The sequence below is a fragment of the Equus asinus genome, chromosome 4 (genome assembly GCF_041296235.1).
Source record: "Equus asinus isolate D_3611 breed Donkey chromosome 4, EquAss-T2T_v2, whole genome shotgun sequence".
Taxonomy (NCBI): Eukaryota; Metazoa; Chordata; class Mammalia; order Perissodactyla; family Equidae; genus Equus; species Equus asinus.
This window is the reverse complement of record NC_091793.1, coordinates 16,147,481-16,279,743: the sequence shown is the minus strand read 5'-3', so window position 1 is coordinate 16,279,743 and position 132,263 is coordinate 16,147,481. Positions and strand designations below refer to the sequence as shown.

Sequence of the window (132,263 nt, the reverse complement as noted above, 5' to 3'; positions counted from 1 at the left end):
TTGCAGTGGGGGAAAAATCATTGAAATTACAAAAGTAACCACGCGGCCACAGGGAAACGGACCCGCCCGAATTGTCAACGGCAGGTTCTCCCCAAAAAGGGCCATTCACAAAGGATGCAAGGGGGTCTTGGGGGGCGGGGGGTGACGGCCCCATCACCAGGGTGCGTTTTGGTCATTCAAAAGGAACGGGCAACTTGGGGGTGTGGAGGGCGCTCTGAGATTGGGTAGCGAATCGAGGCAGCAACACGGCTGCCTCGGGGCAGAGCTCATCCTTGAGTCTGGGTGCACGTGTGCAAGGTTCCGAGTCTGATGTCTGGAAGTGACATCTTTCGAGCAAACAGGACTCCGTTTTGTCGCCAGACTAGAACCAGGGGCCCACTACTTTGCCGTCACAGATACTGACATCGTTTGTGACAGACCCCGACTGAGCAGAGCCCAAGGTGGATGTGCACACGGATGTGTGTGGCAATGGCTTACTCTTCTGGAACTGACTGGGTAATTTGCAGGGTGTTGGCGGCTGCGTGATGTGAGGACCTACTGTGTGTGCTGCCCAAGCTGTTGGGAATTTCACTTTCATTCATTTCCTCTGATGTCTGTTTTGTACGGTGGGTGTAAATGGTTCCTTTTTAAGATACAAATCTGGGGCTCAGAAAGGCCAGGTTCCTGAAGGCTGCACAGCCCGGCAAGTTCTGTTCAGTCTGTTTGGCTCTGGGGCCTGGGCTCCTCCCTGGGCCTGGCAGCTCTGCCATAGATGCCGTGTCCTTGGGAATCCGAGCTCGCCTGCGTCCTGATCACGCGGGCTGCCGTGGTAGCCACTGGCTCCCTAAATCTCTGTTAGAGCCATTTTGGCCCAAGTCAGGCAGTGGAGATGGGGGCACACCCCTAGTTTGTGCATCTTGCAGACTCAGGGAGATGGAGTATATGGCCGCCCACAGGCTCGCTGGCCTACTTTTGACCCCTCCCAACCTGTCTTTGGTCCCTCCGAGGCCTTGGGTGCCCGACACGGTATCACCCAGGGGCGGGTCTCGGTTCTTCCCACTGCATTTCCGCACATAAATCAAGGGCGTGTTCTGTGCACAATTCATTAGCAATTGGCACGGAGAGTGTTTTTCCTACATGTGACCTTTGAGAGGGACCAACTTTAGTGACGAAGACAAGTGTAGATGAGGCAGGGCTGAGTTCGCTGAGGGTCTACGTGCCGTGGGTCTGGGCCCTGCGTTCTGGCCAACATTGGCGTTCCTGCTGGGGGCTCAGAGCCTCCTGCCCCACGACCTGCCCTCAGCTGTGTCCACGCAGGCCCCAGGCCCTGGCGAGTTGGCCAGTTGTAAGATAAGAGGCTGGGAAGGGATTTCTCCAGGCACCAGGGCCTAGAGTGATTTTCACAAGTCCTTGAAGCCCCCTTGGGGTGGGGGGATCAGTGGTAGGCCAATCCACTGAGCCCCACAGTGCCGGGCCAGAGAGCGGCATCATCGCGAATCCTGCCTGTAAACACGAGGTGGCGGGCGTTGCTGTCCCTGTGTTATGGATGAGGAGACTGAGGCCAGCAGAGGTGAAAGGGCTTGTCCAGGGTCGCAAAGAGCTAAGATTGGGGCCCAACAGCCCCTGGGCCGCCCTGAAGATGGACGCAGGAATGTTACCAAGTCCAGGGTTACTCGTGGGCAGGGGCAAGGAGAGGCCCGGCTGGGCATGGTTCAGCCTCTGGGGCATCCTGCCAGGTCCAGTGCTGGTTCTGACAGACTCAGCACCAGCCTCAGTGGGCCAGAGCCTTCCAGAGGACAGAACTGCAACTGGAGAAAGAGCCACCAGGATGGGCCAGCCCTGCCATCCACGTGGCCACACTGTGCGAGCTGGCCCATCGAGAGAGAGGACAGCCCTGGGAGGCTCAGGCAGCCCTGCGGGGGAGTGATATACTCAGGAGATTATTTTAAAGGCTCTGGGGGCAGATAACAATGTTTGTCTAGGGAGCGCAGTGACAGGGGGCAGGCAGAGAGTGAAGGGGGTCAGGCCGAGGGAGCTGGGATTGCCTGGGCGCCTCTGGGTGCCAAACATCAGAGGGGGCCTCCCCTGCACGGGACCCCAGCTCTCACTCGGCCGTGCTGTTCCGTGGCCGTCATTGGGAGAGTGGATGGAAGGATTGGGGAGCCACTGAGTGTCCCAGAGGGAGTGCATTCGGTAACTGCTGTTCTGAGGTTGGAGACCCTCGGGTGGCTGTCTGAGTGACTTTCCAGCCATGGCCATGGGTGGCTCCTATGTCTCTCAGTGATCGAGCCAGGGCCCCAGAGCCACACTTGCCCCTGCTGCTGGAGCCCCATGTACCCATCTGGATAGAAATTCCATGCTCCTCGTGTACCAGGGCAGGCGTGGGGTGGCCTGTGGGGCCACTAGCAACTCTCCTCGTTTTTCACAGCTGAAATGTGTCCTTGTCCCCTTTCAACCCCCCCGCCCCAGCTCCTGTGCCCTGGAAGCCCGATTTCTGACACTACCAGCAGCTAGAGTTATATTGAATCAGGCTATTTGCAAAAAGGGGGTCCTCAGCTGCCAGGCCCCTGTGGGCACCGTGTGAGCCCGAGCTGGGCTGTACTCGAGGTCCAGAGGGAAGAGGCGGTGCGTGCTCTGTCAGCTGTCCTGGGCTGTTTTGGGGTGCCCCAGTCTGTGGTCTTTTCCTGGGGAGAGCCCAGAGCTGCTGTCCTGTCGGCTCCAGGTGGGGTTGGAGCTGCCCCAGCCCGGGTACAGCAGGCAAGGGTGCCGCAGATGGGATTTCCTGACCAGGCCGTGGTGGCACAGGCACTGGGCCCAGGGTTAGTGAGTGGCATCAGTGCATGCTGGGCCCCGCAGCAGGCCCTTTTCGGCCCATCCTGATGGTAGCAGAGGCAGGGGGCACGTCCCGGCCATCCAGGTGAGGGCTGTGCGGCCTCAGGGCAGTCCTTTCTCGGGAGTGCTCCCTGTCCTGTAAAATAGGACAGTGACGTGCTCCAGGCCAGAGGCCCATCCTACAGCCAAGATAACTGAGGTCAAGAGAGGCTCTCAACAGTGAGTGAGGCGGGAGGCAGGATTTGAACCCGGAGCCGCGTGACTCGTGGTCCTGGGCCCTCACTGCATACACTCGGGGTGTGTCGGGCTCCTGGGTTTCTGTCTCCGTCTTCAGAGAGGGCTTGATCTGGGCACAGAGGGTTTAGGGTGAGAGCCTTGCCGCAGGCTCAACCCAGCTTGTCGGGGCCGGGGGCGTGAGCACGTTCTTGGGTTTGAAACCACCAGGAAGTCCCCTCCGGCCTCTCAGGGCCGCACAAGTCCCATGAAGCCTGGTGTCGGAGGCTGGAGAGCTGGTCGAGGAAGAGAGCTGTGAGCTGCTTGGGGTGGCTCTCAGCCCCAACGGCTCCCTGCCCCAGCGGCTCCCACAGCCCTCTCCCCCGGCAGGGGCCGCCCTCAGAGCTCTTGTGACCGCCCCCAGCTCTCTGTCCCCCGTCCTCCGTGACAGGGTTCTGGGGAAGGTCTTGCTCCCGAGAGGACTGAGATGGCCACATTCTTGCAGCTGAGGGTTCATGGGAACCGTATGCCTGCCCCTGGGTGTGTTCAGAGGGAGGACGGGGTGGGAGGGAACCAGGATGCTCCCGGAGACTTGGTACCTCAACTCCCCTCTTCCTCCCGGCCACCCCACTCATACTCAGCTTGGGGCAGAGGTTTGAGAAAGGAGTGGGCCTGGATTTCTCACTCGACCCATGAGTCTGGCCACGCCCCAGCAAAATTCCTAGCCATGGCGAGTCAGACCTCGGACTGGATTTGCCGTTGTGTTGTCACAAACAATGAGCCATTCCTGCTTTGGGAGAGCCTGCACATCAGCTGGAGGCCTGAGCCCGAGGCTGGGCGAGAGCAGAAGCTCAGGCCTTGGAGTTGCCCTGGGCCATATGCCAGCTCCTGGGCCTTAGCTCAGCCCTCGGGGCTTTGCTATCCTCACTCGGTTGGTCCCAGGATGTCCCCTCACTGGCTCACTGGGAAGACCCAAAGCTGTGTCTGCACCTTCTAAGTCCTGGAATGTGAGCATTGTTCCAAGAGTGAGTGGGGGGCATTTCCTGTCATCCTGGGTGCCTCCTGGGGCTGGGCACCGTGCTAGGCCAAGGGACAGAGCTGCATAAGAGACGCTCCCTGCTGTAGAGCTGCCAGCCTAGCGGGGGAGACAGGCAGTGCGAGCATCCATGAGCTGATTTTGAGGACCCCCCGGCCTACTGCTGGAGCTGGGGAGATAGATCCCTGACCCAGGAGGCCTCCCTGGAGGGGGTGACCTAAAGGATGGGTAGGAATTAGGCCTTTGATGGCAGGAGGACATTCCAGCCCCAGGGAACAGTGGGTGCCAAGGCAGGGCTGGAGCGAGGGCGTGGGGGCACCTCGAAGGGGTGACCGTGCTCCACCGGGAGCAGGCATCCTGAGTCCCGTCAGCCCCCTTCTCTGCAGACACTGGAGGTGTGTGTGGCTGGGCTTCGAGGGAGCCAGTGGTTGGGGTTTGGTTTTGGGTGCGAGTGCAGCACCCCAGGCGGGGTTGGGGCAGTCGGCCCGTCAGATGAGGCTTTCCTTGCTGGGCTCTGCCTCCGAGGAAAGCTCTTATCCTCTGGGCGCCTGGGAACCTCGGCTGCAGCATCTGCAGGTCAATGAGAGGCGGGGTAGGGGCCGTCCGGAGCCCCCTTCCTGTTCCCGGGGCCGACTGCCACCAGGCCTGTGAGCTGACTCCTTGGTCACTTTGTGTCTTGCAGAATGTGGCTCCTCCCAGGGCACCCCCAAGAAAGTGGGCACCCATCATGGCCTTTGGAAGATGCTCCGGGACTGCACCAGGTAGATGGTCTTGGCCCTGGGCCTGGGCAGGGAGGCAGCCCGGGGAGGTGGGCCCGCCTGGCTGGGAGGGAAATGTGGACACATCTTTCAGAGACCCCAGTACCAGCCCCACCCTCGCAGGTCCCAACCTCTAGTCTGGCCCACCCTGCCCAGAGTGCCTGAGGAGCTCAGCCTGCCCCTGGCAGGTGGAAGAGACCCCGCCCCACAACCAGGAGCAAGGGAGTAGAGCAGAGGACGCCCTGGCCTGCTGTGGTCCCCCGAGCCCTGCCACCTGCCCTGTGCCCTGATTACAGCGCTGACTCGCCTCCTCAAAGCACATGGAAAAGGGGAGGGCGGGAGGGCCGAGGTGCTGGTGCAGAGACTCCTGAGCAAGTTCTGTGCTATCGCCACCTGCAGCCGTACTAAGCAGCGAGCACGTGCAGCCCCTAGCCCACCTCCTACCAGCCGTGCAACTGGACAGACTTCTGTGGTGCCCAGAGCCTCAGTTTACCCTTCTGTAACTGAGGCAGGAACACCTCCTGGTGGAGTTTTGGGGATGGACAGCGAACCCCTGAGTGCCCATGGCTTGAGTGAGAGGGCGGGACACAGTCTTTGTACACCGTAGGCACCAAGAAGCAGCAGGGTTTATAATTCACTGAAAGAACTCCCCAGGCGTCTGCCCCTGGTGCTCTCCTGGCCTCCTCTCCCTCCACTGGACCTCACAGGGTCCAGTTCTATCCATTTCTTACTCCGGGATTGTGTTCTGGGTGCTGAGTGAGACGAGACGGTGGGTGGAGGCAGCGTGGGGACACGTGAGCAGCCTCAGCTCCAGGTGGCCGGGGACTGTGTCGGCAGGGTCTCTGAGGCAGCCAGGAGGGTCTCAGCAACCCAGGAACCCAGGCCTGCTCTGGCTACGTGGCTTTGGGTCAGTCTCAGCCTTGGGGAAGGCATGGAGGTGGCCCGAGCAGCGAGGACACTGTTGGAGGTAGCTGAGTGGGCAGAGGTGACCACTCTCAGGCTTCAGGGTCTGAGCAGCTCCATGTGGTGGTCATGGTCTCTTGGCCCATCACCGGAACAGGGTGCCCACCGCCCACGGTAGGTGCTGTGTGGGGCCTGCCAGAGGCCTTGCCTAGCCATACTGCAGACCCTCAAGGGTCTCTGTCAGTGCCTTCTGCAGTGTCTCCTGGAATAGCACCCGAGGGCTCGTGGCAATGGCCACGCCGTGGCTGGGCACTAAGCCACAGCATCGGGCCAGGCTCCTGGGTCCCAGCCCCACCCGGCCTTCACTGCTCTATGGTCTTCAGAAAGCCACGGCCCCTCCCTGGGATTCTGTTTTCTCATTTGTAAAAAAGGGCATCCAGACTTCTTCCTGCCTCACTCCCAGGCCCCAGAGGAGCTGAAGGGGGGCCAGGCCTGGCTGAGAAGTGGGGGTCTAGCTTGGGACCAGTGCAGCCGCCACGTGCAAAGATGAAGCCTGCACGTATGACCCTCGCTGATTGGATGGGCAGGAAGAGCACTAAGGGGTCAGTTAATTTCTTGTTTTTGTGTACATATATATATATGTGAAGCTGCTTAGAGCAATGTGGACAGTGTAGCAGAATAAAAAGAAACAGCTGAGGAAACTGGAGCCCAGGGAAAATCACAGGCAGGCCTAGCAGAAGCTGTGTCGTATAGGAGCCTTGCAGTTGCTGGTGTGACCTGTGAATTCAGCTCCAAGATTCCCAGCAGCCAAAGCAAAGAGGGGAAGACTATCCTTTGCAGGAAGTGATGTTGGGGAGCACTGTCTTCAACACTGGTGCTGAGAGTGAGCTGGTGCTGACACTCAGGGTGTCCCAAAGGCCCCGATGAGGCCAGGGGAGAAAGAGAAGGAGGGAGCTCCCCGCTGCTCCATGCAGCCGCATTCCTCTCATCACGCTGAATGCCGTCGTCGTTTCATCTGATTCTCCCCAGCCCTAAAGCCTAGGTCGAGAGGGGCATTGAGGGCCCAGGCCAAACCCTCAAGCCTCACCAAGCCTGACTTTGAACTTGCATCTCTCTGGCCCCCAAATCCACATCCTTGCATCCCCATCTGCTGCCCTTTGGAGAGGGGTGATCCCAGAAAACCTGGGTGTTTCAGGGGTGACTTTGGGCACAAAGTCACATAGATGGGGCAGCTTCCTGGCCCGCGGGGTCCCCTGGGAGCCTCTGGGTGGTCTCTGAGCTGTGCTGGGCTTCTCGGGGTCTTAGGGCAGGCTGGGCTGGAGCTCACAGGGCACAAATGCAGAACGTGACCCCCACACAACTTGGGGCTCCTTCCCAGGATGTAACCAGTGTCTCTCCTTCCTTCCAGGTCTCACCCCTTCTTTCCAGCTGCTTCATTCCCTGCGTGACACCGGAAGCTCGGACAACAGTGCCAGCTCAGGTCAGTGCAGCGCTTGAATGTTGAAAATCAGGGCTACCCATCCCCTCCCCCCAAGTGCCACCCGGGGCTGGGCGTGCCTGAAACAGGACACACGCACGTGTAACTTACACGTGTGCACACGCCCACGCGGCCTCTGGAGGACTGAGGAGCCAGGCAGGCCCTTCTCACACACTCATCTGCCCGGGCTCGGCTGGGTCTGCTCTGACCTCCCGCCAGCCTTTCTGCGTCCAAGGGATCCCGGTCTCCCAGAAGTCGGGCTCGCCCGGGTCTCACCCCGGGAAGCTGGACTCTGGACCGGCTTTCTGGCTCCTTCCTGCGCATGCATTGAGTGAAGCTCCCTTTGTGAGGAGCCAGCTGTCTGAGAGGGTCCATGGTGGGAGGACTTGGGCCAAGTGCGGGGACCTTACGTAACCAGGGGCAGTTGCAGTCTGTGGAGCTGGACAGAGCTCAAGGGCCCAGCAGGTGAGGAGGCCCCCAGCCTGCCACTTCCTATCACAGCAGCCCCGGGGCCCCTGCCCATGCCCCACCCGCCCCCAGAGCCAGCCCACAGTGCCGACTGTCAGGCCCACTTGGCTGATTCTGGCCTCCTGGGGAGTGGGGGGACCAGACAGGCGTCATCTCCCCTCCCCGCTGTTGCCATGGCCGGGGGCAGGCACGCCTCCCAGGCCTGTGTAGAAAGGACCTCGGGCTGCTGTGTCTGGGCCTGGGACCCCTCTGCCATCTGGGCCTCGCGTGTCTGCAGGTCTAGCTTGCCTGCCAGACTCCACAGACTCTGCCCCTGGGGCTTTCGTGTCTGCACGCAGGGCTGGTGCTGGCTTGTGCCCGAGGGTAGGGCAGGACATGGGTGAGGAGGGAGGAACCCCCGAGGGACAGGAGGGACAGAGAGGACGGGAGACATCGGTGGAGGGGTGGGGATGACATAGGAAGGGGAAGAACAGAGTGGAGGCAGAGAGAAAGCAGAGTAGGGCTCGAGGGGGAAAGGAGGCACAGAGCAGGGCTACAGGAGGCTGCGCAGGGCTGTCGCTGGGGCAACGGCCTGAGGGTGCACCTGGCCCCAGAGGTCCCACGGGCCTGCTGGGCTCTGCCCGAACCATCTAGCCCAGGTGCTTTCCTGGGCACCACTGTGAAATCCTCCAACATCCCATGGGCAGCAATGGTGGCCTTCAGAGTCTAAATGAAACCCAGGCCCCGTCACCTCACACAGGCTTGGGCATCAGACTATGCACCTGGCTCCTGACCCTCTGGCCCTGACAGGCACGAGCTGGAGGTGGTGAAGGCGCATCCCCAGGAGCAGAGGAGGGGACTCCGGGGGAGGCAGGGCTGGCCCATCTGGGAGGCCAGAGGGGCTCCCAAGCCTGGGCGATGGGGCCTGTGCACAGCCACTGGGTCCCAGGACATGCGAGGAAGGACCCGGAGCAGAGTAGGATGGGCCTAAGGGGAGTGGACAGTCCAGGGTGGGACTCGTGTCCCCCCATACTGCACAATGGATGGAAGATGCAGCCCACACAGAAGAAGTAAGCCACACAGTGGGTCTTTACTTAGCGCTCATCCAGGGCCTAAGTGATCACCAGGATAACCACACAGCTCGGTCACTGTAAGGATGAGAGCATGGCCAGGGCCAGGGGGAGGACCCCATCTCCCACATATGTACGTACCCTCGTTCAGTGGCAGGACCACCAGCAAGGTGGGGCTTGTCATCTCCGTTCTGTTCATCCAGAAAGGGAAGTTTAGGGGCTGAGAATAGCCCAGCTCCGGCCTCACCTGCGGCCCTTGAAGGCTGTGGGGACAATGAAAACCCTTTGGGAGGCCAGCTGGGGCTGCGGGAGCATTGAAGGTTTAAAGGGGACAGTGACTCACTGGGCCAGGTTTCTTTTTGAACCGACTTGAAATTGCTGTCCTTGCAAGTCTACCCAGCCTGGACCGAGGGTGGGGACAGGTTTCGTTCGGTACAGGGCGGTACCCTCGGCCTCCGCTCCCTGGTGCCTCGCCCATGCTCAGTGGCAGACAGGAGCCACATGGGCCCTCTCGGCACCCAGCGCTGGCCGGGTCTCTGAAGGGAACCATCCCTGTCCGCCCTGGCGCCCTGGGTTCCTGTGATGGGGAGGCTGCCCCGTTCTTCAGGACTTGGTGCACAGGTGGGTTCACTGAGGCTGGGGTGACAGGCCCGACACCCCATGGCAGAGCTGTGTTGAGAAGCAGCATCTGCTGGCTCCAAGACTGACCCATGCTTGGTGCCCACAGCCTGGAGCAGGGCCCCACGGTGATACAGAGACGTGACCGCCAGTGGGCTCTGCAGGTGGCACACGCCGTACTTTATCTCTTTACCTTTGGACAATAGAGGGCCTCCCAAGGTAGGCCCAAAGGGGCAGGAATTGCTCTCACAGCACATCTCAAGGTGCCCTTTATTGACCCAGACAGAAAAAATGAAGGCCTTGAAAATACCTTGCATTTGATCTGGTCCCAGTGACAATCTTGATAAAACGCGGAACGATGGCCCTTGTTCAGTGCTGCCCTATCAGCTCTGCGCAGCATCCTCTGGCTGGGAGCAGGTAACCCCTGACCGCAAGGAGGGACGTGACAAGCAAACCCTGTCGGGACGAGGACGGGGTGCGAGGATATCCCCACCCTATAAGGCGCACCTGGGCACAAAGCAACTTTTCGATGCGGTTCGTGCTTGCTAGGCACTTTCTGTTCCTGTGGGCCGTGCCCTGAGCCTGACGCCCACCCTTCTATGCAAGTCATGGCTCTTCCTGGCAGCCCTGCTGGTGGGCATATTTCAGTGCCACGCCCCTGTAGGGACTGAGCTCAGAGAGGTCAAGGACGACCTGCAGGGCAGGGGGCTGGCTTCAACCTGCCCAGAAGCAGAAACACATCTGGGTTCCAGGAACGTGCGGTGTCCCCAGGGTGTCGGGGTTTCCTTGCGGGGTCGGGGCTGCCGCATCCTGGGGGTCGGCTGGGGATGGGGTCCAGAGTTCAGGCTCTTGTTGGGATGGTGCCCTGGGTGGCTAGAGGGTTTGTAAGGAGTCTTCCTGCTGGAGTGAAGCCAAGAGGCCCCCAGACCGAGGGTCCTGGGGTCCTGCCCTGGACTGAGCTCGGCCAGACACCTGCTCTCAGACATTTCTCTGTTTGGAGGCCTTGTTCCCCACACCTTACTGAGCTGAAGCTCAGCCGTGTCCAGCTCTGGGCAGAGAAATATTTGAACCCAGGCCTCTGGCAGTGAGGTTCCATCTTCCCCAGCGAGCTCCGTGGGGCGGCTCCCGAGGAGGAGCCGCTCCTGGGAGATGTCCTACGAGAGGACGGCTGTTTTCTTCACACCAAGGGAGTTGTCCAGACGACTGCCATTACACGCGACGGTGGTACCCGCCCTCCATGCTGTGCGGTGTTGCCACGGCAGACCCCACCCTGTAGACAGGGCGAGGCTTCCCTCCTGATTCCACGCTTGTTTCGTGACACAGGCCCTGCCCTGGCTCCGGATCGGCTGGTCCCTGTCAGAATGCCAGGTGCGTGAGTAGCACCTCCCCCTGACCCAGGTGTCCTTCAGGGGCCTCACTGCCAGCCACAGCCAGGGCCACTACACAGCGACCCCTGGGCCTCAGTCTGTCTGTCTGTAAAGTGGGATTGGTCTCGGCCCCAGGTTTCCACTCTGCGCGGGCCGGGAGGGGTGGCCCAAGGCTGGACCCTCGGCCGCAGGGCAGTCTTGCTTGTCTGCCTTGTATTTGGGCTCTGGGTAAAACACCGTCATTGCCAGCCTCTGCTGCGGGGCCGTCTGGTCCAGCACGTGTCTGCTGGGGCCACAGGGCCGGGCCTCTTGTCCAGAGGAGGTAAGGAGGGGGCTCCGCAGAGGGGACACGAGCTAGGGGTGCTGGTCACCAGATGGAGGGTGGAGAAGCGGCTAGTGCTGGCGGGCAGGGAGTCAGGTACTGAGGAGGTGGGGAGGGGGTGCGGCTGTGCGTCCCTGGAGCGGGTCCTCCTGGTGACCCCTTGGGGGCCACTCTGGCACGGCCGGTCCTGCCAGCTGCCCCTGTGCCAACCAACACTGGGCGGGAAAGAGCCACTGGCCTGGACCACAGGGTGGGAGATGCCGGGATGTCCCTGGAATGCAGACCAGCTCCTGGGCCACCTAGTTGGAGGCCATCTCGACCTTGGGTAGAGGAGGATGGCCCTCCCCGGGTCTGGGGCTAAGTAGGATTTTCATGGTGGGAGGTGGCGAGCTTGCTTCACCACTGCCTCCCTGTAGCGGTCACTGCCTTCTGCTGGGCCGCCTCCCCGGGAGCACGGGTGCCACTGCCCTGGGCAGGAGCCCATCGTCCCAGCACCTCCTGGAGCCCCTTCAGGGGGTGACGGGGCCTCTGGGAGCCCAGGCGGCTGGGAGCTTGGGCAGACAGAAGGTTCCGGAGAGGGTGCCGCCTGCCCCGCTCTCTGGCCAGGCCCGCCCAGGCCTGAGCGCAGGACCGGCGGCCGCTTCCAGAGAGGAAGTTCCTCCTCCCGCCGCTGCGGGGCGCGGCCCTGCCCTCTGGCTGCCCGCCTTTGTCTTCCGCGGGCTCCACAAAATGGCCGCCGCAGCCCTCCGCCATTTTATGTCTGAGGCAGGTGGACGGCCGCCTTGGCGGGAGAGGGAGGGCACCCCTGGCCCGAGTGGCCTGGACAGAGCCCAGCGCCGCCCGCCACCGCCCGGCCTTGGCCGTGGCCACCCTGGGCTTGGCAGCAGCCAACCTCTTGGCAAGGTGGTCCTGGAACCCCAGCTCATCCCCCGGCCCCCTCGCCACCCCTCACGCTAACCCGCCAGCAGACTGAGATGCTGCAGAGCGGGCTGGAGAGCTGTAATTAAAGCCATGCTCCTGGAGGGGGGCCTTGGCCGCCCGGGGCCGGCACAGAAGGTTCTAGAAACAATGCTTGTCCTAGGGTGTGGGAGGGGGTGCCCTGGACACGCCGTGAATGGGGCGGCTGTGTCTTAGGCTGCACTGGGGAGCTGGCCTCCTCACCCCCTCACTTGCCCAACGAGCCTTGGGGCTCCCTGGTGGGCCTGTGCCGGGCACCGGGACTCACGGTGGCCAGCCAGCCTTCTATCTGGGTGCCGCCACAGCTCGTCCTCTGGAAGCAGGGCCAGGGGGCTTCCTGGAGGAGGTGAGCTCTGTGGCGAGGGAGTGGCCACCGCCCTGTGTAGCCGGGCTCCCTCGGTCCTGGCCGGCTGGGGTTCTGCGACACCCGGAGCCGGGGGTGAGCCTGACCCTGCCGGCCCCGTGCCCTCCATGGCCCTCACCTCTGTGGGACCCACATCCGCCGAGACCCTAGTTACCCCAAGAGCACCTTCCGGGGCTGGGAGCAGCCAGGCATCTCCCTGCTCAGGGTGGCCTTCGGCCCCCTCTCGCCTCCTGCTCCTGTTCTGCGCCCCATGTTAGCTGCCCACCCCTCTGACGGCGCCCAGCGGATCCGCGGCAACGCAGGGCCGAGGGGAAGTGGTCAGGCAAGAAGCAGGCTGCCCGCTGGCCAGCGAGTCTTGGCAGCAGGGACTGGAGGGTGGTACAGAGGAGACACCATTGTCTGGAGCCAGCTCCAGGCCACTCGCTGTGGGACAGTGCGCTCTACCGGCCTCGGCAGGTGGACAGGGGCACGGTGCCTCCAGGAGCCGCCAGCCTGCCGGGCATCAGTGGGTGCCCGCGGTCCCCCGCGACAAAGTCCCCAAACGGCAGTGCACCTCCTGGAGGAAGTTCACAGAAATGTCCACGTAGAGAAGCCAGGAATGGCGTTTGAGGAAAGTGTGTCATTTTATGGAACTGTTCTCCTTTCTCTTGCCGTGTGGGGTCCGCCAGGCAGACCCGGGGACAGACCCTGCCCCGTATTCTTGCGTGTCATGGGAGAGGGACAGAAAGCACACGTGTGGCAGGCGGCCCAGGGAGCTGCGGAGTGCCTTCCCCAGACACCTGTGGCCCGCCAAGCCCTCCAGGCTGGGAAGGTTGCTGGACGCGGCCCCGGGCCCTTCCCAGACACCCTCTCCTTCTGGTTCCCAGAGAGAACATTCCGTGGCCAGGAAGCGAGGTCTGCTCAGGCCCCCCTCCCTCTGGGGAAACCCAGCCAAGGGCTGCATGGTGGGACGCCCAGATCAGCACTATGGGTCCGCAAGCCAGGCCAGGCCCGAGCCCCCCCGGGGGGCCAGGAGCCCGCAGCAGGAGGGCCGTCGGAGGGCGCTGCTGCCACATGGGGCTGCCGCAGGGCGGGGTTCACACTGGGCATTTTTAATGATGTGGTTGTGTCTGGTCACCCTTCCCCTCCCCAGCTCTCCTCGCCTTGTGACCCAGACTGCGGCTTGAACTGAGAATATTTTCAGATAAATACACGCCTTAGCGGTTAAAACTATTGCCTAATGGTTAAACGCCAGACGGTGACGCCTACAGGATCAGAGAGGGCTCTGTGTTCTTGCTTTTCCCCTTGGACTCCAAAGGGACTCCAGGCAAACCCCGGACTGGTGACGAGCAGCTTCCCCCGCTCCCAGGCACAGAGGCAGCTGAGGCCAGAGGCACTGACTTGCCTGAGGCCCATTGCTGAGCAGTGGAGGTCAGAACAGTGGCCTGGCAGCCCCAGAGCCAACTGTCTCCTTGCCCCCATGCCCATGGCCCCTGTGATGCAGGTGTGTCTGCAGAGCAGCGCTCTGCTTCCCAGGTGCTGCTGTCATGCTGGGGGCTTCCAAACTCTGTGGGCAGTGACACTCGGCCCCCACTGTGTGCCTGGCCCTGCTCCAGGCTTGGAGCATCACGACAGGTCTGTGCCCTGGGGAGTGGACATTCCCCACACCTGGCCACCTTCCTCTTGAGAGCTTGGAGGTCTCTGGGGACAGGAAGGCAGGGAGCTGGGGCAGGGCACAGACTCCGAGGGTGGGGGGTCCTGCCCCAGATCATGTGGGCATCCATTTCGGGGAAGCTAGACAGAGAAGGGTGCTAACAAGAGAGCCTTGAGGAGAATGAAGGGTCTGAGGTCTGTCCCTGACTGGGGCTCCTGGCTGGAGGTGCCATGTCCCCACCTGTGTGGCCTGTGCCGCCCGGAGGTGTGCAGGCTTGTGGGAAGAGCCTGGGGTCAGAAACATCCGATTCCAGTTCTGGCTTTGCCCCTGCATGCTCGAGGGGTGCCCTTGGGGACGAAGAGGCCACGGGGCTTGCATTGGCTGGGCCATTGGAGCCTGAAGCCAAAGGAAAAGTCAGCAATCATGACCTATTCTACCTTCATTCAGGTTTGATATCTTTAGATCGTGGATCTTTTGCATTCTTTTTGCAGTTTTTAAAATTTAACGTTGAAGTATTTGTCTTGATGGCTGAGTCTTGGCGCCCCATCAGTTGTGGCCCGAGGCAGGTGGCCGGCTGGCCTCACTGCGTCCTGGCCCTGCCAGGCACACGGTGGGCGCCCAGCCCCAGCCCGGCCTGGTCAGTCCCAGACTGCCTGGTGCACACGTCTCGTTAACTTTATGGGCCGTGTTTGCAGGAAGACCTGCCCCCCGCCCGGGCCCCCGGATGCCACCCCCGCGGCTTTTTCCCAGACTCCATTGTTGGCACGGGTTGCCGAGCAGAAACACTGGCTGCTTTATGGGGAGAAACCTAATCGGGGCAGCAGTGGGGGGCAGCCGTTGAGGGGGGGTCCCGGCTTCCAGTGGCCCCGAGCCAAGCCCGAGGTGACTGCTGGGTGACACCGTCTGTCTGCCTCACTCGCTCCAGACATCCGCCAGCCCTGAAAGGGCCACCTGCCCACTGAGGCCTCCCACACACCTGTCCCCGCCGGCCTGGCACCTCCCACCCTGGGCCTGCCAGCACCCTGCCCACGGGCAGACACTGCAGGACATGGGCAGGGCCAGCAGTGGCAGCTGGCAGGTGACTGCTCACTCCCCAGGAGCCCGGTTCAGGGAACCCCCTTCACACCGCGTTGCCTGCCCCTGCCGCTGGCCCTCGTGCAGGGCCTGGGAAGAGTCCCTTTGGTCTGTCTCAGGACCCCCACATCCCCCTGGGAAAAGGGGAGTCTCTGCTGTCCCCATGGTCAGTCCTAGGACTGTTGGGCAGGTGGACCCAGCAAATCATGGCTCCCAACACATGGAACTGGGGCATTTCTTCCACTAGCTCAGAAACAGCTTCACGAGCGGGTCTTAGACCCAGAAATGTCACTCCTATTTGCTCCCCCTCCCCCTGCAAAAACCTGGGTTGTTCGCTGAAGAAAGCCAGGTTCTGTGCGAGGCATGCCTCAGTGGGGCAAAGCCAGAGTGGGGACCGTGCTGGGGTCACGAGATCTGCTTCCTGGTCACCTGGAGAGACCTGGAGCAGGCTGGGAGTGGGCAGGGAGCCCGCCCTGGGCCCGCAGTGGAGGGAGGCATGCGCTGTCCGAGGGCACCTTCACAGGCCCGGCTCACATGAGCTGCACTGCCCACCGCAGGCCCGGTCTTCCAGGTATGAGTCCTGGGTACCGAGCCAGGGCGGAGCAAGGGTTCACCTTGGGGCCCCCTGAGGCCTCCCAATGGGCAGTAAGGGAGGTGCCCGTGTGGGAGGAGCACAGGGCCAACGTGGGCAAGGAGCAGGAACGAGTGGGCAGTTGCTCCTGGCTGAGGATGAGCAGGGGGCAAAGGCCGGGAGGTGGAGAGGGCTGGCAGACGATCAAGGAGGGTTGGGAGGTCTGCCCAGGGTGTTTCTCTGCTGGGGGTGAGAGGCAGGGCCAGCGGGGGTGGGAGGGGCGGTGTGCAGTGGGAGGGAGCAGAGATGTGGCTGCACAGAAGGTGTAAGCGCTGACGATGGGCGGCCTGGCCTCTGGGAGCACTGAGGGCGAGGCGGCAGGACAAGACCCTCACAGCCAGGTGGCCAGATCATCCCGTCCCTGTCAGGGGAAGGGACACCAGCGAGGCTCAGTGGTGGGCATGTAGCAGGGCTGGACAGATCTAAATGGGTCTGGGGCCTGGTCCAGCGTCTTGGGCTCAGCCTCAGTGGCCCCTTAGCTGGTCAGCAGTCCAGCTGTGTGCTTGTCTTAACACCTGTGTCCCTTGCTGCAAGGACCTGCCGGTTTCCCCCAGCTTGCTGGTCCCGGGAGGGCACCTTGCCAGAGTGGGCTGGAGCCAGGTGGCACTGCAACTCACTGAGCATGTCCTGGCTGAGGCCTCGGGTGGGTCCTGGAAGCCCCTCTTCCTACGCTGGGGATTCTACTCTTGGGAGGCTCCCGGGCCTTACCTGCTGTAGACCGGAGCCTCTGGGAAGTGGAGATTTCAGCTCCTCCCTCCAGGGTCCCACTAACTGCCACGTGTACCCCATCCAGGCCCAGAGCAGCCGTGTAAGCCTGGCATGGTGCTGGCCACCCAGCCTGGGAACGCCGGTGCCCCTGACCAGGCAAGGACAAGGCCTGGGTCTTCGTCTCTGACCTGGTGTCGTCCAGCACAGGGTAGCCACAAAGACCATTCTTTCCAGGCCCTTGCACAGGGTGTGTCCCCAGGAGAGAGACCGTGGTAAGACAGGCTGGGCTGAAATGCAGGATCTGCAGCAGGCGCAGGGCGAGGCCGGGTCAAGGCGCAGAGCAGCTGCCGGAGCTCGGGTGTGGCTGCGTCTCTTCTGAACCTGACGCTCGTTTCTTTCTTTCTAAAACCCAAACAGGTCAAAAAGTGGTGGCGAGACAGGAGCTGCTGACCTCGGCCGAGCTTCCTCACCGTGAGCTGGGGTTAGGGCAGGCCCCTGGGCCAGGCCATCCCCACCCTACAGGGCTACCTCACTGCCTGCCCCACTCGTCCCAGCCCGGCCTGGGCCCACGGCCTGATCCCCAACCCCGGGGGGCATGCACACCCCCTCTGGCTGGATGCCCAGGTAACATCTGGCACCACAGCATGCCCCTCCTACCATCCTTGCTCTGGGAAGTAGGGAGCCATGGAGGACTTTATGATGGGGAGGGACATGGTAGAACAGTGTCCCGCCTCGTTCATCTCCGAGCCCTGCTTGTCAGGTACAGAGGTCCTTAGAAGGGGACCTAATGGTGTCACTGCCCAACCTGTGCCCTAGCTGTGCCCTCTGCCTTCAGCCATGTCTCTCCTCCTCCTCATGCCCCTTCAGCAAACGCCCCTAGTTGACGCACCTCATCAGCCCACGATGCATTTGTGACATAGTAACCTTTGATCTGTTGTTCTGTGAAGGTTCCCTCTGGCCTTCGCCGTCGACCGGGCATGGCCTGAAGGAGCCACGGTCCATTGCCGGGTGTCTGCATGGAAGAGGAGCGCTCAGCCTCATCTCTCTGCAATGGTGAGGACTCGCTGTCCCCGGGTCACCCCCCAGGCTCGCCCTGCCTCGAGGGCCCTCTGGGGCCAGGAGTCCCTGAGGTAGCCCCTTCTCTCCTCCCAGCTGTGAAGCAGCCCTCGAGGGTGTGATTAATACACACAGGCCGCCTGCCGTCCACCTGAGATGCCACACAGGTGAATCTAGCCTGGAACAAGAAGAAAGGCCACATGAGGGAAACTGAGTCACATCTTCTCCCAGACTAGGGCACGGGGCGGGGCTTGTGGTGGCAGCCAGGATGTGTGTCTCTTCCTGTGTGCCCCTCTCTCCCTGCCTCTCCCAACCCTGTGGAGCCCCGCCTGTGGGCTGGCCCATCGCGTAGTCCCTGCCTCCCAGCTGGGGCTGGGGCCCTCCGGGGTCAGCACTGCAGGCTCTGGAGCAGAAGCCCAGGCCCAGGGGTGGGCAAGTGGGTGCAGGCCGCAGGGCAGGGGCTGTTGGAGTCCGCCTGGCACACACCCGTGGGTTCCAGCTCTGATGTTAGTTAGGGTGGCCTGGCTGCTGCCCGGATCCCCCCAGCTGGCTCTGCCTGGAGCATCCTTGGGGATGCCCTGGTCCCACCGCAGCCAAGGAGTCCGGGTAGAGGCAGGGGACTGGAAGTCGAGATACTCTCATGCAGATTTCTTTCTGGGGCCTTGAGGGAGCACAGGGGTCTGTGCTCACAGGCCGACCAGGTCCTGGGTTGGGGCTTCAGGCTGTGCTGGGACGTTCCTGGTCCCCCCTCCCAGGTGACTGCGCCTCAGTCTCCCATTCTGGGTAGGCTGTGCCACGCATGGGCGCTGATGCTATGGTCCCTGGTAGGGGTTTGTGGGACTTAGTCCCGCCCCTTGTGGGCAGGGCACACGCCTGCACAGGGTGTTGTCAGCACAGCGCCTGACACCCAGGGGTTCAGGGGGCAGCAGCTGCTTGCTGCTTGGGCCTGAGCACGAGACCTCCCTCTGCAGCCATGGGCAAGGCCAAGCCTGGGAGAGCCTGAGAGGGAGCCCTCTGCTGACCTGGGGTCAGGGACCCTGCCCATCTGAGCCTCAGTTTCCTCACCGAGAAATGGGATTGGTGATCCTGGCCTTACCAGGCCTGTGAGGACCAAATGGCACAGCCCAGCCTGGTGCCTGCCTGGAGGAGGCAGCCTGCTAGGAAGGGATGTGGAAGGAGGTTTGAAGTTTCAGAGCTCAGAGCTCTCTTGGCACTTGACTAGGCAGAAATCAGAATGTTCGGAGCTCTGCTCTGCTGCCAACGGCTGCGTGAACTTCATGTCGCCTCTCTGGGTGGGCCTCAGTCTCATCACCTGTGAGATGGGTGGACAGTAGTCCTTGCCTCATCAGCTTCACAGGGTTCCCCAGGAAGGTGGTGGCCATGCCGGTGGCTGTTGTGGATGTTTATCGAGGCTGCCTCTGGGCCTGTGTGTCCCTCGAGGGTCCAGTTCTGGCCCAGCCGCTCCCCTGGGAGCCAGGTTCCCTTTAGAAGAAAAGAACAGCATCCAGAGGCCTCTTGCAAAGTGGGGGCGGCTCAGGTCACCCTAGATGCAGGACCAGATCAGCAGAGCCTGTGGGGAGGGAGTCGCACCTGTCCTGGGGGTGGAGGGAGCAGGCCCGCAGATCACAGGGGCATCTGGTGTGGCCAGGAGCCGGAGGCTGGGCTGTTGGTCGGAGGGTGGGCAGCCATGTAGACACTCATGGCACCTTTCTGACCCACGGCCTCTAACAATTGACAACCTTCCTCCCAGTGTCACTAATGCAGAAGTCCCTTGGGGACATGGTGACCACTCCTGTCCAGATGGGAGTGGTCCAGTCGCCTGTAAGAGTTTCCCAAAAGCCACCCCGAACTTCTCCCCATGCCCTCTCTCCCTCCCCTCTCTCTCCCTTTTTGGTTGGTGGCTTTCTCCTGGGGCACCCTCTCTGCGGTGGTGCTCCCGGCAGTTCGCTGGTGCCCAGGCCTTTTGCTGACCTGCCTGCCAGACTCCCTGTCCCCTTAGCACCCAGATGGCCTGGCCCCCAGCCCTGGTTCCCCAGTGCCTCTCCTCCTTCCAGGAGGTGCCTCTGGAAGCCGTGAAGTCCGTCCAGGAGCCAAGACTGACGGCCCTTTGGGGTGAGGTAGTAGGTTGTATAGTTTGGGGCTTTGCCCTGCTATGGGGTAACTATACAATCTACTGTCTTTCCTGAAGTGGCCGTAATATCGACGGTGGACAGCATCCAGAACCCTGGCTGGGAGGGTCATGGGTGGCAAGTTGGGGGTGGGGAGCAACCCTGCGGGGTGGGTGGCAGTGGCTGCCATGCAGTTAAGAAGACTGACAGGCCTAGGGTCCACTTGCTGTGTGACCTTGGGCAGGTCCCTTAATCTCTCTGGGCTTCAGTTTTCTCATCTGTGAAATGGGGGCAAGTGAGGATTAAAGGAGATAGTGTGTCAAGTGTCTAGGGTGGGGGGCTCGGAATTGGCCCTTACTTCTCCACCCACTGTGCTGAGACCCAGTAGATGCATGGGACAGTTTGTGCAGCCTGCTCCCCTATCCTGTGGGTGGCCCCAAGCACGTGTCTGGACTGTGCCCTCAGCTGTGTCCCTGTGGCCAGCGCTGGGCACCAGGAGGAATTGCTGTGGGGTTGGCTGAGGTTGCAGGGCAGGGAGACCCACGGGTCTGCCTTCATCAGTGCGTCCCCCAGACGATGCTCCAGCCTGTCCAGCTCAGCGTCAGGCCTGGGGAGGGTGGGAGCCGGGGCCATCCCTCCTTGCGGCTCAGCTCTCCCGAGCAGGAAGCAGGAGGGGCGTTGTCCCAGCCCAGCGAGCGCCCTCGGCCCCTCTGGCTCAGGCCCGCCCTGCCCTCCGGCAGCCTGCAGGTGGACGGTGTGGGCTGCACTGCGTGGGGAAACCGAGGCACCATCTGCATTTTCGCTCCTGCCCTGCGCCTGCCCAGCCCTCCAGCTCAGCTCTGGTGGCTGCGGACCACTGGGCAGGGCTGGGCTGGGCGTGGGGCAGCGGCGGGCCACGGACCCTCCCGCCCCTGGGCGCCGGCGGGGTGAGGTAGTAGGTTGTGTGGTTTCAGGGCAGTGATGTTGCCCCCTCGGAAGATAACTATACAACCTACTGCCTTCCCCGAGGAGCCCCGCGACACGTGCCCACGGGAGGGCCCGCCCCACGTGCCACGCGCCACGCTCCAGGGGGATGCCGGGGCCCTGGCCGGGCAGTGGGAGGCCACAGTGTGCACACCTGACTGTAATAAAAGCTGATGTGAAACTGGAATCTGGCCCCTTCTTCCTTCTGGAAGCCCATGGGCTGGACGGCGGAGAGTGTGTGCGTGTTGGCGGTGCCATGGGGGGCATGTGTGTGGCCTGACTGAGGAGCTGCCGCCTGGACCCTTGGGGTCACCAGGCCTCCCGTCTGCACCCCCGGCCCGCCCATTCCAGCAGCCCTCAGACCCCTCCGATGGGTTCAGTCCTAGACCCAGCCCCAGCCCATCCTCTACCCCACTCACACCTGCTCCGAGGGCAGGGCTGTGGGACCCCGGCCCCAGAGGTGTCACTTGGCCCCCAGCCTGGTGGAGAAGCCCACCGGACAGCTGCCTTGTGGGTGGTACAGACCCCACAGTAGCTCCGAGCGCAGTCCAGGGCCTGGCCCCCTCGGCCCCCTCAGTACCTGGGGCTTGACTGGAGCCCAGAAGTTCCCGTCGTCCCATACCCAGCTCCCCCAGGACATTTCCAGGGTGGCCCTTGTTTCAGGTGTCCATCCTTGGGCCGTCTGCCATTGCAAGCATTCATTGTGTTTCTGCCTGAGGCCTGTCCCTGTGATCCCAGCCTCAGTGTTAGAAGGGGCCTGTCCGTGCCTGACCCAGTGCTGAGAGCACCCCTCCGGGGGCAACACCCTCCCCTGTACCCACGATGCCCGGCACAGACCCCAGTAAGGCACCATCTTCCTAGCTGGAGCCAGCCCCTCAAGTCACCCCACAACCCCCTAGGAAAGACAGCTCCAGGCTGGCCCTTGCAACAGTGTGCACAGAACCGGACTCCACCGCACCCCCAAATGCTGCTGCCTGACAACAGAGCTGACAGGACAGAAACAGTCCTCAGTTAGTGATCTAGGACAGGGACCCTGTGACAGGGACCAGAAGAGGCTCTTGACCCAGCCAGGGGTCCGCAGAGGCCCCATGGGGAGGGGCCAGCTGAGCTGAGCACCTCTCGGCCATGCACACAGCAGCCTGGGGTCCTGGCGGGACCCAGTGCCCTCGGCCCTCCCACCTTGGTGACTGTCCCTAAGCTGCACCTTGGCCCCAAGCTCCATCCTGAGTCTCCTGGTCTCCTACTTGGTCTTTGAAGGTCCCCCCAGACCCACATGACCATGCCTGGACAGATCAGCAAGTGCCTGTCTTCACCCTGGGCCTGCTGCCCTCAAGGGGCTGCGGGAGCCCAGAGCAGGGACCCCTAGAGGCAGGGCTTCCTAAACAGGAGCTATCTGAGCTGGGTCTTGATGGCTGTGCAGGAGTTTGCAGCTGGAGACAGAGTGAGGAGCTCCTTTGCCCTCTGGGGCCGGGGCCATGGCACACTCTGGCACCATCCACCTCCCCGGCTACCCCATACCCAGTCAGTGGCAGAGTCTGGCCTCCTGTGTCTCCTGAACATCTTTTCCGTCCCTCTCTCCATCCGCACTCTCACCACCAGGCCTCAGAGCCTCTCTGAGCAGCCCCTCTGCATTCTTGCAGGCACTCGGTCTCCCTGTGCATAGCCCTGACCTCGCACCTGTGCGCAGCCTCACCTAGACCCCTCCCTGTCCATCAGGCTCTGAACACGCAGCCCCCTCCTCTGAACATCCACAGCTCAGACACTGCCTTTGACCATGGTAACTGTGTGTGAGCCAACTGTGACGGTGAACACCCGGAGAAGTCTGTGCATCCTTTCCTTCCCGCACCTCTGCTGTGCCCAGCCCTGCGATTGGAGCCGGGCTCTGCCTGCAGAGCTCACGGCCTGATGGGAAGCAGCCAGGGACACACAGAAGCCACCCATTGTGGTCAGCACCATGAAAGGAATGGCCCAGGAGCTGGGAGTGCCCTGAGGAGCCCTGGACCCAGCCCTGCAGTGAGGGGTGGCTTCCTGGAGGAGGTGACACCTGGCTCATCTGTGTCCCTCCCTACCTTCCAGCCAACCAACTTCCAGCCTCTCCTCTGCCAGCTGGCAGTTTCTAAAGACACTGAGATTGGAACCCACCCAAATGTGGGCAGGGGGGCGGGGTGGGGGGGGCAGGTGCTACCTGTCATCTGGTCATCAGCGACATGGAGAAGCACTTCAGTCCCAAAACAAACTGGGCGAAGTCATCAGTGTGACCAAAGCAGCTGGTTTGTTTTCGTCCTGCCCACCTAGCCCTGGGAGCCCCAACTTCAAGGACAAAGGCTTGGGGCGGTGGCTCTGCACAGTGAGCCTCCACTCGCCAGTCCCACTTCACCGGGCGCACGGGATGTGCGGAGGCAGCAGCCCGAAGACCTTTGCTCTGGTGGGGGCACAGGGTGGGAACAGCACAAGGGCTGGGGGGCAGGGGGAACGGACCTGAACCCTGGGCGCCTGGCGCCACCTGCCGCCTCATCCAGGAAGTGGCTCCTGGGGGGACTGGGGCTGGTCAGCAGGTGAGCAGGCGGAGAGCAGGCTGGGGGCCCCAGGACTCGGCCCCACCAGACTATGGGCTCCCCAGGCAGGTGGGGACCGTGGTCAGAGATGTGGATGAGTCAACTTGAGAACAGCCCAGCTCAAGTCCATGGGGAAGAGTGAGGGACCCGGACCTTGAGGTGGCCCCTGCGTCCCCAAGCGTGTGGGAGCCAGGCCCACGCGGACCCCTCCCAGCTGAGGCAGGTCACCGAAGCACAGCTGTATTCCACAGAAAAGAGGTCTGTGTGTCCTTGCTTCTCCTGGGAGAGGACCGTTCAGACTCCAAGGGCTTCTGGGTGTCAAGCATAGGTCATTTGAGAGCCTGTGGGCCCTAGGGTCCACAAGGCCACCTCTGACCCTGGACCCCCAGGAGGGACAGATGAGCCAGCCCAGCGTTTAGACTGTACAGCCTGGAGCCGAGCCACGGCCTGCCTGGCCGCAGGGCATCGAAGGACAGGGCGTCACCCAGGGCCAGGACTGGGGTGAGTGGCAGAGGCCTAGCGTCTCAGGGGCCCTCACTCTCAGGTCAGTGGCAGGGCACAGAGCTGAGGCCCGCGTACTGTTAGGGGCCCAGAAGGCAGTTTCATTTCAATTCCTTTCCAAATCTGAAGGAAAATGAATACCACGATTTTCAATGTATCTAGTAGCAAATATGTATTATACATAATATATGATGACAGAGTGAATGTATATAATAATACGTGGTATATAATTTATGACATCTATAATAATGAATCCAGCCTGGATTATGTTCGTCTTTAACCACCCAGTCATAAAACCTGTTCTGTCATCTGTTTTATGGAGCAAGGACCCAGGAAGGCAGTGCCCCGGCTGTAAGCTGGCCTGGGCCCACCCGGGAGAGTGGCCGCTGCACGGCCTCCCCAGAACATGAGCACCTCCTCCAGCTCCGTGCCCTGGGCTCCTCACTTGCCGGGCTGTCAACCCCGCAGTCCCCCCTCCTGGCCACCCTTGAGAGAGGCCTGGGCCACGGCCAGCCAGACAGCCCTTCCATCAGACTGTGCGTCTCCCGACAGTGACACCGTGTGGTGGCAGGAGGTAGTGGCAGCCATGAGCTGTGAGCTGCCAAGCCTTGGCCACACCCTCCGTGGCCTCAGCCCAAGGCTGTGGAAGGGGGTGACCCGTCCTGGGCCGGAAGCCTCAGGTTCAAGGTCAACTCGGGGAGGGGGGGCCCGGGGGCACTTCCTGCTCCTCCAGTGGGTGGGGCCTGAGCGCAGACCAAGTAATAACTGAGCAGCTTCTGCTCACACCCCCTGCCCTTCGCTCTGTGTTCTGCACGCCCTGCCATGGTCCCCAGCACAGAGGAGGGCCCCGGTGACAGGGCCGGCAGCATCCTGCTCGCCGTCAACGAGCCCTCAGTGTCACTGCCCCATCTCGGCCCGCCTCCTCACAGCCACACCCAAAGCAAACCTGCCCCCTCTACTCACGGGGGACCAGAGGGAGCAGCCCAGGATCCAGACCCACATCTGTCCCCAGGTACCTCCCACTGGCCCGAGGTCAGGCTTCCTGCAGGAAGGGAGACCATCCCCAACCTGGGAGGATGGGAGACTGGGTTGTCAGGAGACCTGGAGAGGAGGGTGGCCCCGGTAGTGCCCCCGACCCCTCCCAGGGCTCCCACGGCCTCCTGGGCCCAGGGCCAGAGCCAGGCCTAGAACCCCCCTCTGCTGAGAGTCTACCTGGGAGCCAGATCTCTCTGGAAGGAGTAACTTCCCCAGGAATGGGGGTGGGGGGCTCAGGCCGTTGGTTTAAATACTGGTGAGCCAACCCCCACTGGTGACACCATGTGCCAGCGTGGAGTCTCCAGTCCTCAGGACAATCCTGGAGGGGCTGCCGTCCTGAGCCCATGTCATGGAAGCAGACACTGTGGCTCAGAGAGATGGAGTGACTTTTCCAAGGCCACACAGCAGCCCAGGGCAGAGCTGGAATGGCAACCAGGTCTGTCCACCCCAGGGCCTGTAGCTGGGCGGGGAGGGACAGGTGCAGCTCTGGGGTCCCTTCCTTGTGACCAAGGGAACGGGCCAGGCCCAGGGCCCTCAGGTGCCTTAGCCACCTGCCTCGCACCTGAGGGTTCACCTTAACAAGAGAATAGTGGCCGCCTGTGCACCACGCGTCTGGTCCCCCAGAGGGAAGTGACCTGTCTACCCTCAGACTTGACCTGGCCTCAAAGGTGGTGGGGCCTGTCCCTGGTGGACCTGGACCCCAGCCCTCCACCTTCTCCAATCCTGGGTGTCCAGGCCCCTGGCCAAGCCCCAGGCAGGCAGTGCCGTCCAGACGTGGTGAGCATGTAGAGCTGACCTCCTGGGGTCTCGGGGGATCCCACAGAAAAGGGCACCTGTCCTGCGGAAGGCCTTCCCCCACATCAGGGGGCCCCACTGGGCCTCCCCTCAGCCTGCCCCTCTGCTGCCCATTTCCTCGGTCAGCCCCGAGAAGCCCCGGGCACCCGGCACCCGTGGGAAGATGTTCTATCGCACCACATCCGGCCAAGAGACTGGAGGGTCTGGGAGCGTCAGGGCCGGGGGGAACTGGTGGAGGATGATGTGAAGGCCTGGGTGGGAGGGGGAGGCCAGGCGAGGGGGCACGGGGGGAAGAGGAGGGGAGGAGTGAGGAAAGCCACCTGGGGCAGTGGGGGGGTGGTCTTTCCAGAAGGAGGGAGAATGGAGAGGCTGAGGAGGAAAGAGGGCAGTAGGCGCCAGCTTCCTCTAAGAGATCCTGTGAGAAGGGGGAGGCTGTGGGGCCACAGCGGAGCGCCTCTGGGAGGAGGAGGCCCCCGCAGGAGGGTGCCCAGCAGGGCAGCTGACGGGGGGATGGTAGGGAGCCAATGGAGCCCCTGTCCCGGCAGCTCCGATGGGCTCAGAGCAGTTCAGGGAGCTGAGCAGGTGGGCTGGCTGGTTCCAGGAGCGAGCAAGGCTGTGTCTGGAGAGGTCACTGGAGGGCCAAGAGCCCCAACAGCCTGAGGGGCTCAGCCAGATGGCCCACTTCCCTCTGCCCAGCCAGAAGGGGGCAGAGTCTTCGGGAACACCCAACAGGCCCCCTGGGTGCTGGGCAGTGGGGAGAGGCATCCTGCAGGTGGCCGTGGTTGCCCATAGATGGAGGCACCCCCCAGAGGCCCGTGTGTCCCAGTCAGAGGGAGGCCAGCAAACAGCTAGGCCCTCTGGCTTGTACACATTCACCCCAGCAGCCCCTGAAATGCCACAGAGGGGCCAGGGAGTGGCAGAAGGAACACAAGATCAGGAGACCATCCAGCAGAAGGGTCCTGGCTCAGCCACATACCAGCTATGCAACATACGGCAAGCCCCTGACCCTCTCTGAGCCTGTCTCCTCACCCAGGGTGAAGACGAGAAGACCAGCTCTCCCAGGGCCCACGGGGCCCACGGACGGCAGGCACAGGCTCGGCAAATGCCAGCCAGGGTGGGCAGAGCAGGCAAGCTCCTCTGAGGGCAGAGGACATGAAGGTCCCAGTACCTGCTCCTGGACAGAGAGCCACCCTGGCCCCTGGGCCCGCAGCACACGCTCCCTCCCGAGTCTCTCCTCTCTCCCCCAGCCCACTTTTCTTTTCCTCCATCGAGCTGTCATGACCCTCCAGCCAAAGAACGCTGGGCCCCAGGTGGTGGGACAGGGGGCTCACTGGTCTTTGCTACCAGGGAGACCCTGGGGCGTCTCAGGAAGAGGGCATCGGGAGCATGCTGCGTGCTTCTGGGGGGCCGAGGAGGCGGGGCTTTGCCCGGGAGTGGACGCTCTTGGGAAGCGGGTGATATGTGATTGGGCGCCTTAATAAACCTGTCTACAGGGAGGGCCGCAGCAGGCACAGCCGTGGTGGTCCCCTGTAGCCGGGACGGGCAAGGTTTGGACATTCTACGGCGTGAACGACGTTCATGTGCTGTCTGCGTTCAGACGCGACTACAGGGGTCTCACTGTTGTCCTGACCCATCGCAGTCCCAGGGCGGCCTTGTCAGGGTCGGTGTTCTGTGAAACTGTTCGTGTCTGCGAGAGGACCCCAGGCCCCACTGAGGTCCCGTCCGGCCTGCTTTCCCTTCCTCAGCACTAAACACCGCCCCCCCCCCACCGCCCCCCCCCCCCCCGCCCCGTGTTCTATATCCGCCTGGGCGGGGTCCGTTCCTACCCGACTAGGCTGTGAGATCCAGGGACTGTGTCATCTCGTTCCTGCAACCACCCAGCGCCTAGCCTTGGCACACAGCAGGTGCTCTATAAACGCCCATTGAAGGAGCAAACGGCTTAAAGTGAGCACGTGGTCTGGTGGGGTGGAGCCCAGCGCCTCGAGGGCCGCTGGAGAGGTGGTGGGGCAGGTGGGTGGCAGGGAGCAGCGCCTGGGACCGAGGCTGAGGAGGGGGCTGGCTGCCCTGAAAGGGCCGGGAGGTGCTCTTGGACTCTGAGGGCCCCCTGGACAAGTGGGTCCAGGGCTGCTGCCCACAGCGTCCTCTCTGGAGTCCCACTTTGGTGAGCCCATTGAAGGCTCTGACAAGGCTGCTCTGACTTGGTTTGGCCCACGGCTTCCCAGACAGGCCCCAGCTGGTCCAGTCACACCAGTGGCCGTCCCACAGAACAGGAGCCATCACAGCAGGCTGTGGCCCAGCCTGGCCTGGCAGCTCTGAATTTGCCAGAGGTCCCTCTGGCAGCCATGAGGGGAGAGGGCCCCACGGAGGCAGAGAGGCCTGAGAGGTGGTGGCCGGGGGGGCTCAGGCCGAAGCAGGTGTGCCTGGACCATGGTGGTGACCAAGGAGAGCACTGAAGTGGGCCGTTTGAGAAACATTGGGAGGTGACACAAACAGGACCTGGGGGTTGACTGGGGCAGAGGTTGGGGTGGCAGGGGAGACCCAGGCCTCTCTGTGTCGACAGGTGGACCATCAGTGGGACAAAGAAGCGAGGCTGGGAACAGGTCCAGAGCAGGTGAAGTTTGAAACATGCCCCACGAGGTGCCCCAGAGGCTGACATCGGGGACCGCACATGGGTTGGAGGCCAGAGGAGCTTCCTGCGCCCACCCTGCAGGAAGCCAGACATGTGGAGCCAGGCCCTGCCGCTGCGCACCCTCCCCACACACCCAGCCACAGGGGATCCAGGAGACACTCCTGGGCCTCCTTGCCCGCTCGTCCTTGGCCTCAGGGTCAGGGAGCGCCCCTCACACCCTAGCCCCGTGAGAATCAGGCCTCGGGCAGTCTCGGAGCAGCAGCTGGAACAGCAGCAGGGTTACCCAAGGACGCAGCCCGGCCAGGCCCCAGGACAGGGTTTAGACTGGGCAGTGGGCCATGGCGTTCTGAGAAGACCCCAAGGCAGGGACTGAGGTGCAGTTCCCAGCGCTCCCGGTCTCAGGCAAGGCCCTCGTACCAGTGGAGGCTCCCCCTAAGTGAGCTGGGCTCAGGGCTGGCAGAGCCTGGCCCTCGTCCATCACTCGTGGTCAGGAGTTGGAGCATGTCTCCCTCTGGGATCTTGGCCAACAGCGGCTCTGAGTAGGGGGGCTGGGGACGGCAGGGGGGCCTCAGCTTCGTCAGGGCAGACAGACCAGACCGACTGGCTTGGGGCTGCTCAAGCCCAGCTGTGACTTGGGTCCCTGCAGGGCTGGGCCAGGGTCCCCGTGTGCCCTCAGTGTCTTCAGCCCAGCCACCCTGCCAGGGGCCCTGAGCACAACCACAGAGAAACCGGCAGTGGCCCCACGTCAGGAGCCTTGGCCCAGGCCTTGCCTCCCTGAGAGACCCAGGGGGTTCCTGACCTCTCTGTGAGCCTCAGTTTCCCCATGTGCATAGCAAGGAGGGCGTGAACTTGAGGGTCCGGACCTTCTTTAGCTGTGCACCTAGGATGTGCAGGTTCATCGCCAGCCTCCGAGGGCGACCAGCAGGTGGCGTCATGAGCCTGATAAAAAGTGCTTCTCCACCTCGCTGGGTCTGGGGATGAGCAGTCCCGGAGTCAAGAGTAGGAGGTAGCTGGGCACAGGGTGGATTCAGCATCAGCCTGGCCACCACCGCAGGAGTAGGGCCCCTTTTCCCTCACGGCATCCCCTGGGTGGGCACAGTGCTCTAGAGGCTGAGGTGGGAGGGACGCAGGGGGACATGGGACATCCCACCTTCCGGCCACCTGGGAGGACTGCCACCCCTTGCCCCTCCCATCCACTGGGCAGGGGTCTGACTACTGGGCTGGGGTCTGGCCCCGTGTCTGTCTGCACTCACCCCACTGTGGCATGGGCCACATTACCTCCGCCTCTCTGAGCCTCAATTTCCACGTCAGTTAAACAGAAAATAACTCCACCTCCTCCCTGGGTGGGCGAGGCCGGCCACCCCCTCTGCACAGTGCCATCCCCATCTGTCCCCAGCCACCCCTACTGTCTGCCGGGCCCCTGCAGGTGGTGGCCAGTCCCCAGCAAGGCCGCCCTGAAGTGGAGGGTGTCACCCGTGCCAGCTGCTGGAGGCTGTGTGGCCCGAGGTCATGCCCAGCAGGGGCCGAGATGGCGGGAGAGGGCCAGGATGAAAGCCCCAGTTGTCTACCACTTGCTGGGCAGCAGGAGGCCTGGGTGGGGGCCCCGCTGGTCTCATCTGACCCCACAAGATTTCCCATCCCAGTGCTCCAGATGGGAACTTGAGATCCAGAGAGGTCAGCACCGTGTCCAGGGTCACAAAGTTGTGTCCCCTGAGGACAGGGGCCTCCCTCGCTCCCCTCTGTGTCCCTTGAGCCCAGCTATGGGAGTGATGGGCAGTAGACACTGACTGTCGTTACTAGCATAGTCACTGCTCGCTGGTCCCGGGCAGTCGCTACCCTCATAGAGCTTTGGGGACCCCCCACCCCCAAGGGAGTCCTGGGAGTGTCACACAGTGGCAAAGAGGCCCCGTAAAGCTCTGAGCTCACAAGGACAGACTAGTGACAGGGTGGGCAGGGACTGTGGGGACCGCCACAGGCAAGTGGGCAGGTGCCATCCCTGGAAGGTGGACAGGTGCCATCTCTGGCAAGTGGACAGGTGCCATCCCTGGAAAGTGGGCAGGTACCACCCTAGCAGATGGACAGGAACCATCTCTGGGCAGGTGGGCAGGTACCATCCCTAGCAGGTGGACGAAGGTGCCATCCCTGGCAACGATGGGAGCCCGGTGCACACGGGCATGAGAGCTCTTTCAGCCTGGCTACCCCATGGCCCAGTGAGGGGCAGGTGGCCCGGCGGGTGAGATTGCCCCACTGGCAGTGGGCGGGGGCGGCTGCTGGCATGGCCGAGGCAGCCTTGTGGGCATAGTGGGCCAGGCTGGGAGTCAGGCCAGGCCTGGGGGGCTCGGCTGCTCTGGCAGACCCTGGTGGCCAGGGCAGTGCTCAGTGGGGCAGCCTCGTCTGGGGGACCATGGGCTGTGTGGCCTTGCTGGGCCTGGGTGACGCGATCTTAAAGAGGCCGAGGCCAAGGCCAGGCCACTGTCCTCTCAGCACAGGGCCCAGGCCCGGGTAGGGTCAGATGCCCAGAAAGAGCAAACTGCTAGGGCCAGAGGGGCCAAAGGTCACCCAGTCCTCCCCTACCTGGTTCACAGCCTCAGCTTGATCTCCCCAGCTCTGGGGGGCTCACTTGCAACACGGGCGACCCTCGGCCTCCAGCTTCCCTCTGGCCACAGGAGGCTACTGCCACCCCGGGGCACGTGGCACCCAGTCTCTGCTCACACTGGGCTCTCTGCCTAGGATGCCCCTTCTCCTGGCCCTTCCCCTCGCTACCTCCGCTGGGCCTTCCATTACAGCCACCACTGCTCGCTTCTGTTAACTGCTAACCATGTGCCCCGCACTGTCACATTATCCGACTCTCCCGTGGGTGTGATATTTTTCTCCCGTCTGAATGATGAGAAACCTGCCCGAGGTCCCCTAGCCTTGGAAGACGCCCACTCCGGAGCGCCTGGGGCCCCAGGCAGACTTGCACAAACACGGACACACCCGGCCTCACCTCCATCAGCCCACCCTGGAGGCAGGAGCCCAGCCTCTCTCACCTCTGGGGAACATCTCCGAGTCCTGGCACCTCAGGTACTTGTGGATAGTTCAGGTTGGAGGGGGAGCCGCTCATGGTCCGGAGCAACCTCGACTGCACATGGGCCAGAACAGAAGCTTGTCACCTTGAGGGGTCAGCTTGGCGGTGCAGCCCTTAAGACGACCTTCGTTCGCTATATTCCAGCTGGGATGTAGACCTGAAAACAGGCAAGGACTGCACAGTAGGGTCAGGGGAGAGACTCTGGGCCTTGGGGGCCAGGGCAGGAGGGAGGACCCACACAGCTGGGGTGGGGGGGGGGGAGTTCATAGAGAACTTCCTGGGACGGGTAAGTCTTGAGTTGGGTTTTATGGGATGAGTAGGAGTTTGCCAGCCACAGGGTAGGGAAAGGCATGAGAATCCCCCCACACTCACACTCTGTGATTGTACATGCGTGTCATGGGGACCTGCTATATGGTATACTGATGAGGTGAAAGGGCACCAGGGACCACACATGCCCGAAAGGGCAGGTCATTTCTAGAGTCTCATAATTAATCAGGAAGCTTTAGTTGCAGGTGATAGAAACCCCAGCCAAACCAGCTTAGGCCCACAGGGGATTTATTGGCTTAGATAACAAAAAATCCAGGAATTGGACAAGCATCAGGCATGGCTGGATCAAAGGGTATCCTCAGGACTCTGCCTCCCCCAATTCTGCTGACTGCTTTCTTCCACACAGCTCCCCCCACCAGGCAGGATCCCCCTACTAGGCAGAGATGGCCCCGCCTCCATCCTGCTGCCCCACCCCCATGTAAAGCGCTTTCTCCTCCTGTATTTGAGTTACCTCCGATTGGCTGGGCTTGGGGCAGGTGCTCAGCCCCAGCCAGCGGCTGTGTGGAGCCAGCCCTGGGCACCCTGCAGGGAGGGGAGCAGGTGGCAGAGGGAGTGGACGCTGGGTGGACAGAGCAGGCTGCGGCTCTGGGACTGGCACTGAGGTCAATGCTGGGTGGAAATGGCCCCAAGTGGGCAGGCTCCTTGCAGCAACCTTGAACTGTGGAAGATGAGGGGACCTCCGTGGCTGAGTCAGCTGGGGCTTCCCTTCTGTCGCCTGAGCCTGTCTGAGCGCTCAGCTCTGTGTGGCAACTGGGGGCCATGGTTGGAGCCACCCTGGCCAGATTGCTGGAAGGGGAGCAGCCCTCTGGGGGGCCAGGCCAGTGTGGAATTGGCGGCAACCTCTGGGAGGACGGGGAGAGGGCATGAGCGCTGGCCATCCTGCTTTACTCTGGTTGCTTGTGGCTCCACAGGACCCTCCAGATGAGCCTCCAGCAGCCCCAGAGAGGCACTGTTAGCATCTGCCCCCTTCTATCGATCAGAAGCTGAGACAGAGTTCTGTGACCCGGCCAAAGAGAGCCTGGAGGCAGGGAGCTGGGACTGGCCAGCAGTCCTATCCCACCCATGCCTGAGCCACGTGGGCCGGGCCCTGTTCCCGTTCCTGCCCCTGCCCCACCGCCCCAGCCCCCTCCTGGGTGGGGCAAGTGGCCGACTGGCCATGGACAACTTCACCTTCTCCAGTGAGAGGCCGGAGAGGGTGGCAACCAAGCCAAGCCCAGGAGGAGCCAGGAGAATGTTCAGCCTGGACGCTCAAACCAGGCGGGGCTGAGGCCAGTGGCGTCACCCTGCACAGCTCCCAGCCGAGGTTCTCACTGCTGCCCTGGCGTCCAGCCTCCTGTGGGGCCACAGCCCCCGTGGGAGCTCAGGGTGTGGTGTCACCCACACTCTCTGCTCTGACCCCCCATTGTGGCAGGGGTCAAGTGGCAGGAGCCCGAGTCCAACGTGGAACCCCACAGACAAGAGGGGGTCTGTGTCTCATAGGTTCAGAAGACTCTGAGCCGCTGCCCCAGGAGAAAGGTCGGGGCCCCGGCTAGAGCACTTTCCTCTGTGCCCTGTGCCCAGCACGGAGCTGGTGCTTGGGGAACATCTGTCAGACAGACGGACAAATGAGGTGACGTTTGAGTTGGGCTTTGAAGGATGAATAGAAGTTCATCAAGGGGGAGAAGAGGGCCACATCCCAAGTGGAAGGCACATCCCAGAGGTGGGCAGGAGCTCTGTGTGTTCTGCTGCTGTGCAAGAACTTGAAGCCCCTCGCCCCTCAGTCAGAAGGAAGAAGTGGGGTCCTGGTCCACCAAGGGCCAGTGTCCACTCCTTCCTGCCCCTGGCCTTGCTGGTACCTCTAGTCCTTTGTCCTGGCTCCCCAGCACAGCCCTGATCCCCCCTATATCTCCCTTTTCTCCCCTAGCCCCAGCCTCCTCCTCCAGGAAGACTCCCCTGACCAGCCCAAGCACTGGCTCTGGACTTCCTGCTCATCTGCCCTCCTGCCCCTCATATAGTACCCCGGCCAGCCTGTGGGACCCCCGTTAGAGGCTGGTCAGCACCCGCTGGGCACATGAGGACACCGAGGCCGAGGAGGGTGCCGGGGTGATCCAAAGTGACACCTCCAGCTGGGCTGGGTCAAGTTGAGGATCCCATGTCCCAAACCTGAGGCCGACTCTGAGAACGAGACACAGAGCCTTTTGGGGCTGGGTGCATGCACAGGGCCAGGGCTGGGCTGGCCAGGGGGCCATGGGGGGCAAGCCCACCTGCCCCGTCCCACATGCCCTCTGGACCCCGGCAGAGCCTCCTTCTCTTAGAAAGTGACACTGCCTGGCAGCCCCTGCCCCCTCCCCATACCCTTCCCACCCAGCAGCCCTGCCCCATCGCCACCTGGACTCCAGCCTCTCCCCTGGCTGGGGCTGTGGCGTTCTTCCCAGGGGGAAAGCTGGGTCACCCACATCTGTGTCCCCTATGGCCCTCAGCCTTTCTGGCCCAGTCACTGCTTCTCTATGACAGATTCCCTGCATGTGTCACCAGTACCTGTGCCCTCTTGCTCCAGGCCCCGGCCACAACTGACCACTGGCACCCTCAGCACACCAGACCCCTTCAGGCTCCTGTGGGAGAGCCCCACCTGCCTGGCCCACCCTCCCTGCTCTCCCCACTCAGCGGGAACATGAGCTCCTTGGGGTGCTCGTCCACCGTCCCCGAGGCTGGGCTAGCAGCCCCCCGTCCTTTTCTCCGGCACTTCCACCTGAGGCACAGCTGTCTCTGGGCAGCTCTCTGAGAGCAGGCCAGGGTCAGGCCCAAAGCAGGCGCTGGGAGGCTAGGCCCCCAGCTGCAGAGGGTCTGCCCTCAGCCTCCCGTGGCATCGCTGCCCCTCTGACCACGGGCCTGGGAGGCTGTGAGCTGTGGGCACCTCCCCTCCCAGCCCCCCACCGTTTCCCCGGTGGCCGCACCAGGGTGGGTGGAAGCTGCCCTCCAACCTCATGGGTGAGGGAGACTCGGGGGCTCCCGGCCAGGCCCACTCCCCGGTGCCCTCAGGGAGGCTTGTCCGGGAGTGACATGAGCAGGCAGGATGCCTTGGCCCAGGCTGGGGCCACAGGACACAGCCTTCATGCTCCCACCTGTTCACTGATTGCACCCCAATGGCCCTCCTGCTGCCCCAGGACCACTGGGCCCAGCCTGAGCAGCCCCGTCCTGTGGAGTCCAGATCGTCACACCAGCAGGTACTCCACCTCGGCGAGAGTGTGCTCCATCACCTCGCATGATGCTCCCCTGAGGCTGTGAGGTCACAGGCCCATCCCAGCCAGGCTGTGTGTCTTCAGGCAAGTGGCCCACCCTCTCTGAGCCTCAGCTGTAGTGAGTGGCCACATGATGGCTCCATAAAGCTTTAATGTACCAGCTAATGGGGACAAGCCCCAAGCGTCCCCTCCTCCAGGAAATCACCTGGGTTCCCTGGCCCCAGACCACATATATCACTCCTTTCTCTTCTCCTTGTGCCCCCAGCACCGCCACCACCACCGCCCCACCCCCAACACACACAGGGATCGGCCTGTCTTAGAATTGGTTGGACCAGATGGAGGCCCCTTAGACAGGGCCAAGTTCAGGGCTTGGCATGGCGCTGGGGCCCAGGTGGTGTTTGGTGGGCCAATTACTCAGTGGAGAGGGGAAAGGATAGGGAAACTGAGGCACAGAGCATGAAGAACCCAGTGCAGGCCAGTGCTGTCCCCAGGTTCCAGCAGGAGCCCTTGTCCCTGATGGTCACCTCATTTACACCAAATCGGTGCCAGCCCCAAAAGTCCTGAGCAGCACCTGTCTCAGCTGGAGCGGCTCTCGGCCAGGGTGGGGCCAGGGCCGGTGGCCGGAGCTGACCCGCAGCTGGGGAGACGCGCTCGGCTCCTGCATGGAGCCGGAGGAGGAGGAGGTGTTCGCCCTGCTTTCTACGGCTGCGATTCTGGTGCTGACAGCAGAAACATGGCTTGGCCGGGCACCACGTTCAGCCCAGGTCAGCTCCCAGGAACAGCCGGGCCGCCCGGCCATCACCCAGGGCCCGGGACACAGGTGGACAAGGCTCTGCTGTGGGGCCTCAGAGGGGCGGTCAGCTGAGGAGGCCAGTGACCTTCCCAAGGGCGGACAGCCTGGCGAGGGCCGGGAGCAGGCCGCTGTCTCTGAACCGGCCTCCCGTCCCTCCCCTGGAAGCCCTCCCCGTGCCCACCTCCTGACCCTGCAGGCTGGGGGCTCCTGGCGCTCAGGTCCATGGGCCCCTGGCTCTAATGGCATCTGCTCCATATCACCCCTTAATCTGAGATTCTGGGTACTTCTGTTACACCCACTTCACAGCCAGGAGACGGAGCCTGGGCATGGTCAACGCGAGGTCGCACCACGGTGAGTGACAGAGCTGAGGTTGAAAGCACATGCCAGACCCAGCATGCATTCTCACCCACCACACCCGACTCCCCCTGTGCTGGGGGACAGCCCGCCATTTCACAGATGAGGAAACCGAGGCTTGAGAGGAGAAGCAGTCCCTGAGGTTGCACACTGATAAGGAAGGGCCCTCAGTCTGTGGACTCAGAACCAGAGCTCCCTGCCTGCACCCTCTGCCAGATGCAGTCCCTGATTCAGGAGGCATGGCCTGTGCCAGGAGCTGAAAGTGTGAAGTACCTCTGGTGGCCGGGGTTACCAGGATGCAGGTCCATGCTGGGAGCAGTCTCGTCTGGCCCCTGAGTTCACAACGTGCATTCACACCCACGCCCAGTCCCAGGTAGGCCAGGAAGGGGCCTGAGTCGGAGTGCCCATGTTGGCATCTGGTGCTGTGTGTCTGGCACTTGAGACCTGGATCCAGCAGCAAGATCCAGACCCCTGTGCATCTGGGTGGTCCGCAGCTGCCCCCCACTGGACAGCAAGAGCGTGGTCTCAGCACTAGCCTCCCAGCCCCGGGCCATGTGTGAAGCTGCGCTCAGGGACCCGGCGCTCCCCGCTCCTGCAGAGGAGGCTCTGCCCCCAGTCTGTCAACCTCTAACCAGACCCAACCTGGAGCTTCATCTTGCAGTTGTGTTTTCTGCGTGTCTGCTCTATGCTGAGTGGCACTGTGGGCAGTAGCCATCTTTCTGACTGCAGGTCGTCGGGGTCCTGGGGACACCCAGGGTCAGGGGAGCTAGGGGTGGGAGGTACTGTGGGCAGATCGTCATGCACATGGCCATCCCCTGGAGCCACTGGGCCAGAGGACCTCACTCGGCATCTGTGTGGCCCTGAGAGTCCAAAGGCCAGGCCAAGGTCATGCCGCGCTCAGGGCCAGTCAGGGCCAGAAGCTGGCTCTGTGCTCCCACACTGAGCCCTCTCCCCCGCAGCAGGCCACAGAGTCCAGGACTGGCTGGCACAGGCTGTGGTTTTCACCATTCTGGTGGTCCGGGGTGTGGCGTGCCTGGGAGGTGACATGAGCCTGAGGACACCCTCAGCTCTCCAGAGTGGGCTGGGGGAACAGAGGGGCAGGCAGCCAGTGTGCTGTGGAGCTCCAGCTCTGCCCCTCCCATGGGGCAGCTGCCTGGTGGGGCAGCTCAGGGGCGGGCTGGGGGGTCTGAGCACCCAGCTTCCAGAGTGCCGCCACCACGGTCCACTTGGCAGCCTCTCCCAGCCTGGCATCTGCGTCACAAGTGTTCCTGGGCTCTGAGGGCCAGTGGGTACAAGCCCACACCTGGGGCCCCACTGCTCCATGGAGGGCTACAGGTGAGCTCACAGAGGCGAGGACCCCAGCGCCACCTCGGCTCCTGCCTTCTGCCTTCCCCTCAGGGGCCCGAGCTCTGCTGGCCTCTCCGCCCCATACCTGCTCCTGCAGCCCTCCTTCCAGGGAGAAGAGCCTGCACCCGTCTGAGTCTCCCACCAGAATCTCGGCCCGTCCTGGGCTCCTCCCCCTCCCTCATGCACTCTTCTAATCCCCCTCGTCCTAACCCCCTCTCAGGGCCACCCAGGCCCCCACCTCCCCCGAGCCCGGCCTGCATCCCGGCGTGGAATGAGCTGGTCCCTGGAGTCCCCACGCCAGGCTCCGTCCTCATCTCTGACGGGGGAAACTCACAGCACTTGGGAGACCCTACTCAGACCTGAGACCCTGGCTCCAATCCCGGCTCCACCAGTCCTAGCACTATGGCCTCTCTCTGCCTCAGTTTCCTCACCTGCAGAATGGGGGTCACTAGGACCGTCCCATAGGGTCAGGTAAGGAGTAAATGAGCTGGTTCTCCTAAGCCTGCTCTCGGCCGTCCTCAGAGCCTGGGCCTCAGCAGGCTGGCCTCTGCCCAGCGTACCCCTCATGGCTGCCCATCCTCCCTCAGGGCCCAGCACCCCGGGGCTCAAGTTTCCCCTGCAAGTGTGCTGTGGAGCTCCAGCTCTGTGAAGCCCAAACTGGCCCCTGACATGCCATGTGCAATTCCTTCCTTGGCTGGCTGCCTCCTACAGGCAGCCTGCCCGGTCCGCGGCCCCTCCTCCCCCGCTGGCTCTGTGGCCGTGTCTGCCTCCACCAACTTGGAGTCCTGAAGACCCCCAGGCTTCTGCTCTGGTTGTCCCCACAATGCCTTCCCCTCCTCCACCCCTTCGACCCAGAAAGGTCACCCCTGGTCCCTGACTGCCCAGGCATTGTTACTGGGCTCCCCTCTGGCCTGGCACTCCTTGGGGTCAGGGCCGGGGCCTGGGTCACCTCCCTCGGCCCCATCCCTGTGCGCTCCTCCGTCATCCCTGCACGTTCCTCCCTCCTCATCCCTGCGCGGTCCATGCCCCCCGCGATCCCCCTGTGGGGCCTAGGGGTTGAGTTGGGAGACAAGCCTTTCTCCTGTGGCAGTGAGAAGGCTCGGGAACATTTGAAGCTATAGAGTGATAGGATCAGAGGTGCTTTCAGAGGAGGGGTTCAGGGGCAGGGGAGCCCAGGTGGGGGCTGTTTGGGGAGCCGGTGGTGGCTTGGCCTGGGCGGGGTGGTGGTGGCTGTGAGGAGGTGGCAGTAAGGAGAGAGCTGCTCTGGAGAGGAGCCTTGGCCAGAGAGGGGAGGGTCAGTGGGGCGTGGGAGTGTCTAGGCCAGCTCCTCGTGTCCGGCTTGGACAGAACTGGCCGGCAGTTGGCGCTGTTGGCCGAGATCGAGAGGATTGAGAGGCGTCAGGCTTCTGGGCAATGGCGGGGGGCACCCAGGAGGGCTGGCTGACTGGAAAGAGGAAGACTGCTGGGGGTACAGCTGGGAGTGACGGGGGACAGCACTTAAGTCCTGAGCAGAGGCCAAGGAACCCAGAGAGGAGCCTGGAGGAGGAGGGTGGGAGAGGCCAGTGTTGGGAGAAAGAGATGCCAAGTGCGTCCCAAACCCGCATGTGGGCTGTGGGCAGGTGTCAAGGGACAAGATGGACGCCCCGGGAGGCACAGCTGGCACAGCAGGAGCCATGGCCAGCACTGCACCCACACTGCCTGCCTCGGCCTTCTCCAAGAAGCTGCTTCTGAATTCCCAAGCAGCCCATGGGCCTGGTGTTAGGACTCAGATCAGGGAAGGAAAAAATAAATTCTTTGTGTCACACGAACTGCTTCCCCTTTCCCAGAGGCTGTGACAATTCTGTCTTTGTTCCCAGTGAAGTAAATGGTAGAGAAACCGAGGCTGTTCACGTTACGCTCGAAGTCCTCTGGAGCCCGGGGAAGGCTTGAGGCTCAGCAGCGATGGAGGCAGATCAGTGGGGAAGGGGACTCCCAGAGGCTGGCCTGGAGCAGGCTGCGCCCGGCACCCTCACGGGGTGGGGACGGTCCCATTGCTACTGGGAGACAGAGCTCCCCCAGCGACGGCAGCGCAGCAGCTGGCCCTTAGATTGGGCTGGGAACCAAAAAACACAGGCAAGATGCCCTCAAGTGGGAGACGTTGGGAAATAGCAGTGGAGACGGTCAAAGGTGCTGGCAGCGTGTCCTGGGAAGCGTCCTGCCCCTGTGACCTTGGCTGTCCCGAGTGCAAGGTCCCAAGGCCTTTGGGGTCTGAGCAGACTGTGGGCGGATGTAGGGCGGGACAGAGCCCAGCCGGCAGCTCCTCACCAGGCCTGCCTTTGCATCCGTCTCCACCGCCCTCTGGATTGCTGCAGGGAGTAAACGAAAAACTCACATGTGTGCACACACAGACGCACATGTGCAAAAGCACATGCATATACTCACATGCATACATGTTTGCACACAGGCGTGCATGGGTGCATGCACATTCTCGCTCAGGTGGCACACAAGTGCACACAGTCACATGTATGTGCACACATGTGCACACACAAATGCACACCTGCCCATGCACGCATGCATATGCAAGAATATACACATATATGCATTCCTGTGCACACGTCCATGCTCAACGTGGCCCTGAGCTGAGAGTCAGGGAAGGTCACCTCCGCTCCCCACTCCACCAGTAACTTGGCCATGTGGAGTCCAGTGGCTCTCCCACCCTCATCTTTCTCCTCTGTTGGATGAGGAAGCAGAACCATGGTCCTGGGGGGCTCCTGCTCAGCCGAAGGTCAGACACCCAGTAGCGGGCTTAGCTCCCTCTGCTCCAGTTCTGGACTTCCCAGGGCAGCTTCCTGAGTGGGGCACAGAGACGAGCCCTTGGGGCTGCCACCTCCCGCAGCTGGGGGCTGGTTGTGCCCACCCTGGGGGTGGGGAGAGTGATTTGCTCAAGGTCATACAGCCTGCTGAGGCCAATGTTCTTTTTATTGTTTTGAAATAAATCCCCCTTACATTATACGTTAACTGAGAAAAATGGAGGCTTTGAGACCGGGGGGAGAGAGCCTTATTCCATCTCTTCCCCAGCACTCGGCCGACGGATGAGTCATTGTCCAACGAGTGCACATTCAGCGCCTGCGACTTCCAGCAACGTGGGAGGACGTCACATGGAAGGAAAAGCAAGTCCTCTTTCTTGTAAACCAGTTAAATCCAAGAAGAAGCCCTGTGTGGCTGTGGCGGCTTGGGCCACCTCCTGCCCTCCCGTCCCCCACTCCGGGGTGAGCCTAGGTGCTCTGAGTATGGGAGCAACGAGCACCCAGCCGGGAGGGGTGACGGGCAGATGCACAGGTGTCCTGCCCACTGATCCAAGTGGTCTGTCTCTCCTCAGCTACACAGGCTGCGGCCACGGGACTCCCATAAACGCTGCCCCTGCCCACGTCACACACCATTTGCCAGGAAGTGTTATAGAAACAGCAGTGAACCAGGAGGCAGGAGCCCAGTAGCAGGGGGCTGCCCCTGACTAGCCCCTCCACTTCCGGGCTCCATCTCCCCACCTGCACAGTGGACACCCCCCTGGGGCTGGCTGCTGCGGTGCCGTCCCCAGGAGCCTCCCCTGGTCCTTGGGGAACTCTTTCAGGTCAGGCGTGGGAGAGGGTGGCTGGGCCCCCGGCTCTGGGACACAGATGGGCCTCCCGTATAGGGCTGCACATTAACCCTTCCGAAGCCACAGCAGAGCAGCCGCAGGTGCGGCGCTGCGGGCTTGTCAAGGCCGGTTTCCTGGACTGCGAAGGGCAAAGGGCCCCTGCCCACAGGCCCGTGGCCAGTAAAGCTCAACCCCATTGGAAACCACTGGACCGCTCAAGGGCACACCTCCGCCTATGTGCCAGCACTCCTTAAGCACCAGGCCCGGCCCTGACGACCTTATGGATCCTTTCAACAGCCTGATGAGGTCCGACTATCATTAACCCTTCTTTACAGACAGGGAAACTGAGGTATGGAGAGGTGAGATGACTCACCCAAGGCCCCACAGGTGGCAAATGGCAGAGCCAGCCTGCTCCAGTGGCCACACTCCTGACTACTGTGGTTGACACAATTATGGCCCCCCCAAGACGTCCACGTCCTGATCCTCAGAATCTGTGAATATGTCACCTTACATGGCAAGAGGGACTTTGCACGCGTGACTGAGTTAAGGATCTTGAGATGGGGAGATGATCCTGGATCAACCGGGTGGGTCCAAGGTCATGCTAAGGGGCATGAGAGGAAGAAGGAGGGCCGAGGGGAGAGAGAGTGGAAGACGCTTCCTTGCTGGCTTTGAAGATGAAGGAAGGGCCACAAGCCGAGGAATGCGGGGCCCCTTCAAGCTGGAAAGGCCACGGAACCGGATTCTGCCCTGGAGCCTCCAGAGGGAACACAGCCCTGCCCGTGCCTTGACCTTAGCCCCGAGAGACCCATGTCAGACTCTGCCCTCCGAAACTGGGGTTGTTTTTCCACTAAGTTTGTGGTCATTTGTTACAGTGGCTGCAAGAGCCTGGGACCATCACCGTGTTCTTGACCTCTTGGCCTCTGTCTTGTCTCATTAACCACGGTTCCCAAATTCTTCTCCACGTTTCTCCAGATGTTTTGTATCCCCATCTTGGTGGACACAGAATCAGGGCCGCTGTGCTGGGCAATGGGGATGCCCTCTCTTTTCCACGGTGACCATCGGCGCCAAAAGCCCGCTTCCCACGTGGTCTTAGGTGGGAGGGCAGGAGGCCACTCAGAGTGGACCTGTCTGCGGGGCCTGAGGACTCTCCTGATGGGACCGAGCCTGCCTGCCACCTCCCCTCCCGTGACGTCTCCCCATCAGGTGTGGGGGGTCCTGGTTTTATCCTGGCCTGAGCACACTCCCTTCAAATGCACTCCCAGGCCCCAGGGGGGAATGGACGGTGGTGAGGGCTGTGTGCCTCTGTGAGTCTGAGTTCTACGGCACATGATACCGAGATAAAGCTGCGATGTTAGAACAGAAAAGAAACATCCACTGGATGAATTTTGGTGCAGTATCCAAGAATACCCACAGTTGCCTGAAACCGCTATTAACACGCCCTGCCTCGTCCACCTGCTATTCATGTGAGGCTGGCTTTTCTTCATAGACATCGACAAACACGACCTGCTGCAGTAGACGCGAGAATCCAGCTCCCCTGTGCCAAACCAGACGTTAGAGAGATTTGCAAACATGTTTAAAAACAATTTTTTGGCTTTGAAAAATATAATCATTTTCATAAAAGTGTTGTATGTGTTAACATGTGAATGGCTTATTATTATTTTTATATGGATTAATAAATATTTAAAGGTTTTTTCAGTTTTAATTTCTAGTATTGGAAATATCGACAAGTATAGGCCAAATAAACATTTTGGGGTTCTTAACAGCTTTTAAGAGTATAAAGGAATATAACATTATAAACCAATGTTAACTTCAATTAAAAAAATAAATTAAAAAAAGAGTATAAAGGAGTCATGAAACCAAAATGTTTGAGAATGGCTGTTTTATATGACCAGCGTACGATGACTAACATCGAGGGTTAACATCACTGCCATACTATTTGTTACAGCCCTCATTCTGATTTCACCAAATGTTCCAAAAACCTCTCACAGCTACTTAAAATCCTGAATGGGAAATGGGGAGTTACTGTTTAACAGGACAGAGTTTCAGCCTGGAAAGGTGAAAAAGTCCCGGAGACGGACACTGGCAATAGTTACACAACGGTGTGAATGTGCTTAAAGCCACTGAAGCGTCTACTTAAAAATAGTAAATTTCAGGGGCCGGCCCCGTGGCCAAGTGGTTAAGTTCTCGTGCTCCGCTTCGGCGGCCCAGTTCGGATCCTGGGCGCAGACATGGCACTGCTCATCAAGCCACGCTGAGGTGCCATCCCACGTGCCACAACGAGAAGGACCCACGACTAAAAAATATACAACTATGTACCAGGGGGCTTTGGGGAGAAGAAGAAGAAGGAAAAAAAGAAGATTGGCAACAGATGTTAGCTCAGGAGCCAATCTTAAAAAAAAAAGAAGTAAATTTTATGTTATATATATTTTACCACAATAAAAAATTACTATGTTAAAAAATAAATAAGTAAAAAGTTTATTTAAATATAGTGAATATCATATGTATCATAATAAAAACAAAATTTCAGAGTGCATAGGTGATATATTTCACTATAAAATAAGATTGTAGTATGAGTAAAAGCAAGCACTAGAGAGAGTTTTCTGCACAGAATAGCTGGGCATTGTTAAATCTGAACATGTGGGATGTAGAATATGAATAAAATGGTGATTTTTTTTATTCCATCATTTCTGTTATTATTGTTATTAATAATCTCAGATAAGATCCTAATCCCCAAGAAGCTTCCAGTCCAGTGAGGAGATGAACTAGTGAACAGACAAGAGTGAAACAGGGAGACCAGCAGAGGCACTGGTCCTGAGGAGCTCAGAAGAGGAACACAGCCTGGAGAGGGGGGGATCAGGGAGGCCTTCCTGGAGGAGGCGGCACCTGAAGCAATCCTTAAAGGAAAAAGAGAAGTGAGAGGAGGAGACATCCTGTAGAAGCAAAAGCAAGTGTGATGTGGTGGATTGCAAGTGGAGAGGCTGGAGAGAGGTGGGAACATAACCATGGGTGACGCCAAGTGTTGGGCCCAGGGGCTCTGCCACGCCTGTCAGGCTGCCAGCAGTGCAGGGATGTGGCGAGAGGGTGGGCTGTGCAGGGGGGGACAGGGCCTGGCGGCCGGTGGGAAGTAAGAAACAAGCGCCCAGTGGAAAGCACATGGCGGGCCGGGTGGAGGAGAATCAGGGCCTGTAGCCAGTTGACTGGGCCACCTCGACCTTCATGACCTCTGACCCTGACAGAGACCCCCCCCCCAAGGGCGGCCTTAATTCTGCCCACAAGGAAATGAGGAGCTGAGTGGTGAGGCCATCAGCCAAGTTCACCAGCAGAGCCGGCATTAGGGCTTGGACTCAGCTCAGCTTTGCTGCCCTGAACATAACTGGCGATGGGGAAAGGGGCTCTGTCAGTGGTGAGCCCTGTGTCACCCACATGGCTGCCTGAGTCTTCCTTTCAGGGCCTGTGCCCAGCCCAGGGGCCCAGAGAGAATTCCATGGGGTCGAGCTCTTAAAGAATCCCCCAGTCCAGAAAGATCCAGCTGGACCTCGGGTCCTGCCAAGAGACCCCTCCCAGCCGACTTCTTGGGCTCTCTTCCAAGAGGGCAGAAGCAACTGGGCGAGGAAGCCCCGGCCCAGCTGGGAACCGGCCTTCTGTTTCCCTATCGTCCCGGTGCGTGAGCGGAGGCCTCGTGGAGCGGCCTAGCCCCGGGTCGCTGCTGTTCCGTGAATTCACCGAGGCATGCACCACCTGGCAACTTCTTCCTCTTATCAGCAGGATCCGTCACCTCTGCTGGTTTCCAACAAGAAGCTACAGCGTATTTTTGGGCCAAAGCAGTGGTTGGGACTGGAAGAGCAAGTCGGATGGTGGGAGGGCACCGAGAGTGTCCCCTCCCCAGGATGGGGTTGGAGGGGATATGAAGCCTTTATCTGCTCTGTGTTTGCAGAAGACAGAGGCGGGTGACTTTCATTTGACCTGCCTTGACCTGGGAGCTTCCAGCCAAAAAGGGAGCTGATTTCCCCCGGGGAACAAGCGTAGAGGCCCATCCCAGGCCTGGAGGCCGCTCCTGAACGCATTTCCAAAGCACAGAGCACAATACACGGATCTAATTCACTGCAAGGGCTCAGCAGGACAGTCATGTGCCTGCTTCCGCCCAAGTAAGGCAGGAAAAAATGACTCCCTCGTGGGCACTGGCAGCTGGCTCCTGGAGCATGTCACAGTCACATCTCCGAGCACAACTCGGAATCCCGAGCTGGCAGGGGACGTTTGAGATTATCCAGCCCAGCCTCTCAGTTTACAGTTGGGAACAGATGCAGGGGGGTCGTAGCTGTCCAAGGTCACAGTGCCCGGGAGGGGAGCAGTAGGCACAGTGGAAAAATTGAGCACACGTGAGCCAGGTTGTCGAGCACCCGGCCCAGGCTTGCCGCTCTCAGGTACTCGGCTCAGCTCTCAGCCTCAGTTTCCATGGCTGGGAGCAGGGACAGGAGCGGCTGCCTGCAGGGCCACTTGAGGCCAAGCGTTGCTGAGTACAAAGGGCCCTGTACACAGGCGGCACATCACCAACGACCTCTACACAAAGCCAAGCCAGGAGGGAGCTCGGGGCACCTGACCCTCTGCCTAGGAAGGGGACCATGACCGCTTTCCTCTGGGTCAACACTGCCCTTAGGGGACGTGCTCAAAAATCCCTGATTAGTGACCACCTGCCCTGTGCCAGGTGAGGTGAGGACACCTGGAGCAGAGCAGGCTGAGTCCTGAACAACTTTGTGTCTGAACCAGAAGATAAACAGACACCATCGACCCCTGAAAGCAAGGTTCAACCTCTGCGTCCGGTAATGGCAGGCCAGGTTATTCCAACTGCCTCTCTCCCTGCAAACAAGTAAACATTTTGGATAAAAAAATCATTAAAAAAAAATTATGTCAAAAGCCTGTAAGAAGGGCCAAGATAGTGGAGAACCCCAGGGCCGAGTTGGGGGCAGCAGGAAGTGGGAGATGGAGCTCAGCCCTTCTGTCCCAAGACCTTTGTCAAGCTGGCAAGGTTGGGACCTTGACCTGGGGGGATGGAGTGCGAGGACAGAAGTCGAGGTCTGAGCAGTCTCCCTCCTGGTAGGCTGGAGGCCCCAGTGGCCAGACGCCTGGGAGTTGGGAGTGGGGGGGCACCCGGAACTTTCCGGCAGCCCTGCAGGAGCCCAGTGCCCATGGCGCCCTCCTAGAGAGAGTCAGCACTGGGGGCGCTGGGCGGTGACATGGGAGTCACACTCAAGGGCCAGCACAGTACCTGGCACCTACTTAGCGACTACTAGAGCTTTGTTTTTGACGGGGGCGGGATTTTGGTTTTTTTTTTTAAAGATTTTATTTTTTCCTTTTTCTCCCCAAAGCCCCCCAGTACATAGTTGTATATTCTCCGTTGTGGGTTCTTCTAGTTGCGGCATGTGGGACGCTGCTTCAGCGTGGTTTGATGAGCAGTGCCGTGTCCGCGCCCAGGATTCGAACCAACGAAACACTGGGCCGCCTGCAGCGGAGCGTGAGAACTTAACCACTCGGCCACGGGGCCAGCCCCTCGGGGTTTTGTTTTAAAATTACACTCAGTGCTAACATTCGCAGACTTAATCTAACGCGTCCTCCTGGAGAGATGAAATGACAGGCTACAGTCTCCCAGTCGTTGGCCTGTCCCACCAAGCATCCAGGAACCCCTCCCGCCAGGGTGCTGGCCCCGAGTCCTCCACCTGGGGCCACCGTCACCTTCTAGGGAGCGTTGCCCTGGGGACTGCCCTCGCACAGCACACAGAATTCACCTTTCTTCCTGCCTCCAGCCAACTCCCTCCCCCGCAGACCTCAGGCTCCCAGGCAGAGGGTAGGCTCGTCCCCAGGCCGGACCCCCGCCCCAAGGGTGCCCAATGGCATGTGAGCCAAGGCCCTGCGTGGGTGTGTGACTGACGCAGGCTCCCCAGGTAGCGGCCCACACTCTGCCGCCTCGCTCTGCCTAAGATGGAAATCAGGCCCTCACGAGGGATTTTACGTTCCACGTGCAAGTCTCGACACGAGCCCGAGCCCGGGTGTTGACTTGAACACAAATATCGTAAGTAAACCTGGAGGAGAGAGCTGGGCAGCAGAAGCCTGGAAAAATGTCAACAGGCCTTCACAACCGGCTGCGTGTTTATCAGTAAACAGAGCCCACCTGGGCCTGCGGGCCCTCAACTTGGGGATTTATGAACCAACAGCACTTTACACAGCTTCGGGGTCTGTCGAGTCAAAACATACCAGTCCCTGTTATCAGCACTTCATCTAAGACATTTTTATTCAGAAAAAGCATTTTGAATAACAATGCAAGAACGTAAAGGACGCTCTCAGGGAGAAAAGGGGTATTTCTTGACATCAACTAGATGAAGCTTTACAGAAATCTCTCTGCAATGTCCTGGCTTTTCTTCTCCATTTTGCTGCAGACTGGGAACATTCTGTCAGACATGGTCTGTCCCTTCAGGGGGCTGGGCACCATGGTCCACCTCCTCTAGTCAGTGATGACCAAGGCAGCAGGTGCCAACAGAACAGCCTCGCACACTCACGGAGGCTCCTGTGTGCCAGGCCCGGTGCTAGGCTCCCGGACTGAAGAACTGGGTGAGGCTGGCCCAGCTGGCACAGAGCTCTCTCCTGGAGCCGCAGCCGGGGGCTGGGGGCTGGCAGGCTGCTCGGGCTCAAGTTCACGCTGCCTCCACGGCTGACAGGACTCTTCTATGAAAGGCAGATACCAGGCTAGATCTGAGGATCACGTGAGGGAGCAACACGCAGGCACCTGGCCGGGTGTCAGGGAGGTTCGAGGGCTCAATCAACGTCCGCCATTTCGAGTGGCAAGACAGGACTAGGCACCAGAAAGGGAGCGCTGAACTAGACAAAAGCCACATGGGAGGCAGCTGCGACCCAGGGAAGAGGGCAGCTTTGCTGGTGGGATGGATGCCAAGCAGGCTTCCTGGAGGAGGTGATCCTTGGTAGAGGCCTCTGGTAGGTGATCACCAAGTCTCAAATCTGACCCATCTTTCAGGTCCTGACCCTGCGCTTCCCGCAGGCAGCCTCCTAATTCTCACCCCAGAGTCTATGGAGGCAAGCATTGCTGCCCCTTTTAGAGATGGGCAAGTCGTGTGGCCAAGGCTGTGTTATGAGTAGAAGGTAGAGCATGGTTTGGAATCCAGGTCTGTGCGACTCCAAACCCAAGGTTCTATCTGTTGACCTCAGGAGGGAAACGGGGATGCCCCAGGCAGAGGCAGTGACGTGCATATCCACCTGCCTTTATTGTGCATTTGGGCATCAACACACAGGGTCCCGTCTCAGTCCCCCAGACCTCGCCCACCCACAACAGTGCAGGTCCCGGATGGGACCCCTCCTGGGTCAGATCTCCATCTCCAGCAGAGCGGAATGTCCCCGATCAACCAAATTCGTCTATCCATCATGCTTTACGGCGAGACTCTCTTCACCAGGTCACGGGGGTCCTGAAGCTCCACACTCACCCTAGACAAAGGACGTCGATGACTCAGGCCCTGTCCCAAGGAGATTAAGCCACCGGGGGATGGAATAGCGAGTGCTGACGAGGAGAGTATCTGACTCTCTGGAGGGAAGGGGACGGGGGCAGGGCTGCTGCGGGTGCGTTGTTGCGGGCTTCTCTGGAACGGAGAAGCCACATTGAGGTGGACACTGTAGCAAAGCCAGTCTGTAAACTTCGGCTGGGGACAGGTTATTTATCAAAGGGGTGGAGTGTCTATGACAGCAGCAGCTGCTGGGCCTGCAGAAGGTTCCAGATCCTGCAGACCTCAAGTGAGCACATGGCTTTACCTACCGCCACCACCACCTCTCCTTCAGTAATAACAATTAGTTAACATGTATCATTTATTATTTGTACTAATCTGTTGGAGTCGAGCCAAACTCCCCACCTGGCCACAAGGTGCTACCTACCTCTGTCCGTCTTGTACCATTTCCACTCTCTCTCCCCTTGAATATGGCCCCTCTCTCCTGCCACTGCCACTGTGTCACAGCTGCCTCTCTGGAGCTCTGGGACCGAGACTGATCCTTAAAACCGTGCTCCTGGATCTGCCAGAGACAGCCCGGGTATCAGGCCAGGAGAGCACAGGTTTCTGAACCAGACAGCCAACCCCTGGGGGTACCCCGGGGCAGGTGTGAATGGTAGAGTGGGTTTGGACTCTGAGAGCCGGTTCTTGCTCTCTCTTGGAGACCTCAGCGAAGTGATGTCATCCCTGGTCCTCAGTTTCCTCATCTGTAAAACGAGGACGAACCTGGTTGCCTTGCAGGACTGTTGCGAGTTCTGTGCCTTAAAGTGACAAGACTACATTACCTGGACCCACGAGGTTTTGCTGTCATTACTAAGACGGCAGCCATGCACATGCCCACAGCTGGTCCCCACCGATGTCCTGCTGCGGGCCACGGAGCAGCTCTGTCCTTCCGACAGTGAACTCTCCCTTTCTCAGTTTGCCTCCCCCTGCCCCACCACCTGACCTGAAGGCACACTTCCAGGAGATCAGAGGCCACTGCCCTGGCTGACAACACTCAGGAAGCACAGATTCCATCTCATCAGGAAGCTTTGTGGATCAGCAAAGGGCAAGCAAGTGACCCGCAGAGGCCCTGGACAGGCCCTGGAAGAGGGCTTGCCTGAGTTGCAGGGCAAACAGACAGACTCCGCCGCCTGGACCCCCGGACCCCTGGGGGAAGCTTCCCCCGGCACAGGCTGGGGCCAGCAGTTGGGTCTCACATTCTCTCTGAACGCAGACAGCTGACCCTACCTGCTTACACATTTGGGGTGTAACCTGCTGCCTAGTATTGGTGGCAGACCCCTATCACTTCAGGTCACCACCCCCTCCTCTGAATGTCCCCGCTTCCTGATTCTCCCTGGGAGGCCGAGGGAGAGTCTCGGCTGCACTGGTGGGACTGGACAGGTTGGGGTATCCCCGAGTGGCTCAGCAGGGCAGGCATGGGCTCCAGAGACCCACCTCCTATCCTGGGCCCCACAATCTATGTGACCTGGTGCAGTGGGCGCCTCTCTGTGCCTCTGCCTCCCCATTGTAATGTGGGTGCCATAATAATTATTTCTCCAAACATCCTCAAGATTAGAAAACATGAAACGGGCCCTGGAACAGCATCAGCACCAGATAAATGGAAGCTATGAACTGAGATACATGTGCCCCCAAATGCTCCAGGATTGACGAAGGCTCCAAGGGGAACCAGGTGGGGCTCAGACGTGTTTTCGAGAGCGCTGATTTGCCCCTGAAGTTACAGACTTCTGCTCAGGCCCTGCACAGACGGCCGTCTCTGTTCTGCTGTGTTGCCTACGCTCCATCAACACTGAAGGAGGTAAGAAGGGAGGGAGAGATTTCCTGCAGCTGGGGGCGGCGCAGGGGGTGTCCTTTGTGGAAGTTTCTCCTATGCTGGGTGAGTGACAAGGTCTTCACGGCAAACAGGAACCCACAGTCCCCCAGGGGGCAGCATGTATGGAGCCATTTCCAGCCAGGACCCTCCCATGAGAAATTCCTGCACTTCCTTCCCCTTTCTACCTGTGGGGGCCTGGCTGGAGCATTTGCTCAGCGACAACTTTCAACACATGCATGAAAAACAAGTTTTGTCTCCCTAAAACCTTGGGAACCCCAAGAACCCCAGAATATCACTTCTCTGTGTCTGCTGGATGTGCACACCACTCTGTTGAACCCTGCACAGCTTCCTTTGTCCTCGTTCAAAACGACTGTTCCCGGGTCTTTCCAGCTGCCTGGTTGAGCTGGATTTATGGCAGACCACTGTGGCGCAAGTGGGAAAAGAAGCCAACACACCTACGTTTGGGCTGTTAGTCCTTGACAGCCTGGGATCCCGAGTACATCAGTGACATCTTTGAGCCTGAAGGTCCTCATGAGGACACGAGCTCCACAAGGGGAGCTGCTCGTCAGCTTCCTTCACTGCTATATCCATGACACCCAGCACACTATGGCCCCTAGCCGCACAAATAAATAATACTGTCGCCTCCCCACTCAACAGATATCCAGGATATAACGTACGGGGAACACTTCCTAGTGAAACATAGTACAAATATTGGCTATTGCTAGCATGTGCAATAAAATCTGGACTTGTCTGGGTACAAGTGGGAAGGTTGTGTGGGTGTGTGCATGGTGGGGCAAAGTTCACCCAGGCATGGAGCTAACCAACCATCGTGAGTTTAAAAGGCATCTGCGAAAGGGACCGCTCCGGCCTGTTCTCCAGCGACTGCCTGATGCAGGGATTTGCTGGAGCCGCGTTGCCTGCCCCGAGTAGGTCCTCCTGGGCGCTTGCCGCTACAAATAGATCAGTGGCAGGAGCAGCGGGAGGGCAGGGAGGAGGGCTGGCATAGCACACATTTCGTTCCCAAAGGAGGGGCATCCTGATGCCCTGGCACCAGAGGTTTTGTGCATTCCCCGCAGGGAGCTGGGCGTCGCCGCGCAAACACAGCCGTTTTGCAGCTCCTCCACCCCGCCTTGCTCCTAGCTATTGGCTGTCGGGGCCGCGACCTCCCCTTGCGCTGGCAGAGGCCCAGCGCCTCGGCTGGGCACAGTCAGCCCCTCAACCGGGACGCACAGGGGGAGGTGGCACGGCTCTTTGGCAGCCGGCTGTGGGGTGGGGGGCGGGTGGTCGGAGAGGGCAGCGCCTCCCCGCGCCCGTCCCCTTTGCCCTTCATCCTACCCGTTCCCCCGCCAGCCGCACCTTCGCCACCTGTTGATGCGTCCTCCCAGCTCGTGTTCCCTTTCTCCTTCTTTGGCACCCTGGGGTCCCGGGGACAGGTCCTTCCCCGCCCGCCCCCGACTCCCCACCCCGCGCACCCCCGAGCCTCTAGACCAGATCCTCGTACAGACCGGCAGAGCCGGGCTCCCCGAGGGAGGAAGGGCCTCGCCAGCGTGGCCAAGGCGCTGGGCGGGAACGTCCACCCGTCCCGCAGCCTCGCGCCCGCCTCCGCCTGGACTTCAGCCCCTCCCGACGCGCGCGCCTAAGCCCAGCCGCCCGCAGTGTCCCATCGCGGCACCGTTCCCGCCCGCCCGGTGACCTTGGCAGTCCCTCCGCCTCCCCAGCCTCAGTTTCCCCACTGGTGCAGCTGCTGCAGGGCACGAGGTGAGAACCACCCAGCGCGGCCCCGTGGTCTCTGTGGTCCCCCCGCCCCCGCGGGAAGCCAATCGGGAGCCGCCGTCCGGGAGGTGTGTCCCGCCCGGGGACCCGAGGGCGGGACGGGAGGCCCGGGGGCGGGGCTTCCGGGTCGGCCACCCGCGCTCGCCGCCCGCGCTGCCGGGTCGGGCTGGGGCCCAGGGGGCGGCGCGTGCCGCGGGGGCGCGGCTGGCACGGGCGCGGGGAGGCGGTGCCGGGCATGGGCAGGGGACGCGGCGGCCCCGCGGCGGGGGCAGTGGGCGGCGGGGGCGGAGGCGGCCTCTAGCGCCCTGCCCGGCGCCGCCTCCCTCGGCGCGCTCGCCCGGCGGACCGGCAGGCGGCGGACCACGGCCCCAGGTGCCCAGGGACGGGCGGGCGGGCGGGCGCGCGGGGGTCCGCGGGCCGGGCCTCCGCTACCCGGGGACCCAGGGTGGCGGCGGGCGGGGGAGGGGCCGGGGCCAGGCGGCGCATGCGCGGGGCTCGGGGCTCCGGCGCCCGCCGCGGACTTGTGTCCGGGATCCCCGGGCCCAGGGGGCCAACCCGTGCTCGGCCTCGCCCCGAGTGCCGGGGGCCTGCCCGGAGCCCCGGCGTCCGTGGCTGTCGGCGGGGCTGCGCTGCGCGGCGGGCGAGGCCGGGGCCCTCAGAGCCTCTGGATCCTTAGGTTGTCCCCTGGGAGGGATGGCCCACCGGGCGGGGGCCTCGGGCGCTCCCTTCCCTCGGCGCGGTCGAGTTTGGGCGTCACCGACTGGGGGTACGTTTCCCAAGACCCTTGGGGATCCCCGAGGCTAGGTAGCCCCAGGCCCAGACAGACCGAGCCCGGGGCCGTGCGCCCGGCGGCCGCGGTCCGACGGGAGAAACTCACGCGGGGCAGTGCGCCGGCCGCGGGGCGCCTTGGCGGGACGGCCCCGCTTCGCGCCGAGCGCAGTCAGGCGGCCCCGGGGCGCAGGGGGTGCCGGCGGACGTCCCGAGGGTCTGTTCTGCCCCCACGCCCGCCCCAGACTAACAGCGGACAGCAGCGCGCCTGTGCTGTCCTCGCCTTTTTCATTTAAAGAAGGACGGCGTGCCCCACATGTCAAGGTTCTTTCTAAGAAAGTCCGTGGTGGTATACTGTCTTGGGTTTCGCGGGGCGCTCAGGGACCTTCGGGGCTGCACGCCCACCTCCACCCAGCCACCCTCCTCTCCCGGGCCTGCTTGGGAAGGGGTGCGCGGGCAGTGGGGAAGGGAGGCGGGGCCCAGGGCTTTCCTGGGAACAACCCTCCTGCCATGCCGTTGCCGTGGAAGAAGCGGGGTCACGGTGACTTTCCTCTTCCAAGGTGGTGGAGAGCTGGGGAGAATCCAGAGGACGTATCGCAGTCGTTTCCTCCTTTACCTTCTCCGTGCCAAGGCTGCCGTGAAAGGCCCTCCCTCCCCTGGGAAGTAACAGTTTGTGGCACGACAAGCACAGAACCCAGACGTTGGCATCCCAGGTGAAATAGAAGGTTTGATTTACTTGTTTCCAGAATGAAATGCTTTCCGCTGCCCTACATAGCATTTTGGGGGTTAATTATCCTTTTGTGATGTACCTGAGATATATTTTCAGTGCTTTGAAAATAAGATAAACGTGGATAGATTCCCCTTTAAGTTCTGAAAACTTTATTGTGTCAGTTTCACTAGGAACTTCATTTCTTCATAGCAGTCTGGTTCCATGTAATTTAAAACTAGGTCGTGTAACAGAGACCTGTTATTACTTGGTGGACCCTGAAGTTGCTCAGGCTGACAAGGGAAGAGCAGCGTCCTGGCCTCTTAGCTGTCTTAATTCTAATCTCAGTGTCAAGCAGACGGCTTGCTGAGATAGCAGGTCAGGTCTAGAACTGCCATCAGCTAGGACTGCGACAGCATGGAGAAGTGGCCCATGGCAGATTCGAGAGGTCACTGGCCGTGAGGGGCCGGACCGTGAGCCTGACGAAATTCTGTACGACTTTGAAGGAAAGGCAAATTGACAGTAGAAAAAAAGTTTTCTCTCTCTTTTCTCACATCTTAGACGTATAGGTCATTCTGTAACCATAAAATCAGTTTTTTTACTAGCTTGTGTTTGTCAAAATTGTGAACAGTTTTTTAAACATTGTATGTGTGTGTGACAGAGAGAGGAGAGAAAAAAAGGTTTCTTCTATATAAACTATTTTGTAACCTGCTTTATTGACTATTAGGTTATGAAAAGTCTTTCCATGTGAATAAATGTGTTTGTGCTTTATCATCTTAAATGTCTATAATATTCCATTGCGTTCAGATACATTAATTAGTCAGTTCCTTTATATGTGTGTGTGTATGTGTATATTTATTCATTCATTCTATAAATAGTTATTAAGTAGCTGCTGTGGGCTCTTGGCTCACTACTGAGCAAGGCAACTTTGGATCTGCTCGTGAAGCTGATTTTTATGCCAGAATATGAAAGAGAAATGTAAAGATTATCCTCACCTTCTTAAAGGATGAAACTGGAGTGCAGAGAGGGAACTCTTCTTGCCTAGCACCGTGCTGTTTGGCGATTGGTGAGCAGTGCTTTTTTCCTTGCATGCCGTCTATGAGCATCCATGTTTTCATAATAAATATTCTTTAAGTAATCTTTAAAAAGATTTTATTGAAATGTTTCTCTGCTTAATGTAAACAGATTTTAGACATGCCAGATTCTCTGCTCTTTTTTCCCCTCTCACGGTGTCTGTGTGTGAGTGGATGTATTCTCAATGGCAAGTGGGTTGAGTATCTTAAGTTCCAAGCGGCTGGTGTTGTTGAACAATTGTAGTAATTTTGTTGCCTTGCAGTTAGAGGATGTGGCCTGTATAATTTCTGCTTTTTTGGAATTTGAGGGCCTGTTTTCGGTGGCTTGGCGTAAAGTCAGTCTTTTAAATGTTTCATAGACATTTCAAAAAGAGGCATAGTTTCTGTTTGTAGGAAAACATTTGCTGTATCTGCTATTTCTACCTTATTAATTACATAAACAAGCCAACCCACTTCTAAGGCTATGTGGTTAGGGAAAATTAGGCAGAGAATTTTAATTTCCGACTTGGTGTTAAGATAGTTTTAAGGTAAGAGCCAAAAAGGAGAAGTCCTGGATGTCCCAATGGACCTTATTTAAAAGAACTTGTTTCTTCTTCCAGGTGTTTCTGTTGCTGGAGTGCAGTGAGCTTCTTAGGGAAATGAACACATGGGCGAATTTTCCAGCCTCTTCTGTGGGTCGCAGGTGTAATGTAGTCTGATTTGCTCGTTATCTGGAGGTGCGTTTGTCCTTTGCTTCTAGAGGATTTAATTCCTTAGCATCGTGTAGTTATGATACGGTGGGGTCTCGAAAGTGAAGAATTTACTCCTCACCGAGTCAGCCCTGTTCGAGCTGTTCCTGTGTGTGAGCTGCATTTGCTTTGAGATCAGCGTATAGACAAGAAGTATTGGAAGATTTTTGGTTTGCATCAGGAAAGCAGCTTGTTCTGGTGGAAAAGGCGTTAGGTGGTTAACCGTGAGGTTTGGATTTTCGTCCCTCAGCTGCTGCCTGCCAGGCCTGGGGGTTTTGTCCACATCCCTCCACTGCTATTTTCTCATCAGAAAATGGATTTCCTCTGCCTTCCGCCTCTGAAGGGTCAAAAACGGTGGCTTACGTGAAGATTCTTTATAAAATCTGTAAAACCGTCTGCGGCCCAGGAGGCGTCTCGAGAGGACGAAGCTACACTCTGAGCTGCCCGCCCATTTCCCTCAGCCACATCTGATTCCTGTATGATTTTTGCTCTGACCATTTTATGATTTTTCAAAGGCTTTCAGAAAGAAACACACCTCCTCTCCATATGCAAATTTTTAAAAAAATTTTTAATAGGTACTTGAGAGTTCTACACCAGTTAGAATAAAACGTCACGAGTGGCTCGTGTTTTCTCTGAACGTGGACATGCCTCAGGTTTGGATGGTGATGCATTTTGCATTTGTCCTGACTCCGGTATAGCTAGACCATACTGGCCCTCCTCCTTGGCGGGTCTGCGAAATCGCAGGCTCTGTGCAGTCTTCCTGGACCTGGGCGCGCCTGTGTCGGGCGGCTCCTGGGTGCTGCCCTGCATCGGGCTCCTCGTTAGTGTCACTCTCCCCACTGGTTCTAACTTGCTGACAGCGGAGTGTGCCTTGCTCATTTCTGCGCAGCTGGTCCTGTATACTGAGTCGGCACTTGTAAATGTTCATTAACAAATAAGTGATGAACAGAATTTAATTCAACAAGTATTTATTGGTGGGCCTCTGTTTTCTCCGGTACTCAGATGTGGCGGGGAGCTGGCTGGGGCACTTAGAAGCACAGACAGCAGGCCTACCCTCCACAGGAGGACTCCACCTGCCGTTTTGCCCCTTCCCTGGTACCTGGGTTGGTGAGAGCGCGTTCTTCCATCGGTGCTAGATGGGTGTCCTGTACGCCACACTGGACTTCCACGTGAAGCTTCTGTTGCGTCAGGGCTGTAAACGTGGTGGTGGCAGTTAAAACGATTCTATGCGTAATTATCATTAGGTTTGGGGTATATCATGCATTAAGTAGACTTTTTATGAGATGGTTTGAGAAGCTAATTAAGTAAAATGCTCTTTCTTTCTGCGAGATCATGGATTCAAATCCCAAACAACAGACTCGGTTGGACAGGGCTATGTTTAAACCTTTGTGCGTTGGGATGTGCTGATATTTAACATGGCAAGGGTCCTGCAGACACTCCAGTTGTGGACGTGAGATCTGCACAGGAGAAATTAGAGAAAACACGGATTAAACATCTTCTGTGTTCCAGGATGCAGCTCTCTTCTGACTGCTTTTACTTTGCTGTATTTTAGGAGATTTGCAAATAAAGAGGAGTGGCAGTTTCTATTCTGATCGATTTACGCTTTAACTTAGAGATCCCAAGTAGGCTTATGAAGAAGTATTGCATTGAATGGTAGGAGTTAGGAAAGCAAATACAGAAGGACTAATTGTCTCAAAGATTATGAGCTTCATGGGAATGATTTGAAATTATAATAAAGTTAAGTAAACAGTGTATTGCAGTTCCCTTTTTTTCCCCATTTTAAAGAGTGGGTGAGGCCCCAGGTTTTCCTGCCGCCATTTGTAACTGAGTCAGTCTGTGGTTATGTGATAACCACACTGAGGTGACAAATCGCCAAGCTCCAGTGAAAGAGACCTGGTTATGGTGAGGTTGACATGTGGCTATGTCCCTTTCTGAAATAGTCTAAGTAATTAGTTGTCAGCCTTATGTGAAGATGTAAATGCATGTTTACAGTTGAGCAATAGGCTTATAAAATACAAGATTGCAGAATCAAGGGACAACCACATCTTGATGATCTGAAAGCAAGTTTTTTTCTATTACCTGTATGCCAGATGGGGTTTTTTTCACTGGAAGAATTCTTGGAAGCATTTTCAGGCAGCTTTCCTTATTGGACAAGTTGACATCTATCAGGCTGCCAATGAGAGGAGCATATTCCGCTCTGTCTGCGATTATCAGTACGTTTGATAAATTCGAGACGGCCGTCTCATTGTGGCTCATTTTGCGGGACAGCGTGATGACCGGGCTAGTGTCTTCTTTATTCACTGTTGTCCACTCACAGTCTATTTCTGTTTTTCTGTCTGTGCATTGAGGATGGGATTAACGTGAATGATGTTTAAACGGAAGATGTTCAGAGAAATTTGAAATTTGGGTTAAACAGAATCATCTCTGTGTGTGTGGAAGTTATTTATAATAGAAACAAACAGGGCTGCATTTGACACGTGCATGGCTCCCGTAGATGTTAGGATCTATGAGGGGAGTATTTTGCTTGAGTATTATGATTGCCCTGATTTTCCACTTTGAAAATGTTACAGAGTCTCTTAGGCGATCTAGGCAAGGCAGCTTCCGCTCCCGTCTCCGCCGAGCCCTCCTGATGGTGCACAGCAGGCAGACCGATGTGCGCGCCAGTTCAGAAAACGACCTTTGTTCTCTTCTTTCTTTAGAAAAACTCCCTTGTTGAGAGTATTTTCCAGAAAGGAAGGCATTCTCTTGCTGTGGTTCTCAAATCATAGAAATAACCCTAATCATTATGTTCAGTATGGAGTGCTAGAAGAGACAAGTAGTTTTTAAAAAAGTTCAATTGTGCAAAGAAATTGACAATGAGAGGTTGATGGGAGGTGAGACCCCAAAGAAGAAGGCGGCTTTGAAAAATAAGAAGCGTGAAGAAGAGAAAGGTATTGGAGAATTTAAATGCACTTGAAACTGATGTTCCTTGAGAGACAAGACCAGCACAAACAGGATTAAAAGAGCATGTGTGGGGGCCGGCCCCGTGGCTGAGTGGTTAGGTTCGCACGCTCCACTTTGGCAGCCCAGGGTTTCACCAGTTTGGATCCCGGGCATGGAGCTAGCCCACTCATCAAGCCATGCTCTGGTGGCATCCCACATAAAATAGAGGAAGATTGGCACAGATGTGAGCTCAGGGCCAATCTTCTTCACCAAAAACAAAAAAGCATGTATGACAAGTGATGATGAAAGAACTTGGGGTGGAAGTATTGGTGCCTGGAGGGTTTGTCCAAGTCAGAGAAAGAAGGTTCTAGACCCAGGGAAAAAGGTGGGTGAAGGCGCATGCACTCAGTTGTGTGTGGAGCATTTCTGAAAATGAATGGGAGGGTGGTCACCAATGGCAGGTGAAGGATGCTGACCGAGCCCTGGAGCAGCCTGGAAACCAAAGCTCAGAACCGGCAGTGAAGAGACAGGAAGTGCAGATCAGCACTGATGCGTTGACCAGAAAGAGGAAGGTTACTATTCCTGGCTGGGGGCGACTGCGGATGGTGGCAGAGGAAGGTTTGCGTGGAAAGCTTTCGGGGGAGAGCAGTAGCAATTCTTCCTGAGTCCTGGCCTTCGTGTGTGAATGTAGAGTCTAAAGAATGCTTAGCAGGATTTCAATCTAAGAGGAGAGAACTATGAAATTTTTCTCTCACTCTGGAAACTGAAGATTATCAACTTTTTTTCCTCCTCCTTTCTCTTTACTTAGATGAATCTAACAAAGTTAGCTTTCAGTGTCTAGGTCAGAAGTTGAGGCAGGGTGAATATTTAACCAGATTCAAGGACGGCTGGTAATCTTTGATACGAAGAGAGGTACAACACTTAAGAGAAAGGAGAATCTAGGAGGAAAAAAACCCAGATATATCCAAGGCTGAATCATGGACAGATTAGAGAGCATGGTACCTAGGGAGCATGGGGTTGCTGTGTTTGGCGTGAATGAATTCAGATGTGGGCTGTCTGAGTAGAATAAACCATTTTCTAGGAGACAGTTCAGAAAGATACATGCCCACTTAGGGTCTCCGATCTGGTTCAGTCCCTTTAAGGAAACGTGAAAGACAAGCCAAGCCATTAAAACTCAGAACTCAGGGACGGAATTACTTTCAAGAGATGAAAAGGTGCAGTTCCAACCTAAGGCATTAACACATCCACCGGCCTGTCATTCTAGACAGCTGCTGTCATCGTGTTTACACACGTGACGTTGAATTGCCAAGGGGCCGGGGGACGGCTGTTCCCTTTCTGGTCCTCTGTGTGTACCTTCCTCCGAGCCCTCCTGGCTTTCCCTCCCCCTGTGCCAGCACTTCGTCTCCAAGGTGGCCTGGATCCAGCCCACCTCACCACCTCCCTAGAGGTCCCCTGCTCTTCGTCATCCTTGTCGTGACGTCAGGCCCAGCACCCACTGGCCTTCCCGACACCACCACCCACCCTCCCTGAGGCTCAAACTTAGAGCGTCCGGTTCTGAGCCACCTGTGTTTGCCCTCCCTGACCGTGGTCTTCCTCCTTGTCCAGTGAGTGGCCTCTGCTGGGGCAACAGAGGCAGGACAAGTGCAGGGTCCCAACCCTCAGCTCTCCGACGCACGTGGACTGCTCCTCTCACCTGTGCCTCAGTTTCCCTGTCTCCAGATGGGGCAAATACTAGTGCTTTCCATGGGGGGTGGTACCTGGCATAGTAAGAACTCTGTAGATGTTTCTTTGCTTATGGTTCGCTCTCCAGCCTTAACGCTGACTCACCCATCCTCATTTGTCAGCTCCCGTCCTGACTAGGAAGGCCTGGCCCTACGACTCAGGGGCCGACTTTATTTCTACACTACTGGTTCCTCCCACCCACCGTGCTTCCTCCTTCATCCCTGGGGCGCTCCCTCACCCTCATCCCCCACCTCACCCCCATAACCTCTACTCTGGAGATCTCAGCTTCAAATTGCTTTCTTAGGAAAACCTCTCTGAAGTGCGTGCCCAGGGCGATCTCTCTGATAGAAGCACTAACCAGCTCAGGGCTTTTTCTCCAAAGCGCATGCAATTTGCCTGGCAGCTTGATGGAAGTCCCTCTCCCAGATGAGTGATGAGTCAGTGGGTCACGGACCCGAGGGTGGGGGGATCCCTAGCTGCCTCGCTCACCATCCTCCTGGAGCGCACTGCCGGCAGGCGCTACAGGACCGGCTGTGCGAGCTGCAGCTCCTGTGGGATCTCCTCCATTTGAGATTCCGTCAAGGCCTAATCGGACACCACCTCTTTCGTGAAGCCTTCCTTGATCCTCCCCCAAACCAGATGCAGGAATGTCGCCCCTCAGATACCCTACCGCAGTTTGAATCTCTCTGATTTGACAGATTCTGCCTTCATTTCAGCAGCTGTTCAGGGGGCACTTCAGTCATTTCTTCCTGAACTCATTCATTCATTCAGCACATGTTTACTGAGCGCCTACTCTGTGCCAGGCAGTGTTCTACGTGTTGGGAAAGCAGTGGGAACACAACAGGCCCAGTTGCCTGAGCACGACCGCAGGCTCAGAGGGGAGGCAGGCACGAAGCCCAGGACATGAGCTGTGTGGTAAGAGCCAGCTCGAGGCAGGGCTGCTCCCTGGCACCGTGGCGGCTGCCAGAGCAAGCAGCATTTTAACCCCGAGCGGAACGTGCAGCCTAGGAAATGCTTGTCTTTCAAATTCCCTAAAGGAACTAAGTTGGGAGAGAGGAAAGAGTAAATAAAAGTCACCCAAGAAATTTCAGAACCCATTTTAGTTCTGAGGGTTATCTTAAAGGCATTAAGTGATACGTGAAATCCTTCTGACCCTCTTAGGTCAGCAGAATCCAAATCTCAGGTGGATGTTAACTGTCGTCGTGCTACTAATGACTGACGTTCAGGAAACACTGTGCGTTTAATCACCGTGTCTGTCTCTCCTTGTCGCCAGTAGTTCCAGCATTAAGAGCAGATAAGCCTTCTGAGCAGTGAGTCTGTGTTAATCACATGAGCGTGATAATTGCTTCCTGACAGGCAGACTTGAAGCGACATAAGCTGGACGGTGAGTGCTGGTAGCTTGACACCATTTGCTTTGATAGACGCGAACGAGGCAAATTATTTCCTAGACAAATGTGAGCCCTTTCCTAGGATGGTAGTGAGTGATGTCAGCGCCTGGGGGGCGGGGGTGGGGCAGGCTGGCTTCTGGCTTTGTGGGGTGGGGGGCGCAGAGGGAGGGAGGGAGGCAGCCGTCTCCCGCCCCGGGGTCGTGAGCCCTGTGGTCGGGGCTGGCTGCCAGGTGTTCCTGGGAAACCCCCATGGGCGTGATGATGTGTTGGGCCAGCTTCCAACACCAGCCCCGCCTCTTTCTAGTAGGCTCCCTAAAAACCAGGCAATGGAGATGGGTTTGAAGGGCTTTTTTTGGTCAGGTTTATTGAGGTATAATTTACATACAGTAAAATTCATCCTTTTTAGATGTACAATTCTGTGAGTTTTGAAAGCCCCCTCTGGCCCCTGTTTCTGCACTGGGTATCAGCCGAGGGGCCCTCATCCCTTTGCTCGTGGCCCCTTTGTTGCCCAAACCAGCAGCAAGGGTGGAGTCCTTCTCACGCTCTGCATCTCTCTGACCTCCCTTTTCTTCTGCCTCATTTCAACCAGAGAAACTTCTCTGCTTTTAAGGGCTGCAGCGATCTGATCGGGCCCACCAGGTAATCTCGGTGATCTCCCCTCTCGGGGTCTGTACCTCGGTCTCCTGGGGCTGCCGTAACAAAGCGCCACGATCTGGGGGCTTTGAAAACAGAAATTTATTCTCTCGCTGTTCTGGAGACCGAAAGTCTGAAATCAGGTGTCAGCAGGGCTGTGCTCCCTCTGAGCCTCTGAGGAGGAGCCTTCCTTGCCTCCTCCCAGCTCCTGGTGGTGGCCGTCCGCCCTGGACGTTCTTTGGCTTGTAGAAGCATCTCTCCGGTCTCTGCCTGGGTCTTCCCCTGGGTTCTCTGTGTGTGTGGATCTGTGTCCAAATTTCCTTTTTTCATAAGGACACCAGTCATATTGGATCAGGGGCCCCCGACTTTAGTATGGCCTCATCGTAACTATGCCTGCAAAGACCCCGTTTCCAGTAAGGTCACATTCCGAAGGACTAGGGGTTAGGATGTGGATGTATGTTTTTGTGGGACACATATCAGCCCATAATGGTACCTTAATCACCTCTGCGGAGCCCCCTTTGCCATGGTGACATGTCCATAGGCTCTGGGATTGGAGCGTGGACATCTTTGGGGGCCATTGTTTGCCACCACACCATGGTCCTGCCCTCCTGGAACTCACAGTCTATTGGCACCTAACACCTGCTCAAGGAGGTGTGGGGTACTGAGACCACTGAACGTGTCTTACCCACACTCGACTGTGGGTGACCTGTTCACTGTCCAGCTCTGTCAATTAAGGGCTAATCTGTGACATCAAAGATAAAAAGTGGTGACCAGCATTGCGCAGTGCCTTAGGCACCTAAGGTGGGGCAGGTAGTGTGGACCTCGCCCAGGCCATGAGAGTTTTAGGAGACAGATGTCAGGAAGGACAGCACAGTGAGCGCAGAGCCTGGCGGCTCCTTCCTTCCCTCCGTTAGGCTGGTGCTGAGGGGGCCAGCTGTAAGGGAGGCTAGAGTGCTGGGTCATGGGGTCTGTAGGACTCTCCCAGCTCCGTGTCCCTGTTCATAGAAGGAGGAATGTCATGAGGGATGTCATGTCATGCTCATTCCCCTGGGGGAGGTCTTCTCTGAGCCCCTTCCCCGCACTGTCTCCATCTAACATGGCAGCTGCTTTCATTGTCGTCTCTCCTCTGACTCTCTTGCTGGAACAGCAGCACCGTGGGCCATGATGTTTGTCTGTCTCCTTCACTCTGTACCCAGAGGGGCTACAACATGGCCCAGCATGGGAGGTACCTAAAACTGTCTGCCCAGTGAACAGAGCCTTCCTCTCTACTTAATGGTCTGTGCCCTCCTGCTTGTGGAAAAGATGACAATTTTTCTGTCCTAAAATTTTATTAGGAAGCTGTTGTTTGCCTGAATCTGAGGAAAACCTTAAGAACATCTAATTGTTTCCCTATATTCCAGTCTATGGATTTTATTGAAGAGACAGAAATACTTCTTGGTAGCTCTGGAAGTAAAAAAAATAAAGAGAAAAAGCACCATTTCAAACTGTGGAGCTGATAAATATTCATGACTATTGAGTGCTTTGTACATGTTAAGATGCTGGCTCCATTTCTGGTAATGGCTTAGTAGTTTGGAAGTCAACTCAAAAAGGTGGACAGAGTCTTTAAACACATGCCGAGGTGTTGGAGAGCTCATGAGGTAGTGAACCCTTGCCAGGCTGAGGTCTGGAGAAGATGGAAACTTGACATTTGGGGTCATTTTGTCTCTGGGTGTTGGCCAGTTTATGGAAGACGCACTTAAGAACCTAGTAGCACTTCTGTGGGGCCAGGAGTCAAAGTTTGGGATATAAAACCTGTGAGAAGGGAAAACCCTGGTAAACATCCCAAACTTTGGGTTGGGACCCCAAAAAGCTGCCCTCTAGAAGTACAGGTGATCTGGAAATGGATCAGCTGCTCAAGGACTGACGCCCGGTTCTACCTAATCTCAATCCTTGAGGTTGGATTAAGGTGATCCCAGATCGCTAGGACTTCCCATCCCTGCAGAAGCAAACGGATATGCTCTCTGCAGGAACAAAGCAGCACCAAGGCCTCTATTTCTAAGAACACATTTTCAAGTACAGGCAATCCTTGCTTTGCATAGTTCCATGATGCACGAATTTCAGTGACCACAGGTAGTTAAATAGTAACACCAGTCACCCAACAACGCGGCTCAAGTTTCATAACCAGACATAAGAACTGTGAGCAGTTGCATAGAGCACAGCCTCTGCTGTCAGCTCTCCACAAATCACAACACAGATAACAGACGTGCGTCAGGATCAGTGACCAATCCCGTCACTCCTTTCAAAGCCAGTCTGTGATTGGTCTCTGCACGTCTGTCATTCTGTTCCCGCGCAGAGAGCAAAGTGCATAGTTGTGTTGCCTCCTTGTCTCCCAGTGATAAGCCCACGTGGCATTTTATGAAAACGGAAAAGTGGAAGAGGAATTGGCCAACAAAGATGAAAGTGCATTTATTTAAATGAAATATGAAATAAAATAAGTGAAAAATGATAATTCTGGAAGAATCAGATGTAAACGGAATTGTAGAAAAAATAGGGGACCATGGAAATGTGGACACTGCTGACATTCGAGACTCTAGATGGGCAGCCAGAAGGACTTAGTGAAAGTGACTAAACATAAACAAAGAAAGCAGTTGGGATGAAAAAGATGAAGATATCCTAGAGGAAGTGATCCCAGCAAAAAAATCACTTTAAAAGGAACTCGCTAGATAGTTCATGACATTGAAAGTGCAAAGGATAAAATGTTGGAAGGTGATCCAGGCTGAGAAGTATGACTGTTCGCTAAGCCGCAGAAAAGATCTTCACTCCGTATTGGAAGTTATACAATGAGAAGGCAAGCCTGGTTCGAACTATTCTTGATAAGTTTTTTACGAAGAAATAAAACAGTTTAATTCTCAGTGCTCCTAATGTTTTAAATTACAATGTATTAAATAAACACTAGTTTTACCATATTTTTTATTTCCCTGTGCATTTACGACTGATAATAAGAGATGTTTCATGTTTTGACAAAAAATTTTAAAGATCAAGGAGCAGTTGTAATCTTTGCCATTAATTAATAAAATCACTTTGCACGTTTCTGCTTGCATGATTTTTTTTATGGTCATGCACTACCATGCAAATCAAGACTGTTTGTGTACACTAATGCCACACAACAAAACCAACGAAACCTACGAGGAGAGAAGACCTCATGAACCAGCAGAAATAATAGATGATAGCAACAGACCCACATGACTCTAAATATTAGACTTGTAAAACAGAAACTTTAAAATAACGTTGCTTACTATATTCAAGAAGAAGTAAGATAAGGTTGGTAATTTTGGTAGAGTACTAAACATTGTATTTTTAAAAAGGACATTGACTTGAAAGATAACCAAGTAGAAATTATAAAACTGAAAAATGAAAAAACTGAAAGTACATTCTCTGGAGGTAGAGGTAACAGCAGAGTAGACACAACTGATGAGAGAATTGGTGAATTATAAGATAGGTTAGAAAAAAATATCTAAAATGAAGCACAAAGAGACAAAAGGATGGAAATAAAAATGTGGAGGATATAGTGATGAATTCTGTCATATGTGTAATTGGAATCCTAGGAGGATAAGAGAGAGAGAATGGAGTAGAGGCAATATTTAAAGAGAGAGTGGCTGAAGTTATTCCAACACTGATGAAAGATGTCAAGTCACAAATTCAAGAATCCCAAAGAACTGCAAGCAGAGTTAGAATCAAGGAAAAATCCGTACCTAGACACACTATCATAAAATTGCTGGCAAAAAAGACAAAGTGATAATCTTAAGAGAAGCTAGAAGTTAAAAAACAAACAAACAAAAGCCTTTCAAAGAAGCAACTATTCAGAGATAATTTCTCAACCAAAACAATGGAAGCCAGAAGACAATGAAAAGACATCTTCAATGTTCTGAAAGTTGGATTTATTCCAGGAATACAAGGTTAGTTTAACATTTAAAAAGTAATCAAGCATCAAAAAAGATGAAATGCGTAGGGATAAAATGCATGAGACCTGTACAGTGGAGTCTGCAAGCCCTTCTTCCCACAACGATCTGCAGATTCCAAGCGATCAGGGTGCAATCTCAGCATGCCTATCTGTAGAATCTGACAAAGTGATTCTAAAGTTATGTGGAAACATAACTAAACAACTTGGAAAAAGAACACAGTTGGAGGACTTAGACTACCTGATTTCAAGAATCGTGATCGAGCTGCAGTACTCAAGACAATATGGTATCAATATGAAAAAATACAGAGAATGGAACAGAATAGCAAGTCCAGAAATAGACCTACACATATGGTCAATTGATTTTCAACAAAGTGCCAAGTCACACAGTGGGGAGAGATACTCTCTTCAACACATGGTACTGGAACGATTGGATAGCCATATGCAAAAGAACAAACCTTAACCCTCACCTTACACTACATTTAGTGAAAGAAAAAGAAGAAAAACTTGAAATGGGGCAGACCTAATTGTAAGAGTTTAAACTATAAAATTTCCGGAGGAAAACATAAAGAAATCTTAGTGATTTGAGGTTTAGCAAAGATCTCTTATAACTGATTCAAAAAGTGTGAACTATATGGGGCTGGCCTGGTGGCACAGTGGTTAAGTTCTTGCACTCCACTTCAGTGGCACCGGGTTTGCAGGTTCGGATCCTGGGCATGGACCTAGCACTCCTCGTAAGCCACACACTGTGGTGGTGACCCACATAAAATAGAGGAAGATTGGCAACAGATGTTAGCTCAGGGCCAGTCTTCCTCACAAAAATAAATAATTAAAGTATGAACTATAAAATAAAAAATAAATTGGACTTCATCAAAATTATAAACTTTTGCTCATCAAAAGACACTTAACAAGATGAAAGGGCAAGCCACAAACTTGGAGAAAATATTTGCAAAACATATATCTGACAAAGGACTTGTATCTGGAATATATAAAGAACTCTTACAATTCAATAAAAAGAAGACAAACAACCCAATTAAGAATTAAAGCAAAAATGGGCAAACGAAGGGCACTGAATGGCAAGTAAGCACATGAAAAGATGTTCAGCATCATTGGTCATTAGGAAAATGCAAATTAATAGTAGTAGATACCACTATTAGTGGCACAGAGATATCTACACACCGACTAGAATGGGCTACAGTTAGAGACTGACAAAGAGTGGCTGAGGATGTGGAGCAACAGGAACTCTCATACACTGATGATGGAAATGGAAAATGGTACAGCCACTTGGGGAAACATTTTGGCAAAGATATCACTGACATTATTATCAAAAGTATCATATAACTGAAAGAAGCCCATCTGAAAAGGCTACATACTGTATGATTCCAACTATTTCAAAGGCCGAAAAAAGCAAAACTATAGAGACAGTAAAAAGATGAGTGGTTTCCAGGGGTTAGGGGAAAGAGGGGTGAATAGGGGGAGCAAAGAGGATTTTTAGGGCAGTGAAACTTCTCTGTATGAGCCTGTAATGGTGGCTGCATGTCATTATACATTTGTCCAAATCCATAGACTGTACAAGACCAAGAGTGAACCTTGATGTAAACCAGGGACTTTAGTAAGTAATAATATATTGTTATTGGCTCATCAGTGGTAACAAATGTACCAAGATGTTACTAATAGAAAAACCACGGAGGGGAAGTGAGGAGAGGAGGGCGTATATGAGAACTCTGTACTTTCCACTCAGTTTTTCTGTAAACCTAAAACTGCTCTAAAAAAGTCTATTAATTAAAAATTACATTAAATATATATATAGTAACCTAGGTATAAATCTAAAAAAGTTGTGCAAGACCTACTCAGAAAATTGATGACGTTATTGAGAGAAATTAAAAATAGCCCAATAAATAGATGGCTATACCATGTTCATGGAAGAGACACAATCGGGAGGGTGTAATTCTCATTTGAAAGGCCTCCTGTGTCCCTCGAGGGATATGGCATGCAACACGAAGTACCTGAGGCATGTCAACTGTGTTCAGCTGAACATTGTGGCCTCTCAGAACTGATGACAGACAGTTGAAAAGGCCCTGCAGCCCCTAAATGCACCCTCCCCCAGAATGTCCTAGGATGCACTTCAGGAACTTTACAGCAGAAATTTCTATATTTTTCTTAAACAGGTTGTTTCTGTTTCCTTAGCATTCTTGTTGCTTTAAGGTGCATTCTTCCTTGTTTCTTTAGAAAAGCATGTCTTCTACACCCAGCCTTTGCCCTGTACACACGGCTGGTCTCCTCTGTGTAAGCTCCTTTCATAGGTTCATTATTTAAAATGGTAAGAGTGCTTTTTTTTTTGTAAGAAAGGGAACAATGTTCAGAATGTACCAGTGTTAGATTGACTCACAGTCAATATTTATTGAACACCTGCCGTGTATGAGAGGGGACCGTGCCAGACGTGAATTCGGCCTTAAGGAGTTACGGACAGTTGGGCAGAAAAAGCGTCAGTTGATACCTGTGATGTGAGCAGTGGGCATGCAGAGGAGGGAGGGGGTCCTTCCCCGTGAGTGGATCCAGGAAGGCTTTTGGGGGCAATTGGGACATGCTAAATGTGTGGGAATGGGAGGCATTCCAGGCAAAGGAGTAAGATAGAGTATAGAGGCTGGGAAGCATGAGGTGAGTCTGGCAAATGCTGAGTAGTTTATTTTGACCAGAATACGGGATTTGCAAAGGGAAATAAAGAGAAGATTGATTTATTCAGGATCAAACTTCATCAAATATTTATTAAGTTCTTTCTCGGTGTCGGGCATCGTTCTAAGCACTATGGGTATGTAAGGGGGCAAACCCCACAAAATCCGTTTTCTCATCGAGCCAGCACTGGTGGGAGAGACAGCTGATGAGCAGAGGGAGCTGGTACCCGGCTTGGTGTGTTTGAAGATGCTAAGTGCAGGGGGGGAAGCAAGCATGGAGTCGGGGAGTCGGTGAGCAGGTCAGGAGCACCAGGGAAGGGGAGGGCTGCAAGGGTGGCCTCGCTGAGAAAGTGACCTTTGAGGAAGGACTGGAAGAAAGTGAGAGCGTGACTGGGCAGACGCCAGGATGGGGAGAATTCTGGCAGAGCAGGCAGCCAGGCCAGGCTCGTGCAAGGAGCATGAGGAAGGAATGTCCCAGAAAGGAGGAGGACGTGAGGTCCCAGAGGAGAGGTGGCAGCGGGTCACCGTGGAGGGCCTTGGGGGCATTGTAAAGGTTCTGGTTGTACTCCATGTGAAAGCAGCCCCATGGGAGGAGGGGATGTGACACGCTTGATTTAGCTGTTAAAGGCTCCCTCTGGCTGTCGTCTGGGGCCAGGGACAGAAGCTGCCAGCTGGTCATGAGGCTAACAGGGCTTACAAAGGTCCTGAAGGTGTGCGACTCCGGCGGGCAAGGTGGCGCGATGGGAGAGCGAGAGCCCTGCGCCGCGTGGGGACAGGGGTGGGGGAGGGGGCGAGGGGAGCGGTGACTTTAGGTCTAGCTTGGCATTTAAGCAGCTGCGTGACCTTGGATGTTGCTCATTCTTGGTCTGTTTTCTTACCTGCAAACCCAGGTATTTGGAACTGCGCTTTTCAGAGAGGTCTCTAAGCAGAGGGTGGTCTGATGAGGGTTGTACTTTGGGATGCACCTGGCAGCAACCCCGAGACCCTTGGAGAGGGGAGACAGCCTGCGAGGGAGACAAGAGGAGGCTGTTGCCGGAGTCCAGGTGGGAGGGAGTGACGCTGTGTGTCGGGGTGGAGATGGGTGGATGCGAGTGATTTAAGAAGAAAATGGTCTTTCCAAGCGAACAGCAGACAAACAAACCAGACCATGCTAAGGACCCTAAGCTGTAACTTTGTGCAGACGTGAAACACCAAGGTCATCTCAGGGCGTGCTGGGCACATGGCATGTTGACAGCTGTTCCCGGCTCAGATATGCCCTCTTGTTGGCAGGGTGGCCACAGGGAACCGTCTGCACATAAAGCTTTGTTGCTCTGACAGGCTCCTCAGCAGGCTCGCTCCTGAATTTGGCCGCCGGGAAGCACATAATCAGTTACCCCAGAGGCATGTCTGTCTCTGTCTTCAGATCGCCAGCTCTGGGTCTTATGAATAAACTCTTAGTGGGTTTCCTGTTTCTCTTATTTTTATGCAGAGTTTTACTTTATAGGAGAAAATTCAAATTTTTTTTCTTAAACAGATTGCTTCTGTTCCCTTAGTGTTCTTGTCACTTTAAGTTGCATTCACCCTTGTTTCTTTAGAAAAGGATTTGTTCTAAGACAGGCCAGTGAAGAAAGCACTTGGTTTATTGTTACTAACATTTGCTAAATGTCTGAACTATGTCAGGCTGCTTAAAATCAGTGTTGGGTAGATTTTGTTTCTGTTCTTTTACTCTGTTCTTACTTAGGGATTTACAGAATAATTACATTTCCAGTGTTCTTTTATTTGTCGTGGTGAGTAGGAATTGGAGCTGTGTAGCTCGGGGAACCTCTAGTTCCGAAGAGGAAAGGCTTGTCAACGTTTCCAACTGGCAAACTGACAAGACCGAGGGCATGAAAGTTGCTAGAGAGGCTGGGAGCCTGTGGAGGAAGGCAGCCTCAGAGGGGACAAGGACGCCGCCAGTGAGAGATCCTCATCCACTGTTGCTCCTTCTGTGCAGTTACCAACCGAAAGGAGAATTGAGTACAAATAAGTACTAAAGTGGTTTCTGCGTTCTATTTGGAAACGGAAGGAGAGGTAGAAATGGTATTCCTTAAAAATGCCAATATTGTAAAAGAGAAATAACAGCTTTCGAAGTGTTTCAGAACACTAAAAGGAATGACAACAAAATGCATTATCTGACCCTAGGCTGGATCCTGTACTGGAGGGAAAAAAATGCTATCAAGGACATTATTGGGTCAACTGGCAAAATTTGACTGTGAATCATAGATTAAAGTGTGGTGTCTTTGTTACATTTCCTGATACTGGTAAGGGCACCGTGTTGTGTGAAAGAACATCGCTATCCTTAGCAAGCACGTCTTTCAGTATTGAGGGAGTTGGGGCCATGCTTAAGTAACTACCCCCAGATACACACACACACACACACACACACTTACGCCATGGCTATCTACCCATAAAGAAAAAGCAAGTGAAAAAGCAGATTGGTAGAATGTTAATCGTAAGTGAATATGATAAAGGGTTTACAGTGTTCTTTGTAATATTTTGTGTGTGCAACTTTTCTGTAAGTAAAATTACCTCCAAATAAAAAATGAAATGGCAAACAAAAAAGACAGTTTCTACAGTATATATCCTAGCTACATTTATTACCATGTTTGGATTCTGAAAGCTGCAGATCAGAAAATATGAGTAACGGCTCACCTATCCTTAAAATATCACTCCTAATTTACCTGCCCCTTAGTACTTTTTCTAAGTTAAAAATTTTGAGATAATTGTAGAGTCACATGCAGTTGTAAGGAATATTACAGAGAGATGCCCAGTCCTCTTTACGAGTGTCCCCCATTGGGAAGGTCTTGGCAAACAGCAGCCCAGTCTTACAGTCAGGACATCGACATTGATGCCGTCCAGATACAGAACATTTTCACACCCAGGGATCCCTCGTAAAAGCTGCCCCTGACACTCACCCTCTCCCTCCCACCCCACCCCTTCCTTATCCCTGGCAATCTGTTCCCCATTTCTATCCCTTTGTCGTTTCAAGAATGTTATATAATGAATCATGTGGTATGTAGCTTTCAGGGATTGGCTTTTTTCACTCAGTGTAACTCCCATGAGATTTGTCCCACTTGTTGGGTGTATCAGTACTCATTCCTTTTTATTGCTGCGTAGTATTCCATAGAGTGGATGTATACAGTCGGTGGAAACATCCACTCATCTAGTTTGGGGCTATTATGAATAAAGCTGCTATGAACATTTGTGTACTGGTTTTCAGTTTTTGTTTCATATAACTCTGTTGAGATGTAATTTATATACCGTACAACACTGGTTTGAAGTGTACAATTCCATGGCTTTTCTTATACCTACAGGGTTGTGCAACCATTACCACAATCTAGTTTTAGAATTTTTCCATCACCCCTGAAAGAAACCACATACCCATTATTGATCACTCCTCATTCCCTGCACCCCCCCACCCCCACACAGCCCTAGGCAGCCACTGATGTGCTTTCTGTCTCTACGATTTGCATATCGTGGACATCTCATAAAAATGGATTCGTACCTTCTATGTTCTCCTGTGACTGGCTTCTTTCACTTAGCATAATGTTTTCAAGGATCTTCCATGTTGTAGCATCAATCAATACTTCATTGCCTTTTATTGCCAAAAATATTATACATTGTATAGATACAGTCCATTTCATTTATCCGTTAATCAGTTGGTGGACATTTGAGTAGTTTCCACTCTTTGGCTGTGATGAACATTCATGTTTAAGTTTTTGTGTAGATGTATGTTTTCATTTCTCTGGAAGTGGAATTGCTGTGTCGTATGGTAACTGTGTGTAACTTTTTTGAGGAACTGCCAAACTGTTTTCCAAATGGCAACATCGTTTTGCAGTCTCACTAGCAAATGTGTGAGGGTTCCAGTTCCTCCATATCTTTGCCAATACTTGTTACATTGTCTGTCTTTTTAAACACAGCCTCCTGGTGGGCGTGAACTGGTGCCTCATTGTGCTTTTCATTTGTGTTTCCCTCATGACCAACGACACCAAGCCTCTTTTCATGTGCCTACTGGCCATTCGTGTATCTTCTTTGGAGAAATGTCTGTTTAAATCCTTTGCTCATTTTTTAATTAGGATATTTTCTTTTTATTGTTGAGTTGTAAGAGTGCTTTAGGTATTCTGGATACGAGTCTCTTATCAGATGTATGATTTACAAATATTTTCTCCCATTTGGTGAGTTGTGTTTCCACTTTCTCGAGGTAGTGTTTATAGCACAAAAATTTTTAATTTTGATGTCCAATTTATTAATTTTTTTTCTTTTGTTACTTGTGCTCTTTGTGTGTGTACAGGTTTTTACGTGAATATAAGTTTTCATTTCACTGGGATAAATGCCCAAGAGGCACTCGCTGGGTCAGATGGTAGTTGTACGTTTAATTTGATAAGAAACCGCCCAGCTGCTTTCCAGAGTGGCTGTCCCGTTTTACGTTCCCCCCAGCATTGTCTGAGCACTCCTCTTCATCTGCGTCCTCACTGGCATTTGGTGGCGTTGCTATCTTTTGTTTTAGCTGTTCTGATAATCGTGCAGTGATATCTTCTTTTTTTTTTTTAAAGATTGGCACCTGGGCTAACAACTGTTGCCAATCTTTTTTTTTTTTTTCTGCTTTATCTCCCCAAAACCCCCCTGTACACAGTTGTGTATCCTAGTTGCCGGTCCTTCTAGTTGTGGGATGTGGGACGCCACCTCAACGTGGCCTGACGAGCGGTGCCATGTCCGCGCCCAGGATCCGAACCCTGGGCCGCAGCAGCAGAGTGCGCAAACTTAACCACTCGGCCACGGAGCCGGCCCCTCGTGCAGTGACATCTTATTGTGATTTTCATCTGTAGATCCCTAGCGGCTAATGATGTGGGACATCTTTTCCTGTGATTATCTTGTCATCTGTATGTTCTCTTTGGTAAAATGACTCTGCCCATTTTCTAATTGTAGTTTTGTTTTTTTAATTGTTCATGTTTGAAAGTTCTTTATATATTCGAGATACTAATTCATTGTCAGATAAGTGGTTTGCAAATATTTTCACCCAAACTGAACTTGTCTTTTTATCCTCTTCATAGGGTCTTTTGCAGACCATTTTTAATTTTGATGAGATCCAATTTATCGATTTTTCCTTTTAGGAGTTATGCTTCTAGTGTCAACCCTAAGAACTCTTTACTTAGCCGTAGATCCTGAATATTTTTTCCTATGTCCACTCTAAAAGCTTTATGGTTTTACATTCTACGTGTAAGTCCATGATCCGTTGTGAGTTAACTCTTGTGTAAGAAGTGACCCTTACGTTGAGGTTCACTTTTTTATCGTGGATGTCCGTTTGCTCCAGCACCCCTTGTCGAAAACGTTGTCCTTCCTGCATTGAATTGCTTTTTCGTTTTTATCGAAAGTCAGTTGGGCATATTTGCGTGGGTCTGGCTCAGGGTTTTCCGGTCTGTTCCATTGGTCTGTGTGTCCGTCCCTTCGCCAACACCGCGCTGTCTTGATTACTGAGCAGGTCTTCAGGTTGGGTGGCGTCATTCCTCCCACCTCATCCTTCTCTGTCGTGGTGGTTGTAACCCTTCTGGGGCATGTATCTTTCCGTATAAATTTAAGAGGAGACCTGTCTGTGTTTCCGAGAAATCTTGCTGGGGTTTTGACGGAACTGTGTTAGGCCTTTGCTTTGGGGAAAATTAACCTCTTTCTTGTGTTGAGTCTTCCAATCCGTGACCAGGGTATGTTTCTTCTTTATTTAGGTCTTCTTTGACCTTTTCCATCAGCACTTTGTAATTTTCAGTATACAGATCCCGTATCTGTTTTCTTAAGCTTCTACCTAAGTATTTCGTTTTCTTTAGAGTGACTGTAAATGGCATCGTTTTAAATGTTCGTTTCTGCATGTTTACTGTTAGTAGATAGAAATATAATGTATTTTTGTGTGTTGGTCTTGCAACCTTGCTGAACTTGCTTACTAGTTCCAAGAAGTTTTTTATGGATTCCTGGGGATTTCCTACCTAGACAATCATATCATCTGTAAATAAGGATGGTTTTATTTTTTCCTTTTCATCTGTATGCCTTTGGTTTTTTTCTTGCCTTGTTAACAGTGGCTAGAACTTCTAGCACTATGTTGAACGGAGTTGTGCAAGTGGGCGTCTTTGCCTGGCTCCTGATCTTGGGGGAGAGCATTGAGCCTTCCATCCTCGAACATGGTGGTAGGCTTTTGTCGGTGTTCTTTACCAAGTTGAGATAGATCTTCTCTATTCCAAACTTGCTCTGAGTTTTTATTATGCATGGGTATTAGATTTTGTAAAATACTTTTTCTGCATTAATTAATATGATTATATGATTTTCTTTAAAATTTTTTTTTTTGTGGAAGATTAGCCCTGAGCTAACTACTGCCAATCCTCCTCTTTTTTTGCTGAGGAAGACTGGCCCTGAGCTCACATCTGTGCCCATCTTCCTCTACTTTATACGTGGGACGCCTACCACAGCATGGCTTGCCAAGCGGTGCCATGTCTGCACCTGGGATCTGAACTGGTGAACCCCAGGCCGCTGAGAAGTGGAACGTGCTAACTTAACCGCTGCACCACCATGCCGGCCCCTGATTTTTCTTTTTTAGTCCGTTGATGTAGTGGATTATGATGATTGGGTTTTTGTTTTGTTTTGTTTTTTATTAATATTATGGTAGATTACAACCTTGTGAGATTTCAGTTGTACATTATTGTTAGTCATGTTGTGGGTACACCACTTCCGCCTTTGTGCCCTCCCCCCCGCCCCTTTCCCTGGTAACCACCGATCAGTTCTCCTTGTCAATATGTTAACTTCCACCTGTGAGTGGAGTCATATAGAGTTCATCTTTCTCTGTCTGGCTTATTTTGCTTAACATAATACCCTCGAGGTCCATCCATGTTGCTGCAAATGGGCCAATTTTGTCCTTTTTTATGGCTGAGTAGTATTCCATTGTGTATATATACCATATCTTCTTTATCCAATTGATGATTGGTTTTTGAATGTTAAACCAGTCTCACATACCTGGAATAGATCCCACTTGGCCATGTGTAAATTCTTTTTGTATGTTTTTGGATTTGATTTGCTAATAGTTTGTTGAGGATTTTTATGTCTAAGCTCACAAACAAAATTGGTCTGTAGTTTTTTGTTTGTTGTTGTTTTCTATTGGCTTTTCTGGCTTTGGTATCAGAGTAATACTAGCTTCATGAAAATGAGTTGGGAAGTATTTCCTCTTCTTCTGTGTTTTGGAAGAGATTGTACAACATTGGTATGGTGTTAATTCTTCTCTAAATGTTTGGTAGAATTTTCCATAAAAACAACTGGGCCTAAAAATTTCTTTTTCAGGGGATTTTTAATCATAGATTCAATTTTTAAATCGTTATACAGCTATTGAGATTGTCCATTTCATCTCGGTTAAATTTTGGTAGTTTGTAGTTTTTGAAGACTTGGTCAGTTTCTTCTGAGCTGTAGAATTTATGAGTCTTAGATTGTTTCTAGTCATTTCTTATTAACTCTTTGCTGTTTGAAGGATCTATAGTGATCTCCTATTTCATTCCTGATATTGGTGATATGTATGTTGTCTTTTTATTTTTCTCAATTTTGCTACAGGTTTTATCAATTTTGTTGATTTTTTTCAAAGAACCAGCTTTTTGTTTCATTGATTTTCTCTATTGTTTTCCTGATCTCAATCCTTTTTTTTTTAAAGACTTTATTTTTCCTTTTTCTCCCCAAAGCCCCCCAGTACATAGTTGTGTATTTTTAGTTGTGGATCCTTCCAGTTGTGGCATGTAGGATGCTGCCACAGTGTGGCCTGATGAGCGGTGCCATGTCGGCGCCCAGGATTCAAACTGGTGAAACCCTGGGCCGCCAAAGCACAGCATGCAAACCTAACCACTCTGCCATGGGGCCGGCCCCTCCTGATTTCAATCTTATTGATTGCTGCTCTGTATTATGTCCTTCCTTCTGCTTACTTTGGGTTTATTTTGCTATTATTTTCCTAGTTTTTTGAGGTAGGAACTTAGATTATTGATTTAAGACTTTTCATCTTCTTTATTGTAAGCACGTAATGCTATGAATTTCCCTCTGAGCACTGCTTTTGCTGCATCCCACATATTTTGATATGTTGTATTTTTATTTTCATTCATTTCTATGTATTTTTAAATTTGCTTTGTGACTTCCTCTTGACCCATAGATTAGTTAGAAGTGTATTGATTTATTTTCAATATTTAGAGGTTTTCCTGTTATCTTTCTATTACTAATTTCTAGTTTGAGTCTATTGTGGTTATAAAATATACCCTATAAGGTTTCAATTCTTTAAAATTTGTGGATGTTTGTTTAATGGCCCAGGATGTGATCTGGCTTGGTGAATGTTGTGTGGGCACTCGAAAAAAACTGTATTCTGCTGTGGTTGGATGGAGTGTTCTGTTTATGTCAGTGAAGTGCTGTCAGTTAATTATGTTGTTCAGATCTTCTGTAACCTTGCTGACTTTCTGTCTTTTAATTGTGTTGGTTGCTAAGAGGGAGGTGTTGAAGTCCCTAACTGTAGTGATGAATGCATCTATTTCTCCTTTCAGCACTTTTGGTTTTTGTTTCATGTATTTTGAGGCTTTCCTATTTGGCACATACATATGTAGGATCGTCGTGTCTTCCTAGTGGATGAATCCTTTTATCATTTTGCCATCCCTTTAGTACTTTTAAAAATAATATGAAAAAGATAAAAATAATCTGCTTGATGACCTGCTAGTCTTCCTCCTTTCCTGTTCTAGTCAGCTTTCATTAATCCTAACATTACATCAGAACTAACATTTTATGTGAAAATTTGATAGTATCATACCCTCTAAGATTCAGAATGAACTCTGAACACTCTTACATAATCTTGATAAACACGGGTTTTTGGATGGGTGTCGGTGTTGGGTTTAGGCAGGGGTTTGAGTGTATCCTCGGAGAAGGAGGTATTTTAGGGTCTTGGGCATATACACAGGAGCTATATCAGGTTCTCAGGTGTACTTCCAAGAAAACATATCAGAATCTTGGGTATTCGCCCAAGGAGGAGTAGCAGAGCCTACTGCTTGAGAGAGGTGGGACTTGAGAGGGTTTACAGGCTATGGTGCAGGTGGAGCGGGGACAAGCAGAGCTTGGCAGACTCTCTTAGTTGAGGAGATGGAGCTGAGAGTCTGGAGAGACCCAAGTGTCTAGTGTTCCCTGGGCGAAGTCCCAGAGGAGGATCACACAGAGAGCACTCTGGAGATCTGCTCAAGTGCTGATTGGTGCATGGATATGAGCAAAACTACCGGAGGCCAAGAAGAGAACCATCTGAGAGGGTCAGAGGGAACAGAGCCCGGCACTCACACGGGGCCGGGAACAGTGCCCGGCACTCACACGGGGCCGGGAACAGTGCCTGTTCCACCTGCCAGTCTGGAAAACCTCATACTTCAAGGGGAATTGGACAGAGTACTCAGCAGGATCTTGCCTCGGTAGTGGGGACTGAGTATGCTGGACTACATACTGCCGTGCTTCTGCCGAGCAAATGTCAAAAATAAGATAGAAAAGGATTGAGCTTTTTTCCAAGTAATGTAACTGCATTCCAGAACAAAGATCAAGACTATTCATAGGGGGTCCAGTCCCTGCTGTGTGCAGGCGCAGAGCAGAGGGCTCTCCTCATCACTGGGCGCTGCTTGTGGGCTTGTGACTCTGTCACAGTGGTGGCCACTCGTCTCCGGCAGCATGAGAGGCTTCAGCAGCAAGGAGCACACCGCGCCCTTCACCCTCAAGTACTGAGTCTTCCTCAAAAATGAAAAAGCACTATATATATATCTCTCCATTTCGTGATATTCCAATTTATGCAGATGAGGATGTGTTCCACACGGTGGTTGAAGCGCCACTCTGGTCTAAGACAAAGATGGAGATTTGCTACAAAGGACCCTTTCAAACCAATTAAACAAGAAGTGACGAAAGGAAAACTTCGTTATGTGGCAAATTTGTTCCCTTGTAAAGGATGTATCTGAAACTATGGTGCCATCCCTTAGACTTGGGAAGACCCAGGACATAATGACAAACACACTGGCTGTTGTGGTGAAAATGACCCAATTGATGTGTGTGAAATTGGAAGCAAGGTGTGCTCAAGAGGTGAAATAATCGTGGTGAAATTTCTGGGCATCTTGGCTATGATTGCTGAATGGGAAACCACCTGGAAAGTCATTGCCATTAATGTGGATGATCCTGATGCAGCCAATTATAATGATGTTAATGATGTCAAGCGGCTGAAACCTGGTTACCTGGAAGCTACTGTGGTTTAGAAGGTACAAGCTTCCTGATGGAAAACCAGGGAACCAGTTTGCTTTCCATGCAGAATTTAAAGATAAGGACTTTGCAATTTATATTATTAAAAGCACTCATGACTAGTGGAGAGCAATGGTGACAAAGAAAATCGATGGAATAGGAATCAGTTGCATGAATACCAGGGTGTCTGAGAGTCCCTTCAAGTGTGATCCTGATGCTGCCAAAGCCACTGTGGATGCTTTACCACGGCCATGTGAGTCTGCCTGCACAGTCCCAACAGATGTGGATAAGTGGTTCCATCACCAGAAAAACTAAGGAAATGTCTCCGGAATACAAGCTTATATTGCCACATCCTGTTCGTCTGGAAGTATTAGATACAAAAGTAGTAGCCTCTCAAAGCTTTAAATTTATAGAACTAACATAACTCAAGCAATTTCTGCTGTGACCAATCCAATATATTCAAAATATATTCCAAGAATACATGTTATCCATCTAAAAGCATTTTTCATATCTCAACTGAGATAACTCTTAGTACATGCTTAAATATCAAAGCAGTTGATAAACTTCTGAGGAAGCAGTTAGTGAGTAAATGTGTAAGGTAAGTAAATATTGGATGTATATATTTACCATGTGTTAGGAAATAAAGTTATTTTGCTGGAAAAAAAAGAATATAGGAATACAAAACTATCCAACACTGAACAAGATAAAATCACAATATTTGGCATCTAATCAAAGATTACTAGGCATGCAAAAAAGCAGGAAAAGAGGATCCATAAGGAGTAGAAAAAACCTGATAAATCAAAGCCTACTACTGACCTACAAAACCTAGAACTGATAGAGAAATTTGATTTAGCAGACAGGGACATTAAAGCAGCTATTATGATGTGTTTCAGATGTTTGAAAAGTTGAGGAGACATAACAAAAGATACAAATTGAACTACACTGAAAACTATAATGTCTGGGATTAAAAATACAGTGGATAGGATTAACAGCCGATTAGACATGGCAGAAGAAAAGATTAGTGAACTTGAAGGTATAGCAATAGAAACTGTCTGAAATGGCATACATAGAGAAAAAAGAATTTTAAAAAATGAAAACAGCATGAGTGAATTGTAGAACAACTTTAAGCAGCCTACTCTATGTATAATTGGAGACCCTGGGGGAAAAAGTGGAGGGCATAAAAAAATATTTGAAGAAACAGTGGGGTCAGTTCATTGGGAAAATCGAACTGGTCTAAAAGTTGATGCATCTAATAGCAAAGCTTTAACATAAATGAAGCAAAAACTGGTAGAACTGCGAGGAGAAGTAGACAAATACACAATTATAGTCAGAGACAATTCATAGAACAAATATAGAGAATATCAGCAAGGATATAGTAGAAGATTTGAACAATACCATCAACCGAGTTGATCTAATTGACATTTATATATAGAACAGTCCACCCAACAACAGCAGAATATACATTATTTTCAAGTGCACACAGAGAATTTACCAAGATAGACCATATTCTGGGCCATAAAACAAGTCTCAATAAATTTGAAAAGACTCAAGTCATACAGAGTAGATTCTGTAGCCATAATGGAAGTAAATTAGAAATCAATAACATAAACATGACTGAAAAATCACCAAATATTTGGAAACTAAATGACACACTTCCAGATAACCCATGGGTCAATAAAGAAACCAAAAAAGAAATTAGAAAGTATTTTGAACTGAATGAAAATAAAAACAACATATTAAAATTTGTGCAATGCTGCTAAGCAGTATTTAGATGGAAATTTATAGCACCAAACACCTATATTAGAAGAGTAGAAAGGACTCGAATCAATGTCCTAAGGAAACTAGAAAAAGAGGAGCAAATTAAACCCAATGTAACAGAAAAAAAGAATAGTAAAGATGAGAGTGGAAATCAATGAATAGAAAACCAAACCACTGTAGAGAAAATCAATGAGACACAAAGCTGGTTCCTTCAGAAGATCAATAAAATTGATAAATCTCTAGCCTGGCTGATCCAGAAAAAAGAAAAGACACAGATTAATCAATATCTGCAATGAGAGAGTCATTATTACTACAGATTCTACAGATATCAAAAGGGTAACAAGATAATATTATAAACAACTTTATGCCAACAAATTTGACAACTCAGATGAAAAGGACAAATTACTTGAAATACACAGACTTCCAAAACTGAATTCAAGAAGAAATAGGCCACCTGAGTAGCCATACAGCTATTAAACAAATAGAATTTGTCGTTTCAAAGCTCCCCACAAAAAAACCCCAGGATCAGATGACTTCACTGGTAGATTCTACCAAATATCTAAGGAATAGGTAATTCCAGTTCTACATAAAATCTCCCAGAAAATTTAAGAGGGGGGAATACTTTGCAATTCATTCCATGAGACCAGCAATATCTGATACCAAAACGAGACAAAGGCATTACGAGTAAAGAAAACTAAAGACCAATATCTCTTGTGAACATAGATGCAAAAATTCTAAACAAAACTTTAGGGCATTGAATTCAACAATATATAGAAAGACTATTATATCATAGCCAAGTGAATATCAGCCTAGGAATGCAAGGATGGTTTAATAGTAAAAAATTAATGTAATTCATTCTTGTAACAGAATGAAAAGGAAAAACTTTTTTATCATTTCAATAGATACAGAAAAAGCATTTGATAAAATTTCGTATTTGTTACTAATAAAAACAACTGCTTTTTTACAGAGGTGCAAAGACAATTCAGTAGATAAAGGACAATGTTTTTCAACAGATGATGCCAGCACAATTGGTTATCCATATGCCCAAAGGGAACTTTGGTCCGTACCTCACACTATATACAAAAATTAACTCAAAATAGATCATAAATCTAAATGTAAAATGTGAAACTATAAAACTTCTAGAAGAAAACACAGGAGAAAATCTTTGTGACCTTGGATTAAGCAAAGATTTAATAGCTATGCCAGCAATAGCACCATCCATAAAAGAAAAAAATGAATTAGTTGGACTTCATCAAAATGAAAACTTTTGCTCTTCAAAAGACAGTTTCATCAAAATGAAAACACGAATTATAGACTGAGAAGAAATCTTTGTAAAGCATAAACCTGATAAATGCAGAATACAGTAAAAACTCTCAAAATTTCACCTGTAATTTTTTAAATGGGCAAGAGATTTGAACAGACATTTCCCCAAAGAAGATAGACGGATAGCCAATAAGCATGTGAAAATGCTCAACATCAGTAGTCATCAGGACAAGGCAAATGACCCTACAACCCCCGTGCTGCTGTTTCTCACAGCTTCTGCAGTGGTGGTAGGATAGCACTGCACACCCAGGGGAATGGCCAAAATTACAAAGACTGAGCATACGAAATGTTGGCCATGATGTGGAGGAGCTGGAACTCTCATGCAGTGCTGGTGGAAATGTAAAGTGATACAAACACTTTGGAAAACAGATTGGCAATTTCTTAAAAAGTTAAACAAACATCTACCATTTGATCCAGCAATCCCATACCTAGGTATTTAGCCAAGAGGAAAGAAAGCGTATGTCCATATGGAGATGGTACGTGAGTGTTTATAGCTGCTCTCTGTCATAGCCAAAACTTGGAAACAATCCAGATGTCCACCCACAGGTGAATGGATAGTCAAACTGTGCTTGCCCACACGTTGGAATAGTACTTTGCGACAAAGAGGTATGAACTACTGATACACGCAACAACGTGGATGAATCTTGAAATAATTATGCTGAGTGAAAGAAACCAGTCAAAATGAGTACATATTGTATATGCTATTTATATAAAACTCTAGAAAATGCAAACTGGTGTGTAGTGACAGAAAGCAGACCAGTGGTGATGGAGGCGTCGGGGGCAAGAGGGAGAGATTATAAATGGGCACGAGGAACATTTTGGGGGTCATGGATGTGTTCACTATCTTGATTGTGATGGTGGTTTCACAGGTGTGAAACTTATGTCAAAGTATGTCAAACCTTATCAAATTGCGTGTTTTATTTATTTATTTAAAGATTGGCTCTGAGCTAACATCTATTGCCAATCTTTTTTTTCTTTCTTTTTTCTCCTTCCCCTTAAAGCCCCCAGTACATAGTTGTATATTATTTTTTTTAAAGATTTTACTTTTCCTTTTTCTCCCCAAAGCCCCCCAGTACATAGTTGTGTATTTTTAGTTGTGGGTCCTTCTAGTTGTGGCATGTGGGACGCTGCCTCAGCATGGCTTCATGAGCAGTGCCATGTCCGTGCCCAGGATTCGAACTGGTGAAACCCTGGGCTGCCAAAGCAGAGCGTGCAAACTTAACCACTCGGCCATGGGGCCGGCCCCATAGTTGTATATTCTAGTTGCAGCTCCTTCTGGTTCTGCTGTGCGGGACGCTGCCTCAGCATGGCCTGATGAGCGGTGCTATGTCTGCATGGTGAGACCCGGGGCCACCTAAGCGGGGCGTGCTGACTTAACCACTCGTCCACGGGGCCAGACCCTTAAATTGCATACTTTAAATATGTACAGATTATTTTATGCCAATTATATGTCAATAAAGTCAGTTTTAAAAAACAAAACAGAACAAAATGATTGGCTGATAACTGGCGCTGGAACTGTAGTCTTGGGTCTGAGGTCTTCGGCCAAGCACTCAAGCACTTCATCTCAAGTGGCCCAACGTGAAGACGCTTACAGAAGCGACTCCATCAGCGGAATGAGTAGACAGTTCTCCATGAAATATGCAAACCGTTAGCAGCGTGAGTACTAGGAATTCCAGTAATCCTCTGGATTTCATTTTGCCGTTATGTTAAACCTCCAATCTTTAAAAGCAAATCAGAATAATTCTGGGGTTTTTTCCCCTCATCTCTAAACTTTACTAAAGACTCTAGCAAAGAATTATATTCATGCCACAGGGCGTCTCCTCTTAACGTAGATAAACTGGGAAGGAAAAACAGCTTGCAGGTGATTCAGAAACTAGATTATCAAATCGCTAACTCGTTGATGGTTGGATTGAAAGCAGGGAAACATTAGCCCTGGGAGATGTTATGCAGTAAGTTATACAGAGGATTATAGCATGGTAGTTAGGAGCGGTAGTTAGGAGCAGAAACTGGAGGCTGGTGGCTGGATTCAATCCCCAGGCAGCTGGTTCGGTGACCCTGGGCGCATTATCGTAACGTCTCTGTACTTGTTTCCTTCTCTGCAAAGTAAACGTTGAAGAGTGCCTCCCTTGTGGAGTGGTTGTGAGGATGAAATGAGTTAATACGTGCTTGGCACGTGGTGAGGACTCAAGGAGTGTCAGCCACCGTCATCAGCATCAACAAAATCTCCAATTTATAGCAGCGTTGTGTCTGAATAATAGCTGGTGATGACACGGTCCTAAAGTTGGCCCTCAAAGTTCTATGAAACTATTAACATGATGCCAGTGAAGTGCAAGCAACTTCTAACGCTGCACTACAAGTTAGACGTCTAGAAAGGGTGCCGTGAGTTAAATTCCATAACTCCATAAAAGGCCATGTTCACCAATAATCACCCCCAATATAACATCAGTACCGCGTGTGACAGCGGGAAGGATTCTAGAGTCTGAGAGAGACACAGTTACCCCACTACAAGAATAGTAAGCTTCCTGCCCTCCCGCCTGATGGATGGTTTATCTGAATACAGAGTTATGAGTTGGAAGTAATTTTCCTTCAGCATTTTAAAGGTCCTTCGCTTCCAGTGCTGCTGTTGAGAAGTCCAGAAGCATTCTGATGCCGGATCTTTTCCATGTGACGTGTTTTCCCCTTCTGAAAGCTCGTAGGATCCTGTAGCATCTTCTCTTGGCCCCCAGTGTGTTGTGAAATTTCCCAGTGATCTGCCTCGATGTGGGGCTGTATCCATCCGTTCGTTGGGAAGGTGGTGGACTCTTTCATCCTGGAAACTTACGGCCTTCATTTCTGGGAAATATTCTTGAGTCCTCTCGCGGCTAATCCCCTTGGCCCGTCTTCCCATTCCCCTCCACTGGGACGCCTTCATTTGGATGAGTGTCCCTCCCGGACTGGTCCTCTCGTTTTCTTCTCTGTTGTCTTGCGTTTCCCATCTCTGTCTTTTCATTTCTTTCTCCTGAAGATTATCTTCGAGCCCCTCTGCTAAGTTTGTGATCATATTATTAATTCCCGAGAGGCTTTTGTTCCCTGAATGCTCCTTTTGGTGGCCTGCTCATCTCTTTCCATGAGTGCAGTGTCCTCTCTTTCCAAGGATATTAATAACGTTCCCCTGCTGGCTTTGTGGCTTTCTTTCTCCCGTGTATTCTTTTCTCCACGTCCAGCTTCCTGTATTCGTTTGTTTGTTGTCCGCTTACCTTCCTCAGGGGTCTGTGACTTGGGGTCTACTTTTGTGTAAAAGTGAGGAACTAAAAGGCTGACTGATGTCTTGGGCAGAACGGTGAGATGACCATTGGGCTTCCTTGTAGAGATCAGGCTGGGAGGGGTGCGGATGGGCTCCTGATGTGCTGACCCTCAGTGCTTGAGAGCTTCCTTCTTCTTAAGTGAAGATATCCCCCAGATAAAATGTTTCAACCCCCTGCCGTGGAAGGAGAGGTGGAGGGAGGGAGCCCCAGAACTCCGTGTTCTGCAGGGAAGAAGCTCCAGGCTGGGAGTCAGCGTTCCAGATGCAGGAACTCACCGAATGCCCGCTTGTGCTTGCGTTGTGGAGCCCCTGCCTTCGCCTGTGTCTGCTGGCCGCCCCCAGTTCAGATCCCGGTTCAAGTTGACCCTTCCCAGAGAATCAAGCCCCCAGTGGCCTGTTAGGACCGGCTGCCAGCGGGGTGGATGGGGGAGGGGATGGAGGACTGGCCTGCTGCTCAGAGCTTCTGCCCGTCCCCCCCCGCTTCCCCCTACTGGGCGCCAGGAGGTTCTGAGGCGCCTCGTACCCCGTTTCCTGGGCTCCCGGGGTCTGCAGGACTAACCACGTGCTTCTTGCTTTTCCCACGCCTGGTTGTTTGCATTCTGCTTTCTCCAGTTTTTGCCTCCGTCTGCTTTCCAGCCTCCAGATGTTTCTATTGCTGTCTCCTCCCTGCTCTTCTCTTCTTCATGGATTTGTACTTTTTGTTTTTGTTTTTTTTTAATCTCTTTACTGTGGTTTCAGAGGGGATTCAGAAAAGAGTGAAACTAAACGCATAGAATTCACCGCTTCATCTCCAAGGCCACCTCTCTTTTACAGAGAAGGAAATGGAGGCTAGAAGCGTTAAGCAAACGGTCGAGGAGCTCAGTGTTGCACGGCTGGTGAGCAGTGCTGGCCGTTTCCACCAACTCCAAAACCTGCACTTCCTAATTATGAGGCTAAGACTAAATTTTGAATTTAAAAAAAATTCTGCAAAGCTGATTTTCCATTTCCTTCCTGAGTGTGCTAACTGCGTTTCTTTTTGAATCTGCAACCTCCCCACACGACACTCGGTACCGGGCTCGTATTCTGTCTCTTGGGTGATTATTGGGGAACGCATCTTGTCATCCACCATCCCCCCCAAAGACTTTGGACTCCTTAAAGGTTAAGAGCTATGTCCTAGTCAGCTGTCTCCCCAGAGTGCCTAATACAGGCCGTGCACAGGCCAATAAAGCTGGAGAGAAACGATAGGAATAAAGTTATCACGTGACATGTCCATTATCTAACTAGAACTGCTCAGGAGAAGTCTTTCCTTTTCCTCTCTCCTTATCCTTATGGAGAAGGATGAAACCAATGAAAATATTATATTGAATATCCCAGATTTGGGCTTTTTTCTTCCCTTTGACTAATTTGCCATAGAGCGGAACACAGAATGAGAAGAGCAGGCATCCATTGTTAGTCGAGCAGGAAAAGCGGAAGGCACACGCTCACTTTGTACCTTAGTGTTATTCATACAAATGTCAAAAAAGTGCTCCTCACCTTGCAGGAGGCTGAACTGTATCGGCCAAGTCATTATCCTGAGTGCGGGCTGCTGAGGAGTTCCCAGAAGGTTCCCTGGGCCTCGTGGGCGCTGGGTGCTCAGAGCCATGCTGGGCGGCTTTTCTCTCATCAGAAACTTCTGGTATTTACCAGTTCCCATAACTTTCTAAGAAGAGTGAGGACCGTTTCCCTCCGGAGTTCCCTGGCTTCTGGACTCTGTTGTGGACCCTGTTCTGTTCTTCTGGTGCTGCTTTTTGTCCGACTTTGGAGAAGTGGAAATACGTTCAGAACTTGTCTGCTCTGACAAAATCCAATACCGTTGACTTAATCTAAAAACCGAAGCAGAAAGTTTTAGAAATGGACATATCTCTTTATCAGCTTCTTCTGTCAACAAAACCAAAACTGACCTCCAGGATATACAGCTTCACCAGAAGTCGTTATCTTGCTCCCTGGCTCCTTGGGTCGGAGCACATTCGGACTTCCGCTGAGTTGGCCCCAAAAGCTAAGGAAAAAGGGGAGGGACTTTTCTCTGTCCTTTAAAACCAGTATCACACGTTCGTCAGCGACTCTAGACACTGTAGGATCGGCAGTATAGCAATATGGTGAGATAGAAACACAATATTCTAAAATAGAAATACAATAATAAGTAAAGTAGAAGTACATTCTGAAATATCCTAAAATAGAAATTCAGTATGTAGCTGGATGCCATCTGTCAGCTTGAGTAATCTGCTTCGTGTTGTGTGATTTTGTTTAAGTAACTGAAGTCCTTCATGTGTCTCAGACGTTTATCCTTGGTTACTTGCAGTTTCTACTCTGAATTTTGTCTTCTTCCCCTTCCGTTTGTGGTTCAGCTCAGTGCATCCAAGGGTGTATTTTGTGCAATACGCTTGAATAAGGCCTGGTCTTGCCTTAGGGGACATTCTAGTTCGAGGAAGAGCAGCCAGGCAGAGGGAAGAGCGTGGTGAAAGGATAAAGGCGTGGGGTGGGGGTGAGGACGAGGGATTCCCAGGAGGGAAGGAGGGAGGAGAACCCCCATGTCCGGTCCATCGTCCGCAAACATTCAGAACAAGCTGCATGTGCGTTTTACCAACCCCGATTTACAGTTATTGAAGTGCAAGTATTCAAGGTCATGGAGAGCACTGCCCTCTCCCCTGAGGACGGGGCTTGATCTTGCCTAGATGCTGCTGCTAATGGGAACCGTACGGGTGAACACCGTCAGCTCCGTCGGAACCTCCCGGAAGAGGAGATGAGGTTGACAGAGGCCAAGCCCGTGTGTCCCTCAGATGCCGTAAACACTGGTTTACGTCTGACCTCGCCATCTTTCCACCTCCCAGCAGTCTCTTCACCCCGGAAACCTGCTCCTCTCTTCATATTCCGGATTTCGTGGATGTCACCTCACCTGCCCAGTTACTGAAGCCAAAGCACAGGTTTACGTAGACTGTGTCCCAGATCCCTGGTCCAGTTGGCCACCAGCTGTCCGTGTTAGCTCCTCGTCTTCTTCCAGTCCTCCCGGCCTCCCCAGATCAGCTCCCAGGGGCATCGTCACCTCTCACGGGGACAGTTACGACAGCCTCATAAGGAGTCTTGCTGCTTCTCGCCTTGTCCTCTTTAAATCCAGGTTACCCCCTGCTGCCAGAACAATCCTAGTGCAGATCTTCCCACGTCACACTCCTGCTCAGCGCCCTTTCGTGACTCCTTCCTGCTTGTTGGGTAAAGTGCACCGTGGGGAGCACTGCCGTCCTCTCCACCTTCTGCAGCCTCATCTCTGGCCACTTCCTCCTTGTGCTACATCAAAAACGGTCACAAATTCTCTGAGGCTCCCCCCAGCAAAGGTAGGGTTTATTACCCCTTGGATCTGAGCTTGCCTCGTGACTCACTGGGACCCACAGAATGTGGCAGAAGTGATGTTGTATAATTTACAAGTGAGCCCTCACTGTTTCTGCACTCGCTCTCTGGGAATATTCTGGCATCTTAAGAAGCCCTGACTGGCCTCTGGGCGGATGAAGGACCTCCTGATGAGAAAGACCCACCGCAGCCAGCACCGACCTCTGCCAACCATCCAGCTGTGGTCACGCTGCCAGATGAGCACAGCTGTACGAGTCACCCGAGAAGCCCCAGCCAGCTGAGCCCAGCCCAAATCGCTGACCCAGAATTGGAAGCAAATAAAGTGGTTTTGTTTTAAGCCACTGGATTTTAGGGTTGTTTGTTATGCAGTGATGCGTACCTGACACAGTTCTCAAAGTGGATTGGCCAGCCATTCTCAACAGCTTATTCAATGAGGTTTTAGGTTGTATGTGCACAGAGGCTGTTCCCTTTTCCTAGAAATGCCCGTTACCCTCTTATCTGTCATTATTTTCTGCTGCATTCCTTCCTTCCTTCCTGCCTCCGTCCCTCCCTCCTTCCTTCCTTCCTTCCTTCCTTCCTTCCTTCCTTCCTTCCTTTTTTGAAGAAGATTAGCCCTTAGCTAACATCTGCTGCCAATCCTCCTCTTTTTTTGCTAAGGAAGACTGGCCCTGAGCTCACATCTGTGCCCATCTTCCTCTACTTTATATGTGGGACGTCTGTCACAGCATGGCTTGCCAAGCAGTGCCATGTCCGCACCTAGGATCCAAACCGGCAAACCCTGGGCCACGGAAGTGGAATGTGCACACTTAACCGCTGTGCCACCGGGCCAGCCCCTCTGCTACATTTCTTTCTAATCACCTTTAGGGGTTCCACTTGAGAGTCCCCTCCTTTAGGGAGCCTCCCTGACCCTCCTGGACTCCCCAGGGTAGCACGCATCATGCAGCCTCTACAATCATTTGTTTATTTGTGTCTCCCCTTCACCTATCAGCTGGGCGAATTCTTTGTCTCTGAACCTCTGCATTTTATCCTCTATAAATTCGGCCGATACTCCCCCACCCTGCCCTGGTATTGGGAAGATTAAAGGAACAGTGCCTGGAACTGATTGAGGGCCTGGCCCATGGTGGGGCTCCATCAATGTTGCTTGTCGCCTTTTCCCTCCCCTCCAGCCCTATCCCATCTCCCTACTCACTGTCCTGCGGCTGTGGTCCCTCCGAGGCCGGGATTGCCTCTCTGCGTCTGTCCTCCGATGTTAGGAGTCACCAGCTCAGGTGCACACTCATCTGTTCCATGGAGTTCATGAAACGTGGCCTCCATCCCAAAGGGAACCATCCGTTTAGCTCTGAAAATGAAGGCTCAGCCTGATAAAATTTGCCTGTTGAGTGTCTGATACATTTCTGCCAAAACCCATTAGGCCGTCGTTGTTCTGGAATGTCTTCATTCAGTTCTGTAACGGGCAAGGCCCTTGGTCCTCCGTCGCTTCTCCGTCATCTGGCTAGTGAACGCTTCCACGTCGTCCCCGTTGCTGCTGGTTCCGTCCGTATTGGGTCAAAGCCTTTGTGTGGTAGATGGGAATTTCTTTTCCGTTGGCTTTCGATTCTGTGACAGGCTTCTCAGCTCACTCAGATTTCATTGCAGCAGACACAAAATGTGTCCACAGTTGCAGCCTCCCTTTCTTTTGACATCCCCACCAACAAAGGTAAGATTCCGTTTAAAAACAATAAGTCCACTTCCAGGAAAATGGGAAAGAGTGTTGGGTTTGAAGTGAAGTAATAAATACTATCACATAGTGTGACCTTTGTGTAAAATTGGGGGAATTTCTCTTGGAAATGGTTGAGAACCTTCTTTTTGCCCCTGTACAGAGAAAGGTACAGAGGTTCGCAACTACTCTTTTGTGCCACGTTGAACTTGTCACCCATTTCACCTGCCAAATTCTTTTGATTGCAAAATTTTAAGGTGTTGGGCGTTTTGGGGAAAGCTCTAGATCACTCTGGTTAAGCCTGTGTGCTGTGCGGACTATTCCTAATGCCTTTGAATTAATTCATTAACATCCAGTCATTAGCTTCTTTACCACTGCTGTTCCCTGGTACTTTTTTCTTCCGTGTTAAATATTTCTGTAGGCAAGTTCTGTACTTACTTACTTAACAGGTGAATCATTCTACAGGTGGTAATGATTAATCTATTTCGGTGAATTCCTGGGGCCAGGTAAAGGTACAGAGGGCATTTTAGGATTCTTTTGTTTATTTTAAAATGTTGTTTAAATCCTAGCCCACAAATTAAGCCAAAAGGCTTCTAAATATTAAATACGATCTCTAGAAAGTATACAGAAAAGTATAAAGAATCTGACAAGGTGGTGAATGAGAACTGGTGGAAAACAAAAATTCATTGATAGTTGTCTTACCTGCCACATAAATGGTACTCCTTTGACAAAATTTCCACCTTTTACCTTTAAATCACTCAATGAAGTCTTCTCAGGCTTAATTTAGCAACGGAGAATGTGAAGAGATTTGTACGAGGTGGCCCTTATTAAGCGTGATAATCGGAGAGGGTTCACAGTATAATAAACTAGGGTTGGTTACAGAAAGACGAGCAGAGCAGAGTCAAAGTCTAACGTTTGTGGCTGTTCATCCTGACCCTTTTGTGTCCGAGATAAGTTAGGAGTGTGAAAATTCAAGCCCAATTTCATGTATTCTTTTTCTTGAGTATCTGATTCCGTAGCATAAAAACCATTTTGATAGCTCACTGTTATTTAATGTTTAGCTTCAGGAGGTATTTAGGGAGGATCTTCTGGGTCTAAGAAACCCTGTTAACAATGTGGGGGCGCAAAGATGGGTAAGATACAGAAATGCCCTGGGAGCCGGCAAGACAGTGGTCCAATCCGATGACGAAGGTTCTTTATGCCTTCAAAGCACCTAATTGGTGTTATCACAGAGCGTTTGCCAAGTTCTCTGTTGGTCCTGAGGTAGAGAGTCAGTTGATGGTCTGTGTGTGCCTTTACCCGCATCTGTATTGAGCACCTCCTGTGCGCCCAGCGTGGGCACGGTCCTCTCCCTGGGGATACAGTGTTGACGAGCAGCTCGTCTGCTCCCTGCATCCCCCTCTGAAGCATCTTCTTTCCTGCCCACAGGCTTCTTTGTTCACTATTTTGCTTTGATTTGATTTGTCCTCTTGCTTTGTCCTTCAGTCCCTGCGATGATTGTGATTCACTCTGCAAATCTGTGATCACTTTCCCAACACAGAACCACTCTGACTTCTGCTCTAGATGTCCTTAGGGTTTGTTGTCTTTGGACGCCTGTGTGTGCCATTTTGCCCTCGGGGTGACGGCAGCCTGTAGATGCTAACGCAGAGCCGGGTGAGTTCTCACACACCTTCACCAGGTTGCTGATGGAGTAATTCGTGAGTGCGGTCTATGCCAGCCTTAGCTAAGTGTTAGAAATGGAAATCGAACACCTACTGCACAGTGGAGATTGTGCCAGAAGTATGGATACAAAGATTAGCAAAATACATTCCTTACCCTCGGGGGACATACATAGTGGGAGACAGATGTGAAAAGTTCCAATACTGCATGTCATTAGGGCTCTGTCAGAACTGGGCCCAAGGTGCCGTGGGAACCCAGAGGGGAGTGTGCCAAGCCCTCCCTGGCTTCACAAACTGAGAGCTCATTACACCATTAATAACTCATTTTAGCTAATCTTCCAAAATGGAAAATACCTTAGTGTGAAAGATTATCAATTAATGTTAAAATTCTTCCACTGTTTTCACCTGCCCTATGTTTAGGTAACATAAAACAGTAACAGAATTCTCTATGTTTCTTCGTTTCTTTTCTTTTTGATTTCTTTTTTTCCCATTTTGGTGAGGAAGACTAGCCCTGAGCTAACATCCGTGCCCATCTTCTTCTACTTTATATGGCTCGATGAGTGGTGTGTAGGTCCACAGCCAGGATCTGAACCCACGAACCCTGGGCTGCTGAAGCGGAGCTCATGAACCCAACTACTGCACCACCGGGCCAGCCCCTTGATTTCTTTTTTTTTTTTAAATATTCTGTAGTTTTCGTATACTCTGCTCCATGGTTCTCAAAGGATTATTTTGTTTTGTTTTTTCAAAGGATTATTTTGATTGCAAATGTTCAGTTACTAAGACCTGAAGATTGAATTGCAGCAGTTTCCATTTGTTTCGATATACAGGGTGCAGCTCTAACATTTCGACTGGATGGGGAAAGAAATGCATTGAGAAACCCAGCAGGCCTCAGGTGAAGGAGGAATGCCAGGATTACACAGAACATCACGTCTGCCGGGACGAGGGCTGAGCCACTCCTTTTCTCAGTTTTCCTTTGCCCCCTGGCTCATATCTCGGCTCGTGTGAAACTCTCTGTGCCAGAAACCGAGGAGCTATTTCACTTCCATCTGCATTTGCTCGTCCTTTCTCCAGTCGTTTTGTCTTGCCTCCTGGGCCAGATTGGCAGCTGCTGAGAAAACACATTGTTTTCTGCACCTCTTTGTCGCTCCAGAGCACTGGGGGCGTAGGACACAGTGACTGGCCCTGGTCCGCTCTTCTCCGTGAAGCAGGCTGTGGCACTGTTATGTGGATGTTAGAGGCGGGGGCTTCCAGTGGTATTTCTGCTCCCTGAGCAGAAGCCATAGTGATGGGGCAGAGCCAGGTGCCAGAGCCTGCCGGGAGCCACAGGGCAGGCGGGTAGAGTGTGTGCCCGTTCGGCCTCAGCCCTTTACCTGGGGACGCGTTCAAAGGGAACTGTTCCTTATCTGCTGTAGCTGGAAGCAAGAAAGGGCCAGCGTGTCCAGTGATCTGTGCAAAAGCCAGTCCCCTGGCCAGAGTTCAGGTATTGCGTCACTCTTTGAAGGGACTTTATCTCCTTCAGCTCTTCATGAACAGGAAGACTGATGTTTCTGTAAATAAATCTCAAGTTTGCTTTGAAAGCGACTGAAAAGTAAGATGATAAGATCTCAAAACATTCCGACTCCCTGATTGTAACGACAAGGAAACTAACATCATGACGTTAGTTCCTCCTGTTCCGGCTCTCCCGGCTGGAAGATGGAATACCTGCGGGAGTAAAAGGCTGCCGTCCACGCGCGCGCTTCCATCGCGGCACCGAGACTCTGAGGGGTAGAGGAAAAGGTGGTCCCACTCCAGCGGTAACACAGCCTCTGCCCAGTTAGCTGATATCTATTAGGCTGGACTTTATGGTTAATGTAGTAAGTTAGTGACCACAGTTTTGAACCTTTTGTTCATGGTGAAAAATACTTTAAGTGCTGCTTACCCCATTATCTTGCTTGCCATTTGAGGAAATCTTTCTTCAGATATAATGCAGAATAAAATACGATAGAAAAATGCGTAGATTCACAGCCTGATTTATACTAATAGATTATAGAGAAAGAAGGTCTTCAAATCCCCTGAAAGATTAGTGACGCTGTTATAGTTTTCCTTGTGTGTTGCTGTCGACTATGATAACTTACGGTCAGAATTCCAAGCATGAGATGTGAATCTCACAGGTGTGTGGATTGTACCCATCTTTCGTTTCTAAAGGAAACCAAACACCCATCACCTTGGCACTTAAGTTACTATTTCCTTTGAGCAAGGCTGAAGTGTGAAAATGATTTTACACGAGGACCTTCCACAGGTTTGCTCTGGAATAGTATTCTCACTCCACCCCAAGAGCCTGGCGTTCTGTGGTCACGATGGATGGTAACCGTATGCACCCCTTCTGGTCCTCTCTGCCATGCGAGCTGTGGGCTTCACTGACCATTTCAGATGGGAAACAATTTCGGAACCTAAATGTCACCTCGTCGGCCTCATTGGGTGATGAGTGACTCTGCCGGGCTCAGAGGAGTGGACCTGGAGAAGGGAGGGCAGCTCAGGAGGGTGGAGTCGGGTGAAGGCCCAGAGATGGAGCTGTGCAGGCAAGGCCTGCGATAGGAAGGAAGGACAAGGCGATAGCCCAGCGCCGCTGATGCCGTGGGCACAGGGGGGCGTGAAAAGGGCCAGACCAGGAGGGGCCACGCCGTGAGGGCCCCACTGCTGTGCTGAGGAGCCTGGGCTCTAGTCTGGACGTCACAGGAAGTGGTTTCACGAGTCTGAGCGAGAACAGGAAGCCGGCCAGCATGGGAAGAACCGCTGTTTTGATTTTGTACCTGTCACTTTGCTGGAGCCAGCCTAACAAAGTCCCACAGACCAGGCAGCTTAAACAACAGACATTTATTTCCTCGCAGTCCTGGAGGCTGGAAATCCCAGATCAGAGCGTCAGCAGCTCTGGTGTCTCCCGAGGCCTCGCTCCTTGGCTTGCGGGTAGCTTCCTTCCGGCTGTGACCTCACGTGGCCTTCCCGCTGTGCACCTGCATCCGTGGGGTCTCTTTTTAAGTGTCCGGATTTCCTCTTCTTATAAGGATCCCAGTAAGATTCGATTAGGGCCAGCTTTAAAGACCCCATTTTAGCATCCTCACCTCTTTGAAGACCTTATCTCCAAATACAGCCACATTCTGAGGTCCTGGGGGTTAGGACCCCAGCATATGAATTTGGGGGGGGACACAGTTCAGCCCATAACAGGCCCACATGGAGAGGGTTCTTTCGTTTGCTAGTTGAAACAGTCCAGCTTTGTCAGGGACTCGCCCATGTAGATTTTTAGAACTGTACAATGTGTTTTTTACAGCGCAGTCATTTTTTTAGGAATACCTACATGACTTACCCCGTGGGCACAAGGGGAACGCATGAGCTTGCACCCAGGGTGTGTACCGACTGCTCGTCCCTCCTGCTTCCGCACCCCTCAGCCTGAGTCACACTGGCCCCATCCTTCTTGGGATGTACTGACTGGCGTGCTTCCATCCTGGGGCTTGCTCTTACTGTTCGCTTTGCTGGGGCATTCTCCCCCAAGACATCGGCTCAGCTCACTCCCTCGATCCTTCAGGTCCCTACTGTCCCCAAGTCAGGGAGGCCTTCCTTGGCCTCCTGGTGTACAGCAGTGTCCACTCCCCATCCATTTGTCCTGCATGATCGGGTCACCATCAGACATTCCGTAGGTGTGTTTGTTGACTTGCTCACTGTGTCCCCACCGGAAGGGGTGTCTGGGGAGCAGGGATTTTGTGTCCGTGGCAGGTTTTTTTTTTTTTTTTTTTTTTAAAGATTTTATTTTTTCCTTTTTCTCCCCAAAGCCCCCCGGTACATAGTTGTGTATTCTTCGTTGTGGGTTCCTCTAGTTGTGGCATGTGGGACGCTGCCTCAGCGTGGTCTGACGAGCAGTGCCATGTCCGCGCCCAGGATTCGAACCGACGGAACACTGGACCGCCTGCAGCGGAGCGCGCGAACTTAACCACTCTGCCACGGGGCCAGCCCCCCGTGGCCGGTTTTTTCCATCTCAGATACAGTGGATCGAGGTCAGCACACAGTGTGCACTCAGAGAGAATGAATGGTTCCTGGACTATCGGCCCTGGCTCCTTAAACATTTTGTGTTGGAAGATTTTCATTTTCTTAGAGTGCTTACCAAGATGCAAGCCAAGAACAGGTGGTCAACAAAGTTACTTTTTAGATTATGGATTTAGATTGTGAATTATGAATTTAGATTATGGATTTAGATTATGAATTATGAATTCAGGTTCGTCTTCATTGACCAATGATGTTTTCATTCAGAGAAAACCAGTTCTCCTCTGCCGTTTTCACCAGTTGCTTCTCCCTCCTCCCAGTAGGTCGGAGCACGTTGCGAGATCAGTGCGTCTGTCGCGATGGTGGACACGGAAAGCCCGATTTGCCCTCTCTCCCCTCTCGAGGCTGATGATCTGGACAGCCCGTTATCAGAAGGATTCCTGCAAGAAATGGGAAACATCCAAGAGCTCTCGCAGTCCATTGGTGAGGACAGTTGCGGAAGCTTTAGTTTTACAGAATACCAGTATTTAGGAAGTGGTCCAGGATCAGATGGATCTGTTATTACAGGTGAGTGTGCTGTTTCCCAGAAAGCTTTATTTAGAAATGTTCTTTCCACAGAGAAAATTGTTCTCTCTAGCCGGACAAGGAGTCGCGTCCTTCTGCAGGGAAATCTCAGACAAGGGAAAGCATCGCCTCCAGGGCCGCTGGGCCCTGCAGCTTTTAAGCTGTGTCTCGCTTCTCATCGTATGCCTTCCTTCAAAGGCTGCGCACAAGTCAAATCACACTGGGCATCCAGTCGAGATGGTCGGCTGCACTTTAAAGATGCTATGAGTTTATATTTCTTAGAAGCAGAGACTCCTGTTGTAGTAAAAATGATGCCCTTTTCTCTGGAAATGTCTGTGAAGCCCCTCCCTCCTTCCTGCACCGTGTTAGGAACTACATCAGGTATCGGGCAAGGTGGGTACAAAGCAATGAAGCGCGGGGTCTGCTCAGCTGACCTGCGGTGTTGTTGGCAAAGAGGAAATCACGAAGCAGCCCACCCTTCCAGGCGACGTTTAAGCCAGCCCAGGATAACTTGGTATGAACTGCAGCCTCGCTGTGACGGGAGCTCCCTCTGGATGGACTTGGCTCCGCCAGGCTTCTCGGAGAGGAGGGTCTTGGGTCGAGACTGAAGGCGTGGAATGTGGATTAGCCGGGAGGAGGAGCTGTGCTTGGTGACGAGGCGTGTGTACGGTCTTCGACTGTGAGCATGGAACAGAGGGGCTCTGAGCGTGGAACAGAGGGGCTCTGGGGCAGTTGAGAGAAGGTTCTCCCTGGCGGCACTTGGTGGAAGTCTCTGCTCATGCCCTTCCACGGCTGCCCGTGTGTCAGGTTCGCGGCCTGGAATGCATTTCTGCCAGCTGTCTTCTCGCTTCCTCCCACTCCCTGAAGATCATTTCAGTGACTGTGCCGACCCTCGAGGCAGGGCAAGGGAGCGTTTGCGCTCTGCTGGAAGCGGTGTGCTGACCACTGCGTGGAGACGGCACCTGGACGCGTGTGTGCTCTGAACCCCAGCAAGCCCACGGGGTGCAGCTGGCGTTGAAAGGGAGACGTGCAAGAGGGCGTGCATTGCAGCCGTGTTCGTGATCGCAAAGAATGGAAACAAGGCAATAGCTGCACTGTGGGAGGTCCTACCGCTGCACTGTGGGAGGTCCTACCGTGGGAGACTTTATAGCAACTTAAAAGGATGAACTAGCTCCCAGTGTGTCAACAGGAGTCTGTCTAAAAAGCAGTGTCGAATGAAAATAAACAAGCTCGAGGCCATCTTCAGTGTGATTCAGTTCATGTGACGTCTCAAACGCCAGGCAGTGCGCCAGCTTTAAGGTCTTGGGCGGCTCCCGAGAGAGACAGAGGTGGGACTTGGGAGGGGTCTTCGAGGGCTTTAACTCTCTCCAGGTTGTACTTTTGAAAAAAGACATGAGGCGGTGGGCTGAAACATTACCATTTGTAAATCTGGGTGGTGGGTATTATACTGTATGTTTTTCTACATGTTGGAAATACTTTAAGAAAAATCAAAAGAGTGGGAAAGAGCATTCCTGGCAGAAGAAAAAGGCAGCATGTGCCAGGGCTCTCCTCATCCTCACAAACGCTCAGTGAGAAAGCTTGTTGTGGTTGTTTTCCAAAGATGGGAATAAACTCGGCGAAATTAGCTAAGTTGGCCGGGTCACGCAGCCAGAAGGAGAGGGTGCCGAGACTTGACCCCACGCTTCTCAGCTGGCTCTGAAGCCGAGCTCTGTGCACGTTAGCATGAGCGTCCCTTTTGAAAGCCAGCGGCGTTCCCAGCTTAGTAAATCAGCAGTCACGCCATCCATGTGAGACCATGAGGACATGACAGGTTACTGGACTCGGGGGACCTTCATGGCCCAGCAGCCTTTGTAGCTACATGTCCCTGACGGACCGTTAACAATGGTTCAAGCTTTGATTCCCTTTCTCATGACACGTTAGAGGGGATGTGCTTTGGGGGAAAGGAGTAAGCATGCGGGGTGATGGCAGCCTCCAGAAACAGTCAGGGAGGGGAGCAAGGAAAATCCTCCATGGTGTGGGACTGCCTTGAAGAGCCCAGGCAGGTCACCTCGTGGTCAGCTTGCACTAGTGACAGTGACAGCCCAGGTTACCGAGTGCTGTGTGAGCCACCGCACATACCTTATCTCACTGAATCCCAAGAACAACGCTTTGAGTTCGTTGGTCTATTTAATGAAGGAGGCAGGCCCCAGGACATTGGGACATGCTGGAGATCAAAACCCAGGTCTTAACCCCTCAGAATGGGTCCTTTATTCCCTACGTTGTAGCCACACCGCCTGCTGGTCAATTGTTTTCTTATATTGACTATTTTTCAGAAAATTGTTATTTTTTTCTTTTATCTGGATTTGAAAAGATTTATCTGTTTTTTGTTCATTTTTTTCCTTCTTTTTAAGGAAGGCAGTTTTTTTTCCCTTCTTTGGAAAAAATGTAGTCCCTTTTATAATGAAAGAATTCAGGAGAGTACTTTTTCCTTTGGGTCAGCCACACCCTAGAGGTTGTTCTGAAATAAAGAATTTATGTGAATGGGGTGGATGTGCAGTTGTAAAGCCTCTGGAAAGTTCTCTCCCAGCAGGGGACGGGAGGGGTGCAGAGACGCCCTCCTGCCTTCTCCAGGAGGAGTCCAGAGAGTGACACTGCCTGTGCTTTCTCTCTCCCAGAGCCTCGCCCTCGAACAGGAGGAATCTGAAATTATGTTCTTCTGTCTAATTTAATTCAAGGTTCCTTTGCTAAAACTAGTGTCTTTTAGCTCATTGTCAAGAACTACAATCTAAAATAGATTTCTAACTCATCTGAAAGTTCTGACACAGATAAGAATTGGGAATTTCGTATAAACTGGCCTCGTGGTCTGCGCAGTCCATGGAAAGCCACAATGGAGCCAGCTCCACGAGCTGACACGCACTTTCCCGTCTCAGTAAATTACAGACAAGTTCTTACGGGGAGAGAAAGCCCTCCAAACTGGTCTTTAACCAATTCCAACAAGCTTTATAGCAAAAAGACCAAAAGGGAACTTACAAAAAAGTGGCCACATGGAAGTGTAGTGGACACACATCCTTCACTTTGGGCCACTGGCTGTTGGGGGGGGGGTGCGATCGTCCACGTGTGCTTCCTTCCAGCTTCTCCTTACTGTTGGTACTCATCCTTTTGGTTGTTTGGAATCATCTCATAATTCTTAAAATCGTGCTTTGTTTCCTTTGCAGGTTTTTCAGTGTTGTTGTTACCAGCTAGTTTGAGACATAAGGTTATTTCTTATTTGCAAATTAGATTTTTCTTCTTCGTATCTGATCCTTTGGGTGATATTTCTAAGTTATGTAAATTGCTCACACGGAAGGGCCGTATAGACAGCGTATTCACTTTAGACTTTACTCGAGGAGATGGCCTGGCTGAGGCTGCTTGCTCAACCAATCTGTCTTTACCTCTATTTTTCTTAGGAGCCTTATTGGCGTACAGTAAACTGCACTTATTTAAAGTGTATCATTTGATGAGCACACATACACATTTTTGCATGTGAAACCGTCACCTCATCATAATAGTGACCAGACCCCAAAATTTCCTGGCGTCCTTTTATAATCTCTCTTTTCCCCTCTCATGCCTCCCTCCCTCCGAGTAACCACTGCTCTGCTGTCCATCCTTATAGATCTGTGTGTATTTCCTAGAACTTTATATAAATGGAATCATACACTGTATGTGTGCTTTTCAGTCTGGCTTCTTTCACTCGGAAAGATCATTCTGAGATTAAGCCATGCAGTAGCCTGACTCAGTAGTTCCCATCTTTCATCCGGCGTGTGGCTGTGCCGCTGTTTGCCTATACAGGCACCTGTCCGTGTGGATGGACATTTGAGTTGTTTCCAGGTTCTGGCAGTCACACGTGGAGCTGCTGTGAGCATTCGTGCCCAAGTCTCTGTGTGGACTTGTGCTCTCGCTTCTCTCCGTCATGCCTCAGGCGGAATGGCCGCGACTTACGGCACACATTTGTGTAGCTACTTAAGAAACTGCCAGAAGCTTTTCCAAAGTGCCGTCCCATTTTACATTCCCACCTGTAGCGCGAGTCCAGTTCCTCCGCACCGTCGTCAGCACGGTCAGGCTTTGGCATCTCAGCCATTCTAGCGGGTGTGATGTGTGCGGTCTTTCATCTAGCTTCCTGAACATTTAAAATACAGTCATAATAACTTTTTTAAATGTCTTGTCTACAAATTCTATCATCTGTGTCATTTCTAGGTCACTTTCAGTTCATTGGTTTTTCTCCTCATCATGGGGTATATTTTTCTGCCTTTTTGCATGTTTTGTAATTTTTTTATTGGATGCCATATATTGTGAACTTTGTTGGTGATTGGTGTTTTTGTATTCCCATAAATATTTTTGAGTTTTGTTTGGGACGCAGTTAAGTTACTTGAAACATGATCCGCTCAGATCTGGTTGTTAAGGTTTGTTGGATGGAACTGCGGCAGTGTCGACTCTCGAGGCGATTTTGCCCCACTCCTAAAGCAAAGCCCTTTTGAGTGCTTCACCCAATGCCCTATGCATTCTGAGATTCTCCACTCTGAGGTGGAGGAACAGGACTTACCCAGCCCCATGTGAGTCCTGGGTATTGTTCCTTCTAAGCAGTTCACCTTCCTACGGGAGTGTCTTTTCCTTTAGGCTCTTAGGGCTGACAGAGCAAAGACGCATATGTGTGTATCCTAACCAGTGTATATGCACATAATCTGTAGATATTTCTACATGTAGCCATCTGTATCTATATGAAGTTAAACATGAGTTCATGCTGATGTCTGCAACTCTAATCCATCACCACATGGATCATTCTAGACTCCTTCTTTGCTTACCTGTAAGCTCACACTCCAATAATAAGAAACCTGGTTCCCACCATCCACCATTCAGTTGATCGATTGTCCATTTCCAGTGTGCGTGTACAGCGCTGCACAGGTGCCCTGGGGGCAGCAACTGTACCAGCTAACGCCCAGCGCTTGTGTGCAGTTCCTTTTGCCTTTAGTCTTACAGATGCCACTCATTTCCAAGGTCACTTAGGGCACCTTCTTCCCACCTCCCTCAGTGAGGTTGTTTCATTTAGTTGTGATGCAGTTCGATTGTTTTGTCGCGTTCTGCCTTCCTTCCTGGAATCCTAACCCTGCTGACTCATCTTTGCTTCATTTGTACACATTACGATTCACTCTGTACTGTGAAGTTCTGTGGGTTTTGGCAGATGCGAATTCTCATGTGTTCACCACTACGCTCTCATGTGAATAGTCTCACCACTTCGCCTATTCAACCCTGCCTCCCCCATGCCCACCCAGCAACTGGTCTTTGTACCCTTCTGCCTTTCCCAGATATCATATGTTTAAAATCATACAGTAGATAGCCTTTTCAGACTGGCCTTTTGTTTATCCATTCACCTATAAAAGGGCATCTTGGTTGTGTCTAATTCTTAGCGATGAAGAGTGAAGCTCCTATAAACAGTCTTGGAAGTTTTTTGTGTGGACATAGTTTTCAGATTGCTTGGGCGATCTCCAGGAGTGTAATTCCTATAAGACTGTTTTGCTGCCTAAGAAACCACCAGACAGTCTTCCCAAGTGGCTGTTATTTGCATTCCCACGGCAATAAATCAAAGTGCCCGTTGCTCCACATCCTTGCCAGCAATTGGTGTTGCCAGTTTTTTTGGATTTTAGCCGTTATAATAGGTATGCAGTGAGTCTCATTGTTGTTTGAATCACAGTTTCCTAATGACCAGTGATGTGGAGCATCTTTTCATATGCTTACTTGCTGTCTGTATATCTTCTTCGGTGAGGTGTCTCTTCAGATCTTTTGGCCATTATTGAGTTGTTTGTTTTATTATTGTTGAGTTTTAAGCCTTCTTTGTATATTTTGGTTACAAGTCTTTTATCAGATGTGTTTTACAGATACTTCCTCCCAGTCTGTGGCTTATCTTTTCATTTTCTTAATAGTCTCTTGCAGAGCAGAAGTTTTTAATTTTAAGAAAGTCCAATTTATTTTTTTTTCTTCCATGGGTTATGCTTCTGGTGTTGCACACATGGATTTTGATACTGGTGCAATTTACTGAGCTAACAGTTGCAGACCAGCTGGAAGGAAGCAAACACAGTAACAGGTTCTCTGTAGGATGCATCAAGTGGGGAGGGCTTGGGGAGCCCGGGGTGGAGGGATCTGTGAGGCAGCCGATGTGCAGCTCCAGAACCCAGGGACCCCTCAGCAAGAGCTCTGGGGATGGCAGCACGATGGTAATCATATGAGCACAGAGCAGGTGGGACAGCCTCAGGCAGGGGCCGACTCAGGACAGCAGCTCTGCCCATTAGCTGATGCCCCCTCCCTCAATACCTCACATGCAAAACCCTAGCCTCATAGACCTGACTTAGACATAGGATGGGGATGCCGTGACTGTTTGCACATCTTTCCTCTTCTGTTCTCAGATACCCTTTCACCCGCTTCGAGTCCCTCGTCAGTCACTTATCCTGTGGTTCCTGGCGGCACCGATGAATCTTCCAGCACAGCATTGAACATCGAGTGTAGGATCTGTGGGGACAAAGCCTCGGGGTACCATTACGGAGTTCACGCCTGTGAAGGCTGCAAGGTGCGTGGACCCTGGAGGAGGAGAAAGGTGGCCGGCTTCAGGGACCGTGTGTGCTTCCTTTTGTCTTATACACAAATGTTCGTCGTGACTAAAACAGATCTGCAAAAAATCATAGATAAGAAACTGACCTAAATAACACATTAATTTCCCTCTTCCGAGGGTCTACGGCGCATTGTTGGACTGAACTTTGTAAATAACTTGAAGTGTGTTCCTTAATGACCCTTTCGTTTGAACATGGGGTCAGAGAGTTTTTGCCCACTTTTTCTCTCAATCCTCACCAGAAGGTCAGGTAGGATAGTGGATCTCATGGCCATCAGAGATGTCGAGTGTCTTGCTCAGGATCCCACAGCACATGCCAGGTGAGGACCAGACCCAGTGCAGTTTCCTCCTGCAGCTGCTCCCGACTCCCCCAGCAGTCCCTTCCTGCACGTCAGGGGTCTCTCCACCCAAACCGTGTGCGCCATTGTGCTCACCCTCATTCTTATGCCAGCTCAGCTGGACCTCTAAACGTATGTGACCCAAGGCCAGCAAGCCATGCCCTCCAGTATTCTGCCCACTGCATCACTGGCCCTTCTATGACTTTCCAGCATGATGAGAAGGACCACATACTGTTATATCCTGAGCCTCCCCTGAATCATCGCATACTTTTAGAATGATGTGTACATTCTCAGGTTTGGCCCTTCACGGGTATGATACATGGGAGATCCAGTAATCTGAATGTGGGGTTAAAATCAGAAATCCCCTTTCCTTGCGCACGCTGGGGTGTTTCCTAACTTTGGAAAATGCCGCAACCTTTCATGGCATGCTACCTAATCTGCATTATGAAACCCTAGCCCTCTGCCCTGGGCCAGGCCTGGCCTCAGAGGTCTGCTCACAGGCCGAGTGGACCACATTTGTGGGGCATCGCTGTATCCTGACATTTAAAACCCTCTCTCCTCACCCCTCCTCATCATCCCATACGTTCTTTGGCCATCCTACTTTACAAACCTACATACCGATCAAGTGAAGACATCAGCCTTCTTAGATTCCCCAAGAAACGGCTGCCCCTTCTCATGCGGGCCGGTCAGAACCCCCCACATCAGAAATATGCAAGAATGACTGCAAAGCAGAGAGGAAAAAAGAACCCAACGCAGATAGAAAGTCCCTCCCAAGTTAGAAAAACATGTACCTTTAAAAAAGCTGCTTGCAAAGTGGCCTTTTCTGCATGGCCATGGTTTCATTACTTTTGTTTAGTTTTATCTTTTGTGTACTAAATACTAAAGTTGTTTCTTACTGGCGAAAGTTTAAGATGCTTTTATAAAGCTAGAAAATTGTTTACAAACAGCTGGCTGCTGTTTACTATATTTTATTACAATTTCTGTCTTTAAGGGAGTTAATATTCTCTTACGAAAATGCCTAGAAAGTTTTTCGTCACAAATATGGTATGTCATACAAGAGGAAAAAGTTACGTTTGTATAAATCTGAACAGGGCCGAGTGACTCTTTAGGAGACTATAATTGTGTCTTCCCGAGCCAGATGAGGACATTTTGAACTTATTTGAGTCCACCTCATTTTACTGTTTTTCATTTTACGTGTTATGAAATTTAACGTTTTCAATTTGTCCCAATTATGTCAGACTTTTTAGAAGAGCTATTTCTCTAAACTTACTTCATTTTGAAAGAAATAATAAATGAATGGTAAGAACTGTGGATGAAGCAACAGCATTGATTCGCTAGTGGGTCGTTCTCTTCAACAAACTGTGTGTTGACCGCACAGGGCTTCTTCCGGCGGACGATTCGACTGAAGCTGGTATATGACAAATGTGAACGTAGCTGCAAGATCCAGAAAAAGAATCGAAATAAGTGCCAATATTGTCGTTTTCACAAGTGCCTTTCGGTTGGGATGTCCCATAATGGTAGGTAAGGCTGCCTACTGCATTTTCCCAGTCCATGCCTCAGTTCACCTTCCTTGTTGAGTTGAAATGGACTGTCTTTTGAATGAATGTTCAACAGTTAATACTCACATTATTTTGTAACCGTAATACCTTAAGAAAATAAAAGTCTCAAATAGCTGAGATTGAGCTGAGCACTTGGGATCACGGTTAGAAACTTCAGATAAGACGGTGATAGAGGATAGTAAAACTGATCGGAAGTCACTGCGGATGTCTCTATGTTCATATCGTACATATGAGGCTTGTGCCATTTTAAACATTTTAACATATTATGAATTTCATTTATTCAATCAGACTCTAATTTTAGAACATGCTAATTACTACATGAAGGTAAATTTACAATAACTAGTTCATGAGAAGGGCATGTCTACCTTCTGGAAAAAGAAAAACATTGTGTAAGCTCATTGTAAAGCTTATTTCCATCTCCTTAACCTAAAGGATCAATTAACGAGAGTAAGTGGCCTTAAGCCCATCCTACTGGTGAAATGAGTAATGTTGTTACCTTTTAACCTTTTTAAAAAGTCCGGGATTTATGGAGTTTGAGTTTTGCCTTCATCTCTCCAAAGCACAAAGTTGGATCGTGTTGAGAAGTGGATTTCAACTTGCCCGCAAATTTTTATTCATCGTTTAGTTCGTGGTTTTGTTCGGCTGTTAGTCATTATCCCGAGCTGTGTTGTTCATTTCTGTTTGTTTTCCGTTGTTCCATTCTCTCCCAACTCCCCAGCAATTCGCTTCGGACGAATGCCAAGATCTGAAAAAGCAAAACTGAAAGCAGAAATTCTTACATGTGAACATGACATGGAAGACACCGAAACCGCAGATCTCAAGTCTCTTGCCAAGAGAATTTACGAGGCCTACTTGAAGAACTTCAACATGAACAAGGTCAAAGCGCGAGTCATCCTCGCAGGGAAAGCCAGCAACCATCCAGTAGGTGTTTTCCTGCTGTTTCTTACGAGTCTAAAGCATTCTATTGGCAACCTGTCAACTAGAGTCCTAGACAAGGATTGAGGAAACATGTGTGAAATGTTGAGAAAATAATATTTATTCCCAAGGCAAACCAAAGACAATGGAGTGGAAACGTTTCCCTCAGAGACTCTGAGATGTAGCTTAACAACAACTCCTGTCTTCTGGGTTTGAGCCACCTCAGAGCTCCTAGCAACCAAGTGATTATAATGGCTATGTAATTAATACACTAAAAAAACCCTGAATAGCTTGCCAGATTCTAGAGTCGTTTCTTAAGTACATTTTTTAAAAAATCCCTATTTTAATGCTAGAAAATGAAACCATTCACTTCCCACTCAAAACGTGCCTTTGCGTCCCTTCTCCTAAAACCACTCCGTCCTTTCCTCTGTCCCACCCCTCGCCCCGCCCCGCCCCCCTTCTTTTTCTTCAACGAGAAGGCAGTGACATCTCAGGGCTTAGAAAGGGTCGTTTCTTTACGGAAACTTCAGTGTCTTTTTGGACAGTTCTGGACCTTTTCAGTAGCAACTATGAGTGTCCCTCGTGGACCCCCAGTGCTTCATCACTGCCTGGCCTTGCGTCGTCTGCCCCCACCCCACAGTGACCTCAGTCTCTGTCTCCATTGCAGAACTAATCTCAGAGCTCCCTTCAAAGAGGGGGCTGGTCCACGGCTGGCAAATAAAGATATTTTGCCGTTTTGCTGTGGACATGGTGAAACAGGTTTAATTTGTACTAATGAATAGCTTGAAGCAATCCTTACTGGGAATTATGAGCTGGAATTTTTAGTCACAGGAAAATAAAGTATTTCACAAGCTGCTTACTTTCATGAACAAACCAAACCCCTTTTTTACTGCATCTCTTAATTCTTCAGTGAATTCTCTAGTTAAATAGGCTGAGACGCCCCAGAAGGGTTCGAGCAAAGTCTATTAAGTTGGTAAAACCGCACCCAAGCTGGGCGGCCCGGAGGCTCCTTCCTGGAGCACAAGGGTGAAGGCAAAGTGAGTTTTAACTTTGAATTTCTATCCTGGAAATGATTCGTATAGCCCCAAATTAGATTTTTGGTCTCTTTTAGATCTCTCTGAGAGCTTCTATTTCTCCAATGGAGTCTCAAAATTTAAAGCAAACTTAAAAGTCATCTTTTCTCTTAGCTAAACACTCTTGGTTAACATTGATCTGCTTCCCATCGAGTATCCTCTGCACGCCCACTGGGGTCCCCAGGCCTTGAAGGAGCCCCGTCACCCTCGGCTGGAGCCACCGAGGCCTGGGCAGTGGAGGACCCTCGTGCACAGTTCCTCTTGGAGAGGAATCTTTATTTTGTTCTTAAGGAAACAAATAACAGACCAGTTGTCTAGGATTAGGCTTCACCGTATCGGAAAAACAGAATTCGGTGTCTTGCCTGCCCCCGCCCCCACCTCCAGACCAGAGCACCTTGACAAGGTCCCATCTGACAGGGAGTGTCCAGGGTCGCTTACTGTGTCTGACTGCACTGCTGCTCCAGGCTGAGCTCACTCCCCACCTGTGTCCTCTGTGTGTGAGAGGCATGGCTCTCCCGTCTCCTCACCCAGCCCCATGCACCCCAGAGCTCAGAGCTCCCAACAGGGGCCACAGTCTCTGCTTTTCTGTCTGTGCTCAGTCTGGAGGAAGAGCTGACAGGTGCCACGCCCACTGCCACTGCTGGAGTCTCTTCACAGAGCCCTGGTTTTGTCACTGCAGTCAGTGGATGTCGGGACCATGGCCTGCATTTCTTCCATGGTTTGGAAGGCAGTTCAGTCTGTTGGTGGGAAGCGGGTCGGGGACCAAGCTTGGTCCCTGGCATATTCACCTTGACCTGCGCTCACCCCTCAGTAAGCTTTTCATGAAAGTTCCGACCTGGGAGGATGTGACAGCCCTCACTGATGCTCAGGGACATGGAGTGGGTCAGAGAAGCGGAGTCTGTTTCGCAGACATCCAAGTCTGCAGGCTTGGGGTGCTTCGGAGAGGCTGTGTCTAATGTTAACATGGCTGCAGAGGTGGCGCCAACCCACCAGAGGGTGCGTGGCGGGGCAGGGGGACGTGAATTTGTCTAGGCTGTAAACTGATTTATTCACACAGCCATGAGGACCGCGAGCTTGTGTGGGAGCACAGGCATCGACTCCGGAGCAGGCCGGGGCTGCTGTGCCACCAGCTCAGGGCTGGGCGCGCTTCCCGGCCGGCCCGGGAGCAGCTTCCTTCCGCAAGGACTGCTGGGCAGGGCCACCTGAGCTCCTGAGCTCTCCCCACCCCGACTTGGCCCTAAGATCTTTGGAACCTTGATAGAGAAAGATAGGTGCTGGATGGACTTTTAATTTGAAAGCGGGGCTCTGGTTTGCTGGAAGTGGGGAGCTGAATTTATCCTTGCAGGAGACCAGTCTTTGTTCTGTAGAAACCACTTCCATGACCTGGAGATCAGAAAAAGCAAAGACTGGCTGACCTGGAACTGGTTAGGGTGCTGAGTAGATGAGGACGGGGACCCTGCTGGGCTGGCAGGGAGGGGTGGAGAGGGGGCCTCAGGAGGAGGAAGGGAGCCGCACAGGAGCCACAGATTCAGTCGCTTTAGGGGAAAGTGGGTTTTAGCTGAAGGAAGGGGGAAGATAGGATGGATAGCTAATGTCTGTTTCTATCTGGACACGAGCTGGGTTGAGCCTGAGACTTCAGCACCATGGGCCAGAAAATGACCAGGCCCTTAGTTGTCTGGTCAGAGCCTGTCAGGGGAGCTTGCTGCCCCTGGATTTCAGGGTGACAGGGACAGAAGCAGAGGTGAGGAACGGGGCAACAGTAGTCTCCTCTGAGCATGGCTTCCAAGAGAGGCACTTTTCAACAGTGCTTTAAAAAGATGTGTTGATCTGCCATGAAAAGACTTTCCCGGAGGCAAGGTGCAAATGAGACTGTGAGGAGCGTTGACGTCAGCGCCTGTCTGAGGGTGTCTGCTTCCCTGTGTGCGACCGAGGACTCAGACCCAACGCACAGGGACACACGTGCGCACTCACCCACTCGCACACTCCACGCTCTCACGCACTCACTCTCTCTCAGGCTCAGCTGCTTCTGGTTCTAGAAGCTGGCTGTACCTCTGAACAAAGGGGGAGGGTGTTCAGTTAAAAGAAAAAGCCGACTCATAGCACTGACTGTTTCGACTTGAGCAGTACAGAGCAGAATTAGGTGACGGGAGTGCAGTGCCGCTGCCGTTTAAATCTAACACACGGGTCAGAACTTTATGCGCTTCAAATGAAGGGGACGGCGTATGTTTATGGCAAAGATTCCCGTATTGCTCAAAACTGTCAGGAATTATCTTTAGAGTCTTTGAATATCTTCAGGTATGGGAAATCTTCATCCTCTGAGGATATAATTGAGTTTTAGACAAGACCGTAAATCAGTTGCAGCCAGCCTGTTTGCAAACTGGGAGTAAACAGAGTAAAATGTCGTATTTGAAAAGAAATAAGTGAAGCAAGGAGACTAATTTTTGACATGTGGCTCAGAAGGGGTTCTAAAACTCGTTTTGAAAGAGGAATTCCAACATTATTCTCAACATTGCCAAATCTTTGGGACAAGGAGGCCTCCCGGGCACCGTCCCGGGACAGCACTGCCCCTTCGGATGGACGTTGCCTTGCACTACATCGCGGGGTTTGCCTCCTGTGTTATGTTGAAATATTATACAGACTACTTAAGGTGTCTTTAGATACTTAAGATTTTATACTGTTTCTAGAAATGTGTAGTAAAACTTAACCAAAAGCTTATTAAATAATTTCATCCAAAGCAATTCTACCAATAATTCACAACTAAATTTCTCCTACAAAATGGTGCTGCCTAACTTTTCATAGAAAATGCTGTTCAAATGTATTTTGGAGGGGCCAGGCTGGTGGTGCAGCGGTTAAGTGCGCACATTCTGCTTCGGTGGCCCGGGGTCTGCCGGCTCAGGTCCTGGGTGCAGACATGGCACTGCTTGGCAAGCCATGCTGTAGCAAGTGTCCCACATATAAAGTGGAGGAAGATGGGCACAGATGTTAGCTCAGGGCCAGTCTTCCTCAGCAAAAAGAGGAGGATTGGCAGTAGGTGTTAGCTCAGGGCTAATCTTCCTCAAAAAAAAAGTGTATTTTGGAGATGAATTCTACACATTAACACACATGGAACACCATCGGCTGTCAGCAAGAGTAATCTGTGTGGTTAGGGGCACCTTCCGGTCTTGGCGTGGAGTGATTGGAGGGGAAACTGGGCAGCTTTCTGCCTTGTGCTGTTTAAAATCTTTACAACGTGCTTTCTTTATTTGAATCGGCCACCTGTAATGTCAGATATATTCATATTCAAACCTGAGTGTAGAAGGCACATACCAAAATTAAATATAAGCTGCATGGATTTTTTTAAATAGTCTTATCAAGAATGTTTATCACTGAAGTTTGGCAAATTTTCAAGTGTTTTACTATACAATTTCTCTTTAGCTTTAAGAAACTTTGGTTTCTTTTCTTTTTTTACAGATTGGCACCTGAGCTAACATCTGTTACCAATCTTCTTTTTTTTCTTCTTCTTCTCCTCCTCCTCCCCAAAGCCCCCCAGTACATAGTTGTCCATTCTAGTTGTAGGTCCTTCTGGCTCTGCTGTGTGGGACGCCACCTCAGCCTGGCCTGATGAGCGGTTCCGTGTCTGTGCCCAGGATCCCAACTGGCCAAACCCTGGGCCGCCGAAGTGGAGTGCACTAACTTAACCACTCGGCCGCGGGGCTGGCCCCAGAACTTTGGTTTCTTACTGTCGGCACTTATTTTGAATTCAAATGCTTTCTAATTTTGCCTGTTAGTGAGACTTGCCTTCTAAAATCCAAGTGATAATTTTATAAAAAGGCCATGAAATATTTGTTACTGTTTAAGGCCCCATTTATGAGAGTCTGTTTCACATAAAACTAGTCCAGGGCCAGCTTCCTGGGTGTGTGACCTGTTTGCAAAGGCCCCCGGCTTGGCAGGGCCCCGCCCTGGGGTTTAATGCGCTGCTGTTGCTGTCTTGGAGTTCTGGATCATTTGTTTAACACAGGGCCCTTACATTTTCAGTTTGCACTGGACCCTGCAAATTATGTAGCTAGTGTAGTAGGCGCTAGTCCTGTGAGATGCTCTACCAAAAAGAAAGAGAGAAGATAAGCCTTTGGTAATCAAACACCTTGGGAACCGCCACTTGCCCTGATTTATAGAGCACTCTCGTTATGTTAAAGATTCTGGGAGGCCCTAACTTTGTTTGACTCAGTGCTTCTTGAATTGTTTTGACCATGGAACTCTTTTTTTTTTTTTAATTTAACACCTTAATTTCTGCTAAATGTACTTTTAAAAAGGCAGTGATTTGCATAAAGTCAAGGCAGCCTGATGGTGTATTTTCCTGAATTGAGGGAATATTGCCAGCTATCCTTTAAAAACATTTCTCTGTGCACCCTATAAATGTTAATTTCTTAAATCTGAGCTCCAACTTCCTGTGAAGCAGAACTTCCCCCCCAAACTTCCCCAAAATAATGGGAATCTGACTTGCTTTTAAGGTCTTTGGAGAGAGATCATTTTAGTCTTCCTTAATCAGACTTGAGATATTTAGAAATTGGGCTTTGAATTTTGTATTTAGAATATTTTCACTTATTCATGGGTAATTTTAAAAATAGCCCTTTTCCTCAGATGTGGAATCAGACTTTTTTGTCTGACACTCATTGCAAATTCTAATTCTGTTTAAAATTTTGAAGACAGCCCATGGGATCGTTTCAACACCTCCATCGTGCCCCTGTGCCAAGTGGACCCCACAGGTGCCCTGAAGATGGTTTTGGGCTGTGACTCCTCCAGATGCTCCCGTGAGCCCACACACGGGGAACGTGTCATGCCGTGGGTCCAGATGCATGTCAGTGATGTGTTTTGCCCACTGGCAGAGTGATTCTTAAAACCACTGGGCTGCCTGTGCTCTCTTTGTTCATGTCCTCCAGCAGGGACTGAAAATAATGCCTCAGCCCACTTGATCACTGGTCTGTAGAACACGTATCAATCAAGAGCTCCCTTAGAGGCTGTCATCTCTTCTGCTCCGCACACAGATCTGGCATACAATTTGGCCAGCAGTGGTGTTTGTGCCCGTTCTCCGAAGCCCCACCAGACATATAATCCTTGCTGGGGATGTTGGCTTCAAATATCATAGCCAGCCATCTCTCCTTTCCTCCACTAGATCCTTATAAAATGGCAGGACCAGTGGGTTTGGATACAAATGGTATGACAACAGATAGGGAGCTGCCACGGGGCTTTGGCACTTGTTCCAGAACATGGAGCACCCATGGAAGGCTTCAGTCTCATGCACAGGGAAACACAGGCTCGTCAAGGCTTTTCCAGTTTATCTCCAAAGAGCAAGCGTTTAGTAATGCTTGTTTGCTTATTTCTACACAAATGCCAGCTTTCTGAGTTGTATATATTTCATGCCAAATTTATTCATTCAACAGTCAGTGTTAGATAATGATGGTTATCTCTAAAGTTCATAAAATGGTAAAAGTAAGAATTATTGTAATTAAGCCTATTGCAGTAGAATTTAGGAGTTCAGAGAATATTATAAAATATTAGAAGTGCTTTGCTGGTATTCTCTTGTTAGCTTTATTGCCAAAATCAGTACTTCACTTTCGTAGCACTGAAACCCTCACCCAACATCGGGCAATGACAATTACTATCTTACTGATTTATATTGTTGGTTCTCTATTAATGTCGTCTTGTCTGGAACTAATTTTGAGGCTGTTGAAGGATGAGGACTGTGTTTGGTACCTATTTTGATTTTCCACAGGTGACTTGGGCGCGGTGGCTGCTCATCAGTTTGACGACAGTTAGGAAGACAGTTTGTTCCCAATTACCTGACTTATTCCAATGTCTTTCTTTGCAGCCTTTTGTCATACATGACATGGAGACATTGTGTATGGCTGAGAAGACTCTCGTGGCCAAGTTGGTGGCCAACGGCATCCAGAACAAGGAAGCGGAAGTCCGCATCTTCCACTGCTGCCAGTGCACGTCCGTAGAGACCGTCACGGAGCTCACGGAATTCGCCAAGTCCATCCCCGGCTTCACAAACTTGGACTTGAACGATCAAGTCACTTTGCTGAAATATGGAGTTTATGAGGCCATATTTACAATGCTGTCTTCCGTGATGAACAAAGACGGGATGCTGGTAGCATATGGAAGTGGTTTTATCACTCGTGAATTCCTAAAAAGCCTGAGAAAACCGTTTTGTGATATCATGGAGCCTAAGTTTGATTTTGCAATGAAGTTTAATGCACTGGAACTGGACGACAGTGATATTTCCCTTTTTGTGGCTGCTATAATTTGTTGTGGAGGTAAGTTCTTGATTTAATCGGCTGGTGACATGTCGTTTACAGCTTCCTATCTTGAAGAATTGGACAGTGGTAAATCTGCGATGAGCGGGAGCCGCGCTGTGGTGGAGCGAGCGTTGGCAGGGTGGGATGGCTCCTGAGCCCCACGTCGCCACTACCAGAACTAAGTGAGATTCTGGCAGTATCGGACCATGTTCTAGCATACATTATGCTATATAAGTATGTATTTAAACATTATAGAAATAGGTTCTATTTATAATTATAATATTATATAAGTATATATTCTACTTATAATCATATCAAATATTATATTAGGTATAATTAATAATTGTAATGTATCTAATAGCTAATATATATATTAGGTAATATATATTAGCTAATATATAATAATTATAATTATATCATAATGTATGGTATATATTATTATTATATACTATAATTATTTTATTATAATATTACATCTGTATTACAGACAGTATTCTATAAAGTGCCATGCAGATGTTAGTTCGGTTGCTGTCACTATTGGTATATTTATGCTATTTTGAAAAGTATCAGGAGCTAACTGGCAGCAATTGCAAAGTTTGCTTTGCCAAAGGAAATGGATCCCAGTGAAGGAAAATCTGGGCCTCTCTTCAGGAAGGTGGCTCTGCAGCCCCCACATTTTTGGCTCGGTGTCACGTTCCTTTAAATAGCCCTGTCCCGGGTATAAGAAGGTCATCCTCTACTGTAAACTCAGCTGACCTTGCCCAGCCTTGGGGGAGCCGACGGGGCCGCTGCCCCTCGAACTGCCAGAAGCTGTACTGCACCCTGTGATTTACCGACTCTCGGCACTGAGGCTGGCCGCGACCGGCAACGGCCCGGACTCCAGAAGTGGAGCGGGGTATGAGCGGCCCAGCACACGAGGTCTGTCCCTGTTACCATCCAGCTGGGCAGAGTCAAGTGGGAGGGCGTCCTTCTCTCTGACAAAAAGGGTAAAACAACTTAGCAGCTGTATGTAATCTATCACTGTCCTTCGTACACTCAAGATATAGTGCTGTGGGTAAAAAGCAATTGCAGAACTATTTATAGGCAGTATGATCACAGTTTTATAAAAGAAATGCTAATTCTACATCAATCCTATATAAAGAAAAATGTCTGGTGAGATATACATTAAACCTCTATGATGAGGTTAGAATTATGAGGGGGGGTTCACTTTCTTTTTTTTGGTTGAGGAAGATTAGCCCTGCGTTAACATCTGTGCCAGTCTTCCTCTGCTTTATGCTTGGGTTGCCGCCACAGCACGGCTAACGAGTGGTGAAGGTCCATACCCGAGATCCGAACCTGTGAACCCAGGCCGCCAAAGCAGAGCGCTGAACCCAGCCGCTACGGCACAAGGCCAACCCCAACTTTCTATTTTTGTAATGTTTAAAAACTAATTATTTTACAACCAAAAAACTATAAAAAGTTCCCATGATTAGCAACACTTTTGAAAATCCTAGTAATGAGTGGGGCTTTAAAGCACTGCCTACTGAATATGGATGGGGGATATTTTCCAGACCAAGGGCGGGACATGTGGGCTGAGACTGAGGAAGTCCCGCGTGCACGGCTGAGCTCCGCAGGCGGGTCACCTGTGCGAACAGTGGCCCTTGCTGCACCTGGTCTCAGAGCTCCCCACGCCAGTTCCTCAGCATCCTTTCCCCTGGTCTCTGCCCTCCTATTCATATCTCGCTCCACTTTCTCTTCAGCTGATTCATGTCAGAAGGTACCTGTAACAGTACTTTATATCACAGAACCCAAGCCTAACGTGATCACACTCCTTAAATATTAGTAAAAAACTTGAAACCAAATATCCGGTTTTGACTCAGGAGGAAGAAGTTCATTTCTCATATTTTGCAAAATTGGTTGTTGTAATCCTCATCAGAATGTATAGTTACTCTTACTGTTTTGGGGTGTTTACCCTCAGACAGGTGGTCATCAGGTAAATGCAAAATGAAAGGGCCAAATTGTAAGGCAGCTAGTCGGTTGAAGGTCATATAAATATTTAGGAAGGAGTATTTGTCTTTTCTGCCCCTATTGGGCCTAGTGACTTTGAAAACATCTAGTTCTATCTTCTAGTCAAGTTGACAATATCTAAGGCCGCAAAGCTTTTTGTAAGAAAGGCCATGTGAAATAAGAATGTTTGGTTTCTCAAAGTGATAAAGTTATTAGGCGTTAACATGGTGATGATCACATCTCTTCTTTCTTTTGAGAATAGATCGTCCTGGCCTTCTAAACGTGGGACACATTGAAAAAATGCAGGAGGGTATCGTGCACGTGCTCAAACTCCACTTACAGAACAACCATCCCGACGACGTCTTTCTCTTCCCAAAACTTCTTCAGAAAATGGCAGACCTCCGGCAGCTGGTCACGGAGCACGCGCAGCTGGTGCAGATAATCAAAAAGACCGAGTCTGATGCAGCTCTGCACCCGCTGCTGCAGGAAATCTACAGGGATATGTACTGATTTCTTGTAAATGAACAAAAAAGAGAAACTTTTCGAGGTTTTTAAAGTTGACAGCACTACAAATGACAATTGGGAGCAACGCAACTTTGCACAAACATCCACCATTTTAACCTTAGAGAATGGAAAGTGTAAGCTGTAGGTAACCAGAATCCTAGTCCACAAATTTCTTTCTTTTTTTAATCAGTGCTTCTAAGAGCATGCAAAGAATTGAGATGCTGGTGATAAGTGGCTAATAGTCAGGACTTGGAAAATTAAGGAGAATGATGTTCAGTAGTCTGATTTTAACGCGCCTGATGTTAATCAATGCAGATTTCTTTATATCACACTAGAAATGTACCGTTGAATCCACCGGCAACCTCCACACGTGCTCGGTCTTCCCATTTTACCACACTTTGGCTATCGTGCTCCTGTGTAATTTTGAGAACTAATCAGCACTTTTAAACTTTTACAATCCTGTAAATCTAGTTGTATCCAAAGGTTAGGTATTTAAAAAGCAGCAAAATATTTATTTGGAAGACTTCAATTCTGTTTCCTGAATTTGAAGAAAGACAACAGGCTGTTTTTTAATCATAGGATTTCGAGTTTCAGAGAATTCTTTGATAAGCTATTAGGATGCACAGTCATTCTGTTTTCGGGTCACTGTTTTCGTGGTCGCAGTGAATACGTGGAAAAGCCAGTTTCCAGATTTGCGTAAAAGATCCTGGAAAACCACATCTCAAGAGACCCCTCTGGACTTGACCATGTGCCTGTGTAAGCCAGCGTCTGTGGCAAGCAGGTAAAGCAAACTCTGCAAGCGTGCCAGCCTCCATTCCTCTCACCTCCACTTCCTGTCAGATCTGAACTGACTGAGTCAGGCTGTTGGGGGCCATGATAGTGTTTTTAGGGGCAAACTGACAAGATATTTGTAAATGTTCCTCTGGGCCCCGTGTGTCAAGGCAGCTCCTTGGCCTTTTCCAGTGTTGCTATTTAAAATATGCAACTTTATTTTTTTTAACTCTTGGTGGTAGTAGATGCTCCCTGGAGTGGAGAAGGCGAGGCCAATGGGACTTTATAGGCTGGGCTGGGGTGAGGTGACCTGGAGAACGAGGCGGGGTACAAAGTCCTTCAAAGGGTGTTTTTACTTAGTCTCAGGATTTGCAACAGGCTGGTTGTTTTTACAGAGATTTAGAGAGTTAAGTCTCCTTTTCCAACCACACATGTAAGGTGGTTTTTCCAACATCTAAAATATCTGTTTCAGCCTTAAAGATCGACTTCTCAACTTCGGTCCGGTTGTGAAAGCAGTGTGGATTATGCTTTTTGCATAGGCCATATGGACCTGGAGACACTTTCTCTTTCTGGCCACCATAGTAGATAAATTGTCCCGTGAGAGAGCTTTTGGTAGTCCCTCCCTCCAACCCAGACTGGGCTGAGCCTGCCAGTACTGTTGCCTCCCTGGGGTCACTGGACGCCTCACCAACAGCACTTACGATCTGGTTGTACCCTCGATGCCCCTCCCACGCCATCTTAAGAAGATTGGACTCTAGAAGGGCATTTTATTGCTGTTAAAGAATTGATTAAGATTGATATTGATAAAGTTCCCAAGATCAGCATTGTGAAAATGCAACAGTAGAAAGAACAATAAAACTGAGACTTGAACTAGAAAAAAACGAAAGTTACAATTAGGACATCCTTTTAAAAATTGCACATTTAGTGGTATGTTTTTTTAAAGATCCAATCAAAGGATATGTTGGAAGCAAATAAAAGTATTTCCACATATAAATGACACCAATCAAGAAGTCATCCTAAGTCAGAAAGGAGCTAAGCTTTGAGGCACATGGCACATCCATTTCACCATTCTTTCCTAAAATGAGAATTCCTTGGACTGATGAGACTGGAGGGCTGTGGTTTGTCTGAGGTCGCAGGGTCAGTGGATTCCAGTGCCAGGCCCATGTTGCCTCCATTGACCACCAGCCTCTCGCTCTGGTGTACGCTCACAGATGCCACTCAAGTGGACAAGGACTCGGAAAGTGAGCCTCAAGACCCAGGCTTTCAGAAAAGTCATTCATTCTGTTTAGATTTTCATAAAACCTATCTAAAATAGCTCCTTATTTCCTGCTTTCTGCAGTAACAGTCAAGCTGACGGAAGACACAGGATCTGCGTTAGTGGTCTTCGAGAGCACTTGGTTCTCTTGGGGCCTAGCTGGACTACCAGCAAGGAGAGGCCAGAAAGGAGGCCACAGGGACCTCGGCTTGAATGTCATTTGATGCTGTTCACTTTTCTTAATAGGACAAAAATCACGTGTTCCCATTCATTTAAAATAATACAGCATCAATAATGGCCACTCAGAATATTTTGGGTCACCTAATCAAAGACTCCTCATAGCATCGATAGTCAAATATAGACGAATTATTCACCAGTTCACTGAGCTGTAGTATTTCACATAGGAACTATTGAAAGAGTGCTTGCTGGGTTTCAGTAGACATCAGCACAGAGTACAACAGCAACTTCGTAACAGGCTCAGGAAGCTTCCGGCCACAGGCGTGCGGCCGCCGCCTCTGGTGGTGCAAGCAGGTCCTGCCTCCTTTTCACAGCTGTGACGGATCTTCAAGTCACTGCTTGAACCTGGCCCTTCATTTTCTCCACCTGTAATAGCAAAACGTGCCAGACTCCTCAGAGACCACAAAGTTACCAAAAGCTTTTGTCTCATGTGCTGATGAGAATGAAAGGATAACTGGGGCTCATCCGAGACGTGCCTCCTAACCGTGCCAGCCAGCTCTGGCTTGGGGTCCCACCTGGTTCTCCCACCCCATCCCACAGCGTGTCCCTCCTTTTCCGCCTCCTGAGCGTTTACGCTGAATTCTGCACCTGCCACCCCGCAAGAAGCCTGAGGGCTGCACGTGCTCGAGGCCATTTCGGTGAAGTCCAGTATTGCCAAAAATAGGAGGCTCCCAATTGCATCAGCGAGAGCGGGATTCAGGAGCAGTTGTCAGAGCACTAGTGAGCTGTTCCTCTCTTCCCACCTGCTCTCCAGTTTCCCTGTGACCTTCCTACAGTTGGCTCATAAGTTGGCTCATAAGTACAGAGCAGGTATGGATATGCACAAATAATGAACATGAAGTCAAGGAGAAAGAAACTCGGTGCTCAGTGCATTCAAGAACGCCGGCGAGAGCTGTCCCTGTTTTAAAGGGAGTCTTTCTCTTCATTTTAAGAGCACAGAACGTATCTTTCTGCTTATACTGATGCGTTTCTTACATAGGCCACCCAGAACTCTAAGGAAATAAACGGGCTTGGGGACTGTGCGATCCAGGGACGGGGTAGCATCCTAAGATCTGAGCAGAAGCTCAAGGCACAAGTAAAATCTTTTGTTTGATGTATGATAAGTAAACTATTAATTTAGCAACTATTTTTTCCCCAAATCAACAGTATAACAGCTACCTCAATAGACATATCACAAACCACTGTTAGAATTAAGGTACACCAGCTCGGGGGCCCTATGGTGCATCTGCAGGCAGACCGTCTGTGCTCAGGGCTCAGAGGCTGCATACTCACCTCTGCTTGTCCGCACGCTGAGAAATGAGAAGTTATGACTTTCTAAAGGAAATTCTGTCGTTTAAAGGGAGCGTCAAAGATACACACGTGCAGAAGTTGCTGCCCCGTTTTAGTGAGACTGAGCACGAGCATGATGCAGGGTCAGGAGAAGCAGTGATGGTCTTGGTCTGCAGTGACCCGCCCACCAAGGGCCTCCCCCTCGTGTTCAACTATGCCTGCTGGCTGTGTAGCTGTCCAGGGAGAGACTGCCGGATGAGGATGGAAGGAGATGCCTCCAAGCAAACCTTAGGCGGATGGTGACTTCCCACCGTCTCACCCTGCTGGCAGCACCTGTCCCTCTGTGCTTGACTCCAGGCATTTCCTGCCTCATGCTCCCTTTTGCAAACCATGCTGACACTGGGGACATCTGATGCTTAGCAGCCGGATGCACAATGGAAGGTTTTTTTGTCTTGACCCAATGGCCGTGCCTGTCTTTGGAACATCTTAATGAACTCCTGTTTAAATATGGGTCCATTGTTTCAACCAACCAATCCGGCGCTCCCAGCTAAGACTGACTTGGCCGCGGGCCTGGCCTTTTGGGGGGCTTCCATGGCCCCAGGGAAAGCCAGCCACCTTCAAAGTACCTCTTCAACCCTTGTGGCCTTTCAAAACACAGATCCCACTAGGAAAACATGTCAAGTGCTCACGACTCCCCAGCTACACCGTGGATCTTCACAGCTCTCAAAGAAGGTTCCTGCCGTCTCCTGCAATTCTCAGCCCTTTGAGGGGATCATCCCCATTTTAAAGTGGAAACACGCAGGCTCAGGGTGAAGGGCCGCCTGGCCCTGCAGGTCTCTGGCCCCCAGGTGTAGCGCACTTTCTCCACCTCCGCGCTCTTGCCAGCCGCTTACAGCCCGGCGAGTTCAGGCCCCGGCCCTCTCCTCCACCCACGCTCTTGTGGGCCAGCCTGGTCAGCCTGACGCCGCTGTTCCTGGAGGAGTTACTTGCTTAAAGCCTTCCTTTTAAGCTCACAACAGTGGTGTGGATCCAGGAGGGGCAAGGAAATTCTATTGCCCATAGAAGGCACAAACTAAGATGAGGCCACCAGTGGGGGCTTCCTGAGTATTAAAAAGTGTCCCTAGAAGATTTTTTCCACACCCAGCGTTTATGGCATTGGCACTGCCAGGCACTAGACGGTTCCAAAGCCAGACTCTGTATTTGTTCTCATTTTAAAAGTGGCCCAGCTCCTCTTAGCTCTTGGTCCAAGCTGACTCATAGGGCTCCCCTGGGATTAAGGACTCTTACCAACCAAATCTTTGCATCGAGTTGTCAGCTAAGGAGACTCTTGCCTTCCTGACAACAGCGACCTTCAGACGGCACAGTCTGAAGTAAAGTGTCGGTGAATGGCTCTGTGGACAGCTCAGCTGTGCTGTCGCCATGAGGAGCAAAAGAAAGGGTGTGACAAATGTTGACTAATCTGCCTAAAGTGGGCTGGCAGCTCCTCGCTAACCAAGGAATTCTTTGATGCTGTTACGCTGTGTAGCGGCCTTCCTTTTCCTTTCTGAGTGCAAGGACTTTCCCCAGGGAAGCACTCCTCTGGAAGACCTTCTGCCCAGGAAGATCTAAGAGTAGGCTCCAAAGATTGAGGTCTAAGTTTTTGCTGAGATTTATACATATTTTAGGTGCCATTTTAATAGAATTCAGGAAAATGGTCACTGACCTCCAGCCTGTGAAACACACTAGAGTAAGAATAAAGTGACAAATCTGGTGTGACTCAAGACATAGGAGATCCATATATTTCTCAGGAAACCACAATACAAACTAAAATGTGATATTGGAAGTTTTGTAAGAAAAAAAAAGACAGAGTCTTCATGCTTTAGTTTAAATAGCTGCATGCTTTCCGTTATGCTGTTTTTGTGGAATGCAGCAGGTTCTTAAACTTTATTTCAGTAGAGCGGGCTACAGGCTTATTTCTTTAAGAAGCTGTGGTGCAGACCCGCTGGTTGGAACAGAAAGCGCGTGGCCGCCGCCCAGGGCTGCCTTCCGCACGGCCCTGTCCCAGCTTGAGGGGCCTGGGCTGCCTTCTCAGATCTAGAGTGGGACTGGCCACTGACCGTCTGCTTCTCAGAATCTCAGTTTGAAGCGTGAGAAATAGAACCATTTATTTCCCCTCCCCAAGAAGGGGGAGCCATAGCATATAATGCGGTCCAGCTGAAATACACACAGCCACATCCTTTTGGAATCCTTTGCCAAACAGAACAGACCAAACTGCATCCATGTGCAGTGTCACATCTTGACTGAAGCAATTGAGAACATCAAGGCCTTCAGTGGCCCCATGGCTATTACATGCATTCTTTCAAAAAAAAAAAAATGAAGAAACATCAATTTTTTACATCATAGAGAGGAAATTAAGACCTGGGTCAGATGTTTTAACTTAAAATGTTTGCTAGTTTGGGTCAAATGTGAAAACCTTCCATGTCTTTCTCCAGAGAAGGGAATTACCAGCCTCCTCCTCTCCTGCCCTTCTCCCTCCACCCAGCATCTAAAAGTCATTACTAGGCTGAGTGGATACAGCATCATGGAAGCAGGTGCACAGCATGAGCCCTGCCTCCTAGGACAAGGGGTGAGCTGCAAAACCAGGGGCACGTGGCCAGAGGGGCCTCAGGCCTTGACTCAGCCTCCTCGAGGCAGGGAGGTCAAGCTTCAGGCCTTGAAGACAAGTGAGTGACCATTCTTTTCAAGGTAAAATCATTCACTTTTGGGAACTGTCTTCTCTTAAAGGCACAGATGGTCTGTTCCTTTTTTTAAGGCCTGAAAAAAAAGGTACCTCACAAAAGATGCATACCACTCAGTCATACCCTTTTCGGTAAGATTACAGTATTCGCGTTCGAGTATCACTATTTTTTTCTGCACTGTATGGTGAAAAGAACTATGTTAATAGCTGTATCTTAAATACTGTGATTTGAGGGGTTTTTAAAATGCTAATATAAATATTTTACTAACTTACAATCATGCATCTAATAACAAATCTTCGGGTTCTTTTGAAATCAGTGTTAATTGATGTATGCTCTTAATAGCCTGGCTCTGGGACCTATAGGAAACACAAAGGAAGCTGAAATGTCACAACTAAAATGCAACTGCACACACACACACACACACACGTCAAAGCTTTTCATCTCTCCTGAGCCACGTAGAATTGTTTTTCACTGTACAAATCTGTTTCATTCATCACACTTCACCGGCAAGCAGCACAGCGAGCCCATCTCATCATTTCTACCGGCAAGGCCGCCTTAGGCCCAGGTCAGAAGTCAATGTTGCACACAGCAGGGTCTCACCGAAGACCCTGACCCCTTCCTGCATAGTAAGTAGCCATCTGCTCTTCAGGAAGTTACTGCCTGTGGGTTTTTACCAAAGACTTTTCAATTTGAAAAATGCTTTCAGAAATGATTTGCACCAGCTGGTTCTCTGGCAGCCTCCACACGGCCCAACCCGAAGCATAAAACAGAAACCACAGACTCCGTGAGTCTCCCATGCGTTGTTTTCCATCTTTGCAAAATTCCGTCTTGATGTGTATCTGTCCCGCCCCTTCGGTCCACAGGGCCATTGTGCTGAGACCCGCCAGGGAGAGTATTTGACGGACACCCCATCAGGACGGTGCAGGTTTCCAAAGCGAGACTGAGCTTGGTTTCTGGGCGTTTGTTTATCGTTACTTTTCCTGGGTGCCTTACACTCTCGTAGTATTCAGGGCTGACAGACCCTTTGTTTTTCGACCGAACAGGAGCAGTTCCAAAGGAGATCTTCGTGAGCAGGCTCTGGTGTCCTCTGGGCAGGGGGCATCCAGGGCCTTGGGAAGCAGGGGTGTGCAGAGAAGAGCAATGGCATCTTCCTCATCACGTTAACTGATAGTAGTTCCAGGCAATTAGAAAATGGCTATAAAATAACTTTAATTTTTAAAAAATCTTATTCATTTTCCCACTAGGAGATTGAACTGATCATATATATTGATTTATATCCTGAATTTGGGGGAACTCATATGTTTGGAATGTCCTACTGTAAGACTGATGAATGTAAAGACTTAATTTCAGGGTACAGTTTTGCCTTAATGGTTTTAAAAAATAAACTATTTTTTAAAATTATTTGGTGAGTTTTGAGTGATACTGTGAGATGAACTGTTTGGTTTGAAAAAACCAAATCCCCAGCTTTGGCGTCTGCCCCTAGCCCGAAACAGTCCTCCCGCCCACTCATCTGTGTTGGCCTTCCCCCGAACAGGGTCCCTTTTTGTTCGTCAGTGGACAGAATGGACCTGGGACCGTGTGGCCCAGGAACATGACATCCATTTGTCTAAAGTAACATGAAACAGGGGAAGCTTTTAAAAGTGTGGGCATCTGAAAATAAAACCCAGCACACAGATGGGTCAGCACAAGCTCTTTATTCATTCTCTCATCAGACAGGCTCCTAACACGCCCTGGGAATGTGAACTAGCCTTGCAGTAACGATAACATGAGACAGAGCACTTCCTACCCTCTAAGAACTAGCAGACAGGAGGGAGCTCACAGTTCCCACTTGCTACCATGGGGGCTATGAGGGCAGGAGTGCCGTGGGCGGTGCCTGGGGGCGGGGTGCCCCAGGACAGCCGGCAGTCTGTGGGTTTGAACTTCACAGGCACCGAGGGCTGAGTTCACTATGGAGAGGAGGCAGGCAAGCAACAGAATGGCTCTGAGGTGTGAGCACGAGTGAGGGAAGGAAGCTGAGGGCATTCCTCTGCCTTGGAATGGAATTGGGCCTGGAGCTGGAGCCGGAGCCTGAGGGACCAGAAAAGGCCAGAAGCACCAACATTCAACCTCTGGATCTACCGCCAGGCCCACAGCACCCACGGAGAAGACTGGTCTCGTAGATGTTTCAGGGGAAGGATTATTTTCCAAAACATTAACTGCTTCTTTGGGTCTTTAATTATAAATATGACACATGGTCAAGATTAAGAACATTTTCCAAGCATCACATAAGGATGGGAAGTAAAAATTTTATCCCCCCAGTCATCCCAATCGCGTTCTGTAGCTCTCAGTACACCTCAGCATCTTCCCACAAGCATACAGGTCGCCTCCCTGTGAACCGTTCTGCTGACTGACATCTTCGTGGCAGGAGCACTCACTTTCTGGCATCTGGGGAGGCAGGTGACACCCCCCGCCATGGCTGGGAGAAGCAGCCCCTCCTGCCTCTGCATGAGCACAGACAACATGACCCCTCAATGTGACCACACAGTGTCCCCATACTAGATCAACAGCTCTGAGACAGTGGGCCTCTGTCTCTTCGCTGCTGTGTCCACAGGACCCAGCAGAGCAGCGTGGCACATGGAGGCAACTCCCGGATCTGATGACTCATACGCAGGGTTAACAGGAGCCTTCCATACCTGGCCCTGTGCAAGCAGAAGCCAGGGGAGGACCCTGCAGGAAAGCCTGGAGCCTCAGCCTCCGAGCAGGAGAGCAAAAGGGCCCACAGGCCCGACTGTGGCTTCCCTTTGTGGCCAGTTCCTGTTCTCGGTCTCAGGGGAGGGGAGCTCTGGAGCAGAGGGCTGGGTTTGCAGGGTGTCTGGTCTGAGGTCTGCCTTTGAGGTGCCTTCTATGTGGCTCCCAGCCCTGCTGCTGTTGAGGCTGCACCCCAGCTACCTCAGGCTGCAGATGCTGCTCCCGACGGTCCAGAAACAGGCCGGGCCAAGCAGCTCCCAGCTCAGCCCCACCTCGATCCAGAAGCCCCGTGCAGGGCGCTGCTGTGGACCTCGCACCTGGCTGCACTCACGTCCGAGAACTGGGCTGGCTGGCAGGCCTCTTTGATGGAACTTTCCTTTTCTCCAAGTCTTGCCGAATTTCCTGAGGGAAAGCATCAATGTTCTCCTGGACACAGGGGAGGCAAAATCTCTTGGAATAGAATAAACTGCATTCCTGAAAGAAGAGGGGAAGGAAGGGGGCTGAGTACCACGGGGAGCCTGGTGCAGCTTCTCCCGGAGGCCAGCCCTTCACCGCATGCTGGATGGAGGCGCTGAGCAGGGCCCCCAGGATACACAGACAGCTAAGAGGAGACAGGGACGGTGTGGCCAGAGCCAGAACAGCAGGAGGGAGAGCAGGGCCCTGGGGCCTGGCCAGCCACCTCGAGGAGTGTGATCTTTGCCTAAGAGAGAAAGAAATGATGGAGGACTGCCGGAGAGGAGGGGCAAAAGAGCCAGGGTGAGACCCTGCAGGCAGTGGGTGTCGGAGGGTTTTCAGCATGTGGGAATCCTCCAGTGAGAATGGCAAAGGCGTCCAGGAGAGAGGGATGCAGGCCTGGGTTAACCAGGGTGGGAAAGCGGGACAGGACAGAAAGACTCCAGGACTGCCCTGCTTCACTGCAGGCTGAAGAGAAACCATGAGAAGCTGTGGCACAGGCCACAGCTACATGGTCAGAAATCCCAGATCCCTCCCTAGGGCTGTCACAGCAGTGGGACAGGGGCTTGGTGACCACTGATGCTCGGAGCAGCAGGGTGTAAGAGGTCCAGCCCTATAGATCAAAAAGGCCATGGTCGAGTGGCTTCTCTGGGTGGAAGGCCAGAACGGTCCCAATGTGTCCACTCTCCCCCTGCCTCCACCCTCTAACACCAAACTCCCGATTTTCATCCCGCACGGGGCCCGGCCCATATACTACCATCCCAGCTGCTCTGCAACTGGGTGTAGCCACGTGGCTAAGTCTGGTCAGTGGCTGTCATTGGCAGCTGTGGGCCACCTCCAGGTCATGCCCTTCGAAGGAATGGGTGTGTGCTCCCTGTCCCTTCCCAGCAGTGGAGATGTAGATATGACGGTGGGAGCTGCAACAGCCGCAGTGGCCCCAGCAGATGCTGAGTTGAGGGTGGCAGCCGTGCCCTTCCAGCCAGCACTCCCTGCTCTGGACTCTTACACAGAAGAAAACTAAGTGAATCCTATTTGTCTCGATGAAGCCACTTAGGGAGTCTCTCTGTTCCTGCACCTTAGCATGTGCCTCAACTAAGACAAGGCTGCCCTTCCTGCAGTTCTCAGAAGAGGTCTGTTCCCACGAGGAGTCACTCCCTAACAACCTACCACTTATTCAAAGAAGGCTGGGGATTTCTGAGAGCACCCTGGGCACCCTCCCCTCTGCTGACCACGTGTAGCCCAAATTCCCAGGGGGTGCATTCGAGGCTCCTCCCACCCGGCCCCACCCCCCTCTCCAGTCTCAGCTTCCCAGCTGCTCCTCTCCGGCCAGAGCCTCAGGATCGTCAGCCGCCCCATCTCCTCAAACACCCCAAGGTGCCGTGTGTGTCCTCCCTCCCGGCTCTGCCTGAGCTGAGGCTTCCTCCCCTGACCTTTGAGGGACGGAGGCTGTGTCAGTGGGGTCTGTGACATGGCTCCTTTGCTCGCACTTTGCCCCCGGCGGAATGCGTGGGGACCTCAGACTGTGGGATCACTCAGGCTACAGGGGCCACACTCCTCAGCTACACCTCCATCCGTCCTCGGGCTCTCAAACAGGAGGCTCAGCAATCTCGGTGAAGCAGGCCCACTCGGGCTCTCGGACCCTCAGTCTCCTCGCCTATAGGACGGGGTAATAACCTGCTTTGCCCAACCACCTTTGGGGCAGGATTGCAGGAAGCCTCACAGGTAAGACAAGTCACAAGCAGAGGGCCTGGCACACCACAAGTGCTCAAGAAAGTGGGCTCCTACCTCTGGAAAGTGCCCCCAGAACACTTAAAAGGAAGGTCGCTATCCCCTGGAGGCGAGGAGCATGACGGCCCCCTGCAGAGTTGGGGGGAGGAGGAAGAACTATTAGGGGTCCCTGGGGGTGGGGCCGAACCTCCAAGAATCAATTTCTCTTCCTCAACCCCCCGCTGAGACCCCCTACCTGACCCCAGCTCGCCCCTCTACCTGTCCCCTCCCCCTCTGTGGGCTGCAGGATCCATCCATTATGAGGTGGGCCAGCTGGCCTCTAAGAACTACCCCACCGGCCCTCCAACCTAGGGACTGTGAAGGCTCCTAGGGTCACCAGGAAAGACTGACACTCACACAGTCCTTGGGAAAGGCTCACGCGTCACCTCTCCCACGATCACACGTGTGGGGTCCCAGCCTCAGGGAGGGACGGAAGGCAGCCCCAGCCACATGCGGCTTACCTACCGGGCCCACACACACCAGCCTGCTGCATAAACTGCATCTCGAGCCGAGGATCAGGAATCTGTCTTTGTCCGAGGTGAAGGGGTCCTTCATGACGTAGCTCTCCTCCAGGAGGCTGTAGGACAGTAAGTGATGCCAGCGGTCGGAACAGCCTGAACCTCTGCTCACAGAAGCTGGGCAGCAGCATGGACCTCCCCAGGGCCTGCACACTGCAGGCTCATGGAGGGAGGGGCTGGTCCCCCTGTGCCACCCAGTAGTAACAGAAAGGCAAGCAGTGGGGCGCCAGGCTGGAAGTGAAGCTGGACCTGCTCTGGGCTCTGTACCAGCTGTGGTGGAGAGACCCGCTCCTCTTCAGCTGGAAGAAGGGCTGCTGCCAGCGAGCCCCCAGACCCCAACCTGACTAACCAGAGTGCGGGCAGGGTCACGAGGTCCCCCCCAGCCCTCCAAGCCCTCCGCTCACGCCAAGGAACAGTGACGCCCACTCTCAAGTGCTTCCGCACAGGGAGCACTAGGGCGCCTTACACCCTGTGTATGGTCTGGCCCCACGTCACGCATCAGAAAGGAGACCAGAAAGGAGGGTTCCATGATGACATCCCTGGTTCCCGGTCAGCAGAAGAACCCCAGACAGAAGAAAGAAGCCTTGTCCCCGCCACTTGTCCCACATGAGTAATGTACTGGTCAACTTCCCTCAATGGTGCATTTGACAAAGGGCAGGTTGAAGGTCAAGAATCAAGCCCTGGGACCCACTGGCTCTACTCTAGGCCTTCCCTGGGCAGATTCCTAGGAAGCTGGTCCTCAGGACTCACTCCCACCAGTGCAAGGGCCTCAAGGCAGGTGGGCTTCCGGCTAAGAATGTTGTCTCCACAGGAACCAGAAGGAATGGCAACCAGACTCAGGCCCACATGAGGCCGCCAGGGCGGCTTTCATTCCCAGCTGCTGAGCTGTTTCAGCTGGAGCCATGGGGCTTCTACCCCACAGCTGGAGCGGGTGTTGAACTCTGAGCTGAGCAGAAGGAAGGGGCTTAGGGGTTCTGGAAGAGCTGGCTGGCCCTCAAGCCTGTCCTGTGCCTCCTCAGGTCACATGTGAAGCAGCCAGAGCCTGGAGGGGTGGGCCTAGAGCACAACATCCAGGCCATGTGTCAGACTCAGGCCAACCAGCTCCGAGTAGGGCTTCCTGGGGCCACTAGGACACTGGTACTCACACGACAGACTGGGTGTCAGGGGGCTTCTGCCCCACATAGCTGTATGGAGCTGTCAAGGCACAGAGCTGGCACGTAAACACACCCAAGGGACGGCACTCTGTCTCACACGCCATCTGCAAGATCAAGAGACAGGGCACAGCACCTTCAGAACCAAGAACGACACATCGCAAAGCGTCCTGCTGCATGCTGCTTACTCACAAGACACAGGGCGCCCCTTACAGACAGGGAACCGTGAGTTCAGAGTAAGTACGAGTTCAGAGTAAGCGCTCAAGGTCACACATTATTTTCAAGTGCACATGAGATATTCACCAAGAAAGGCTATGATGCTGGGCTATAAAATGGGCCTCAAACTTTAAAAGACTAAAGTCATAGAGTACGTTCTGCAACCCCAAGATCATTAAAATCAGTAACAAAAAATCTCAAAACATTTGGAAATTAAATGGTATACTTCCAAATAAGCCATAGTTTAAAGAAGAAATCACGAGGGAAATTAGAAAATATTTTGAACTAAATGAAAACCAAAACACAATATATCAAAGTATGTAGAATGAGGCTTAAGCAGTGGTTAAAGGGAAATTCACTGCTTTAAATGTTTAAACTGGAAAAGAAGGTTTAAAACAATCATCTAGGTTTCTACCTTAAGAAGCTAGAAAAAAGCAAATTAAACCCAACATAAATAGAAAGAATAAAATAATAAAGAACAGAAATCAAAGGAATAGAAAATGGACAAACAATAGGAAAAAAAATCAATAAAACCAAAGCTGGTTATTTCAAGACTTCAATAAAGTTGATAACCTCCACTAGACTGATAAAGAAAAATGGGAAGAAGATACAAATTACCACAATCAGGAATGAAAGAGGGGACGTCCCTAAGACTACAGACATTAAAAGGGTCATAAAGGAATATGTGAACTTTTTATCAAAGAAATTAGAAATTTAGGTGAAATGGACAGATTTCTTTTAAAAATGCCAATTATCAAAAGTAACTCAGAAAGAAATAGAAAGCCTAAATAGCCCTGTATCTACTAAGAAAATTGAATTCATAATTTAAAATTTTCCAAAAAATGAAATAAAACACCACCAAAAAAATTTCATGCCTAGATGACTTAACCAGCAAATTGTCAAGCATTTAAGGAAGATGTAATACCAACCGATAGAAACTGTTTCAGGATAGAGAGGAAGGAAGACTTCCCCAGTGATTTTATGACACCAGGATCACATGGACACCAAAACTAACAGGATTACCCTGATACTATTAACCAGACAAAGCTGTTACAGGAAAACTATAGATCAATACAATATCCTTCATGAAATAGATACAAAAATCTTTAGCAAAATATTAGCAAACTGAATTCAATAATATGTAAGAAACCTAACACCTCATGACTGAGTGGATTCACTCCAGGAATGCAAGGTTGGTTTAACGTTCAAAAACCAATGAACACAATTCACACAATAGTAACAGAACACAATAGTAACAGAATAAAGGAAGAAAACCATAGGATCATTCCAATAGATGCATTAAAAAGTATGATAAAATTCAACAGAATTTTACAAAATTCAAGGTTCCGGGTGGTGCTTCAACCCTACGGGACTCCCCAACTGACTACAGAATGAACTCCCTTCCTTGGCAGTTGAGGTCTCTTTAACTTGGGTATCATCTTGTCCAATTACTCACCCCTCCTCACGTGCTGTCCTTCAGAGGGCCCCTGTACTTCTCCACCTCCTTGCCTTTGCTTCTGCTGTTCCTTCCACCTGGACGGCTTTTCCCCACATCTCTACCCAAGGAATTGCCCTCTGGCTGCCTTGCAGATTTTCTCTTTATCTTTGGCTTTCAATGCTTTGAATATATATTTACTCTTTCTTTCTTTTAAACTTATTTGTCCTGCTTGTGCTTCTTTAAGCAGCCTTTGATCTGTGGTTTCATATCTTTCGTCATTTTTGGAAAATTCTTGAGCATTATTGACGTGGATCAAGGCTGCCCCGGGGAGAGAAGCCTAAGGCGTCCTGGCCTATATGCCGATCATGACCTGATTCATATCTAAAGTTATATGACCACATAATAACCAGACCCCACCTGCACTGACATGATTTAATGACTTTTTACATCATCTTTCCTTTGTCTGGTAGAAATAAGTGACGCACCCATGCCTTATAAATTTAGCCCTAACCCTCAACACATTGCAGCCCTTCACTGCCCGTGGGTCCCGTCCCCACGCCTGCAGCCCTTCACTGCCCGTGGGTCCCGTCGCCACGCCTGCAGCCCTTCACTGCCCGTGGGTCCTGTCCCCATGCCTGCAGCCCTTCACTGCCCGTGGCTCCCGTCCCCACGCTAGTCTCTGAATAAAGGAGCACTACAACCAGACCTTGAGAGTCCAAAGAAATCTTTCTTTTGACTCTTTGCCTCGCTGACCCCGCATCATTATCACGTCAAATATTTCTGCTGCCTTATTCTCTGTCTCCTGAGACTCCAACTGCAAGAGCAGGAGGCCGTGCGACACCGTCCCACGGCTCTCGGACGCTTGGCTGCGGGTTGCGTCTGTCCCTTCCTCTCTTCGCGTCTCACTTGGGGGCATTCCTAGTAACCTAACCAGTGCACTGACTTTCCTCCTCGGCCGTGTCACATGACTGACGGGCCCGGGAGGCATTCCTCCTTATCCCTAGCCCCCGCCCCCCGACTCTTCCCAACGTTTCCGGGGCCGCCCCGCACGTAGGAAACACCCCGGAGCTCCGCAGCCCCCAGTGTCCCCAGCGCCGCCATCCACCATGGTGGCTTTTCCCGCATCCTCCGTCCCGTCCCAAAGCCGCAGGCCCCCCGCAGCCCTCCACTGAGGCGCCGACCGCGGCCGCTCGAGCAGGAGGCATGTGGAGACCAGGGCGGGCATCACCGCGCACGCGCCGCTTGGACACCAGGCCGCACACTCACCTCCGCCGCCTCCGCCGCCCCGCGCGGCCCCGGCCACGGCGCATGCGCGGCCCCGCCCCGAAAGCGCCCAACTGAGGGCGCATGCGCGGGATAGGGCAGGGCTTCGTGGCTGACTTTCGACCCCGTCTCGTGCGCCGGGCCAGTGAGCTATGGGGGTGGCAGCAGGACGGGGAAGACTTGGGCCTGCTCTGCGCGGTGTTCGCCGCCCCGAGGCGCTCCGCTTCTTCCTGGATTTTCCACCGGGATCCGCAGAGTGGAAGCCCCCGGGCGCGTGGCCCGCAGATAACCCGGCGGCGCCCCGGCATGGTCTGCTCACCTCGCGCCTCGGCTGAGATGCCCTGGTGTGATCTCGCCAGCTCCCTGTACCCCCATCGGACGGGAGCCCCCCGGGCCTAGGCCGCAGGCGGGGGTGACTGTGTCAGCTAAGGCAACAATCGAGATGGGTTCAAAACGAGCCCCGTCGTTTCCTGTGACCGTTATAAACCTGTGCGCTCGGGACATGTCCCTGTGCTCTTTGAAAGCCCTAAAGTGGCCTGCGACGCCCGTCGTGATCTGGGCCCCACCATCCTTCAACCTTCTGAGCCTCGCTGCGGGGCACCAACCACACTTTCAAAGGTCCCCCTGGCCCCCAAGCTCCCCTGCCCCCAGCCCCTAAATCTGCAGTGACTGTCCTACCTTACCCCAGCCCCACTCCTGACCCCTCTGTGCCTGTGTACGCGAGGCATCATTCTGTGGAGTTAGGGGCAGGATTCTGAAGCCAGCAGGCCTGAGATCTGGGACTTTTTCCCACGGGGAATTAAGAACTAAGGATTATACAAACTATTTAGTAACGCTGGGAACAAAATTCTTGGACCTAGGCAAGAGGGGCCCCTGCCCTGG

The 132,263-nt window shown here is 52.3% G+C and overlaps 2 protein-coding genes, 1 long non-coding RNA gene and 1 pseudogene across 18 annotated transcripts; 2 read left to right on the top strand and 2 right to left on the bottom strand.

Annotated features, from left to right (window-relative positions):
* Positions 1-47,021: 47,021 nt before the first annotated feature.
* Positions 47,022-51,856, bottom strand: LOC139045018 (uncharacterized). 2 transcript variants are annotated; one of them, XR_011502521.1, is made up of 3 exons: positions 51,458-51,856; positions 48,677-48,811; positions 47,022-48,235 (listed from the first exon to the last, which is right to left on the bottom strand). It is a non-coding gene; the product is annotated as an uncharacterized lncRNA (long non-coding RNA). The 2 variants fall into 2 exon arrangements; XR_011502520.1 differs by lacking the exon at positions 51,458-51,856 and adding an exon at positions 49,074-50,762.
* On the top strand, positions 50,919-123,249 carry PPARA (peroxisome proliferator activated receptor alpha). Of its 14 annotated transcripts, none has more exons than XM_044777765.2 (9): positions 52,047-52,246; positions 53,203-53,355; positions 54,354-54,414; positions 96,096-96,339; positions 102,750-102,910; positions 104,666-104,804; positions 105,565-105,767; positions 112,680-113,127; positions 115,358-123,249. In XM_044777765.2, exons 4-9 carry the CDS (start codon positions 96,132-96,134, stop codon positions 115,603-115,605), a joined length of 1,407 nt encoding a protein of 468 aa, XP_044633700.1. In that variant the 5' UTR covers positions 52,047-52,246; positions 53,203-53,355; positions 54,354-54,414; positions 96,096-96,131; the 3' UTR covers positions 115,606-123,249. The 14 variants fall into 14 exon arrangements, with proteins under 14 accessions (XP_070362815.1, XP_070362820.1, XP_070362821.1 ...); XM_044777774.2 differs by having other exon boundaries at positions 96,093-96,339; XM_070506714.1 differs by lacking the exons at positions 52,047-52,246; positions 54,354-54,414 and adding an exon at positions 50,919-51,027.
* Positions 61,367-86,568, top strand: LOC139045017 (inorganic pyrophosphatase-like; annotated as a pseudogene).
* A 278-nt stretch (positions 123,250-123,527) lies between the features above and the next one.
* Positions 123,528-131,455, bottom strand: CDPF1 (cysteine rich DPF motif domain containing 1). Of its 2 annotated transcripts, none has more exons than XM_014864469.3 (4): positions 131,385-131,455; positions 128,459-128,571; positions 127,261-127,372; positions 123,528-125,049 (listed from the first exon to the last, which is right to left on the bottom strand). In XM_014864469.3, the coding sequence occupies exons 2-4, from the start codon at positions 128,569-128,571 to the stop codon at positions 124,903-124,905; spliced, it is 372 nt and encodes a 123-aa protein (XP_014719955.1). In that variant the 5' UTR covers positions 131,385-131,455; the 3' UTR covers positions 123,528-124,902. The 2 variants fall into 2 exon arrangements, with proteins under 2 accessions (XP_014719955.1, XP_014719956.1); XM_014864470.3 differs by lacking the exon at positions 131,385-131,455 and adding an exon at positions 130,137-131,363.
* Between the last annotated feature and the right edge of the window lie 808 nt (positions 131,456-132,263).

Coding starts and splice junctions, on each gene's coding strand:
- PPARA (XM_070506714.1), top strand. CDS start 96,132: ATGGTGGACACGGAAAGCCCGATTTGCCCTCTCTCCCCTCTCGAGGCT. Junction 102,911..104,665: donor ACGCCTGTGAAGGCTGCAAG/GTGCGTGGACCC, acceptor TTGACCGCACAG/GGCTTCTTCCGGCGGACGAT. Junction 104,805..105,564: donor GGTTGGGATGTCCCATAATG/GTAGGTAAGGCT, acceptor CCAACTCCCCAG/CAATTCGCTTCGGACGAATG.
- CDPF1 (XM_014864469.3), bottom strand. CDS start 128,571: ATGGCGTGTGAGACAGAGTGCCGTCCCTTGGGTGTGTTTACGTGCCAG. Junction 127,373..128,458: donor CCTGACACCCAGTCTGTCGT/GTGAGTACCAGT, acceptor ACTGTCCTACAG/CCTCCTGGAGGAGAGCTACG. Junction 125,050..127,260: donor GGCTGGTGTGTGTGGGCCCG/GTAGGTAAGCCG, acceptor CTCTTCTTTCAG/GAATGCAGTTTATTCTATTC.